The sequence below is a fragment of the Branchiostoma belcheri genome, unplaced genomic scaffold (genome assembly GCF_001625305.1).
Source record: "Branchiostoma belcheri isolate BF01 breed outbred unplaced genomic scaffold, Haploidv18h27 scaffold43, whole genome shotgun sequence".
NCBI classification, from domain to species: domain Eukaryota; kingdom Metazoa; phylum Chordata; class Leptocardii; order Amphioxiformes; family Branchiostomatidae; genus Branchiostoma; species Branchiostoma belcheri.
Genome location: NW_017804054.1, coordinates 2,204,042 through 2,345,243, shown reverse-complemented (window position 1 = coordinate 2,345,243; position 141,202 = coordinate 2,204,042). Strand labels below are relative to the sequence as shown.

Sequence of the window (141,202 nt, the reverse complement as noted above, 5' to 3'; positions counted from 1 at the left end):
AGTAGTAAACAGCGTCTCGTTCCCAGGACGGGGCCAGAGGGGGCGATGACACGACATGTCCGGAGAAGAACGATCTGCCTTTGGCCCGCCAGATGCTGCACGGGGACGGGTCGTACTCAAACACGGCCAACAGATGGTTCGACAAAACGATGCAGGTCAGGAAACCTGCCCAAAAGCGTGTGGGGGTAGAAAATATAGTAAAAATGTAAAACTTTATTCCAACATCAAGATCACACATAAATCAAATTTTTAACGCCCACTGTCGCCTTCATCAGAAAAATGAATGACCAATCACTTCAAAACGTAATCTCGCGATAGTTACGGTCACAGACACGTGACCTTATTCACACGAGACTTTACGGATACGTGACGTAAACAATTGTAAACAATAAAAAGTGCCAGGGAGTTTATATCGTCCACCGTCTCTAGCTCTGTTAGTGATGGCTGGAGTGCCCTGATATATGGTAGAGAATATGCCACATTCGGTTGCTAAAAGAATACAAGCGGGTGGTCACGTGCTGAAATATATTTTAGCAAAACAGAGTGGTGACACCAAGCGCTGACATCATATCAGAGTATTCTGTGCAGCGTTCTAGACAACATTTGAATTGAATTGTCTCATACTCAAATATATTTTTTGAGAATTTTTGCACATATTTTGACCCGTATTATTGTGTCATTGACACGCTATACTAACTTTCTCTTTACTGATACTCATATTTCCCTTATTGCTACGATTGTTTCTACATGTCTTTTCTACACGTTTTTTTTCTAGTTCATCGTTGCAGACGATGGAGCCTGTGGACTGGTGTACGAGCATTCGCCGTCTGAGGGCGTTGCCGTCGTGCAGCTTGTCGAACATCTTCTCAACTACATGTAAGTCCTCGATATTAAAATGACCCCTATACCAACATCTCCATTCTAACGAGGTATAGTATATCATGGAAAGCAGCATATCGCACTTCAGATTTGATACTAAGAAAATAGTACTGATAATTTTTAAAATGTCAGCTGTTTTCTGTTCGTTAAAGTACGAAAATATATTTATAAAACACAACCACTTGAAATGAACAACAAAATGCACAAGCTTGCTTCACTGCACTGCAGTAGACTGATCACTGTTCATGCACATTTACCCATATCGCATGTTGTAATATCTGCTGTTGTCAGTGAACGCTCTGTCGCCTTCTTCTCTTAAAGGCATACAATGCAATTTCAGGGTGGCAAAACTAAATATTGAAACATTTTTTATGCAATTCTAATGTAGTTGAATCAATCCTATCCCATAGCATACTGATACCAGTGAGTCGAAAATGCGATGTCACAGACAGGACACGGATGCTTGTTTTGCATCGTAGTCTGGTTCTGAATACTTATGGGTGGCACTCCAAAATAAAGGGATGCCTTACGTTTTTGGCCTATTCGAATTTTTTTATGTATTACATGCTGACGACATTTCCTCATCCATAGTATTTTTGGTTTTGCCACATTGAAATTGCATTGGATGCCTTTAAGCATATAGAGTACTCTGCATCCCCTACACCCTTTCTTGCACACTGGTGACCCCTTCATGCAATGCTGTATGTCGTCATCTTAATGCTCATTTACCTGTAGTAAACAACTCCCCTCCTCTATCTTGCTCCATTGCTGCTCTGTCAGACGTGTTAATCCTTGGAACGATGTGTGCCAGCGAGACAGCCCGGCTATCCCTCACGCTTGTCATTCGAGGTTAGAAGCCGTTACTAAAGCTTTTCATTTAGTGTCGGTTAGAACGTGCGCTTGCCATTCGAGGATTAGAACATTTATGTGTTCCTCACCCTTGCCATTTGACGCAATTTTACACTCTTCTTGCTTCCCACTTGAGGTAAGAGAATGCTCCTTGCGCTTGTCATTCGAAGCAGAAAGTTGAGAAACGTTGTGGGTATGGGGATATGGCCTCATATTCAAATTAGAAGAACTCGGTATATCGTATAAGGGGTAAATGTCTTCAAACTGTATTCTAAATTAAAGAAGGCAGTGGGTATAATGTGATTTCTGTGTTGTTTATATACACATCTCCACCTTCTACAATGCGATGTTCTATTGTTTTGCCTGTAGTCAGAAGTACGGGTCCAAGAAGATGCTGCGTGCTCAGTCTATCTGTGAGCTGCCGTACCCACGCCGTCTTAGGTGGAAGCTGTCACCAGAAGTGTTTGAGTATCTTAAAATGTCCAGAGAAAGTGTTGACAGGTAACTTTATACCATGCTTTTTACAATACTACGGAACTTGACATGTTCGTGAATAGTTTAATCAGGTTGATAGGTCACTGAGTAAAGAGACACATTTTACACAACCAAGTGGTTTATTCACAGCGCACATGGAGTTCAGCACCAAGGACAGTGACAGAGAAATCAGTTCAATAGGCGGTATCTCTAAGTATAAAGTAATTCTTCAAGTTGATGTAGAGTGATAGTTTCGTTCTTCATGGAGTGAGGAAATGTTTTAAAATTCCACAATCTTTTCACCTTTCATATATCCGTTTCGTTTTGTAGGTCCATCGCGAACATGGATCTTCACATCATGCGATACACAAGGTTCGGCAAGAGTTTCCCCAAGTCTCAGAACATGAGTCCTGACGGTTTCGTACAGTTGGCATTGCAACTCACGTACTTCAAGTAAGTTACATTTTCATTTATAGTGTGGCAATAAATGAAAACTGAAATATTTCAATCCTATATAGCGTTTTTAAAAGCACCCAGTGCAATATCAAGGCGACAAAACAGGAAATATTCTGAATAAAGCAATCCGTATGACATTGACACGTACTATTCCAAATTAGCACATTTCAATCAGTATTTCATCCTTTAGGCATTTAAAACTGCAGAAACAAGCCCCAAGATGAGTCCTTAATTTTGTTACCAATCCGGGTCCTTCCAGTAACCTTTTTTGTCAGAATTATGGGAATATTTGTTCCATGAATGTCGATCTAAATTGTATTGGTATCTGTATAGCCAGCATAACCGCCCTTCGGCGTAACACATTATATTTTGGAACAGTGTTGTTTTAACTTAGTATGTAGAAAACTGACTACAATATTGACTTTGAAAATTCTGGTGTCAAAAAAACTGCACTGCATGCCTTTAACAACCCCATTTCCTGCAGGCTGCATAGACGCCTGGTGTCCACCTATGAGAGCGCCTCTACCCGGAGGTTCCAGCTCGGGCGGGTAGACAACATCCGCGCCGCGTCCATAGAGGCTGATAACTGGGTGCGGGCCATGTGTTCCGACACTGTGGAGGTACGGACCTAACAAATGACATATTTAAGATTAGCCTGGTACCCAATCTATCGTGCTTGGGGCAGGCTGTCTTCGGGGCTCTAATAGTTTTCCCTCGCCCAGCTCAACAGACCGCCCGGTAGAATTGTTACGCCTGTGATAGAGTTTGGCACGCACGAAGTCCCAACACAATCAAACCCCATGAAAAACCTGCCGGGGAACCTAGCTGAGACGGGTGGGGAAGAGCTTCAGCAGCCCCGAAGAAAATTCACTCCAACCGGGATAGACTTGATACATGGCTAATTTGCTACTTGTATAATGGGTACGGTTCAACAGGATTAGTCTATAAAGCCCCTATCTATTGTCAATGGACGTTATTTCGTAGAGGATAATATCAATCTTTCAAGGCGTTTAAAAAATGATGATCCCTTCGTGTCCCTTTTATTATTCTAATTAGTGTACATTCTAGCTCGATGGTAAGATTTATATCTTTATATTTCAGGATTATGATAGAATGGAGCTGTTTAAAAAGGCGCTCAAGTCCCAGCGAAACTTCACCTTGCAGGTCAGTTTATCATAATATTCTTTTTGTCGGATTTTTCTTGTTATAAAAACCCAATAGGAATTTGAAAGACCACAAACAATGACTCCATTTTTCAGGAAGGTAATAATAAGTGTTAACTGTATGCTGATTTACAGGCGCTCAAAGGCCAGGGTATAGACTGCCACCTGCTGGGGTTGAAGGAAATGGCGGCCATGATGGACATGCCTATGCCAGACATCTTCACGGATGGGTCGTTTGATCTCACTAACAAGTTCGTGCTGTCCACAAGCCAGGTACTGAATCAACGACTTCGATTCTCCAAACAAAAATATCGGCAATCTTTAACGGCTGGTGGATGGGGGGGGGGGCTTTAGCCGAAGACTATTACGAAGTTCCAATGACTGCAAAATGTACTCTTACTATATTAGTATATTTCTCATTTTTTGTAGAGAGTCTTCACCACTGCTAAGGTAATGATACATGTGAATATTAAAATTTTCCGATAGTGTACCTGCTTTCCTTCTATTGGCCATGCGCATACAATTGGAATTCGAATATAGTTATCTGCATGTGGTTGTTTTTAACCTTTTTAGTTGCAAGGTACTTGTAAACATCTGTAAGTTTTGTATTGTTTGTTATTACACATAAAAACGCTCATATGAACAAGAAAATTATTCTTACACATAAAAAAATTAAGATTCTGTTCTATCATTTCACACAGGTTCCAACAACAATGGACGCCTTTATGTGCTACGGGCCTGTAGTGAACAATGGGTACGGCGCCTGCTACAACCCACATGACGACTACATTCTCTTCTGTTTGTCTTCATTTAAAGACTGTGTAGAATCCAACTCTGAGATGTTTACAGACGCCCTCCGTCAGGCCCTGGACGATATGCAGCATCTGTGTCTCAAGGTCAGTTTCCCTATTATTTATCTATTTATTTTCTTTTGTTTCTATTTATTCAAATATATTTATTGAGTATTCGACAAAAAGCACAGATTGCCTATGTGACGTCTTCTAATCACAAACATAAAATAATATTAAAATACAATGACTTAAGTACACATATAATTACAAAGTGGGTAAAAGAAAACTGAGTATAAACAAGACAATGTGGTTATCTATTAATTACAAGAATCTACCTGTACAGTAAATAAATGTTTGAACTACATCAAAGACGTCATAGCAGTTTTGTAAATATGAAAGTGATGTGGACCCTCGTAGCAGTACGAAACATAAAGATCTATAACTGTCATTGAGATGCTGTAGCTCTACTATGTCGGAAAAAGATGGTAATTCTTCACAAATGATCAAAACACACGTACGCATATGGGTATATCTGTCTTATTTTCTTGATTCTTGTGTCACCAAAACGTAGGTCAACCATCCTCCTTCCCCAGTCATGGACCTCAGAAAGGTCGACATCAACGGTGATTCCAAGATGGCGAACGGAATCGACGGTCATCAGTTGGGCCTTCCCATGTTCCCCTGCGCCATGGCTAGAGAAAACAATTCAATCAGGAAGCAGAAGAGCAGAGATGATGACGACACGACCAATGGGCCAATCACAGACGGGGCAATGGCGCAAACGTGATTGGGTAATCCTGAGTACACTACCGGGTTTGTGTGACTATGATTTTCAGCGTAATATTAACGGTGTAAACGTTTGCAACACTGTTAGATATATATACGTACTGTTTTCGACTCTTTGGCCATTAGAGCATAGTACATAGAATTGCTAAAGTTATAAAGAAAAACGTAATAACTTGAGGTCTTCTATCTTATTTTCAAATAAATTTGGCCAGGAGTTGTAGAAAGAAATGCAAGAAGCAAGCATAAGCGTGATTATTTTCAATGTTGTGTATCGTTTCTCTCAATGCCGTACAAGCGTCCTTTCCATGAGTCAAGCTACAATAACATGATGCAAAAAAAGGAATCAAAACCCCATACTTTATGACCCTGTTACAGTTTTTCTCAAGGAAAAGTAAAACTTTATGTATTTAGTTACTTTGTGTAGTCAGCTGTGGCCAAGAATAAGTGATTACGGGCAACATCTCTACGGTGCGTGTACTTGTATGTGTCATAAGATTTTAGATAAAAATCGTGAAAGTACAGCTCTAACGAGTTAGAAAGAAGAATATAGGTTCCATCATGATATCATGAATGGGACATAATGAATGTTTATATGTAAATCTATGCATATTTATTGTGTAATATGTATATTTAGCTGTCTACGCTATATAGATAGATGATATGAAAAAGGAAAGAACTTATGACGTATCTATAGAGGGAACTACAAACGAATCCACCATCTTGGTACAATTGCGAGTCATCCTAAAAAAGCCTTGTTTCTATAAGGAAAATGCATACGGGGCATTTTGAATAATAACAAATCATAAATGAATGCAATACATCAAGGTCGATTGGTTGTAGAATTTGTCAGCGAAATATCGTAGAGTTTTCATTTAAGTATCAAGCATTAAGCGAATGAGAAGTTTACGAGTATATACAATTAGGGGATAATAGTTTATGTATATCAGGTAAGGTATCCATAATGTTATTAGATAAAATATAGTAGATTGCAGAGAAATCACATTTTATGATACTCAGGCTCATTCGAAGACGTGTTTGAATTATGGCATCATCATTTGTTTAAGCTTAAACTGATATGAAAGATAGAGAAAAGCACATTTATTCGTGAATATGCAACTGTTTGTATATTACATTCGATATGCGCAAACGTGCATGTAATGAAACTTCTACTGCAAAGTCGGTACTAGAAACAGCCTATTGCATATCTATTGTTAGTATGGTATATACGACAGAAAAATGTGTCATGTTTTAATGTTGTGATTGTAAAAGAGTGAAAAAAATGCTGCATAAACATTACGTGTACAAGCTAGTTCTAATTGTAATTCTATATGGCGATATTGGAATATTCACTATGAACGTCTTTCAGTGTGTACAGAATTTAAAGACTGTGTCTCCTATGGTAGACCTAGCATTTAGTACTTAAACTCTTGCCGTCGTGTAGTTCCAATTCTTAGTGCGGGCCATATGCATTCCCCCTCTACTCCTGCATCAAGCAAAAAGCCATCAAACTAACACTTTATGAAATCAGAAAATAGAGGCGACTGGCGTTTGATTACATTACAACATGTTAAGAGGCCAAATGGGAAAATTGATAACAACAGTGTAAAGAAAGCCATTTGCAGTTTTTTCAATAAAGCTAGTACGTCTTATTTATTTCTTGAAAGAAAACGCGAAAGAGCTGTCGAAGGTATCTTTCTAATAAAAGCTGTAACAGTTACACTAACCTTCCTTCTTTTGGCTTAGGTGTGCACAGATATATTATATGCTGAGGAAAGACGATCCGGTATTACATAAGCTTTTAACAAGACTTAAACTTTTAAAGACCCTAGCTTTCGGGGAAAACGCCTGGTGCTAAAGTCGGAACAAAAAAGTAGCAGTTATGAATTAAATTTTGAAGCAACAAGCTTGAAAGCAGAACAACTACGTAAACTATGTATCTTAACTGCCTGAACCATCATGTTGGAAAGCTGAACATTTAAACGTTAGACAACGGGGCCAATACCAGCAAACGACGACGCTAACTATTTTGACACTTTGACGGGATGCCACCTAGCGACATTGTTATGCATAACTATCAAAACAAACACCATACCACTGCCCCTCCTCATTCATGGTATAAGAGATAGCGCTGTGAAATGTATATCTCCTGAGTGTTATCTTATTCTTATCTTGGATGTTTCTATGTAAATTGATGAATGTTGCTATTAAAATGTAGAAAAACAACATTGAACGTGTCTGACACTATTTCCTATGTGAACCATTTGTTAGTAACGTTAAGATAGTAGATCATTTCAAGTTCAACCAGGTACGAAGTTCCCTTCCAGTTGAGGCCGCTCGTTTCTTCACCGGATCATCATTTCCGGCCTATGGGGACAGTCCACGGCCGGGTAGTCATACATAACTGGGTGATTCTCCATGTGTTTATCCAGCCTATTTTTAAAAGAGTTCACAGTGGATGCCGACACCACTTCCTCTGGTAGACTATTCCACCAAGAAGTCATTCTGTTGGTCATTCTGGAAAGATTTTTCATTATCTTCAAGATCAGTGACCTCTTGTTCTCGACTCAGTTTTTGTTTGAATGGATTAGCTGTATCGTACAATCCATTCAGGTACTTAAATGTGTTGATCTGTAGACTGGTGTTGGAAACTTTAGAGACTTGAGTCTAGCTGTCCTCCTACAACAAGTTGCTAAGCCCAAGGACTCGTTTCGTTGCCCTTTTTTGGATTCGTTCAATCTCAGACACTTAGGTTTATTTGTTTGTACTGTAGGGGGAACAGGCATAAGCTCCATATTATAGATGTGGCCCAACCAAGGCTTTGCATTGAATAACAAGAAGGACACTTCTCGGTCAATGAACTGAAATGGTGGTCTAAAATGGGACATCCTGCTGCGACCCCTTAAGCGGACTCATTCTGTTGACCAATCAGAAACTGACTCGTTCTCCCCCAGTAATTAACCCTGACTCGCTCATTTTAATTGGTTTTGGCAATCTGGTAACATAATTGTCATAAGAACAAACATTAACATTCTATGTGTTGCTATATTTTTACCATACATTCTTAAAGATCTCAATTTGTGTTTCCTATGAACCATAGAGCCGTTAACACATTTTGAACCCTGATATACATTCAGAAAGGTAGACACGTATTAGTGCACCGTGTTGTCTGCGGAGGAATCCTTGCCACAGGGGGTCACACGTAGGGCGTGAAAACCCGCCAAACAGGTTATTGAAATCCTCCAGTCGGCCATTTTGAAATTGGTAACAATGGAAGACTCCATCTCTAATATTGTAGAAAGCATAAAACATAAAGTTAAATGAAGTACTTCGATTTTCCTTGACGTCAATCGTGTCTAAAAATTACGACGTGGACACTAAAGATTGAACCCAAAATTTGGCACTGAAAAAAGCGAAGCTTAAAGAAGTGCCACCTGCAACGTGCACCCCCTTGTGCAACTTTTGGTTTGTTCCACCTGGATTTGGAGGACATTGTTGCCCTGCAGTGTAATTATTCTGTAGAGCCGTTTCACAAGGAGAACTTCTCACACTTATTGTTCAACTTCTTTGTCAGAAGACGAAACGTGACAGCAGACCTCAGGTAAAATCTTTAGATATTTATTTTTTATAAAAATGACAACAGTTTCGATAAGACTTTGTTCAAGACAACAAGGCATATATAGAGGGTGTTTATCAATTAGTGCTAGTTGTAATGTGTATCATTGTCAGGTTTTAGAAGTCGAGTTTGAAGCAGGTTGTTTTTCTTTCATTATCATCGAAGTAATTCGTAACGTTATGCCTTGCTATTGCAAAAAGAATGAAACAACTTGTTTACAATGTGTGTTTAGGGAGGGGGTATGTATACTGTATCATATGCAGATTACTTAGGTGTTTAATTTCATACATGGGCTAGTGGGTTTCTTTTATGTCGTTCAGTATATACAGGTGATTCGTAACGTTATGCCATGCTATTCCAACAAGAATAAAATTACTTGTTTACAATGTGTGTTTGGGGAGGGCAGTACCATATGCAAATTATTAGGTGTTTAATTATATTAAGGGATAGTGTTTTTTTTTTGTTGTTCAGTAGTTTATTCTCATTTATTCAAACATGCCATACTGTACAAAAAGGGGCACTAAAACACATTTAGATGATGCTACCAATTATCAGACAACAAATGTACAGACAAATGTGGTACCTATAACATGGTTATTCACCCCCATGAAGTAGGAAGGTGTCTGTTTTTTATCTTGATGATGTATTGGTATATATATCTTATGAGATCCGTCGGACTGAATGCAATGATATTTGGCCAGTGGGTAGATGAGGTGAAGTGGATTATGTGGGTTGACTTTGATACTCCGGTGTTTGACCTTGGAACTGCAGTAGGATTTTTTTTCAATATCTTTGGCGCTGGACAGTCTGTTGACGTGATGTTAAGGTGGCATGTAGTTGTCCCAGGGGCCGAATTGTCCTGATACCGGCATACAATTATATAGATAATGGTTTAGTTGTGTAAATTTAAACCCCTAGCTGTTTGCTGGGGACCTGCAGGGTCGTTTGAATTTTGATTCTCTTTTCAGCTAATGATCTCAAGAACCGTTGAATGGATTTCAACTATTTTTGGTATGTGGGTAGTCGCTGTGTCTTTACGTTTAGCTTGCATTTGTTGTTGTAGATCTGCAGTGTTTTTTTTTCAACTTTTAAAAATTTACATCCCCTTTAAAATAGAGTGGTGTAATCTTACTTTTGCTTCGTAGGTCACTGACCTCAAATAATGGGTTCAGCTGAGTCTTTTTTGTTCAATGTGTGCCTGCAGGCAACATTCGTCCCTTTTATCAGGCATGGCACCCAGACAGACTCCCTTGTACTCAGCAAAAACTGTACTTGTACTGTGCCGCAAAAAAGTTATTTCCTTCGCAGGCTTACTTGTATTCTTAGATAATTAATCACATCATTTCTCTGGTTTTGCTTACAATGGTACATCTTTCCTATGTAACCTAGAATTATCATTACCATTTTCACTTAAAATCAGTGTTTTCAAAAGCAATATTTCTAATATTTCATGAGGGTATGAGATCTAAGAGCACTTATTTTGAATTGTAATTTTTTTAACGATGTTTTTTTTTTGTTCTTTCAGTTTGCATTGAACTGTTTGCGACTTCTCAACAAAAAGGGTCTCCTGCGTACTTGAAGGAAAAAGACCAAACGAACTAACATTTTTGAGAGCCAATTTGTTCTAAATCTGAGATGAGCATGGCCATCGCAGCATCTGCAAGCGCCATCCTGGGGATGATGGGGATCATCATGTTACTGATAATCATCATCATTGTCATCTGTCTTGTACGGTGTTATTGTGACCAATGGAGACAACCTGGCATGGAAGAAAAAGTCCCACCTCTCAGACATTCACACGTGGAGAAACATTCGCCCTGGAACGGAAAGGAAGAGAACTCGAAGGTACATCAATGGATCTCGAAATCACAGATATTTGGTCTGTCTTTAAAAGTTCCTCTCAACGCCGTGCAGAACTACATCGGTCGCAAGAACTCTTCCAAAGGAGTCGAGGAGACAACATATCACGTTCCCAGGGCATCCTCGCCCTTGCGGCAAAGCATGCTGGGAGAACGTTCGGACGATGATGACGTCATTGATCCAGATCCAGAAAAAAATGCCTCCAAATCCATCGTGCAAGAAGTTGCTGTACAGCCAAATGCCCGATTTCCAGTCGAAGCAGATCACGGCACACCGGTCGGCTTAACGCCAAGGATTTACAAGCACATCTCAGTCGAAAGGTTTTCAGACGATTATCCCAGAGCTATGGGTAAAGTTGGCTTCAGCCTTGAGTACAGCAGGCGAGAAGAAAGGCTGTATGTAACAGTCTTAGGAGCAAAGAACCTACCCCCCTCTAGGGGCGACGAGAAGGAAGCTGCTGGAACTTACGTCAGTGTAGTACGCCTTCATACAGATGGGCGGCGCTTTAGAACATCAGTGCAAAGAAACACGTTCAATCCTCAGTTCTCCGAGAAGACGTCATATCAGGTTCCCGTGAGCGAGTTGTGGGACGTGACGTTGAAACTGAACGTTGTCCGCATAGACGTCTATTCCAAGCCAACTGTGATTGGAGAAGTGACTTACCCATTTCGAGACCTATTCTTGGGGAAGATACCTTTTGGCGAGATATGGGAGGACCTACGCCCATGTGCGAAGGTAAGCAATATCTGATAGCATTTCAGCTGCATATTTTGTTGTGATCATTCGTAAAGATTTGTTAGTTTTTGCCGCCATGAAATTGCATTGGGTGCCTTTAATGTTGTTTCAAAAACCTCTATCTTTTTTATCGTTCAGCGTGCGTCTGAAGAAGAGAAGAGTGAATTGCTGGTTACTCTGAAGTACGACTCCACCAGACAGCTGCTGGACGTGGAGCTTGTCCAGGCACGGAACGCCAATCCTGCCCTGTTCCTGCACCTTCCACCGAGCTGCGGCGCCGTGACACAGAGAGACGGTACGTAAAACTTGCAAGATATATATTTTTTTCCAACAATTTATGGCAACACATGATGACGGCGCACACAGTTTTCTTCAACTTATTTTATGCCGCCACCAACGCACAGGACAAATACAGGTCAAACAATACTCATGTGCCAAAACCATATAAAACAAGGTAAAGTGTAGCATGTCATAATTAAATAAATCATAAACCACAATTGTGTATATATTGGCAACTCAAGGAGCGCCTAGAATTAAGTTTTTAGCACGAGTGTTTTTCTTTTAACACATGGAATGCGCTCCTAGATCCGCCCTAAAATTCTCTAACTGTTGCAACAATTCCCAATCACGGGTTCGCTATAATCATAGCTAGCAAGTCTTCTGCGTCATATTCCTAATGTTAATTCGTCAAAGAATAAGCTATAACCCACTGCTGTAAAGATTGGATCCCCTTATCATCTGTTATTTCTTCTTTTTATCTTTTAGTTCTTCTGAACTTACGTGTGTCTCTGGTGAGGGGGAACCAAATCCTGATGTCCCACCGGACCGCCGCCCAGCGGGGCAGCTTCGACCCTGTCTTCAGGGAGAACTTCACATTCGACGTGTCGCTCTGGGGAGTCAATCAGGTAAGTTTCTTGTGGGCACAGACAAATATTTTAAGCTCCAATTAAAATATATGGTAAGCATCTAAGAAATGAGCTGTCAAAAATCACCTACTCAACTGTTCAACTGTTGAAAATTCACATTATCAATTTGACAGGGTAGCTTTACCTCCAAATTCTTATTGTTGTATCGGCACAACCTCGTCGTAGGATGGCCAGAATGATCTCTGACATCCCTGAACACCACCAAACACAACAGCATCAGCAAGATATGCAAAGAAGGCTATTTACAGTTGTTTTGAAGCGCTCACAAATTACTCAAAATAGGCCAAGGCCTTCTGCGCCTGCGGGAAATGGTGACCTTTGCCCTTGTGGAACATTTCTGGACGTTGCCTTCCGGGCAGTTCATTATAGTTTTAGACTGCTAGAGGTCGCCACTGCCCATGTTAACAAACACAAAAACTTAAACTTTATTTTTTACTTTGACTTGTAATATTCACAATTCTTCAGAATAAAAAAAAAAAACTAAAATGAATTGTACAACAGTTTGACAGGGCATAAAACATGACAACCTTTTGGCGACAATTGTAAGAATTGGTCTTGGTAAATTGATTTGTCAACGAAAAGTACAAAGAACTGACAAATGACGTTTGTTTTGTTTTAGGTTGGTCTGATCATCTCTGTCTGCCAGCGGTTGGACCTGCACACTGAGATGCTAGGAAAGGTCACCCTGGGGTCACATGTCGGACGGAACTTGACGGAAATCCTAGAGAAGTCTTCTGGTGTTCCATTGTGGTACCCGCTGGACTAATCAGAATACAGAACTCTTCTGGTGTTTTACTGTCACACTGTGGTACCTGCTGGACTAATCAGAATACACGAACACACAGTACTGCAAACTAAAAGCAATGTCATTCTTATTCAAAGGAGGAATTAGGTGCAATTCTAATACATGTAATGCCTTCCCTAGAATTGAATGAAAAGCGATGCCATGCAGTAGATGTGTAATTATAAACCTGCCATTTTGAAGACAAGAAATCAAAAAAGCATTTTGAAATGCCGAGTTTGTTGCATCACCTAAACAACTAACTTAAAAGATAGACATACGGATTTAATAGTTAACTGTATGATGATATTCAGTTCTCTGTTTGATTTGAAAACCGATTGAAGAATGAGCCATAAAATTGCCTGGATTTGACCAATGGCCCAAACACAGGGTACAGGCTAAGAAACGTAAGTGTTAATATGTAAATACAACAAAATGTTGCAAAAATCTTGATTCAAATCATGTAAATAAATGTAGCTGAGATTACATCATAATGCAATAAAAAGGTGGTGACTTTGCAAATGTTGCTTGTTTATTTTCTGATTAGTTCACCAGGTTGGCTAGAAACCTGACCATGCAATTAAGGTCGAATTGAAAGAAAAATTGGAATCCAGATAAATTCAGTTTTAGTTTATTTATTTCACCAGCAGTAACACTCAGGTACATAACAACCTAGTTTTTCAAGCAATGCTGGGTTTACAAAGTACAATACATACGCACACAAAAAAGTTTACAATATTACGGTATCGCATATAATACAGAATGACATAACAGCAACAAAAAACTAACACAATTTCACCTCTCATTTCGATCATGACATCACAATTCCTCAACAAATTTTACGAGTCCCACGTTGTACGTTGCTTTGGTGACAGGTTGTTCTACAGTTTGGCGCCATAGAATAGTTTGGAAGGTCTGTTATTGCTCATATGATTAGCTGACGAAAAAATATTACTAATTTAAAGAAAAGACTATACTTAAAAGTTTTCAGATGTGAACATTGAAATTTCAAGGGATACCGCCATGCACACGACCACGTGAACACAAATTACTGTAATCCACCTTGTCTTCACTGTAGCGAAATTTCCCAGTCTAAGAGTTGGCCCTCCGGAGGTTGACCCTTAAGGCCCTCCTACCAAGGGACAGGAGGGCCAAAGGCAAATGATATCGATTTGATAACGATAATGTTAAAGTTACAGTACAAATGTGACCGTGAAAGCGGTAAACATAAAAGTGCTGTAAAAAAAATAAAGAATTACAGTATCACCCACCCTGCCTATTGACCCATAACAACAACCTGTTCAACCGCTCGTCTGAAACCGACCTCTGACCCAGTTAGACTGAGATTGTGCAGCACACACTCCAAAACAAAAGCCGACAGACAACATATGTGCAGCAAAGTTGCATTGTTACATTTCTCCTTGGGGAGGGGGAGGGGATGGGCTGCTGGGATGGGCATATAGCCATGCCCACTGTGTCGCCATCTTGGAAAAGTTTTTAGCTCCAGACTGAAGGTAGGTACAACTAATACTACTAATAGCTGCCACTTATTGGCAGGCACTAGAATTTAGCATTTGATACATAAAGGGAGTTTTAAACACTTAAAACAACCATCTTACTGACAGTTGGATCATAATAACTGCAGAAATTATATAGTTTTTCCTCTGGGGAACAGGCTAGTGTTGTTGAGTCCTAGATTTTGTATTAATAATTTCAACACCGTATATATTACAGTGAAGAATATGGTAACAGGGAAATGAGTGTCTATGGTTTGTATTTGAGTACATATTCGTTTAATCTTGCATTGCGTAGACAACATAACACAGAATTTAATTTTATTGAATGCTATACAGTCAGTTTTCCTGCTTAGCTCGTAAAGTACCATATTTTCAATCCTACACATAGTAGGTGACAATGGTATGATTGTGTGGGTACTTGTAACGAAGACCTAGCGAACCCCAGTCTCGTATGTGTATTAGTCTTCTTGCTACTTATCCGTTTTGCAGAGAGCTAATATGCAACAAATGATATATAGTAGCTACTTACTAAGAGGCTTAGCGTGGTCATTGCAATTTTATGTTTCTGTAATTTCATGTATATTGAATTTTAAACATAATCTACACCTTTTGTTGTAGATGCACCGGCTGTACAGGCTGTTTGTATTTTTGTTATGACGAAGCACAAAATCAATGATCCGAGGATTATCTTCAAACATACCAGATGTTTCACCTACATGATAAAAACGTAATTAATGCTGCAACATGTTGCTTTATTCTTCCTGTTTGTTATACAGGTGGCACATTGGAGCCAGTATCGCGATTCTATCACACCCGATTAACACTTCAGTTTGTATTCACGGTTGAACAGACCTTAAACTAAAATACCAGATTTTACTTCATCAAAGTAAGCGTTAATTTATTCTAATATTCCGAACAATTCTTAGTTAAATCACAAAGTGGACTTTTACTTTTACATGGAAAAAGTGGTTCGGAACTGAAAAGAGGATAGCGTCGCTAACAATGGTAAACAAAGGTGAAGCTTCATTTCGTGAAAACATAAACAACGTTTATGAAACAAATTATGAACTATCAACGAATTCAACTGCCGTGATACTCGGTAAGAAGGACAACAACACGGGAATCGATTGGCCGACAATAATAGTCGCTCTTATACTCCTGACACTCTTGGTGAACATTGTGGCAATCACGACTTACTACATCTTCAAGATGTGCAGAAGAAGGAAGGAAAAGAAACTTAGAGAGCAAATGGTGGTCCTGAACGGGTCCAGCCCAGACATTGAAGAGTACGACATACAACACGAAGCCCTGCTGGGAGGTGGCTACACCACGACTGACAACGAATCCACGACGACAAGCGATCCGAACTCAAGACGAAACCGCCCGAAAAGGACCAACTCAAGAAGCATGAGCGCACCATCGTTGTTCCGTAAAGTATCCCGACAGGCCAGTCTGGAAGCGAAGTACTTTGATCTAGGACAGCTCGCATTCACAGTGTTACACAGGGTGGAAGAGAAACAGTTAGAGGTCTACCTCATCAAAGCTGAACGGCTTACACCAAGAACAAGTAAAGAACTTCGAGATCCGTACGTCGTCGTCAAGCTCTTACCAGACATCCGGAGGAGGAAGCAATCAAAGATCATCTTAGATGACCTCCATCCGGATTTTGACGAACTCTTTACGTTTGACATTGACGGAGAAGATATCCGGATGTTGACGCTAAAGTTTCACGTCATGGACGCAGGAGGGAAGAGGAAGCGTAGACAGGAGATAGGGCACGTGACTTTTCCTCTAGAAGGGAACGACTGGACAGTTCAACAGGAGTTCTGGATGAACATAGTGAAGATGGATCCACGTATCAAGGTAGTGATGTTTATCTTGTTTTTTAATCATTTGAATAGTAAATATGCCTTTGTTATATCATCTAGCTTGCTATAGAATTGGTATCCATTCTGATGAATTATTGAACTAGATCGGACTTCCCCACACAGAAATAGCAAGGAAAGTGAACCTTTTCTATATCTATATTTAGCCTATATCAAGGAGTAGCAATTGTGGCGCCTTTCTATGCATATATAAAACATAACACCTACTTTTGCTGACTAGTTGCCAAAACGTATAATTATTGTGTCACTGGTGGTCTCTACCAAGAAATAGCTGTAAAACCTATGTGTATAGGGCTTGTTCCGACCAATGTATCGAGTCGGACATAAGTTACGACACTTTTTTCGAGGAAATAGAAAACCTCTAAGCCCGAGTTTTTCCACAGGTAAAAGCGCCTGAGGAGGACGTCTTACGGGCAGACCGGGGAGAGCTGCTGCTGAGCCTCACACACAGACCCAACTCCCGGCTACTGACCGTGGTGGTGGAGGAGGTCAACAATGTCGACCCGGAGAGAGACCTGTCTGACCCGGTCTTCATGCCGGGAAGGAAGAAGAAACACCAGAATTCTAGCAAAGGTGCAGTGTTCGAATGAAAAACTATTTTCAATCATGAGATACAAACGTGACTCAAATGCTGATTAAACAGCCTGTTATGTGCACACTCAAGTAAACCATCATTCTAGAAAACATACTAATGGCTTTGCATTTAATAACCTTTTAATAATTTCCAATGATTTCATAGCGATTCTGACTATTCGTCACTTATTTGTCCACCAGCCGCCCTTTTCGTGAAGGTCGGTATCACAGAAGATGGCAGGAAAGTAAAGTCTTTCAAGACTTCTCAGAAGGTGGGAACCACCAACCCCAAGTTCAACGAAACGTTCACGTTTGATGTCTCCAAGTACGATCTTACTGAGGTATGTAACCTGATCAAGACCTCTACACATCAGTATGAAACAAGTTTGAACTGTAATTAACACAACAAATTGGACTCACCCAAATTTTTGACTGTACAGCTCCAGTCTTTTTCAAGGAATGAGCAATCCACCTGCGCACATCACATTGAAGAAGCTACCTTTTAAACTGTTGTTGACATGACATTTTTACCTTGTTGTAGTAACTCAGCACGTTTTGCAATGTATTCATACATCCCTGTGATAAACTTTCCTGTTGTAGCTACATGTACAAATGTATCTTACTTATGTAGGAGTTATTGTGTTATGTTTGGAGACTGTTTTCTTTAATCTAATACCTGCACCCCACTCCAGGTCGGCCTCAAGTTCACCGTGAAGAAGAAGGAACTGTTTCTCCAGGACACTTTAGGCAGACTGGTGATAGGATATCCCTGTGGTGCACTGGAAGAACATCTGCATTCCCCTGAAAAACCCGAGCCTACATGGTATCGTCTGGAGTAGACAAGATAAAGGGCATAAAGTTTACCATTAGGCCATGTTGATTTGATTATGTGGATGACATCCACGCGCGCATGAATTTTCGACCGTTTCCAAAAAAATGACCATACAGTACATAAAATGAGTGAATATATGTCGTATATTGCAAAAGCATTGGAAAACGATACTAATGTCATCTAAATTCGAGAAAAAAAGAAAATGTAAAGAAATGAAAATGAAGAGTCTATCATTATTCACTATACCATACTCATGTGTGTTAAGTCATTTGTTCAACCCATATGACCACATAGATTTTATAATGGAGGGAACTTTTTTTATTCACACGCTTACATCAGTTTTGAGGTTCCCAGCGGATGTCATCCATATAATCAAATCGACATGGCCTTATGATATGGCCCATTGAATGCGGTGAGACGTGAGGTTACCGTGCAGGTATGGGTAGATCAATGGCAAATAAACAGCAGAGCTAAAATAGCACAAGTGTAGGTGGTGCCTTTGTAATGTCGTCGTGTTTAAGATTTTCAATTAAAATTGAAATTTAGCCTGAGCTACCCATAGTGCCCCTCGTACCCAGCATGCATTGTAATACGTAGGCAGGTCTTAAGTCTTTATTTATTTTTCTTTGTTTTCAATAAATCAGGCAAGACACATCCAGTTGGTATTGTGTTGTATTGGATTGGATATTCAACATTTAGCAAATGTGTAAGTTAAAAAGTAAGGTCTAGAATACCTTCTCATCATTAAATGTTTAGATGGACTGTTGGTGCACTGTTAATTTATTGGTAAGCTATAATTGTATGCTGAAAAGTATTGAGTTTCTGAGACAGAATGTATGCTGTTACAGTAGTAATTGAATGTGGTTAAGAGTATTAAAACCATTCTTCATTCGCAAATAAGAAAAAGACATTGAGCCCAGGTTACGTCGGCCATTACTGATCGAACATGCAGGGAAACATTAGACACATAACATTGCGATACAATTCACATCAAGACACGTAATAATATTGCGCAGTTTTCCTTACATATTACACAGTTTTCCTTAAATATTACACACTTTTCCTTAAATATTACACACTTTTCTCTAAAATTACAGTTTTTCTTAAAATCATCAGTTGTATTTGTTAAACTTTAACTTAATAGGTTCCACTTCTATTGACTGCAAGGTGACGTACACGTAACTCCATTCTTACAAGTTTGGTTTTAGAGAGTAGACCGGTTAGCCTGAGTACCATCCGGATATTCGCTCCGCAACGCTCGAAAAATGTGATTTTTTTAGCGTTGCGGAGCGAAAATCCGGATGGTACCGAGGCTATAGGCCGGTAAGTAGTTACAATAAGGTGTCAGAATCCCAAAAATTCTATATAGCATTCCATATAGCATAGGATGTTAATATGGCTGTGCGGCTAATGTCTCAAAAGTTTTGTCTTAACCACATTAAACAATGCCCTACGTCTGCGTTTATTGTCGGGTGTGGTATGTCCTGGGATCCGATTTCGAAGCAGGTAATTTTGATACATTTAGATTCTGCATAATTTACCCTTAGACAATCTGATGGTAATCAAGTTATCCATGGACAATTGTTTGGGTTTTAAGTATAATTTCAAATGGTTTGCTTCCCAATATCTACTTGAAAACACAACGCTGGTTAGTCTAATGCAAAAACGCACACAAACACACACACAAACTACACACAAACACGTGAAATATCTGTCAAAAGTCGTTATGATGATTAAATACTATCAACTCAAGATGTCTTCTCAAATAACATTAATTCCAATTTAAATGCTTGACAATTAGAGTTTTTCCGGATTTTCCACATTCCTGTGGAAATAGGCTAATTCTACACGGATTGAAGCACGAACAATAGCAGCTGGCTGTGCTGCATGCACGCTGTATGGAGGTAAGCTAATTTTGAAAGTTGGGAAAAGTTGTATGAAATTTTATAGCGGATTGTTTTATGTCAGTTGGTGTATCAGAATAACTGGGGTTTTCTTTGAGTAACTGAAGACTTGGTTCTCGGTACTACTTTTTATATAAGAATCACCGTAGGGATGAACGACATTTTGCATGCGCATCTGTTGCAAAATATTCTTCAAACGAACCTTTTATCGTTTTATAGATGTCTTTGACTTACCGCATCTTGTCAAATATGTAGTGTAGTTAAATGTACATACATGTATGAATGCACTACATGGGAAGAAAATAGGAGTATTGTGTATTGTATATTTGGGCCCAATGCACGGTTAATTTATGTACTGGTAATTAGGTTAGTACTGGGAAACAGACTTGGATTGACTTGTTTACGACCATGCGTATACTAGAGATAAATACAGCAATTACAAGTGGTTATTCCTTCAACAAGGGTCATTCCTTCACCAGAACCACTATAATATCAATAATGACCACTATAATGATACGGTAAATTTATTCTCTGTTATAATTATATGCACACTAGCCGAGCACAAATAGTGATCCCCGATGGGCGTGCCTTCGAAAGTTTTTTTTTTCTCCATCAGAGACTAAAAGTGAGTACAGATAGACAGCTCTAAAGACTACAAGAAAATACTAACATGTCACTAAGATGCGACATTTTCCGTACAAGTCATACATTAGAATTTCTAATAACACTACGTACTGGCTTGGAATAGGTACGTGGTAGGGGATGTTTCTAGGTGAGGGGAGGAGGGACTCTGCTGTATACATCTCGCAGAAGCACTAAAAGTATTGAGAAGTCACTTTAGAATTATTAGCTTTACACAATTTAAGGCCATATGTACGACAGAAATGACTCCTAACCCTTTCTGAAAGTTTTCCCGTCTTTTTATCATCGCCCTTCCCCATGTAATTATGCATATTTATCCCCACCGTACTCACTGTTGGTGAATACACACAGAAGCAGTCCAACAGGCTCTACAAGGCTGCGGGCCGGGTCACAAGGGTCGATAGGCGCCATTTTTATTATAATCACAGAACAGACGATAACATATGGCTAATATTTCACCCAAACTATGATGATACTAGCATAAATTATGTAGTTGTTCTACGTTTTTGCTGTTACTTGAAGGGAAGAATGGATACAATACGACTGTCAACGAGGTGAGATTCAGTCTTTCTACTTAGATAATCCTTGACCTAAAGGCGTGCCCAACTTAAGACAAGTACCGTCTTTTTTTACAGTAAACAAAATCAATGTAATGATAATGCTGATCCCCATGGATTGCATGGCATTATGATGTTAATCAATTTGAACTTATTTTTATCATACGCTTTCTTGGCAAGCTATTGAAGCAGTTGGATTTCCGAAGTCGCGGACTACAAATAATGTAAAACACTCTTAGCCATATTTTTCATTCTTTCTTTAAATAGATTAGGAGTATATGGAGTTGGAATAGACTTGGGGTAATGATGTAAATAGTGTCATGGACAGTGTAATGAGGCAGGCGTTCAGTTTGTGATTTTTTGGAAACAATTGTGTTCGGTATGCAGAAGTTTTAAGGTGTGTTAGGGTGTGTTAGGACCTTTCAGTGTGTGTCATGTGTGTGTGTGTGGGGGGGGTGTCGTTTGTTTGAATGCAGTACATTTTATGCGTAGAGTATACAGTATATTGTAGAATGTAATTCGTGTATGCAGTTTGTATACTTTACAGGCACATGTTATGCTAACCCACTTTGCTCTCTTAAGTAACCCTGACTACTTCCCAATATCAAACTACAAAATACCTCGTGTACAGACGGCTATTTCAAGATCAGAGTGTACCAATGGCATCCTGCACTGATATATCATTTTCACTAGGTATACATTGCATTCTGTGGAACTAAAATATACATATATTTACATTATGTGGGGAGGGGGGGGGATATGGTCAATTTTTTTGTCAGTTGTGTCATTGTTTAGTGATAATGTTTACTTTTTGTACCTCCTCATTTTAATTGGATAATGATAATTGACCAAAAATGAAGACAACTTCATAGGTTTGTCTTAGAAAGCGCAGATGCCGTTCGTTTGTTGGCGCATTGGCTTGTACGTTTTTGTGGACAGCAAACTCGAGATACTATAGGTGGATATTTTGGACATCTGGTATTAGTAGATTTTAATTACAACACTGATACCTTCCATCATAGGGCCAATATAGGTTGCCTATGGCACTGCAGCAGAATTTCAGATGGTTATAGTTTTTTTTTTTTTTTCTTGTTTCAGATTACATGGCTGGAGAATACTCCTTGAGTCGTCCTAGCCCTGCAGCCATGGACACCTACACGTGGATCATCCTGGCCGTGGTGCTCTGCGCCATCGTGGGACAGATCATCCTCGGCTTCTGTGTGTGGTTCTGTGTGCAACACTTCCGGCAGAAGAAGGCAGCCAGGTTCAAGGAGAAGCTGATAGACAACCGACAGGAGGACGAGGAAGCCAAGCAGTTTCAGGAGTACCACGAATGGGAGTCACAGAGTCCTCGGAAGGTTAGTAGTAGTTGAAGTAGTAGTAGTAGTGGTAGTAGTAGCGGTATTATTATTATTATTATTAGTGGTGGTAGTAGTAGTAGTAGTAACAGTAGTTGTAGCGGTAGTAGTAGTAGTAGTACTAGTAGTAGTAGTAGTTGGAGTGGTGGTGGTAGTAGTAGTAGTAGTAGTGGTGGTGGTGGTGGTAGTAGTAGTAGTAGAAGTAGTAGTAGTAGTAGTAGTAGTAGTAGTAGAAGTAGAAGAAGAAATGGATTTGTTTATTCATATATTTCACATTTAACGTTACATATATATGCTGAAAGTCTAGACTCTTGGCAGCCTTAGGGCTGAATTGTAGACTTCTTACAACTTTAAAACACTAAGATCCATGCCTCAGACAATCGACTTGAAAAATCATAATACGTAATATAGTCCATTAACGGTACAGTCAAATTGTGATCGTCTCGTATAAAATATGACATGTTAAGACTCAAGATCTGAATATTTATACGCTTTCAACAACTTGGTCATTAAATATATCGGACTCTTTGAAAATGTTGTAGTTCTAAGGTTTGATACTCTGGTTACTGGACTAGTGTAGCTAGGACCAGCTATAGAATGTACATTCAAGAAACTCATCTCAAGAAGGTACTGAGAATCCAGGTCGATTTTAGTTTTTACGTCTATTTTTTCAACATTCAGAATCACTTTTTCGAGACCAGTGCTTATCGGTATAGAGAAAACTGTGTCACGATTGGCGGGATGGGTGATTACTGGTGATTACCCACAATGCTTTTCGATGTTGACAGAGTATCAAAAATCTCCAAGCAGATCCCAGGGCGGCATAAGACAGTATCCAATTGACCAGGCAGTATTTGATACTGTCTTATGCCACCCTAGGATCTGCATGCACACTTTTTGATCCTCTGCCAACCTCGCTAAGCATTGTGGGTAATCGCCAATAATTGACCATCGCTCCAGTTTTCCCACGGGACCCAAATAATCAACAGGTGGAACAAATGCTGTGTGAAAGCTGAAAAATGTTACCATTATTTATACCCTTGCAAGAAATAGCGTCGCAAACCTGATTTAGGGTCTATACAGGATATGTATTTTTGTAGTTGTAGAAAGGTTGGGTTTTATGGGTTTTATTTGTGTTTTATGAGTTTCATGTGGGTGTCAGTGCATGACAAGCCCGCTGTTAGACAATATGCTTTAAGCCAGGTGCCCTGTGCGCATTCCAACACGACTTACAAAACCGGCTGTACGGGGTGTCTGTGTCCCACTTGTGTCCATTTTGGGATAGAAGAGGCCACAACTTTTCCACCTGTCGTACAATCTTCAAAATTTGGCGTTTCCAAAAAAAAACTGATCACCTCTTTCCTGATTTTTTTGGTGAACTGTAAGTAGAAAACTGTACTTCAGGGCCTTTGAGTGATTTCAATAAGCTTTAAGAAATTAAAATAGGGTTATGGGTTTGACACAACAAAACAGTTTGCATGTATACGGAGCCATTTTGAGACCAGAGAAAGTTATCCTTTTCTTTCCTGAACAATCTTTTTTTACAAATCATCATTCTTATTTTATTCGTCAAATGCATTTAAAACGCTTTTAATTCAAATTCTTGATTTAATTTCTATTGTTGGGTAAACACTTCGCCCGAAAATGTTTAAGATGACGCAATAACATATATGTGCGCCAATTCTTTCGCGAGTTACAAGGAACCATCATAATAATCCCAAGATATGACATTAATGCCACCTGTTCTTCTTGTCTTTGCAGCTTTCCTCAGTGTCCTTACAGAATCAGCCTCCACCACTGAAGCCAGCGATCGTTGTCTCGGAGCCTGAACAGGTCCAACCCCCGACGAAAAGCTACGCCAGCCCGCCTGCCCTCATCCCGACTAAACAAGGCCCTGTAGAGCTCGAGAAATACCTCCTCGGCATGGACGACTCAGGAAGCGAAGCTGGAGACGCCATCTCCGACACCACCACTCAAGACTCCACGGCCTTCTCAGGAAACCTGGGCTTCAAACTGGTGTACAGAAGGGCAAAGGAGGAACTCGTGGTGACCATTCAAAAAGCTACAGGCCTGCCGACAAAATGCAAGAACCCGTACGTATCAGTGGTTCTACTCCCCGACATGAAAACACGCTACCTCACCAAAGTGCAGAAGCTCACAGCCAACCCCGAGTTCAACGAAATCTTCATATTCCCCATCAAGGAGGCCGACCTCTCGTCTAGGACACTGCGGTTTGACATCATGAACATGGGAGGAAAGTTCTCGAAAAACAAATTGATGGGAACAGTCCTGTATCCTTTCGAAGGGCGGGATATCTCTTCCTTTGCCAAGGAAGATGACAACGAAGAGGGAGTATCAGAGGACCTGACGGCAAGACATCTTACACAGGTCAGTTGGTTTTTTCTACATATATTGTCTCCAACTTTTAAAAAATCTTATCTTACACTTAGACAAAATTAGAACTTGCATTAAGCCGGTAGTATGAGGATATTTCAAAAGTTGGAACATGAATACTTTATGTAGCTGTATGATTAGAAATGAAAGTTTTTAGACAACTTGTTATGAACTCCTTTATTAACGGCTCAGGCTCAGGTACAATTAACAGACAATTTGGGAATACATTTTGATGATTGATCTGCTAAGCTCGTTTTTGATTGGTGGCCTAAAGGGAGGGCGGTGATCAAATCTGTAGATTGGAAATACAAAATGTATATCTGATTAAAAGTCAGATTGAACACTTAGCCACGTATCAGCCAGTAAATAAAAGAATGCAGAAAATGTTGAAACCGAAGATTTGACCAGATTCAAAATTACGCATCAGCCCAGTCAGTATGGCACAAAATCTATTTGTACATTTGTATGTAGTACTATGTACAAAGAAAAAAAGAAAGAAAACAATCCTTTACATAGGTTCATGTTTATTTGCAGCCAAATCGTACAAAAGTATCAAGTTACATTGTATGTTCCTTGATCTAATTTGAAATGTAGACTTGCAGTATTTGAATATAATATGACATGACAATGGATTGTTTATTACAGACTGATTATGACGTCCTGGAGAACAAGGGTGACATTCAGCTGAGCTTCAGCTTCATGCCGAAGACTGACGTCCTGTCCGTCACTGTCCTGGAGGCAAAGAACGTCTCAGTTCCGGGAATAGACGCAATCCTATCCAGGAAGGACAGTAAGTTCTTGAAAAAAAATGTTTAACGAAGGAAAACATATTGTTTTTTGTTAAGTTTCTTCCTCTTCCTCTTCTATTCCAAACAAATAAGGTCAATGGCCAGGACCAGACGTCTTTCACCATGGTAACTGGTGTTGGGTCACATAATGTTGCAAGTACCATGCAGAACTGAGTTCAAGAGGGGCTGGATGGTAGTGCAACAGTGGTCGTTGAAAATTTGATCCCTGTGAAACCTTATGTTGGAATAAAGTTAAACTTTTTACTATGATTACTACCGACACAGATGAACTTTCATGAACATATTTTATTCTTTCTCTTAGTTCAACTGTATGTTCGAGTGGCGCTGTTCGTAGACAACCAAGTCATCAAGACCAAACGATCTGTGGTGAAGTCAGGGACAACCAGTCCGGTCTACAAGCAAATCTTCAACTTCGACGTCGCCAAGTATGGAGTAGATGCTGTAAGTACTCTAGCATTTTGGCGACGCCCCAGGCACGGAGCCATTGATGAAGTGCATTGATTGTTTAGATCGTTATCATGTCCCACATAACTGAGTTTTGGCTCTGTTACGATCGAGGGAAATAGAAAAAAAAAACTACAAGGTAGAAATGGCGCAAATTGGGTTTACTGAAAAAGTGGGGCAGTCCGACCAGGCCAGGCACCAGGCATACAGGTTAACCTCTTTCTTTACACCCATTATAATCATCTGCAGGAATAACGATGTTAACATATGGATCCCCATCAACTTAGTAACACATGTAGCATTTCAAAGCCCATAGCTCATCAGTTACATTTTTATTGATATGTACTTTTTTTATTATTTCCAGGTTGGTCTGAAGGTGTCTGTGTGTCAGCAGAAGACTGGAGAACGAGATACGCTGGGGAAGGTGTTCCTAGGCCCGGGCACACGCCACAGCCTGTCCGCCATGATCGGCACTGGTGACGCACGCTGGTACGCTCTGGTGTGAGCAACGTCTGCTTGGTCACCTGCTATCCCGCGCAAGGATGACACCTAGCAGGTTTAAGTAAAACTGCAGAAAGTTTAGCAAATGATTTGGCCACAGCAAGTAACATCTGCTTGGGGATGACAAAATTGTGCATACTTATGTCTATGGGGTAGTTCTAATCTTGGTGTTTATTTATGTTTGTAGAATTTAAGGCTGGAGCAAAATGTAGGAATACAAACTAGGGTGCTTGGTAATCTCAGTTATAAGATGGCATAGTTTTATGGAAAATTGAGACATGTATTCAGTTAAAGTTAGCCTCATATTTATTTAAGCAAAACAAACAAAAATAAAAAAAAAGATGGAACATAATTACTTTTAATGACTGTAAGACTAACGTGTATGTAACAAATTAGCACCTACATGGATGTTATCTCATAAATCACCATACTAACAAAATTATACAAATATTCAATACCTTTTAAATTATTGGCTGAATGCATTATGACTAATGAAAAGAATGACATGGGATACTAACTCAGTGTGTAGTTTTGCAGGGAATAACTGTAATAGGTGTAACTTCTGTATGCTAATCTGGTTTGATACTTCTAACTGAATTCAATGCTTACGTTCAATGCATAGTACATCTAAACAAGAAAGGACTAGATAATCCTATATTTGCAGTTACCAGTTTAAACCAGTCTTATAACACTGCTACAGGTATCTCATTTCAAACACATTGTCTATGATGGTGGAAATAAAAGAAATACTGATGTAAAAAAGCCCAAAGACTGAATGAGTTTTTAATGCCAACAACTGAGAACTCTTAGTACACATAATTCTCCAAACCTACAAAATACATGATTGTACAGTACTACACTTATACTAACATGATATGTTTACCCTCCTGTTAAAAGTGACAGCTCAAACCATTTCAGTTGTCACAGTGATAAGAGTTGAAGGTTCTGCAGAACTGCCATATTAAGAATAGCCTATCTAAAGCTTAGGAAAAAAATGTTGTGTTTCCTGTTTCCCAACTGACCCTAGAAAAAACTGGCAACCCTAGATTTCTTTGTGTGTGGAACCCTCCTAAATTTTGCAAGCTGATCGACCTTTTCTAGCTCCATGATCTGACACCTGAGTGATGAAATAATGTTGCACAATCGGTTTTCCAACATTGGCACTGACAACATAATCCTCATGCAAGTTTTAGTACTTTGTTAAACTGTATTGTACAGTAAGAAAAGACCTCCTTAGTAAAAATTGGATCACTAGACATCGCCAAAGTGTAAAAGAAAAAGATAATCCCTACCTGCCGACCCTAATTTTTTTCAGGACTGAAACAGGGAACACAACATTTGTCCCCAGGCCTAAGATATAATTAGCCTTTGCAAGCTTTAAAATTAAACAAAATACCATCTAAAACATTGGGAATGTAAAGACATAGGAAAAAGCTGCCAATGATAACAAGGTAACTTCTTCAACAACAAATGTATTTTTGAGTTAAAGAACAGTCAAAGTTTGAAACTGGGTTACTAGTAATAAATCAGGGCTGTGATTTCTGGGTTGAAACACCAGATGACTGGTGTGTTGCACGACAAGTCAGCTGACACAAAGGTTACATTGCCTGGGGCTAGCTTGTACAAACCCCCTGTTCTAGTTTTACAGTCTTCAAGGTCTCCGGGCTTTACTTTGCTTGGCAGTATTTTACACAAATCTTAATGTTTTGATCATATAAGACAACAAGAAAATATGTGAATGCTGTCTTTTTAAAACTGTACTTCTAGTAATGGAATTTCTAGCCCGGGCCCTAATTACCTACATGTAGTCTTTGTGTGTAGACAACTCTAATTATCAAATTGAATACTCTTCAGAAAAATGATCAGTAGTATTTGAAAAATGACCGATTTAAGAATTATGTACACACCACAATATAAATGAACTGTATAGGTTTGTACAAAATGTGTTTCCTTACTTCATACACTTGAGCACAGTGACTGTAGAAAAGTTCATTTTCCTAATGCAACTAGACAAACCTTTCATCAAACAAACCTTCCACCAAACAACATGAGCTTATCTAATGATATCTAGCTTTATATTGTATAAATCTGGTCATCATGTTTTCTTTTGACCTGTACTTAGCCCAAAAATGTGCAAAAGAAAGGTCGTCATTCATTCATTCATTAAAGAGGGTCCAGAAGGTCCCTGTAAAGTCAAAGGTCACCAGATGTTTTGCTGGTCTTAATTGGCTTTTCTAGCCAATCGTTGTCCTCGTCACATATGCAGGCCCTCTTCTGGGCGTCCTTGAAAGATTTGCAGCCCAGGCTTGTAGTGCCTGCATACATCAGCTGAGAAGTCATCTGGCACCCTACAAACAGGCACAAAAATAATTAGATACAGGAGCATCTATGCAATAAACTCTAAAACCATGTCATGGCAGATCACAGTCTTCACCCTCTGGGGATTCCTACGTATAGTTAAGCACCTCGAGGTGAGCTACACAAATAGGTTTGATAAGCAGGCTACAGTGGGGCATGTTAAAGATTCATACCCAGAATCATATCATATTTTCATACCAGCAAGCAATTCCTACGACACTAGGGAGCACCAACACAAATGGCAGATGCCATTTGTTTAAGTGAATGCCACAAGAAATTCTTGAGTGTGAAAGTAAACTTGGAACAAGCTACTATCAGAGACTGTGTAAATCAGTCGACCATCATCGGATTCAAGAACTTCATTGGCAAATACATATTAGGACCACGATGGACATAGGAGCTACAAAAGGCTACCCACCCACCTGCTCCTGATTGCTGAGAAGTGACAGTCTCTGCTATTCAGGAAAATTTAGATTTTTATAATTAAGTCAATCTAAGCACCATTAACTTAAAGCTTGTTTTTCAATACTCACCCTCATATTGATCTTTTGAGAGAGTTGTACTGAGGTTCTCGCACATTTTGTCCAGGCAGGACTTAAACTTGTCGTCACAGTCCTGACGGTTCTTCCCACAGGTGTCATAACAGATGTCATGTTTGTCACAGCAGCGTGTCATTGCAGGGAGACTGGTGGTGTCCATCTATTGTACAAAACAACAAACAAGTCAGGGTCTAGAATGGTATGGCCACGTTAAACATGCCAGTGGCTAGAGCTGTATCAACAACATCATTGGTCAATGATGTTGTTAATACATGAACTGCAGCTGCCTAGAAGCAGAGGTTGGGGAAGACCTAAAAAGACTTTGATGGAGTGTGTCAAGAAAGACCACTGGATAGGGCAGTCTGGAGGTGCAGTGTGAAGACCAGTACTACATGTACTAGCCGAGTGCTGCCGACCCTTGTGACAGGTGCCTTGAGTTCAACATACAGGGCTTGTATATTAAATTCCAACAATGAACTTTAACCTTTTCATGAACCAATGTATTGTTGGATGGATAAACTGTAACAACTAGGAAATATGAACATTTTAGAGTTGATTCAGCACCTGAATCCCTTTTTTTCCAAGTCAAAAAAAATGAACCAGGTGATTCCAAGAACCAACTAAATGTACATGTAATTTAATTCATGTGGCCTTGTGCACAAACGGTCAGGTCTGGTTTTTCTGGTACAGACTACTAAACAGCACTGTGTGGCAGTGAGTGCATGATAAGGCATTGTAACATGTAATGTATTAAGATTGCACAAAGACACTGGTTTATAAATTATCTTTGCATAACCTCTACCAGCTATTGTTGTACAATAAATTAATGTAGGAATGCGTGGGCTAGGGATAACTTGTCTATAGTATGATAAGGTGGGTTTACTAGTCATGTATTTTTCAAGACTCTTACCTGGAGTCCAAAGGAGCCACAACCATTAGACCGGGGCACATGTTGGGGATTTTTTCTGGGCTTCTTCCCTTTGGTATTAAGAAACATCAACATCATGTGTTATCATGTACATGCATGAAATTCATCGCAATTAAACCTACAACAATAACTTTATACAGTGTCCTTGCAATAACTCCTTATATAATTGTTACCTTTGACTCTCAAAATCTGAGAAACTAGATCTACAGTACAATAGGTAACTGCAGCAATAAAAGAGCATGTGGAGGATCTAATTATAACGTAGTTAGTTGGATTGGTTCAAGTATCTTAGAGTTGTTTTATGTACTAGTATACATTTATAATTTTTTAGTACCAAAAAGATACGAAGAGAGTTCAAAATATATTCATAAACAATTTTGAACCCCCTTAGTCTAGTGAAGGACCGAGTTACACTTCAAATCTACCTACCGTTTTTACAGACATAACCACATTCCAGATCGCCCGCTTCTTCCACCACTCCGAAAAGATTTTCTAGCGACTCGAGCCCCTGCATCAAGCCGTCAAGGCTGTCCCGTAAGCCCTTCACGTCTCCTAAGTCTGGGTGGCTTTTCTCTCCGCTTTCAGGCGTCTTCTTCTTCTTCTTACACCATATTTCGGGCACAGAAATCAACAAGACTAGAACCAGAAGCTTACGCATCTTTGTGGAGAGTTAAAAACGCCCTTGTCGTGCCAAATCTTACAGGAAAGACGATGTTTGTTGAGCTACGCTCCACTTCCTGGTTTGAGGATTTCAAGTTACCCGGAAAGATCTGACCTGGCTTGCGCTGATTGGTCAGAAGTTTGACCCTTGACCTGGCTTGCGCTGATTGGTCAGGAAATAACCTTTAGCCACCTGTTGACCCGTGCAAGGGCGACACCTGGCAGGTTTAAGATAAACTGCAGAAAGTGTAGCAAATTATTACTAGTAATCGAGCTTGTACTTGTAACAACTTGCAAGAGAGCTCAGAGAGTAATATAACTGTTCGGAGTTTTCATCTGGATTGTAGCACTGTGTAATGATGAACAAATCTACATGCATGTATAATAGGCTTTATTTGTGTTTTGCCATAAACAACTATAATATTGTACATTGTATAATTGCTTTGTGACAGTTGTTAGCAGTTGTTACACACAGTACAAAATTCACATTCTTGTATTGCTACGTTATTCAGTGTTTCCCTAACTGTAGCAGTACTCTGTACATGTATATGTGATTTCAGTACAACTTCCCTGGAAGTTGAAGGGAACACGGCCAAAGTTTTAAGTATGTTTTATGCCATACTACGATGTACATTTTTATTTGCCTAACATAAAATGGGAACAACAAGAAATTGACATTGATTCAAGTAACGAATACATATTATACTACAATGAGAATCATATGTATTTATTGTAATGTATGTACTAAAAACTTGAAAGTGTTATTTTTACTTCTAGTGATAGTTAACAGTTTTGGGTTACAAACTTTCCAATTTTTGGTTTGTTTTTCAGTCATTTCTTTCATACAGTTACACAATGATTCAATGACTAAAATCTTTGTTTTAGTTGTATATCTGAAAGGTTCAAGAAAAAAGCTAGAATCCTTCATGTGCATGGTCAATTGTTCTGTTTTTATGTTTACCACCAGACTATACAGTGCAGTTCACTCCTCCGTAAGATTGGTACATAAAAGAAATGTCCTCTTGTGTTAAACGAACACATTTTATTTTAAACTGTTCTTGTGTCACATCTAACTTTGCTTCACTGACTTTCCAAAGCACTTTTACATGAGTACATCTTTTTTGAGAGGAAAGATCACGTCATCAGGTCTTTTGTGGCGATTGTAGAAAGGAGGAAGAAAGGGAAAGAAAGAAGATGTATTTTAAAATGTCTGGAGTTTTTACAAGGTTTGATTCACGCCAAGAGAAGATTTGACCCTGTCTCTGTTTTGCCACACACACCAGAGTGCTGCCAGTCCAAACCCAACCCCTCCCCCTCTAGCCATGCCCTTCAGTCCAGCTGTGTGGAAAAAAAACAGAAAACATTAAGTTTAACACAGTTTCATTGCATATATATGCACACTGAGCACATCGGCAGAACATAATGCACTTGCGCGAAACCTGTAATGTATTGTACATAGCATTTTGGCAGAACTTCTCATATATGGTTGTATTCATGCATATAACTTATATCCCGTTAAAATCCCGTCTGAAGTTTCCAAATGTTGTGTTGGAAAAGATATCCTCTGCAATAGACAAAATTCTGATGCAATGTTGACCAGACATCCAACAAAAAATGTGAAAAATCAGGGTTTCAGGCACGTACAGTACGTTCTGCTGACATGCTTGTACACTGACTGTACTGTATTTTTTCGATCAATATTACAGACCCAAATAGAATACCTATACAACTATTATTCAGCATTTACTATCATGCACATACAGTCAATGCTCCATTGTTCATAATTACCTGAATATCAACCTGCATCCTGGTCAACTGGTACCCTTTCAAAGTGTAATGAGACCGTTCATGTAGTGCAAACTATCACTTTGCATCAGTACTAGTGAAGCTAACCCTACGGTAAGTTACTTCCTAGCCTTACCTGTGGATTTGAAGAGGAGTCCTGTAGATGTTCCTGCCAACAGTGTTGATCTCTCATCATCAACATCAAAGAACAAGGAAGATGAGTACAGCACACCAAATGCACTGTAGAATAGGGCTGGGGGAAAAAGAGAGAGAAAAATATGAACATCAGATTGTTTTCCTTTATCCTTACAGTAAGTTACAGCTAAAGAAATAGAGAATTAGTAGCAAAACTGGCACTTAAGTATGCTACATGTGAAGGAGAAACATTACAACATACCGATCACACCAAGTGTGTTTGCTGTTGCTGCACCTCTCTTCAATGTCAGGTTCAGCAGCCTAGAATGTAGGAAATTGTGGAAACATGTCATTAACTTCCTACAGTACTGTTAAAAGATAACCATGCCTCACTAAATGCCCACAAAAAGCAGCAAATACAAGGTACATCTATCATTATATCTTACTTTCAACAAAGATAAAACAGAAATGGGATGGAAAAATTACCAATCTAGTTTATTCACTTATAAATCTCAGGATAGTCCATTCAGTAAACAAAGTGCAGCAAGCTCTTTTAAACAGGCAGCAATCGAGGAAAAAAACTCAAACTAAAGATAGCATCAGGCCATATTAGTACTAGTGACTTACTGGACATATTTAGGTTTGCTCCATGCTAGCTCTGCTGTCTCGCTCAACCCTAGTCTTAGACCATTCACTCCTCCATAGATTGCTCCTGTGTGGGAATAGAAAAAAAGATGCTAGTAAGTGATATAAAAGGATATACAAATGTACATTGTATTTAAATATACTGTAGAGACATAAAATGTTTGTCAAAGAGAACTTAACATAGTAGAACTAACTTTGATTTGAGTTGAAAGTTGTACTTGAACTTGAAGGAAAATAAAAGAACAACAGAATTCCACACCTGCCGCCACAGAACTGCCAATCTGTGAGAAAGCCAGCTCAAATCTGCCCCGCGTTCTCTTCTCTGTCGGGAAAATGAATTCTGATCCTCCCTGTTAAGAGATAAAGGAAGGATCTGGTGTCAACTTGAATTCATTACTTTCTGAAAGTAATAAGTACAGAAAGAGTATTCTATATCTCAACTAGACTAATTTATGTTTATCCATATCAGTTAGTAAGTTACGGATGCCAATAAAACAACTTGCCAAATCTAACCTGATTCAAGTATGATGGGTCAATGTTGAGGTATGGTGAAAATGATGAACCTGAAGATGTCACTGCAAGAGACAGAAGACTGTCAGTAGAGCACTTTTTGTGATACACAACACCCCTCAACCATGTGATGCCGTCAAACATACTATGTGTAACACATAGTATGTATTATATTGTTGGAATGCAGGGCAGCCCGGATGGTCATGAATGACTACGCCCGCACCAGTAGTGTGACCGAAATGTTGCAAAAACTCCAATGGCCCACTCTTGCAAACAGAAGAAGAGAGGCACGTCTGACTACAATGTTCAAAATAACTCACGGTCACATGCACATACCCTCTGAACAATATCTTATTCCTGCACAGCGGCGCACCAGAGGTAGCCACGCCTTTAAATACAATATTATTCCTGCAACGAAAGACTGTTTCAAATTCTCATTTTTCCCACGCTCGATTCGAGAGTGGAACAGTTTACCTGCCCAGGCCGTACAGGCACAATCTGTGGAGGCCTTTCGGGCCTCTCTACTGTAAGGTCCACGCACCTCCCCCCCCCCCTCAGCGATACCCCTTACGGGGTTGTTAGAGGAAGAAGAAGAAGAAGAAGAAGGAATATTATTTTCAACAAAAAAGTCTGATGGCTTCTTCTTTTCCTCTGAGAACATTTACCAATTTTGTCGTATTTTGGTTTTCCTAAATTAGAAAACGAAGAAAGGCTTTAAAGTGATATGTTATTATGTAACTGTCATGTTCCCATGTGGTAATAACGCTACGAGCTGTTTACCACATGGGAACATGACGCAAAATCATTGTATGGCAGAGGGAGTGGGAGGGGGGCACGCAAGGAAAATATGACCTTTTGGGGGAAAACTATGCTCTAGGCCATGATCTGGTTTTCTACAGTCATCAGAAACAAAATCAAACCATTTTAAAGTTATACCACTTGCTTGTTGGGCTTAGATTGACTTATATCTAGAGAAAAAAACGGAAAACGTGCAAAAACCGAAACCGTCGATCCGGAGTCTCCATATGACGTAACACATGTGTCATTTTGAAGACAATCGAAGACTACAAAAACACACGAAATACTCACGTGGTACGTTCATGGACGGGTCCTGGGCGCCGTAGAAGTTGAAGGGTGACGAGGGAGGCGTTTGACTTCTGTCCATGGCGGAATTTAGCAGCAAAAACTACGAAAAAAGACGGCAAATCTACGACCTTTCACAAGCACGTCACACCGTGCTTAGCATTTAACGCCTCTCAGTGCGCAGGTCATTTTTGGGGTACAACCACTTATAAAAAAGGAGAAATTTTGAAATAATATTTGATGTTACATACAAAATATAAGCTAAAATGTAATCTATCAATGCTTAGACAAAATTTTACATTTGTTTAATGTTTTAAGTATGAATAGATTACTGTTAATCTATTTTTAAACTCGTAAATAAAAATTCTTGAAATTCAAATATACCCTATACTACATGGTATCGACCTTTCGACCTCTAACCTTTCTATCGGTGGGAAACACGAGGTGATTTGTGCAGTTTCCTCTCGAGGTTTGCTTGATTATGACTTTATACGTTTGTTTCCGGAGAATGTCAAAGTTTCTGTTAATATCATAGGTATAAAATTGATGCAAGGATTATGTTTCATTCGCTGTCCGAAATCAGAACATGATTATCTTTGCTGTTATGATCCCTGCCATATCCAGTGGCATGAACGCACATGTTTGCTTGCTGTTTACTCCTGCCTCCAAGCAGAGGTTGATGGGGGAAGATCGTTTGCTTTTTACTTCGGGGGTAGCGACAAAAAAAGGACCATATATAAAAAGCAAAAAATCTTCCCCCATCAACCTCTGCTAGGAGAGTAGTTAACTCATTGTTTTCCACGATCGTGAACTGTTTAGTAATTTTCTGAAGATGCTAGCATACAAAAATTTTGTAATTATGTGGCAAGGCAGCGTCTACAGAATCTACACCCATTTTCATTTTGTGCTGGAGTACAATGATGATCGCACATTAAACTCTGGTAACGTTAGCACTTTATGTTATTGCACTTAAAATCATAAACTTTTTCAGAGCCTTAAAAAATTTGAGTGAACTTCTTTTTTTTATTTTTTCAGATCCCCCTTGGAGCTAGAACTGTGGTACATATGGGATGAAATGAATTGAGAGTACTATCTTATAGTACATATGAACTTGGAAGTTGGAGTTGAAGAAATCAGTAAACTCAGAATGTCAGAATACGACGAAAATACCAGAAACAGAGACTCGTCAGAACAGGAATGTCCAAAGAGTACAGACAAAGACTCTGTTTCTCTTGACACAGATGAAACTGTCCAAGAAAGTAACATTTCTTCTTCCCCAGGTGACACCAGAAGCCAGGAAGTCAGCAAGTGCCAATCAACTTTTGTTGATAAAGATATCGCCATGGAAACAGAGGAAAGAGAAATAGTCCCTCCCCATCCAGACATAGAGGGAGCTACTGATGTAGAAAGAAAAGATGTTCACAGCGTGGCAAGTCAACCATCGGTTACCACAGAGTGGGAACATCCAAATGATGTAGAAGAAACAGATCACACAACTGTCACCAAAGAAATGACAGAGACAAAAACAGATTTGAGTTTAGAAACAAGAAGTAAAACACAGCCAGACTTATCCACAGATACTATGGAGATTGACAATATGGAAACAAACAATGTGGATGTTGTTCAAGCTCATCCTGTAACAAGGCAAGATGTTATAGATACAAAAGAAGCTGTAGAATTGCAGCAAGAGGAACCCTACAAAGAAGAAACTCCTGGAGGTGAAGAAAATGTTCAGGAATCATCAGAAAGTGAGAGCACTTCATCTGAAGAAAGGTCAGATTATACAACCAGTTTTTGCATTTAGGTCATACTCACTTGATTTTACGGATGACGTCCTCTGAAGACCCCCAAACTAGAGTGGGCATGCGAATAAAAGAAAAATAAGGCCAGAAAAAAATGCTTCTAAACAACAGGAATACTAGTGCAATGCTGGTATTGTGAATTTGCAGTTGTACCTAGTCACTTTTATGATAAGCCGGCACATGCTGGCCTTTTGCAGCATTTATGAGTCAGCACTGTACTGAGTTCTTGAGTACTCTGTGCCATCCTCCATAGTTTCCACCGGCTCCCTTTTGTCACTAGTTAATACCACGGACTTTGGAGGATTACTAGCACTTGGGCCAGAGGCTGGGAGAAGGTGAAAATCAATGCGCGCAGATGTCATCCATAAACTTAAATCAGTGTGGCATGTACATGTATATATATAGTGCTACAAGGCTAGAGATTATTATTTTTACTTTTTTTATATATGGTTTTAAAAAAATTTAACACATCTCTCTGTTTACTTTGTTTCAGTGAATCATCGTCAGACAGCAGTGATTCAGAAGATGAAGAGGAGGAGGAGGTGAAAAATGACAAAGTCAAACAGGACCAGCCCTCACAGGCCAAGGAGGAAGTCGTAACTCAGGTTTGTTTTGGTGACTTTTGGAAGTATTTAGAAAATGCATTAGATTTAGGGAAAAAATGTGCTTCATCTTCCTGTGTCTTACCTGACCAACCCTAGAAAAAACTGCTGATAGCCTTTTGTTGGGTGAATCCCAGCAAGGGAGATATTTTTTTTGTGCTGATCAACCTTTTTTTCTAGCTCTATGATCTGACACCTGAGTGATGAAACATTGTACAATCGGTTTTCCAACATTGACGTTGAAAATGAATGTGCCCTAATGCAAGTTTTGCTTTTGTAACATGAAAGTTGGACTACTTAGTCACCAAAGTCTAAAAAAAAAGAATCCCTACCTACCGACCCTAATTTTTTTTTTTTTAACAGGAAACACATTTTCTTTCCAAGTCCTAATACAAGCTTGACTATTCTGACAGGTGACACCGGATGTTCCTATTGAGGAGTTCCCAGATATCATCCTCCCAGAAGATGTACAGGTGAAGGCCATCGGGAAGATAAGCAGCATCATTGGACAGCTGGGTACGTAAATAATTTTACATACCATACTTGGAGTTTTTCTATGAAAAGTTAGGAAGAGGCCTAGGGAAAAAATGTTGTTTCCTGTTTCCCAACCGACCCAAGAAAAAACTACCAACCCTTTCCCCTTACCCATAGCTAAGTAATTAATAAGAAGGTCTATAGCACAGTTGCATTGCAATATTGATGGCTCAATGCGTTTTAAGCATTACACTGTGAGTTTCACCTGTTTTATCATACCACTGAGTGCTCTCCATCTGTACAGTTGTGGTGCAGGCCTATCCCAACACACCGGCACTGGATGCAGAGACACTGCTATTTAACACAGACAGGCAGTCCATTGGGGTGGTGAGTTCTTCAAACCTTTATTTACTGTACAGGTAGATTCTTGTAATTGATAGATCTCCAACTTGTCTTGTTCACGCTCATTTTTCTTTTACCCACTTTGTAATTATACTAGTATATGTATTTTGTCTTTGTGTTTTGCTCTCGTGTTATTTTTTTGAGTAGAAGGTGTCATATAAGCAACTGTGCTTCTTGCCTTATACTCTATAAATATATATATATCATTATGGATAAATAAAAATTAACTGAATAAATAACTTTGAGCATATTTTTCTTCTACAGGTGAATGACACGTTTGGGCCTGTTATCCAGCCATGCTACTCCATACAGTTCAGCTCTGCAAAGAAGATAGAGGCAGTAGGGTTAAACCTACAACATGAAATATTCTTTGCTCCAGAGGTGCAAGACTTCACAGTGTATGTCTTCACACAGAATCTCATCAAGTAAGTCTTGCTTTATCCTTTTTTTGCTTTATGTATTACCTTCAAAGGTTTCTTGTTAATAAAAATTATGCCTGAAAACAAATTTGGTATATTGAAGACATACTTAGTATATTGTAAGGCCTAGGAAAAATTGTTGTGTTTCCTGTTTCAATTCTTCAATCAAAAAATTAGGGTCAGTAGGTAAGGATTATCTTTTTTCTTTCTTTCTTTTTTTAGAATTTGGGGATCTCTAGTGACCCACCTTATACAAGAGAGTTTAACAATATAAAACTTGCATGAGGACACTTCATTTTTCATCTAGCCCTAACATTTTGGTGTAGGATGCCAGTAAATAGTAAAAATTGGCTTGTAATACATTTTTCTTTTTCTTAGGCAGAAAGGATCAGATGCTTCTTGGAAGAATGACCAGGAACCACCACCTGAGGTTGGGCATAACATTAGCTTTATCTATTGTACTTTAGACCAAATTTGCTTAGTATAATATAATATTTTGACCACCCACCAATATTTTGCATTAATCACAAATGCAGTGAACTAATGTATCACTTTTGTTTTCAAAGTACATGGGTAGCACGGGCAAAAGAAGACCTTCTAATTTGTTTGATTACTGTTATTTAAAGATTTCTTCAGCCATGTTAGCTACTGTATAGAACTATGGTTGTGCAGTGCCAGGGTATGTCATTAGGTGGCTCTTTTATCATGTCTACCATGTAAACTATTTGTTTGTACACAATTATGGTAAGAATTCTCCTAAGTTGATATAGAAACTGTCCAGTCTTACACTACAATATACCTTCACAGTATATTAATTTTCTGGAATACTAGTATTCCATTAAATATTCCGTGAAATATGTGTTGTCTTAAACATTTAACTTTTTTCTTCCTGTTTTTACCAAGTTTTTGGACTACAGTGATGATGAACAAGAAAAAATGGCCAAGAAAAGCCTGAAGGAGGCCAAGGGAAAGAAACCCAAACCAAGAAAGGCATTTAAAAGGTAAGACTGTCAGAGAAGTGTGTTCAAATTCAAACACAAGTAAGTACAAATGGCACATTTAAATTGAATGACAGTTCACATTGTATATAAGGAGATGACCATGTACATAGTAAATAAACTGCTGTACATCCGCTAAAATTGTGTTGCACCCTTTAAAATCCTTGTTTCAAGGTGACATTGCAACATAGTCCATAGCATGCACTCAGCACTGTTATACTTAACATGATTGAATCCCTCTGCGCACAGCCCAAAAAATTCTGTACTGAATTCAGCACTTCAAAGCCCTTAATGAGAGTGTACATTAGTCCCAAGGCACTTAAGAGGGTCCAGGCCTTTATAAGTGGTATGAAGTATGATGTTTGTGTGGATGGTGTTTGGTACCAGGGGCAGATGGTTTGTCTGTGTGTGTGAAGGGATTTATTTGACCACCAAGGAGTGAGTGTGTGTTTGTGTGGATGGTGTTCAGCACCAAGGACAGGTCATGTTTGTGTGGATGGTGTTCAGCATTAAGGACAGGTCAGGTTCGTATGGATGGTGTTCAGCACCAAGGACAGGTCACGCTTCAGTTTCAGTTTATTTTTTTATGTTTGTGTGGATTGTCTTCAGCACTAAGGACAAGTCATGGTTGTGTGAATGGTGTTCAGCACCAAGGACAGGTCCTGTTTGGGTTGATGGTGTTCAGCACCAAGGACAGGTCATGTTTGTGTGGATGGTATTCAGCACCAAGGACAGGTCATGTTTGGGTGGATGATGTTCAGCACCGAGGACAGGTCATGTTTGGGTGGATGGTGTTCAGCACCAAGGACAGGTCATGTTTGTGTGGATGGTGTTCAGCACCAACGACAGGTCATGTTTGTGTGAATGGTGTTCAGCACTAAGGACAGGTCATGTTTGTGTGGATTGTGTTCAGCACTAAGGACAGGTCATGTTTGTGTGGATGGTGTTCAGCACCAAGGACAGGTCATGTTTGTGTGGATGGTGTTCAGCACCAAGGACAGGTCATGTTTGTGTGAATGGTGTTCAGCACCAAGGACAGGTCTTGTCTGTGTGAATTTACATGACATTCTACTAATTCTGAAAGTCACATTGCCACTAAACAGAATACATGCAGACAAGATTGCTTCAGGTTTGCTTTAGACAAATTGCTATTATAAAGAATGGCTGTACAGAACGCAAATGATGTATCTTATATCGCTGTTCCATTGTGATAGGTTTCAGAGAAACCATTTAGCAAATGCATGTCACACTCGCTCCCTGTAATAAGAGACAATCAGGACAAATTGCACCTGTTATAGATGCTAAATGAGACATGGCCTTTGTGTAAATGGTAATCGTGCCAGACATGCGTGTGCCTTATCACCTAAACTACACCTGTGTCAGGGTAAAAAGTAACAGTAATGTCTGTCCTTTTATATCGGTTGGTAAAACACATGATGTTGTACATACCACATAGTCTACCCAGATGATTTCAGGTTGACCAGATTATATGAATTATAAAGGTGTGATCTGAATTATTGGTTGCTGGTTGCTTGTTATGTATCTCTGCAAGGCAGAATGTTCAGTAAGGCCATGTTGATTTGATTGAATTGATGACATCCTCTGGGAACCCCAAAACTGATGCGAGCATGCAAATAACAAAAAAGGTTGGCAAAAGAAAATTGCATTTATTATGAAATCTAGGTGGTTTATTATGAAATTAACATGGCCTAATGTTGCCTTGTGCATGCTATGTAGGTATATTTGGAATGTTATCTGGACCTGACATTGTATAGGTATACCTGTATGCAAATTGTATAACTTTGTTTTCTTTTGTTAATTATTTCAATATATATGTGTTTGGTATGAGAACATGAAATTTTGAAATGCACACAGTTCCATGTATCTTTATGATTGATCAAAATGTTTGTCAAAACCTCTTACTGTGTCCACAGAGATCCAGAGTTTCCCAGAACTGACAGTGGTTATCCCCCAAGTCAACATTATCAAGGTATTTTTTTTTATAACCAAGGTATCTGCATGACAGTTTCCAGAATGCTAAAGAACTCTAATCTCCAAGCAGATCCTAAGATGGCAAAAAGACAGTATCAAATTGGCCAGGCAGTATCCATTATATATTATATATATATATATAGCCAGTGTTCAATTCTGCCTGGAGAGTAAAGGAACTGGCTATATATGTCTCAGAATACACCTACATTAATATTTTTATAGTTGGTAACAAAGTACTGTATAGCAAGTGTCCTTTGTTAAGTGTCCTAGCCTATTAGTGTTGTATGTGAAATGAAGGAGTCTTGGACCATTTGGCTTTTCCTAAGGCCTCATGGAGTTAGTAAAGGTCAATCAGCTCAAAAAAAATGTCCCTTGCAGGGGTCCACCCAAAAAAGGCTAGGGTCGACAGTTTTTTTCTAGGGTTGGGAAACAGGAAAGACAATTAGGCCTAATTGAAATTCTGAGGTTTAAGTTCACCATAAGTTCAACATACTGTTACAAAACAACGACATCAAATATCTCCTACACTCGGCTTGAACTATTTCCTGCCACCCAGAATGTAGTAATGGTGCCCTTCGCAGCGTAAAATATCATTTAATCAGAACGGCTGCATTTTTTACTGACTCTGTCCTGTCTTTAGTGTCACCTTCAAATGTCCTCAGTCCACTATCTCATGCATTTCCCGCCGATAACATCTGTGGAGTCTGACATCAAAGTCCATGGTGCTGCCTTATCTTTCTGCTGCAGATAAATCCAATTTTCATCTAGTACTGCTGCCCATTTTTATCCATTGAAAGTTTAGTTGCACTGTGGTTGCTTGTAAAAGATAGAATTTTTCAATGTATAAAAAAGCTTTAGTCAAGTATATGTAATATTCACATTATTTATTGCTTTTTAAAATATTTTTTTTCTTTGGTACTAACATTCTCTTGTATTTCCTTGGCCCTGATTGGCCATTCTGAAGCATTACTAATGTTACTAATTTGCTATCCCCAGCCCTTTGTTTTGGACATTGTCAGACCTTTCCTTGGTGCTGATTGGCCATTCCCAGACCTTTCCTTGGTGCTGAATGGCCATTCTCAAACCTTCCTTGGTGCTGATTGGCCATACTAAGGCCTTTTCTTAGTGCTGATTGGCCATTCTCAGACCTTTCCTTGGTGCTGATTGGCCATTCCCAGACCTTTCCTTGGTGCTAAATGGCCATTCTCAAACCTTCCCTTGGTGCTGATTGGCCATACTAAGGCCTTTTCTTAGTGCTGATTCGCCATTCTCAGACCTTTCCTTGGTGCTGATTGGCCATTCTCAGACCTATCCTTGGTGCTGATTGGCCATTCCCAGACCTTTTCTTGGTGCTGAATGGCTATTTTGAGCTCTTTTTAGTGTTGATTGACAGTCTACAGCTCGTTTATTGGTACCGATTGCCCACTATTAGCAACTTTTGTTAAATCTAATCTACATCTAAATACATCTACACTGGAATGATAACTTACAACAAACTAATTTTACAGAATGTTTATCATCCACCTAAGACTCATTTAATTTTTGGGGGCCAGTCAAATGTGATAAAATGCTTTCAAATATCTTGGATAGAATCTTGCATATGTCTTTTGTAATCATACATACTAGTAAAATTAAAATAGGCATATACCAATTTAGTCAAATGTCACATATTGTATAACACATATTACGTATCTCACATTTATATTCAATCTGTTATTACGATGTCCAACCCTCATAACCTTTCATAAAGTACATAAATATGCTTCCATGCTAAAATATATGATTGATAGAGAAACATAATTAGAATCCCTCCATAAATGTAGATTCTAATTTTACAGACAAAATTTATGACAAAAACTAATTTAGCTGCAACATCTGTAGGTTTACCATAGCCATATTACTTGCAGAAGCTTGTGGAATTTATTTTGAATTTCAAGGTTACATATAAAAGTAAAGATATAGATGTATGACTGCACTGTTATCTTGAGTCTTCCTTTTTATACAGGGCCTGAAATTCATTATTTTTAAAAATAGCTACACTTAAAGTGCAAAAAATTCTGAGCACAAAAATTTTTTTTGATGCACCATATAGAATAAGATTGTTAGAATGTTTGCAAAATTTCTTTATAATGTTTCATTTCTAAAGAAATACTACAAGAAAGATTTTAGAATTTATTGGCATTTAGATGCTAAGAACATGCTGTATATTACTACAGTCTATGAAAATATTTGGGTGCACTGGTGCACCCATATGAAAAACTTGGGTGCACGGCTCCAATTTTGACTGCACTAAGGTACACATGCACCCAGTATTTCGAGTGCTGTTATATACGAGGGAACATAACCATTGAGCAATATCATTCAAAACTGCCCCCTGAAAATGATCAATTTATCATATAGAAACACAATTTCTTTTGAGATTGTCCCTGTTCTTACCCACAGCTTCACGTTCTAATACTGTTATCTTCTGGCAAAGGCCACAAAGAGGATTTCTGCACCATTTTTCAAGCGTCAATTTAGCTGGAAGATAAGGAATGCAATGTCTACTGGTGAAATACTGTAAATCTGAAAACATTTGCAGTCGTTTTGAATGTATGGTTTTTGTGGTAACCTCTACACCATGACATTTGATTGTACAGCAAGAAACTGAGATTTTCCAGAACAATACACTCTCTGTGCCCCCTGCAAACTTTAAACACTGAAAACCTCCATTTTCTGTAGAACACAAAATACAAGTCTCAGCAAACTTCATAGGATTAACAGTATTAAGCTTGCCAGTATGCTTTTAATAACGCTGCTGTCACATAAATAAATTCAACAATACCCGGTGTCTAATTTCATTGACAAGATGACGGGCTTAGAGAAGAGATGAATGTTAAACTTAGAATAGTCAGATTTTCTGCATTTTAGGACTGAAGGCTCTGCAAAAAATATGTTATTTGGCAAACATGCACTTTTTGTTTTCATTAATCTTTTTTGTAATGTTGCAATTCAGGAATGGTTCAAACATATATTTTTGATGTTCTAATCATATGTGATACAACATCAGATTCAAGTTAACTAGAATTAATGCACCATTATACAAGGTGCATTAAACAGGGCATATATTTTATAACCTTGACTTGAGCACATGCACCAAAGTAGCCATTTGGCTAATAGTATTGATTATCTATTGGCCACGAGTTAGCCAGATGCGAGAAGGTTAAACATGTATCGTACATGTAGTCTAATATGCATGTCTATATATTCTTTCTGGAGATAAATTTATGTACTCTATGTCCTTGTAGATTTTCTTAAAGTCTTTTGGGAGTGGTTTGGGTTAGTGCTGTGTACTGGTTTGCTGGAACAAGTTCCAGACTTGTAAACATGTTTAGGTTCAAGTCAAAAAAAAATATGAATGTCTGGAACTAGTTCTGGATTGACAAAAAAAATCATGTCACATTCTACTTTTTGTTAAATAATCTTAGACAGTCAAAATTTTGCACTGCAAAATGAAGAAAACATTGCCGTTGGGTAAAGTCAAGTGTCGGCCTCTGTAAATTATGTGGCCACAGTTTTGCCCAGACGTGCCCAACAAACAACATATCTTGCTTCTAAATCCTGTTAGTGCAGTGCTCGCTACAAAATCTTTCGGTAGGTACCCCATTTTCCATTGGGAAATGTTCACTGAGAAGTCCCTTCTGTATTTTGCATATGTCATTAACCTAAACCTCTGGACTTGAACGTTGGTTTAGGTACACAGCACTAGGGGGGGTTAACAAATTGTGATTGACCATTGATAACACATTTCTCATTTCATTTATTCCCAAACTTGCAAACCTTTCAGTGCTACATTTCCAATATCTGGGCTCAAATGTCACCATTATTGTGATGTAGTGCCAGACATTTTGCCTCAAAATGATGTGCACTTATGGAGAGTAGTCTGCCTAGCTTGGAATGTTGTACACAGTAATATTTATAGAATCACTCAACTGCAGTGCAGGACCTTTAATGTGTTCAATTTGGACACAGTGTAGTCCACACATACAATGCCAAGGCATCAGCTACCATGCAATCTGAATACAATCTTAATTGCATTTGTGGAGTCCATCATACGACTCCTAAGACTAATGCACCCTACGGAGCTAGACAGAGCCTTTAATGTACAAGTTCTGTGTGTCCTTCAAGGGTCATTTTTTTCTGTGCATATTTTAAAGGTAAACAGGTACTGGGCAATAGAGGACAAGCGTGTACCAAGGACATTACATAGGCTATATAATGTCTATATAATGTCCTTGCATATACACAGCCAACCATAGAATTTTTAATGTACGTGTTGAACATTTTTAACTATGCCCTTTAACTATCCTTCTAGAACATTGCAGTGAAAATTATCCTGATGCATAATATGACATGTACAGTTAGGAGTTTTAGATGTTGTGATAATGTTTTATTAACACTGTTCCATAATGATATCAGAAAACAATTATTTACCACCATGTCCAAAATGCACCCTTACTTTTCCACTATCTCCCACCAAGAGAAAACAATCTTACTACTAAAATCAAAGAACCCCCATATCATTATGATGAAGTGGGTAAATTCATCTCCCACTGCCTCAAAACAAGAAGTCAAATTGGAGTACCAGGTAAAAGTAGTACCAGGTATGTTGTAGAATGTAGTATTGATAATAACTTTGTACATAGTCTCTCATATTATTGTATCTTCTTTTTCATACATGTTGTTACTCCGTGAAGGAGGTCAGGACCTCCGGACGGAGTGTTGTAATCGGCTGATTTTTCATGTTCGCAGTCAAAACACTGGGTTCTCTTTGTGTAATCGGCACGCAATTTTATACGCCGTCTGCGGGCATGCCCGTGTTGATGCACGAATGTGTATTTTTGCCGTTGCTGCTTTCGCGGTCAATGTAATATCGCAGACGCACCCCTACAATTACGAGGCGAATTGGAATGGTCCAGAAAAACGCGTTGTTTGGAATAGCAGTGGGGTTCAAAAAAGTTCATGCAGATACGGGGTGGTTTTTATAAGTGGTTCCAGATGTTTTTGCCCATGGTTAAGAGATGCCAAGTTTTTTGGAAGATGTTCGCAGCCAAAACGCATTCTTCCGTACGTCGCATTTCTGTGTAATTTCGCATGTGGTGTTGCATTATGTCCGGGATGATGCACGTCTTTTTATTTTTACCGTAGCTGTTTTGATATTGGAGTAAATGCTTATTTTCGTAAACATCCCCATTCTTTGTAAATGGTTTCGTCCGTTTATGCAACTGTTACTGCGCTAATGACGACCAGTCGCGCTGTCCTGATACACCGCGAATGTGCGAGTGTTCCCTGTAGACAGTCCCGGGAGTCATTTTTTTCGCACATTCCAGGAGCCAAACCAAAATACGTTCATGAACCGAGTCCAAAAAACCGAAACGTGAAAATCGGATGATCGGACCTGATGTACATTTCTCTTTCTATAGATTGTACACACAATACACACATCTTTAGATAATCTGGCCATGGCAGGTTAAAAAAAAAGTAACCCTGAATCATACTAGATTAGCGTAAATGCATGTTAATGCGTTCAAAACAAGAAAAAAATTGTTTCCGGGTATTAATCTCTTGAATCACGGCGCTGAATATTGACGCAAAAATATTTCGGGCATCGCGCGCCCTTCCCGCGTCACGTGTAGGCATCTCGCATCTCTGATTGGTTGTTGCGTCTTAAGATGACTGAGCCGACGCGCGTTTAAACAATTTTTCTTTGTTCGATTTATCACACTTCACAGAGAATTGTCGCCAATGGCTACTTCTTTTTGTTGCAATATATAATACTTCACGGAGAATTGTCGCCTATGGCTTCTTGTTTGTATTTGAAATTAGCTCTCGGGCCTTGATTTGCAATAAACTTATGATAACAATCATTTGAATTTCTGTTTTGCTACAGGCCCAGGACCAAGTGGTTGGAGGGGCGGGTGGCACGGTTCCCATAGCAGTCAGGAACAGTGGTCCCGACGGCCCCAGCATGACTACAATGTCCCACAGTACCCCCCACCCTTTGATCCACCCCAATTCCCAGGCCCACCTCCAGGCCCCCCTCCCCCATTTCTTCCTCCAACTTTTGGTTGGAATCAGCAGCCCCATGCTATGAATGTGAGGCCTCTGAATTACGGACCTCCTCCTCCCGCACACCATGTGAATCCTCCGCCTCCGAACATGAGGCTACCTTTCCCCCCACCACCACCTCCACCACCACCACACATGAGGGATGGACAGGGGGGAGGGGGGCGACCTTCATTTCACCCTCACCACTACTCAGGTCCCCCACCCCAAGAGATGTTCCCGCCAATGCAGTTTCCTTTCCCACCCCCTCCACCACCTCCTCCTCCTCCTCCTTCAAATTAATAACAGCCAAAGCAACCTAATTTGTTATCTCACAAGAAAAATTAATTAGGTTCTAAAGAGTATATTTTTTCTGACAGCTACATCCAGTGTCAAGATGCCCAACACACTGGGTATATTTGATTTCCAGGGTGATTGGTAATAATTTCATCTAATCATTTAATTTAGAAGAAAATGCCCCCCACCCCTTACCAACACCATTTCTTAGTTTCATTAATCAACCTCAGCCAGTGTCAGCATTCTTACATTTTGAGTACAGAAACTATGATGGTTGAAAATATTTTTGGGGCAGTTTACTTCATGTATAAATGCTTTGATGCAGGAGGTGTCAATGTTCATAAGATAGAAAGAAATGACTTTGCATGGATCATAATTACATGCATCTACAAGTAGACCTTTTCGCCTAATATAAATCCCACCTATACCAATTTTGCAGGCATGGCGGCAGCTGCTAATATATTAAGGCTTAACAATCTGATGATGATTCATCAGGCACTAACTGTGCATGCACAAATGACATTTTATTTTCATTTTATTTTGTTTTGTTTGTAACAAGGGAACACATGGTAGCCTAGGCAACATTGCTGACATTTTTGAGCAACATACATTGTACATCTTGCCTTGCTCACCATATTCTGTTCAGTAGTTTATATGTGAAAGAACCTTGCCCTTCTTGAGGTGTATATGGTGTATGACTTTGCTTTAAATGTCAGTTTCACAGGCACCTGCTGCACCATGAATCTACATTAGGCCACAGCAAGAAATTTTTATGGATGACAACAGCACGAAATGAAAACAAGAAATTCTGTTGCCCTCTGACAGTGGTCAAAGATGTCTGTTGCTGTGCCGGATGGCATATAAATATGAAGAAAGGAAACAAGACAAGGCTCTGATCTATTGTTTTGTCTTTTACTTTGATGCAGTGAAATGTTTAATTCCTTTTATGTGATGGTGGCTGTGTATATGTGATGTTCCCACTGAATCAAAACCATTTGTACATTGATTTAAAACTTGTCTTTCTAAGTTTTTTAAGTGAGAAATGGATGTTAAATTATTTGGCAGTAAACTTAGGTATGATTCCTCGTTTGACAAGGTTTATGATGTGAAAATTTGAAAATGTAGGAATCTTGTTTTGTTTTTTTAGCCTGCCCTCTTTTGCCCTATTGCATTACATTTTGAGTCTGCGGAGGATGTCATACATAATATTTCCTTGCTGTGGCCTTACCACAGTGGCAGCTCTTGCCAGCATGCATTAGTGTGTACGTGGACTGATGACACATGCTCCACTGCTCATGCTGAAAGGTCATCTTCTTGGTAATGGCTTTGATGTCTGGGTAATGAGACTAATTAAGATGCAATTTGCAAGCTGTCTCACTTCGAGTGGCCTTTACACTCCAAACAAGCTGCCATTTCATGTAGAATCAATTTTCAGAGAGTATGTCGAAAACATATGATGTGTATAATGTTATATGATGCAGATATGTCTTCTATATTTTTTTCTATATTTGAAGAATAACATTAACAGGTTTGGAACAGTTGAGACATACATGTAGTTTGTATGACTGGTTAAAAATTAGTTATGATATGGTTAATAATTTGCATAATACAATTTTGTAGTCTTAAACTTTCTGTTACCATAAATGACTACAATTCAAAGAAAAGGTATGATTTTCTTAACATCATCTCAAAGATTCTTTGATAAGTGTCATACTGTTTTGGGAAGATAGTGTATTTTTACCAGTTAACAAGACAACCATAGAACAGTGTTTCAACTTAGTGAATCAAACACGCCCAAAGCTTTTGAACTGTCACTGCAAGCAAAATGTGATCTCCATGCATATATTTTGTTACAGTATTGCTACGATGCATAATGGAATTATCTCAACATTTAAAGCACATCAGCGTGGATTCTTGTGTTCGTGTTTCACAGATGCAAGTCGAAAACCGAAGTTAAACTATACACTATTCTAAACACAATTGTTTGTTTATAAACGTTGAAAACATAATTCCCCAAAGTCACTTGACTAATACGAGATAAATTTGTCAAGAACGCGGATAGAGCAAAATGTGTCACATAGCATTTGCTTCTTTCTACTTGCAAGCCTCTTTAGACTTACACAAGTCTAGAAGAACGATTCCCACATTTGATAAGCCTACTTGGAAAAAGAATCCCCTTTAATGTAAGCGAAGATACGCAGCTGCATTTACTTTCCAAATCCCGTGGCTTTTGGGGAGTCTGGCGGTGCTATTAGTTCACAAAGCTTTAACTATGATTGCCGCCAGTCTTTGGCGTACACGTCGCCCACGCAGTACGCCCACACACAGGCAGTCGTGTCAGGTAAACATGCGGTTTTCAGGAGATGGCGGTAAGTATGATGAGTAGAGGAGCTACACTTATAAAGGACGGTCTGCGTCTGAGAAAAGCTAGCGACGAGGCAGTCGTGAGTGGAATATAAGATGCCCTGGGCGAGTTGCAGCAAATGGCAGAATGTGTAGAAGGTGATGCACATTTTGTTTTAGAATGTACATTTTCTTATAGAATGCCCAATATACACAAACATACGCAAATTTTCCATTAGTTCCTTGCAATTAGAACAGAAATATCGCACTTACCGAAAAGAGAATTGTTCAAATATAGTGTATGGCATCCAGGAACCACGACGTTAATGAAAAACTAAATTTGCCCATGTTTGTTTCAAAAAGAGAAATCTTGCATATAGATAGCGACGTAGCAAATTGATGTAGCACTCCTACCCCTGTACCTTAGTCATCTAACGTAGTGCATTTGTCCCATATATATAGGGTATGGATACGCAATAAAGTTTATTGTTATTATATATGTTTAGTTCACAGATAACATTACTGTATGGAATATTATGCCTGCCAAAAATCATTCGTTAACCAAAGAAAATCAACTTGTATCAGTGAATGCTCGTCAAATTACATTAAGCTTTTAAATCAGATTTTACAGATAACTAAAACAACCATGACCGCAACCTTAAAGTTTACATGAATTCTTTAATATTATCTTAAAAATATGTGATCCTCAAAGCTAGGGGTAGTTAAGTAGCAGGCAGAAAGAGTGGCATAACGTGGTGTATAACTGCACTGTATTCGTACTTATGTAGCTAGGCTGATGTAAAAGGAAGGATCTATGTCGTACCAAATATACTGTATTTGTGCCGTAGAAATATATCCACATGAAACTTTTCTCGTAACAAAGGTCATCGTGCGTACAACAGGGACATAGCTAAAGGCCAGGAAACTTTTCGAGGCTCGTTATATCTGTACTCCACCTTGAGACAAGATAAATGGCCCGACCTTCAAGCAGAGATGCCCTCTGAGACTTTGTCATTTCAAGCTTGATAGGCCTCCACGCGGCTATCTCTAAAAGCAGTCGCACAACTACCCAATTTGTTTTCTCTAATGCGTTTCTGTGGGCGGGCGTATGCACGGGTTTACAGCCGGCTGTACGGGCTTTTTGTGTTATCTACAGTCCCGCTGGAAATGTAGCATACTAGCGTGTGCTGATGTGATTAATGAAATACCACGACAAAGAAACATGTTTACCGTCTTTACAAGCGGCGATAAGAAAGAGAAGGAGTTTAATTTTGTATCACCGATCAAACCGTATTTTTGACACTAACGTTAGGGAAGAATGCAACTAATAATTTCAAGAGTACCTACCTTTATTTGCTGATTAATTTAGCGAGATCGAGAGTTGTAGATAGTATGATAAATAGTAATAGAGCACTTTAACCCCCACTAACCGTGAAAAACAGCTTTCTGGTCGACCAGAAACATCTATTACACCCTTTCACCCTGATTGAACCCGCAGAACATAGTGCCTTCCTTTCCTCTTGATGGATTTGGGTAATCCTCCACCCCAAAGGGTATTCCACAAATCACGTTAACGTATTTCCTGGATAATGTGCGCTGGGAGGACGCTTATGACGAACTGAACGTTCTCCTAGATTCGTCACTGCTAAACGTTTCATTGCGTTAAATATTTCACCATTCCACCAGACAAATTAAAGCGTTATATCAATGATAATTTTGACATACTACGCCGATATAACAAACATGTTATATTATCAAGAAAGCCGTAACTAGTAAGTAAATAAACAATAGACGCCATCCCACCTAGGGTGTGTTGTAATGAGACTATCGGTGAACCGCCTGCTCGAGAAGTAATAATAAAAGCGAGTAGAAACTAGAAAACGTAACATTTGCAAAGCAAATGCATATTTTTTGCCTTTGCATATGGCCTGCCCTGTTAATTCTTACACATATTCAAATTCATACATATGGGAACAGGAGTCTAAATCCCTCCTGCTTTAAAATTGCAACACGATGTAACTCAATACTAGTTACCATGGTGGCAGACGTCTGCTTCAGGTCATTGACCTTATTTTTTTGGAGGAGAATAAGAAGAAACAGAGTAAAAACCATATGTTTTTCTTCTGTGAAGGTAAACATAATCACTGTACAGAGCCAAACTACGGAAATGATAACCATTTCATCACAACATCAATGCTAACGGTACCTCAACTCGGCAAGACCTCATTTCTTCCTACTTTTAACAGTAAATCGAACCTGTTTCAATTTGGTAAGAACGTGTCTCCTCGGTAATATCATACCACTGAGCTTTCAGAATGTTTCTTATCCATAGTCGGTTGCCCCAAACATAGGTGATGATTTCTGGTCACGCAGTTCATAACTTTGTGTTTCGCTTGGGAAATGTTCCCGTCTGGTACGTTGCCTCAAAGGGTACGGTGAAGAGAATTCCATCTGATGTTTTCTAGTCCAATGGCTCCTCAACGCGATATTACACGCTCTTTACAGCAATGGTTTATAACCCTGACAGTGCTAACAATACGTTAATATAAGCTCAAGGTAGACATTTAATTACAATATTACATGATACAAAATAGTCAAGCAACTATAGATAAATTCTCAAAAGATTTAGACGTTTCGGATTGCATTCACTCGTGATGTTTTATCAGTAACTGATAGTGCTATCTGAAATAATTAGCTCTTTAGGGAATTCATACGGTTGCTTTATTTTTTCGTATTACGTAATGCTAACAATGGTTGATTCTTGCTGCAAATAACGAATTGTCTAGGTATCTCTTACATTATGCGTCTGTAGTGAAACTATTGAGAACTCCAAGGTTATTAATTCTAAAAAATAGGGCTTGATTATCGTTTTATCTCGAACTGTTGCACACATTCAAGTCAATGGTACCAGTGATGCAATCCACAACATTTTATCTGCTGTATCTGCCACATCTACAGTCATGGAGTTTCTGTGATAATATGATAGCCAAGCTGAAGAAAATCTTTGATGATTAATGCGTTACATGCACCTTTTCCCTATCTGCTCTTAGACATGTTCCCTGCGTTCGTTCAACCTACTACATTGCACGTAACGTCCTTCTGGAGGTGAACTGAGTTAGTGTAAGGTCAGTGATTGCGTCACAGGGGGAATCTCTCCCTAATCCGTCTACGCCACATCCATGCGGACGTCATTACAGGATAATACCAGGGAGAGAACATCCACATGGCCCCTGACGCAAGAGGCGTAATCGGCCACCTATTCAAAAGTTTATAGACCACAGGCACAGGTGGTCAATATGCTCGGACATATCCTCAGAATGCCACAAGACACACCTGCACAAAAAGCCCTGGAATTCTCATTCATAGGCTCCAGAAGATACAAGGCACGTAAAGGAAGGCACTGCATTAATCTGCTCAGCATGCTGAAGAGAGACATAAAGCGCAGAGGGCTAGGCCCTCCCACAGCAGAAAAAAAACAGAAGACACAGTGGAAGGAAAAAGACTGAATGCAGCTGCAGGACGTCTTCCCACGACTGCAGATGCAGAATACAGTGGATGATAACAGTGTATCAAAGCATGTCAAAGGGGAATATTCCTTTGTTATCCATAGATTTAAAGATCCAGTGAACAATTGCAAAAACATATGTGTTGATTAAGGTTAGACATCCAGGTAAACAGTACTCATGGGAAATTCAAACTCTACTGGATAAATTACGGAGATAATTTCCGAACGTTTCGAGTGACACCCACCACTCTTCTTCAGCGTCACTACCGAACTAACCAAACTCGCAAACACACATACATGAGTAACTCTGACAGAAAAAAAAGGTTGAATATGACAAAGACTTATATATTCATTGATATTTAAAGAATAATCATGAATATGTAAATAATAATAAAATTGTTTTATAACGAGACTCGTTTTAAAAGTTTTTAATAGCTTCTGACAGTGTGCTCAGAGTGATGAGAGCTAGATAGTTTTTTGTTCTTCCACTTAGTAATAGGCAGGCGAGAATTCGCTCAATACACACGTGGCAGGATCTAGTGACATCTCTGTATCGACAGATGTCACAGAAGAGCTTTTCTCTTACTAACCTAAAGGTTCTTTTGTGTCTAAAATCAATACGGTCTGCAATTCAAAAAGTACATCTGTGGCCACACATGGGTCATTAATTCGGTATGTCTGCGCAGTCGATGAACACTGGACAAAAGAATCTACGATGTTAACACATTGTTTAGGTAAAATTGCTCTTGGGTGAAGATTAGAGAAATCAACAAAGTTCCAAAAAGCCAATAGGTCTAACGTTATGAGTACTTTATATATCCAATGCAGTGATTATTAGTAAACTGGCATGGTATTGATTTGGTCATGACAGTAGTGAGTATTTATAAAAGTGCATACAAACCATGTATTCCCTTTTTTTTAATTCAGGATATTTGATTGCATAATTACCCTTGAAGTTCCTGTCAAATTTGCAATTAGTACTATCTCATGTATGATGTTATATTCGACGTACGTCCTTCTGGGGTCATATAGCTATATACCTCCGAGGAAATCACGATCGACTGCCATTACAGTAAGAGAATGCTTTTAGAGTATAACCTTTATTGGTTACGACAACAGAAAAATCCTTTAAAACGACTGCATACATCCCGGGAAAGCGGATTGTGCGTTAAAAAGCGTACGTACTGTCATACACTGACGTACGTATAATAGCATTATCTTGTCCCACACGTTGGTAGTGACGCACACGTTCACCTGCAAACAGTCAGATACGGCGATGTGTCTGATTCTATACAAAGTTGGAGCTTGTTCATGTGTCAAGTTCGGATGACTGCCGTTAGCTACATGGAAGCGTAAGAGCAACTTTGACGTCAGAGAATCGTAAATGCAGTTGATGTTTTTACACAACATGTGGATTCGGCTTCGGTTGTAGTTCTGTTTTGCTTGGACTGCACCGTATCTTTCCATCACATGAGAAACTTACAGTGGGTGTCACTGGAAGACAAGCGAAAAATGTCCATACTATGCATAATGTACACTGGTGGACGTACCAACTACTAAGTACCTAATACCACTACTACGGCTCAGGAAAGAGCAAGAAATAGACATGCCTTCAAGTATCAGAGTTATCAACCAAGGATTCTTTCCTAGAATCATCGCAAAGTGAAACTCGCTGTAACGAAGTACAGTAGGGTCATTATCATTAGATAGCTTTAAAATGTTTTAAGTTAGATGTTCGAGGATTAGGTGTAACACGTCGTTCGGTGTAGTGTAGCCAGCTGCCGCTGCGCCGCGTGCCTGTTAAGCTGTTGTGTTACGCCGAAGGGTGGTTACACCGGCTATACAAAGGAGTAAACTGCATACCCTACGTACTTTGAAATTCAAATGTGAAAAATGTATATTTCAGAGTATAGAAACGACATGTACTTTCGTAAGGTATCCTTTATTCTACTACTCAAAGTTGTCTATATAAGGCCCTGCAGCGAGATGTATTCCTTTCAGTTGGATCAACTGATTGTAAATAACTCAAACTGGTGTCTAAAACCTTGTACATAATGGATGTAGAAAATGAATAGATGCGCATGGTGCTTTATATATCAAAACTCGGAGATAACAGAATATCCAGCTCCTGAACATGATAGACTTATCATTTTATGGTTTGGAAGCTTTTAGCTTCTTGAAGTACAACCTAGACCATTCATTTAGGAAATGTATTTTCCAGGAATTTGCTGCATTGCCATTGAGTTTGCTTTCATCCCTACACGCACCGACCCGTATGGTGTTTGGATGTCAATTAGCCCCGAGCTAGGTGTCAGAATCGATCTAAAAGGCACATTCGCCTGGGTGCTCGTGTACGTGAAGAGACTATATATTCCAGCTGATTGCTCCATTGGTCGTTCTCTGGTCGAGACTTAATGCATTTAACGTTTGCACAGCTCAGTTTCAACACTACAGAGAGCTGACAAGCTTTGGGAAGATTTGTAAAATGGTTCAGAGAGTGTATAAAATATACATCTGCTTGAGAAGGTACGACCACTGCTTCTGGCTACCTTTCTGTAAGCAGCATTATTTTATCATGTATTAAGAGTACGAGTCAAAAGACTAGCTGTATGACAATACAAATTCATTAGAATTGCTGAGGTCGTGTGGCGTAACGACAGAGCGTTCGGCTCGGAACCAAGAGGTCCCGGGTTCGAACCCAGCCATGTCACCGATCTTGTGCCCTTGGGAAAGGCACTTTACACGACTTTCCTGGGTGTTGGCCTAGCGAAGCCCATCTAATATTTTGGAAACAAAAAGGCAACAGAATCTTCAACTAGTTGCCTCAAAATGAAAGAAGAATGAAAAAAACGCCGCCAGTTTAATAACGTCTCCCTATTAGCAGAGAAGTAAAACTTTTGAGCGCTGTGATCACGTCTTGCTGAAAAAAGTCTGCCTTCACTATAAACAAAAAAAAAATCTTCGGTAATGTAAACTTTTTATTTTCAATTTTGTTGGCTTTTAGTTTACAGGCTACAAGCTCAGCTAACAGTCCGGTAAAATGTACCGCTGGAAACTTCAGTCGTTAGTGTTCTTTTATAAACTTAATGAATCTACTGCAGTGGGAATTTATGATGCCACAGCCGTTTTATTTCCTCCAGTTCCTTTAGTGAGTAATTTTAGCGCCAGACAGGGATTAGAGGCCTCTTTGGCGCACAATTTAGAGTACTATGTGTCAGGAAATATATATTCCCGGAACACCCGGAAGAAGACATTAAGATTGCCGGGTGATTTGTTTTACTGTGTTAATTTGTAATTCACGACATTGAAGCAAAAGAGTTGCACATAAAGTACCTGTAAAACAGTGATTGTGTGACTCTCAGTTTTACCACGTGAACCTTGTTGCAGATCATTAAGAGACATAAAGAATCTAGACGAACATATTTCCTTTTACTGTCAGGGCACAAGAAATAATACTGCGATGTAGTATAAGTAGCGAGACAGTAATACACACTCCTGTACACCACAAATAAATGTTATTGTCTTATTCCAAGTTATACCTGATCCATAAATGATTTCATAGTCTTCTTTATGGAATACATGTACATCGCACAAACATAAAGTTATTCTTTTGTAGCTACAGTATTGATTTGTAATTCAGAAGGCCGTGGGCTGAAGAGTCAGGCGCCATGTTATCGCTCCAGTTTTATTAATTGTCTGGAAGCTATATTCGATTTCCCTGAAGGTTAGGACGGATATCATGAACAAAGTTTTGTGAAGCTGGTCATCTAAGATTTGTTTCTATCTTTATTCCCTGTTCAGATTTTACATTTCTGCTGATTTGCTTTTTTTTTACAGATATATCCTTATTCCTATAATGTAAATGTTATACATGTATAGCATACGAAAAAAAACAGTTACTCAAGCAACTGGATATGATTTTTGAAACGGTCAGACGTTTCAGACAGCATCCCCTGCTTTCAATTTTTAAGAAGTTCCAAAAACTTTTCTTATGATGTATGATGTATTTATGATGTATTTTCCACTTATTTGCATATCAATCAATATAGTTCGTGCTTGTAAACTTGCTGACAAGTCTCCAGTGTCACTGACGAAAGGTAGTGGATGCTACATGAAACGTCTGACGGTTGTTAGAAATGATATCCATTTGCTTGAGTAACTGTTTTTTGTCGTATCTTATTGCAAGGATGTCCAATGCACCAATGTAGAGCACAAAACATTACTTAGTATGAAGCAACATCCAACCAAGACAACCATCTATGGAAGTCTCCCTAAAGTGTCTCATAGGCTGCCGGTTCCCTTGTTATCAGGCAAGTGAAGAGGTTATTTCTTCTCTCATTCTCTGGAAACCCAGAGGAAAAATCTTCTCCAGAAAACTCAAGTATCAAGGAGCCCTCTCTAGCGACACAGCGTTTGACATAGAAGACATCAAAGCAGTCATGGCAGATAGGACAGTGAGTTTTACCGAGTGGTTCAGAGACGTACCCCGTGCCTCTGGGTCGACAGATGATGTTGATAAAAAAGCGGTAAAAGTAATGTGATCTCCCCGAGACACAGTGCTTCTAGGGGCCCCCGAAGATCTTTTCTCTTCTTAGCTATCTTATCCGGAATAATGATCTACTTTATACGTTGGTCCAACAGAGGAATACTGGAAGAGCAACTTTGTCAGCCTAGTTAACTGCTAAAATGTACCAAAGCTTCATCATCCATACAGTGCAGCATTAACGTAATGTTTCCCTGGGACCAAGCTTGAGATATGGCGAGATACCAGAGAAGTTAATAACTCTTGGATTAACAGTCTTGTCCCTGGGAAATTTCAATTTAACGCTAAGTAATGCCTTCAGGCGCCATTTCATGACTCCGCTGAAATATTGTATGGCTTTTGGAAAATCATAAAATGGGAAGAAATGGCCGCTTGACATTTGCATCGTCGGCCATGAATCCGATATTTCCATTTCGTCTCGGCAAAGCACATTTGGCGATAACCCTAAAAGCCCTGGAAAAATGAGATAGCTAATGGAAAAGCCGGATGATGTCAGATAGACTTTTGCAGTGAAATTCATCCCGAAGTTTCAGGATCATTCTTCTTACTAGAATAACATTTCTGAAATTGATATCAGAGTAACAATTACCATTTCATGATGGAAGCGGGATATCTACATTTTTACGGTCACGGTTGGATGATGATATGAAGGACTAACTGCCCTGTGCGGTGATTTGACTATGTGGTAAATGAAAAGGATTTAAGTCGTACAGCGGCGCAATATCTATTAGTCATACCTGCCTAACGCCCTTTAAAATGTGCATAATGTGGCTAGAACTAAATTATAAATTATTTGGCAGGATGCAAACGGTATTCGAACCGTACATATTGTGTAAAACGTATATTCTGTATAAGAACCATCAGCCTTTCGCCTAAGGAAAAGGGATTATGTTATGTTACATATGTATGATTATCTGTATTTCTTTTATATTGGATTTGTTTTTGTTAATTCATCCTTTCATTATATGTAAGCGGTAGCGTTAAGATAAGTCTTAGCTAGTGGGTGCGCTACCACTTCGTGTTGTACCGTTTTATTTAGTGAACAATCTGAACAATAAAAAAGAAAAGGACTTCTTTAACCGAGTCTCCTGGCAGCTTTGTCCAAACTGCAGCTTCCTCTAAATTTGGAGATGGAAAACATGTGCATTCTTCCCAGGGCAGTATGCGCCATTCGTGTGGAATGTGCCCTCCAACTGCCAGGTCTCAATGATTTATCCGTCCAGAAATAAACCCACATGAAACAATTTCACGGTTGCGATGTCCTTTGATGGCATTTGCACTGTGTATAGGTCAACCCGCAAACGTGTTTTCAATTATATGGTTGTTAGGACTCATTTGCGGCGCAAATGAAGGCCAAAAGAGCGGAACATCGGCATACCCTCTGCTCTGATTCAAAAAATAAATCAACCTACAAAACGCAAGTCAAGCATAATTTGCCCAACAGAGAAACACGTTTATTTTTTCAATTGAATTCTAGTCGACGCTGCTTAGATATGTAATAAACTACTGCAACGTCGAGGTCGTGTTTTATGGCATCTTATCAATATGCACCAGGTGGTCTGTTCTCTCCATGCTCGGGCGATTTGAGCTTCGCTATATAAGATATAGTGCTTATAGACTCAGCCATGACTTAGGAAGCTCAGCAAAATAAATTGCACGTGACTAAGCTGACTACATTTTTACTTCGCCCATGATTGGTGCCCACCCGTGTTACCGGCATTGACAACACTCCTAATTATGCATTCGCGGTACAGACAGCTCGGTCGGCGTAAACACTACGCCGTCAGACGTCGCCGCCGCAGCTAGCTACTCTGTCAGATGTGACGGCGCCGAGCAAAAATACACTGTGTGTGTTTGAGGGATGTTAGACACACATGCATGCGGTCAGGCATGGTGACCACGAAGCTTCAGGACTTGTTTTCAGTCGGATGCGTTTCATGCTAGAGCTTTGTACATGAGGAAACGCACAAATACAGACAGAAGGGAAAACGTGTTACAGTATACGGGATATCACCTATAAAGCCAAGCTGGCGGTTCGGCAGTTTAGCGTGTAGCTAAGGACGTGTCCAGGGTGCGACTAGCTCAACAACAGCGGGTTAAGCTCCATATGACGCCGGCAGACCAGTTTCAAACAACCCGGCAAAGGCACAGCATACTTACAACGGTAAGATCCATCTCATATGCATGTGTTATACAATGTAATGGCTACCGACTGTAAATTGGTCAAAACATTTACTCGGTGAAATGTAACAATATTGTAATGTAGAAATACTGCCTGGATGAAATATTGTATGGGTGTATGGTTCATATTTTTGATACGTCGAGAAGCAGGGATACATATGGGCCTTCAGTTCTGGCAATTTATGATTATGGTAACATGATATGAACATGGGTGGCGGTATGGTAAGTTGAACATATAATATATATCTTCTTTATTTCTATTCAATACACACGCTTTAAGAGACGACAGAATATTTTATCACGTATAGCGACTCGGGTGTATTTTGAAAAAAAAACAACTCCCCCACACCTTGTTTCAGTACATGCATTTTAATTTGCTGCTATATAACATGTTATCTCTTCTGCATCATTGAGTCTTATCTATATTTTCCCATACGACAGCTGTCAGGCCATATTACTTAGACGGCGATATCACGTAATGTATACCGTGCAGCTATCTGTATGGGTCAATGCACTATATGGACCTATCTATCTAATCGCACATAGCTATGTGTACCTTCAACTCCTGAAATATGTGAGATTAGAGTGTAATAAATTGCTTCTGTGTCAGACAAAAGTTGCCTTTATCTAGGATGACCTAATTACATACAAATCATACCAAAATGCATTCCATGGCTGCCTCACTGAAAAGCTATCTATTCCAGCCTAAAGCGACAAGGTTGTCTTGATAAATGAAAGTCTAACAAATCCAGGAAAGATGCCAAGGGAGTGTAGTGCATAATGAATAAATATAAGACCTTTTTTTGTATGTTTATGCTCTTACAAGCGAAGTACGGGTCAGAAATAAACAGGAAAAAGAATACAGCAAAAGCACTTAAACTATACATACTGTGATATACTATTTACAACTTCGTCTCGCCTCTTGAGGCAGTTGTAGATTTACGAACATATGAAGCTAATGATACTGTCAAGTTTAATAAAGAATACGAATTTTTTATGTTTTGTCTACAGCTGGGTTATTTATCTATTATATAAGTAAATAGAGGTAACCCCTCTCATTATTGAACTTTGACTCGTGTGGACTTATTGATACAGTGGCTAAACACACATGACAAGGCGCCGTGTTGGAATATACCACCGTATCGATTGCTTGTCCCTTGTGTCTAGCTAACACATTTACTCAGATTATCACCCACTCGATTACGTAGGTAATAAATACTGTTTGCGTGTGGAACAGTTGACAGTGTATCGTATTTGACGAGAAGATATATTTAAGTCTTCCGTGTTCGGTTACCGGTTTTAGGCCACAGTCCATATGGCCAGGTACAAAAATGTAGAACGACTCCACGAAGAAACAAAGCTGACATGTAGTCTGTTGTCCCTTATCATTAAATATGCAATAGCCCATTCTCTTTTTATAGGCTAGGGTAGTGTCCTTGTTTTCTCCGTCACTATGGCACCATTGGCAACCATCCGACCCTTTATTGTTGGGGTTTACGACCGGAAAAATTAAAAGCAATTACTGCAATTCGTAGCCTTGTGTATTCTGATGTAATGGTAAGGTTTTCACGGATAATGCCACATACAAATAATGTTATAGTATTTTGCTATTAATAAAAAAACCAACAGTGCTGCAATTCGTCTACTTGTGTATTTTGATGAATGTGTAAGGTTTTCACCGAGGGCGTCGGATACAAATAGTGTTCTATTTTGCCATTAATCATAAAAACGAGAGTACTTTTCAAGATTCAGATCATGCACACAACCTGTGGTAATAGGGCATGCTAAAACCATGTGGGGATTTGAATGTGAACTGTGGTATTTTGATCAAAAGGTACTTGCGGAGAGTCTTGCTTAACCAAAGGGCGAAAGTGATTGTGTACATAAATATCACTTTTGTTGGCCAACATTTTTAAGGTTTTGAAATTTTATGTTACGGAAATATTACCGAAATCTTCTTCCCTGATAAACCTTTGAACATTGCATTTGCTATGATTTCTGTGAAACAGTTTGTCTCAAGATACATGTACATCAGGAATATGTTACATAAGAGACCTAAAAGGATTGTGTATCTATATTACATTTCATGCGTTTTATCTCTGCCATATTTCACGGTTGCACCCACGCGTTGCGTGCTTTACACCTCTCAACTAGACATCTGATATATAGGTCTTACTCACGTAACTTTTAAATCCTCCTATGCTAATTGCCTACCTAATCCACTGTAGATATGAAATGACTTGGAGCATTTGTTATTTTCATGCATGTACGGGGCATATGAATAAGACCCAACTAGATATCATTCATCTTGTGCTTAGGAGGCTGAGAATATTTTTCAAAATGAATATAAATAAATTCCGTGAGGAGCCTGCCTCAAAAGGTGAATTTTGAACCTCTGTCAGAATGTATTATTACAGTAGTGGCTTTGAAAAGAATGCTTAAAACTATTGCCTTTGACAACGTATTGCCAGCGTTTTCCCAGTTAAGAAGCTTCAGGAATATCTTGTCATATGCAAAAAATGATTATTGATACTGCCCGCAGTTGAAATTAAAATTAAACATGTTTTCTCTCAGTGAGTTACCACAGGAAATGACGGAAAACATAGCGATAAAACAGGATTTATGTTACAATTATTCAGTTGATTTTTTGTCAAATGATTTTTTGTCAGAAATAAAATCAAAACTTCCTACGGAGTTTTGACACAACCAAATACAATCATTTACTAATTCAATCACTTATTTTAATATCATGCTTGGCCTCCTTTATTAGATTTTTAATTTCCAGACAAATGAGGTATTGTGGCTTCTGTGACATGATTAATCTGTTCTATGGAATTATTAATTTGTGATGCCCCAAAGATTTGTCGCTGACGTCAGGTTGTGTCACAGACGGCGCAGCTCATTTTGTTTTTCCTGAGAACATACGCCATTGCTTGAAGCTGAATCTTGTTGTAACCTTGGCCACACCGATTTAATTTTATGGATGACATCCCCGCGCGCGTATTGATTTTCGACTGCTCTGAAAAAAATCACCCCCGAGGAAGCTCTGGTCTGGGTGCCAAACCATGTAGATAATGTCTACTGTTCATTCACACAGTCAACTATATCAACAGTGTAACAAAACTCGAACAAAGGAAGCCTAATAATCATAATGATACATAGTCTTTCTTTATTTTAGGCATAACTCGCCCATATACAACATACATATAAAATACACACATAATTACATCAGTAAAAGAATAATATGACTATATATACAGACGGGCCCAGTTATTGCGAAAGAATCTGCTGCGGAATATCACTTCAGATTTAAGAACAGATTGGATAATGTTGTTTGAGGACTTGTATAGACGGGATATGAATGAGTAACATTGTTTACGCCATGTAGCATCAAATGTGTCAATCCTATTGTAGACAAACATTTCACTTGCACTATAGTGTAAATAAATTACAATAAGTTACAATCTGGTTCTTTATAGCATAGAAAATCTACTAAAAGCATCAATGTACAAAATAAATGTTGTGTCAAGAGGCAACAGAATAAGGTTATAGAGTTTACAAGATTGACCACATATATAGAAATAGAATTATTCATGAGACTTTTGCGGCATATATCACATAAATATCAAAACAAATTGGTCTGCTTGACGCCCAATGATTTCCAATGAGACTATAACTCACCCTAATAGAATTATATCTCTTTGCAGTGCGGTCTCTTGGAACCTAAATAATGTAATGCTGCCACAGTGAATACATGACCTATTCCTTTGGAATGAGTTGGAATTTTATTTACCTTATGTATCATTACTAGTGTATGGCTGCCATGCTTCTATTGTACTAGGTTTGGTACATTTACAGTAACCTTTGTTTATATATTGAACATATCACATTATTGTGCTTTGATTTGAATCACATGGTACCCACATGTTCAGCAAACTTGATCGAAATGAGAGTTATGTTTCGTGGATGAAAACGTCAAACAAAACAATGTTTCTAAGATTATTTAACAACAACGCTATTTACGCAAGCAAGGCAATGTTTTAATAGACAAGTATTCACATCAATAACATGACAAAGTTAACAACAAGAGTTCCACGATTTCATGCTTAACCCAAAGTGATGTTGACCTTTCCGACTGACGAAATTATACTTTTTATATTTTTCTCATTAATGAAAAGAAGATCCTCATTTAATTTCCATCATGGATTATTTTAGTTAATCGCATTTTCCACCTTATCTTACAAAAAGGCTATTCTAGCACTTCCTAAAATATGCAAATGAGGTAATGATTTGAATAAATTATGTTTATTTAAGTTCATCTTCCCTTAACTTTCAAATTCGGCAAGTATGGAAGCCACGGGGGGGGGGGTCATATGTAGGTCTAATCAAGACCGGTACCTACCCACCTACCAAGTGTCATAACGATACATATAAAGCTTCTTGAGTTATACTGTTCACAAACAGCCTGACAGACAAACAAACGAACAAACACTACTGAAAACATAGCCTTCTTGGTGAAGGTAATGAATTTTTCTATACAGAATTAGAAGATTTCAAACCAGCTACGTAGACACACCTTACTCTCTGATGTGTGCAAGCGATAACACACTTCTTAGCTAAGGTGATCGAGTACAGGCTTAGCCGTGCTAAGCTCTTCCCAGCGTCGTGGTTTGTTGTAATTGAACCCCTATCTAAAGACTCACGGTAACGGTCCTCGGGATAGAACCTGTCCGACGATTGTCAATTTTCCATCTCTCTTAGGGAGTGCGCATTTACATGGCGGTACATTCTAATGGCAGCTTTATCTACTTTGCAAACAGGAGTGAAATAGCGTGGGTGGGGTATGGCGATGGGCAAGGCATACAAACATGTAAAAAGGACATTGTATTAAACATATGGCCACAGCAAGTAATTTTTATGGATGACATTAGCGCGCGCATTATCTTTCGCCTGATTTTGAAAAAAAATCGTTGCCCTCTGACAGTGCTAGTGGCCAACATGCCGAAAATGGGCAAAGATGCCTGTTACCATGCTGGAACGTGGATTGCAGATAAATATGAAAAGAGGAGACAAGACAAGGCTCTGATTTAATGTTTTGTCTTTTACTTTGATGCAGTGACGTATTTCATTCCTTTTATATGCGATGGTGGCTGTGTATAAGTGATGTTTCCATTGAATCAAAACCATTTGTCCAATGAAAACTTTTATTTCTCAAAGTTTTTTTCGGTGACAAATGGATGTTGTAATAGTTGGCAGTAAACTTAGTGCAATATAGGTATCATTGTTTTACAAGGTTTATGATGTGTCAAATTTTGAAAATGAAGGGATCTTGTTTTGGTCCGCCTTTTTTCGCCCTATCGCATTAGATTTGGAGTCTGTGGAGGATGTCATCCATAAAATTTACTTGCTGCGGCCTATTCAAGCGAAGCTCAGTGGTATCCTTTATTACTACCCGGAATCGGGCCAGTGAAATGTGTGCCGACTCTCTGTAAATGGCGTATACCAAAACCAAGACTTGACTTTTGACGGAGTTACAATATGTTCAATTATTTTCAAAACAATCTTTGCACATTATATTTCTAAGGCTGTTATTCTTTGTGGTACAGTACTAGTCTCCTATGTGTAGTAGTCTTCTGTATGGCTGGTGCTAACAATCTTGTGAACTTCAATCGAAGTAGCGAACCATTCATGCCCTTGAACGCACAAGATTGACCTTTCAAAAATACCCTTTGTACAATTTGATCTTGACCGTAACCTACCCGTGATTTCGTTATCTTAATGCATTTGCTTTTGTTTCATCTGATATTTGTTACAATGATTTAACATTACCCAGTTACAGAACGGTTGCATTTTGCAGCAAATTAGGTCAGAACCGTATAATACTCAATGTTACCTCAATGTTACATGTGAGATGAGAATTTCCATTGCAAGCGAAGTCAGATAGCGTTGACACAGCTCAAGCACCGTGACCGATTACTTATTGACATTTTGTATCTACATTGTCAGCCTACGTTTCTTCACATTCCGTTTCTTCTACAGAACACTGCGTTCTCATTTCCGCATTCTCCTGTTTAACTTAGCTAGGGTCACAACCCGCCTTACGTGTTTTTGTCCATACGTTATTTTTGAAGGCCACGTCTGCTACGTTTTTCTGAAAACGTGAGGAAGGACTGACATTAGCGGTACATCAACGCGCGTCACTCACTCGGTTACACAAGGTGTATGTGAGCGGTTGCGTGCATCGTTCGTTGCGTAAATGGTGAGTTGTACGTGTTTACAACGTACGATCTCTGGGCGATTGCCACTTGACCGTATGCAGGTCGCACTTACACGTGCTGCTTACGTACGGTAGTACCGGTACGTACAGGGCACGTGCGTCGCCCGTACTGGCTCGTACGCAGCCTGAACGCAGATAAAGTTCTGCATGGACGTAAAGTGCTACGGCGTGTATGCGTGCTCCCAAATCCGTTGGATCCCGCAGGATTCCGTACGGAGGCGGTATTCACCACTTACGTATCCCAAAATTTTCCCACGTTTTTGCACGTAGGCGACACGCAGTTGCACGTACGGTGGGTTGTGACCCTCGCTTTAAGTAGCACTCAGTTCGATCTTGTTGACTTTAATGGAAAACAACAGCGCGGCTATTTCACTCTGTAACTTTGACCCTGCCCCCAAAGGAGGAGAGTAAAAAATGGACTTCAAATTGGTCAACCATAAAATAGAATTTGCCTGTTCTTCTTGTTTTTTGTCTCACTTTTGTCAAATATAGCGATTTTTGATAGTGTGTCAGTTGCTAGCAAATCGTTATAGATTATTATTGAATTATATATTTCTTTAGTTAGTTTGCTCTGTTGAATCCTTGTTTTCATTTTAGACATTAAAAACACATCTGACAGCTCTTCTTTATACAGATTCAATCTTATCCTCTAATGCATTGTACCTGAATAAAAATACACATAGAAGCTAAGCGATAGAACATTGTGGGAAATTATAGGGACGCACTAATGCAAAATCCCCTTGACTGATAGGAAAACCACGCAGCTTACCACAATTCTTAACACCCTGTGTGCAGGCATGACTTGAATCACATGAATTTTGTCTAATGGTATGTAACGTGGGGTCGTGTGGCGTAGCGGTAGCGTGTTCAGCCTTGAACCAAAAGGTTCTGGGTCTGGGTTCGAATCTTGAAACGGCTTTTCTCACTTCACTCAGGTACCTAGCTTTGGTTCAGAACGTCCCTCGGATAGGACGTTAAATGGAGGTCCCATGTTTAGGGAGAACCACACACAACGCACGTTAAAGAACCCACCATACCTTTCGAAAAAGATAGGTTTGGTAACCAGGCTAGCAAACGTTAGCCAAACAATTCTCCTTGGACGATCTGTTATGATGAACTTGCTTGAAAACTCGTTCTCATATTATTACAGTGTTATAGTTGTATCAATGTAAATGCCTCATATTTCTGTAGAAATCTCATTATATTGCATTTTGCCAAGAGGCGGTCTTTTCACTGAATGGTCACATTCAAGTGGCCTATGACTTTTGAAATAGAATACGCCACTTGATGTAGAAGTCAAGTAAATTTTATCAAATTCATCAATGAAATTCTATTGAGTTCAATATAATATTCACTCAATGCTCGCCGCGTCTGTGAAAGGAGGTCAAGGTAGCTGAAAAATATCGATGAAACATTTAGTTTGGGGGCATGATTCCCAGAGGTGGGTGGAAAAAATCGTTAAACATGCATCCTGTGATTGAAACACATGGTCCGTGATCAGGCTTTCTATGATCGAATCTCAGGGGGGTTTTGAACAAAGACATGAGGCCACAACAAGTAAATTTTATGGATGACATCCTCTACAGACCCGGCATGTTGACCACTGTCAGAGGGCAGCAATTGTGTTTCAAAATCAAGAGAAGATTAAAGCGCGCTCATGTAATCCACAAAATTGCTTGCTGTGGCCTAACATATAGATCAGAGTCCAGAAATCACAGAAGACTCTGCATCTGTATCTAGAGGAACTGGAATGTATTGGTGACCTTTGCAATATTTCTCGAAAATTTCATTCTAAGATACAGAAATTTGTCACTGTGTGTATAGAGCTTTGCTCGAATCAAAAATACTTTCGATACTTCAAATTCCATGGCTGATAATAGCAGCTATATGTGTATGGATACAATTCACAAACAGTCTCATACATGCCTATAGCCATAAAGTTTTTTTAACTCTAGACGTAAGATTAATTTGTTTCCAATTCTAAAAGGTCACACAGATTCAACAGTTAGATAATCCGTCTCCGACCGCGAAAAATATGCTGAGTAAATTAGATTACATTTCATTCGATCAGATTCCCAGAGGTACTATTTGGCAGTGTCCTACAGCCGTTGTTGATGTCAATCTATATTGACCCCGTGTGTCCATATAAAAGTACATCTATTTTCTACCGGCCAATGCTTTATCAAGGACATCAAAGGTTACTTGACCCGAATGCGTCAGGAACTATAAATTCAAATTGCCAAGCTGAAACATATGTGGGGCTATGTGTCACAGTCACCTTGTATACACCAGACACATGAATTTTGTGCATCTCTACGAGACCATTTATGCTTAGGTCACATTTCCAGACCGGGGCCTGGCGGGGCTATTTGTATAAAAGAAAAATTAACAATTCATACCAAGATTATACAGATATAGTGCCCACTTTTCTGTGTTTTCTTTTCTTTTATATAATATTTTTCGTTACCAAAAGCTGCCCTGCCGGGCCCCTCGTAAAAATTGTGACCTCAGCATTACTGATACTGGTATTTACTGTGCAGCTTTGCTATATTAATTTCACTTACTAACTTATCTATTCAATTGCCATGCATTTGTAGAAAAGAATATGTTAGTCAGCAACGTCCTTACATTTATTTTATTTTATTTAGGAAGGATAGCCAACTGATGAGAGACACGTCTGAAAATTGACAAAGCATGGAATCTCCACCCATTCGCCTCCCAGATACGACGCAAATTTCTATGCCAAAAGGAAGATTCGACCACTGGGTGGATGTTCATTCTACATGGGTGACACCAGCTGCATCAAGCGCGGAGAGCACTTTATCTCGGCCGGGAACCAGAACAATCACTCGGGCCAACTCTGACTGGATGATAACACTCTTCAAAACATCCCCACAGAGCCAGCCTGTATTTACAGACTGTTCCAGCCAAGTCAACGTCATCTCTCGCTTCAACAGTGACGGGAACTTCTTGAATCTTGATAGAAATATTTCCTACATAGACCTGTTGTCGAGTGCTATGAAGAATCCCGATGTCAAAGTAGCCGCGGTGAATGTGACGAAGATGAAAAATAACTCTCCGAGCAAAGAAAATGACAAGTCCTCTCTCAGCACAGATACAACAGAGGGCAGAAGGACACGACACATGATAGAAAAAGCTGTTGAGTGTAACATGGATGATTTCATGCAGCCACTGGCGAAAAATGAAAAGGCGACCAGTACCGGCAGCCTTCACAAATTCGGGAATATGTCACCTTTAGTTACGCGACCAAAGGCTTGTGCTTGCCAACCATCTTTGAAAGAAGATGGCGTAAAACGCGAAGCAGCTATACCTAATCAGGAACCCACTGTCACAAATGCATCGGTTGGCATTTCAAACATTAATACCAGGCATGACAAAGCGGTTGGAATGGATTCTGAGAGCGTTAACGAGTTTCCATCAAGTAGCGAAGAGAAAGACCCGCATGATCATAGAAAAGATGAAGAATTGCCATCGCGAGAAGTGATGAAGGAATTCCGAAGCAAGCGTCAGACAAGTGACGTTTCTGAGTATGATAAAGCTTACGAGTCTTTGTTGGGAGGGCAAACCTCTCAAACTAAGGAAAGGCGCATCTCACACGGTCAGCAGACCGAACCTGAAGCTGATAGACTAGACAGGGGACCATCGAGAGGATCCATGCGCTCTTTTCGAACTAGACTGTCAACTGATACGTCATTGGACTTGGAGGACCCTTTCGATGTGTCAAACGCACATTCTCCTACGATGAAAGAAATTCGTGAAGATACGGACAGAAAGTTTGAACGCTGGATGAAGAAGTCCTCCAAACGGGATAGTGGCAAAAGCGGAAGGTCATCATCACGAAACACGTCCACGAGTAGTGGCAAATCCTCACGACATGCTTCTGCATCTAGTGCCATCGGAACCTTGCCAGACGAACGTTGTGAAAGAGTGAAGGACAATCTTGTTAAAACAATTTCAGAGGGGGTCCATCACCTTAAAAGTGGTGGAGATAAGTTGCTTACAGCAGAACGTAATGAAAAAGTTCACGACCTAATAGAGAAGGCAATGTCCTCATCATCATCAACGAAGGTCAAGGACAAGTCAAAAGTATCCCCAGTAAACAAATCACCAGTTGGTGACAAGACGGAGAGCACTGAAAGCAAGATTTCTCATTTGTTTCCCAAAGTTGTTGTCGGACAAAACCTGGAAGTGCCAAATGAATCTCAAGATCTCAGAAGAAAATCTATCGTGGAAGATGTTGTATTCGATGAGACAGGAATGACGTGGGGAATCTACGGGGCTGAACTCGACGCCGAAACGCTTGGAGACGCGATACAGAAGCACCTGGAGCTACGAATCAAACAGCTGCAGAACCAATCAAAGGAACGGGCGATGTCAATAGATATGGAGAGAAAGCAGTCTCGTTCAGAGAAGCCTCCGCGCTGGCTCTGCCCACTTTGCCGATTCCTTTGCCTCAAAAGCAAAGAAACGTAGATAGCATAGTAAAATGTTGAACTTTATTCCAACACAAGGTTACACAGAGATGAAATTTTCAACAACTGTCACCTTCATCATGATAATGAATGACCAATCACTTCAAAACGTAATCTCGCGAGAAACACGGTTACAGACACGTGACCTTATTCACGAGATACTTTACGGATACGTGACGTAAGCGGTTGAAAATTTGATATCTGTGTAACCTTGTGTTAGAATAAAGTTCAACAATTTACTCTGACTACTACCAACAGATGAAATGTCATTATAAACGTTTATAAAGCGTTAGTAATAAGGATTTTCCATATTCCGTTTTGTGATACAGAATTATGTGTAAAGACAAACAGTCTTTAAGATTCTTTTGAACCTCTAGGTTACGTAGATTGTTATTTTATCAATTGCCATTGTTGACAAATAAAGCTGAATAAAGGGATATGTTTGAAATTCGGCCTGAAGGTACAAAATATTTACCCATGGGAGGAATTTTTTTCATCTTTAAAATTTTAATAGAAAATCGTGTGTCTTGTATTCTTGACAAAATCGCCACAACCTGATTGTACTTGTTAAGTAAAAAATGTTGTGAATTTATGACAGTCTGCAATGTACCTTTATAAGACATGTTTATGTAGAGTGGCCTTGTCCTTGTTAATAAAACAAACATATGAATATCACACAAGAAGAGAAAACTAGAAACGAATCCAGAAGACTCCTATGCTCGATTTGCAATGTTATGGTACGTATACCTATTCCAATATTAGATCATATTATATATCTAATGTTTCTTTAGTGTCATATATAAGATACACACAAAGGTACGGTATGTTAAGAGCTGGCAACGTCTATTTCGTTATTGTTTGCCAGGTAAAAAAATTGAATAGTTGTAGTACTTCTCTGCACTCTTATATCTTTATTCTTGTTTCTATATCTTGAGCTCTTTGCACTTATGTAAAGTAGTCGACGTAGTCTTGAAATAGTGAAATCTTGTATCAGTACGACTTGATGCATATCTTTGTATGGTATAGTTTCTTAAGGTTTCCAAACGACATTGAAAGTATTAATATTGAGCTGCCGATCATGAATTAATCATAATTGGTCAGTCCATATCTTGAACTAGCCAAAACACTTCTATCCATCATCAATCTTTAATTTCAACTTTAGAACTGCTGAATACCTACAGTTATAGTTTTGTTTGTTAGAAGTTGTTGCACATCGTTACATCATAGGGATACATGCATTTACAGATCAGCCACCAGAAATAAAGCATGGCAACAGTTTAAGTCAGCCAGCTTTGATGTTGGTCCGCTGCATGCAAGGAATAGGTAATAATTGATTTTGTACACCAGTCTGGCCACGTTATAGTTTGCAGTGCATGTTATTTCTCATGTGGTGTATGTATTTGTTATTCAGTAAAAGTGCACTTGATGTTCAGTAAGGTCGAACATATGAAGGTGTGTTGGTCTACCAAGTATTACTTACAGGAGGAAAAGTATATGTTTTTGTACCGTAATATGATCTGTTGCAGTAAATGTATACGTACCAAACGTCACTGGAATAAACATATCTACTGAAAAAGTCATGCTCCAATTGTGCTAGAAATGATTGAATTAGTAACACTGATCCTGCTCCGTCACTTTTCGATGGGCGTAATATTAGGCAAAATATATGATATTAAGCAAGTGATATTTCTAAGATATGACATCAAAAACAGTATTGCCGAAGTCTAAAGCTTTTATTGCGTATTGTAAAAATTAAATGTGCCATGTATGTCAAGAACCATCCAATTACACTTTTTTCCTAGTAAGCAATCTATAATGATCACACCATATAATTTCCTACTATGATGAAATAGTAAAGAGTTAAGAGTTAACTGAATTTAACTAACTTAAACTATTGCAGCTCTAGTTTGATCTACATTGCAAAAATATCGCTGAAAAGATATTACTTTCCATATTATACTTGTAGAGAAATGCAATATTACTAGTATATCAGAAGCACAATAGCTCATATTTATTTACTGTAGTAAACCTGGACATATCTAAAATTCAACCAGTCTGCATTAAAAGCTATTTGTCTACAGCAACAATTTCAAACCATATAATAGAAGAAATATTTATGTTTATAGGAATATACTTTTATTGTAAATAATGCATAATTCTAAGACCGGTTCTTTTCACCACAATATAGTTCCTATGATTGTAAACTGATCCAATTACTTAAAACCTCCCGTTTAGTAACAAAAGGTCAATATCTAAACTCAGTAAATTGATTTTCTATTTACCGACCAATCTTTGCAAAAGAACGTAACAGCAATTTTCAACTTCTCAGCGCCACCTCTTCGTTATGTTTTTATCTAAATTCGACTGCTTTGCTCATGCTCGTAGTAGGTTCCGTCATACACAGGGTGACTGATGTTGGTGTTGTTCATATCCGGCTGCTTGGAGAAGACCTACAGGAGACATATACATGCCAATGTAATTAGTTTTCATCAGATCAAAAATGATAGCGCAAATGAAACAGAAATGTTGTTTAACTTGCCAAATTATGAATACTTTACTAGTATGTAGTCTACCCACCGTGGTAGAGACAACCTCTCCGTCGGAGGCTCCGGTAGTGTAACCGGTAGAGGTCCCTCGGGGGTCGCGGGTAAAGAGCGTGGTGTGTACCGGCTCATCTTCAGTGGAGCGCTGCTGATCCTGGATGGAAAACGTCAAAGGCCATGAGATGGGATGTACAAATAGATACCCCACTGTAAGATGTGGTATCAAGATAACAAGCTTAAGGCGGCTTTAAAGACGGGCATCTTTTTTGAAGATGAAAGAACATCACACGAGCTAGTGAACCTTAATCAAATCACTTATCAGAAACACGTACTACGTGATGCATTGATGTAATCTATTGATGTAATGCATTGAGGTTGATGTTTCGTTTTTTGACAGGTTTTCTGTGTAATTGAAAGAAGCTTTGAGTAACGTTATGAGGTGTAAGATCCTGTTCAGTGGATGAGCAAGCTGGCGCCGTATAGTCTTTTTTGGCATATCCCAAGGACTGGTACATAATATAAAGAAAATGAATGCAACTGATTCGGTAAAGGTTAGACAGCCAGGTAATAAGATACGCCAAAAACAGTTACTGAAGCAACTGGATATGATTTTGAAAACGGTAAGACGTTTCAGGTAGCATCCACTACCTTTCGTCAGTGACGCCTAAGACTCTCCTAAAATTCTCCCGTAGTCTCTTAGTGTCTGTCTGTGACGAAAGGTAGTGGATGCTACATGAAACGTCTGACCGTTTCCAAAATCATATCCAGTTGCTTCAGTAACTGTTTTGGTGAATGCAAAATGATAGTTTACCTCCATTGTGAAGGCAGGGTTATGGTGGCCTACTTCTTGAGGCGGAATACGTGTACTGATGTACTCATGGTAGCCGATAGCTTGTTGTGTTTTCGTGGTGGACGCGAAGGTTACTCCATGGGCGTTGAGGTCATCGCTGAGGACTTTGGGGACATCGTGCCCAAAGTCCATAATAGCAAGCTGCGTTTCTAGTTCTCTGAAAATATACCGTTTCTATAAATCAGTATATGACAGTGCTAGAGATATTTTAAAGAACGAGCAGACAACAAATTAAATGATCTTGTATCATTATGACAATGTGTGGAATTATTTTAGATTTTTAAACCGGTGAAAACTATTGGTATAGATAAATTCTACGAATAAATGAAAAGAATCATGTCAATACTCACTGCTTTTCTGTGAAGACTGGATTGAAGTTGTCTTCTCTATAAAGAAAATGAAAGAGAAAGGAGACGAGAGAATTGTACAAGGTATGAATTGAAGAAAGCAACCTATAGATGCAGATCTACATGTGAGATACTGAAAAGCTGTAGGTCGATATAATTATTTGACATACGTGATACTTTATATCTGGATGTTTTAGAAATGAAATTAAAAAAAAAGGTTACCATATTGCAATTTTTTTCACACTTACGGTGCGGGCTCTGGTACTGGTTCCACTAACAATTTACCTGTAATGCAAGTTAATCATTTTTTATTATTAGATTTTCTAGGATAATCTATGATATTCTGTAATGGTGATATTAATTTCTTTCTGTTCATTTGTTTCAAGCTGAAAACTCCTATCAGATTATCTACGAACTTAAACATAAGAAAGAATTCCGTCAAAGTTTCCAAGCAGATGCAAATTGGTACTCACTTTGCATCTTCTTCTTGTACCTAAGAAAGGAAAAGACATATTATCAAAATACGACCTCAACAATGCTACAGACATCCATAAATGACAAAAAGTGGAAGCAACGGTATGTTTTGTCCAAAATGGAGATGGGAACATAACGACACCCATGCCAGATGACTAACCAGTGTCTGCAGTAGCAGAGGAGGCACAGCAGAAGAAGGAGGGCCAAGAGTAGTAGGGCTGCCAGGGCGATCATGAAGGCCTCCCAATTACTGAACCCCTCATACGCACTGCCAGTTTGGGCACTCTGAATATAATAAAATCAACATACATAATAAAAGAGGAGATTCAAATAATATAATATAATTATGTGTAATATAATATTTTGATGAAGGCTACACATCCAAGTAACCTATAGATAGACTATTTGAGCTTTCCTACCGCATAAAATACAGTGATCACTACCTGACATTTATTTCCTCACTTCAGAACTTACTAGAGTGAACTAACAGAACAAATCAACAATTTTGTAAAGTAACTGGAAAAATACGGTTATACATGACAAAATCACTGAATTTAAATCACAGTTACTACAGATACACTCACGCGTGTTCCAGCCGGTACTGGGCATTCTGGTCGAAGCGTGTTCCAGTCCACTCCATCAACGATTCTTAAAGGAAAAAAATACACATTTTTACATTCATATTTTGTTTGCTTTAGGTCTGTCTCTCAAATTATTCACTTGCAAACCTCCCTCTGTAAGGTTTTAAGATGTCAGTATACATTACTACAATTGGTCATATATTTTATAGTGCCACCTACTTTTTCCCCTCTGAGGCAGTCAGTACCATGTTTGTGTCCTCATCAATAAGGTAGTAACGCGCTTGAGACCTGCAAAATTTAAAGGTTAAGAGTCAATTGTTGGATTTGGCAGTAAACGTTGCATTTAACATTTTTACGGCATAACTTGTTACACAAGGCATATCTAAATCAACACTGTGGCGTCGTGTGGCGTAACGGTAGAGTGCTCGAATCGGAACCAAGAGGTCTTGGGTTCGAATCCTGACATGCCACCGATCTTGTGCCCTTCATTGGGAAAGGCACTTTACACGACGTTCCTTACTTCACTCAGGTGAAAATGGGTATTGGTTTGCCTCGTGTTGTTGGTGGCGGAATTAATATAAGTTACAAAAAACTTGAGTGTGCCGTTACCACATGTTGGAATATATATCTAAAAAATCAACACTTGAAACGTTTGAACGTACTGTTGTTTGTTGACGTTCCCCTGGCTGGTTGTGCCATACTGCAGCCCCTGATATATCACCTTCCGTCCCGTTTGCTCCTCGAGGCGCCTGGAATCGGAACAACAGCCATCATTTTGCAAAATAACAGTTATTCACAGTGCATTGATATATAACATAATGATTGCTTCTTTCGCACTATCAGTTCATCATCGGTTCAAGATTTTCATGATTTAGAAACATTTTGGAAGAAAGATTTATAGTTTTCCTACCTAAGACATTCGTGTATCCTCGGTGGCTTCAGTGTATCCGGACTAGCATCAAAGACTGTACTCAGTCCGTGCTGTGTAGGCAATGTGTATGCCTGTTGTGGGGAATCAAGAAATCAAGAACTACACACATGCATGGAAACACGGAGACAGCCATGGGTACAAACTCACTTACAAAATCACAAAAGTCATTTAGAATAAAAAAGAGACCGAATATAATAATCACGAAGCTTACCCTGACTTCCGTATCGTCAGTTCTGCCAGCGCCGTCCCTAGCTCGAACATTCGCTGTGAAGTAACCATTCTGATAGTCAGTGAAGAGCTGGTTGGTTCGAAGTTGCCCCGTTTTGGAATCCACCAGAAATGCGTTAGGAACCTGTAGAAAGAAATAAAAAGAAAATCATTACCAAACACATGGTTCTCACATGCACAGAATGTCTTTTTTCCTGGACATAAATATCTTTTCATAACTCCAGCCCTTCATATACATGTACAAAGCTTATAACGATCATTGTGCATGCTAGAATTATATCAATAATTTTGATATGTCATAGTTTAAAACTAAAATATAATGAGAGATCACGGTTATATTTTATCAAAGTATATGATGAAGATTCTACGTTTGTAATTGTCATCTATTTAAACTCACTGGTCTACTCTGTTCACCCGTTATGTCATTCCTGTTGGCAATAAACTCAGCTGACGTAATGCTGTACGAGACGTCACTGTTAACTCCTGCATCGGCGTCGAAGGCCTGTAAAAAGAGGAATTTGTATATTTGCATTATAATAATAATAATAATAATAATTGTTTATTGATTGATCGAAGATAGAAAAGTACAATCGCTAGCATGTTGCAGCGCAACTAATAAGTAGTGCTGAATTATATGCTAGTTTAAAAACAGAGATACAAATATTGCACAGTTAACAAATACAAAACTTATCTATAATATTACGATACATTACAAAAGACATTGGCACAAATATGTAAAATAAGTATGGAGAAGAAGCTTATTGCGGAATGGCTTGAAAAATAAACCACACATAATCTTTCCTTAATCAATTGAATTGCTGTTGAAATTAGAGTAATCTAAGCACAGAGCTGCTACCTTAGACTTGGTCATAGAAAATGAACACAAATTCCTACCTGGACCTGAGTTATAGGTCTGTCGAACGTCGCGTCAGCTGGTATTCCTAACAAATAAATAATTCAGTTGTCATATATAAGTGATAATGATATGAATATACAAACAAACATTTACATGTATAGGAAGGCAGTTGTATAATTGCCTACTGTACGCTTTGCGACTATGCTGTTTTTAAATTAAATGATATATCATATATTATCATATTACCTGCGTAGTAAACCTTTGTCGGAAATGTTGGGTTGTTGTCGTTCATGTCATTGATAGTGATGAGAGCATTACTCAGGGTAGCATCACTAGTGTCGAATGCAATCGGTCCCGACGGACAACTCGAACCCTGAAAGTACTCAGTAATCATTATCATGTTATGGTTTGTCTTGTTCTTATGTTAGTATGATCGTTCTTATCAAAGTTTGACATTGTCTTGCAGATATCGATCATGTTTATGTTTACCTTCACAGAAGGAAAACATATTGTTTTTGCTCTGTTTCATCTAACTCTTCTTCTTCTTCATCTTCTTCTCTAAACAAATAATGTCAATGACCTGAACCAGACGTCTGTCACCAAAGTAACTGGTGTTGGGCTACATCATGTTGCAGTTTTATAGCAGGAGGGATTTAGACTCCTGTCACCATATATAAATATATTTAAGTAAGAATTTATGCGTTATGCGTTTGCTTTCTAAATGTTACATTTCTAGTTGTTGATAAATTGAGTACATAAAAGTGCGTTACCGTTGGTACTTTCTTGATGACAATCTCGTATAGTGCCTTTATCTCCCTATCTGGCTGACCCACCACTGTCACCAAACCAGTGGACTTGTCCACGGCAAACGTGTTGTTTGTGTTGCCACCTGGGTTGACAAGATGTACAAAAAAGGTACGTATTAATGTACAGTATGGTCTTAGGGAGGCATTAGTACAATGCATAGTTGATAAAATGGTTGTAACACACCTATGGGGAAAGTACAAAATCAACAGTTAGTAGAAACTCATCAATCAGTGACATGTTTTGAAAAGCAGAAAACATGTACCCCCAAATTTTCGATGTTTACTGTTCATCTTGATTACGAGAACACGAGGCTAGGTCGAGACATGAGTAGATCTTCTGGCCTCCCCCGCCTCCTTGCGGAGTAGGGGTAGACAGGACTCGGGCAGCTCACAACCTTAGTATGGGATCTTCGTATGCAGAATTTCTGTACATGTCTCGACCTAGTATCGTGTTCTCGCGAGCCTATGTCGAGATCAAGGTGTAAAATAGGCAGCGAAACATTTGGAAGTACGTGTTTCTCCCTTTGAAAACAAGTCACTGATTGATGAATTTCTAGTTACTTTTAGTCTTACGTGACTTATGAACATAGTAAAATTAGTTGTAACATACCTACAATACAGTAGTCTACACCTGTTTCACCGTCCCTTCTGACTGTCCCAACATTGGTGCCAGGAGAGGAGTTCTCAGTCACATCCAGGTTAAAGACTCGGTTGTTACTCTCCTAAGAAGAAATAAGCAACACATATGCAACACAGTGTTATACAAAACAATCCCTTCTTATCGTTGACGGCCATTGAAGAGAGAAACAATAATTATGGGACTATGATAATTGTTACTACTAACTGTTACGATTTGCATACCAGTAAACAGCAATAAGTAAACAAAAACAATAAAGAAACAAAAATAACTCTACAGATGAGGAGACTGATATTTACTAACGTACTTGAGCGTCTTTAATGTTGATAACGACAGGTACAGACGTCTGTTGAGGGGTTCCACCATCAGGTAGAAACTCAGTCGCCTGAACCTAATAAAAAGAATGTAAATAAATGTTAGCAATCGACACTATGGTACATTAAACTAGTTGCAATATTGGTTGATATATCGATATTAAAAGACAGGTTCATAAAGATATATGTATAGATACAGTCAGATAAATACACATACATTTCTGTGGATAGATACCCCAATATAGATTAAAGGTAAAGTAGGTATTTGGATAGGTTGATACATGTTTAGATATATAGCAACAGAAACATTAGAAGTTAAGGTGTTATGATAGATGTATATGTAGATAAATAGTGAAAGGATCATACTCTAACTGCAATTTGATGATTCGGCGTTGTCTCAAAATCCAACTTGGATGGATCGTTGACTAGCAGGTTGACGATGGCCTGTCCTCTAAGTACAACTTTGGGTTCGATGTCGAAGACATTGTTTGGATCATTGATGACACTCAGGTTAAACAAGTTGTTGGGCAGCTGTTCAAAACGGAAGGCTAATGGTCATAAACCAACAATACTCATATATCACAAACAATTAATGAATGAATCTTCATTGCATCCTGTCCAGATAGACTATAATGCACATGTGGCCATATGTTGCAATTGTCTAGGGCATGTAAGACATGTAGTACAGAACACTAACAATACTACATTCTAACCCTAAATACTAAAATTCTTAAAATTCCATTAAGATAACAATGCATTATTGTTCATCTACTAATAACCGTTGTTTCTTCTCTCTTTTTGAAACTCATAGAAAAATACCTAGAAAGCAAAGGCAATAATTTGTCTCATCTAGATAGTCATTGAGGGAAATTTATGGGACTTACTGAGTCCTTGTCAGATACTGTCATTCTTAAACGGGGAAGTGGTGTGTCCACGGCAGGGTTCTCGGTGATTTCCACATTGTAACCTGCTTGGTTGAACTCGGGAAGGTTGTCGTTGGCGTCCGTAACACGGACAACGACGACGACTTCACTGGATTGCTCCGGGCTCGAAACCGTTCCATCTGGTTTGTACTCAGTTCCCTGTATAATAATTACCGTGTCAATGATTGTCACATGTGCACGACGTTGGAATGACAATGGCTCAACCATCTTCACTTCCTAATTCTACGACAACAAAAGGTCACACGCAGTACCAAATGTGGTACTAGATGGTACAAGCTTAGTCTTTACCAGGCTCCTTTGCATTTGCAGGCTGAATAAATAGTAGATTAAAATAACATAGCTGACCAGGGGAGTTGGAAGGCAAACTGGACCCTCTATGGCCCGCCAACTCCCATGACCAGCTACACTTTAGGCCGATTTCTCAGACTTTATAGGAGTTTTGGAGAAGACTAGCACAAGCATACACCTTACAATACCAAGCGTGGGGAGCAGCTGTACGTACCTTTATTCGCAGAAGGAAGACTCCAGGTGTGGTGATGGAGAATATGCCAGGAGCCTCCCTGTCCAGGTCTTGGTTCAGCGTCAGCCTTCCGTTGGTGCTACCGATGTTGAAATAGTTTGAGGGATCTGCAAAAACGTTTGATAAATTGATTGATTGATTGATTGATTGATTGAACATTGCAACAGTACAATACACGTGGGGCACAGACAGCTGCTGCTGAAGCAAATACAGGACAGACAATACTCATTTTCACTTGAGTTAAATGAGGAAAGTCATGTTCAGTGCCTTTCCCAAGGGCACAAGATCGATGGCATGTCAGGACTCTAGCACTCTGCCGTTGCGCCACACGACCCCACGACCCCATGTTGAATGATGTTTTGAGCTTTACAGATGTAGCAATGCATCAATATAGATTGTTATATTAAGTTGAGTTAGTTTAAGAATTGTCCCGTATCTTGTAAACTGTGTGACATACCTCCTCCAACAAGCTCGTACCGGACGGTATTTGTTTGTGATCTGTCGCCATCTCTACCCTGAAGAGTAAGAACGGTCGCGCCCTGATGGAGAAATGTTAAAACGAAATTAATTAGTCATCCTAAGATCCTACCCGAAAGATCGGTGGTTGAAACCTTGTGAGAGACCTTCAAGTCTTATGAATAACTTACAAATAATCGATTTCAAGCATTAGCAATACCGACATTTCAGTGTGTAACATGTAGCATGATAATGAAAAAATAGTGACATAGGATAAGGTCTTTTGTCAAACATAAGAGAATGGGTTGTCTGCTTCACCTCATGTCTACCAGTAATGACAACACATTGGAAAAACTGTTGAATTCATCTCCAGTTGCTTAAAAAAGGAGGAAAAATATTTACGACCTTCATTAGATAGAATATATTCTCTAGTATAGTCCCTAAGACCTTTACGTTATTCTTTTCTCCTTCTGTCCCAAGTATTATGGTACTTAGTATGTATAGTACTTATACATGTAACATCATACTCCAATGCATGCATCTAGCACCATGGGCACGGACATGCAAATATAGATTCATATATTCTATTGACTCCAGGGAATGGCTGACTAACCGCTCGACTGTTCTGATCTCCTTCCTTGATGGACACGTCATAAGGCTCCCCAAGCCAGATAGGAGGTCTGTTCTGTACATCATCAACTGCCACAAACACGTCCACTGATGTGGACAGGGATGGTGTTCCGCCGTCCTGGAAGCAACGGAAACCTTTACATTTTCTTTGTGATCTTTTGCTTATTCATTCATTCACTTACTAACGCACTCCGTCATTACGTATTATCCAATTATTAATCACTCATTATTACATTAATTATTATTATATTTTTATTGTTTTATCATAATCATCAATGTCATTATTGAATTGTATTATCATTATTGAATTATACATTATATCATAATTATTATATATCATTTATCATTCCATTAATTATAATAACATTACGCATCATCAAATATAGCTTGTTACAGAAAATAACGTGTATTATTTTCACAAGTGTTGCTTTGCATTTGTATATATATTGAACAAAGAAAATGTGACAAAAGTGATGATTGAATGTTTTTTCTTACAGTTGCTTGCACAGTGACAGCATACGCTGTTTCAGTCTCCGATTCAATGTCCGTCTTGTCCTTCAGTGTAATCCATCCACTCACCGAATCGATATCAAAGGAATTCATGTTCTAAGGGAAGATGTGGGTATATATTTTCGTACACTTATCAACTGACCTTCGATTGAAGGCATCAGATAATTCAATGGGATGCTTTTAATATCTGAGATAAATGCACGGATATCTTTAATATATCTATTTAAATGTTGAGACAAGATAATAACATTTTCTGACAGCCAGACTTTTTTGAGTCCTCAGCGTCAGACAGGCGTGGTGGCCAGAAAACTTTAGAGATCAAATGCTGATTGGTGCATCTCAAGGTATTGTCAATACATCTTAGTTATACGTGATTAGTTTATATCTACAACAAATTGGTACATTAAAAGATCGGCCTGGTAAGTTGATTAAACTTATCATCATCGTCCAAGTCATCACTTCACGTTCAACAACTATTATAGGAAGGACAAGAATAAAACTAACCGAAGTTAGATGGAAGTTGATGGCACCATTGGCTCCACTGTCCACGTCAGTTGCCGAAACTTGAAATATGGATGTCCCAATTTCTGCACTCTGTGATGATATGAGAAAGAAATGCAATTTATATGGCAGATGTTTGGCTTTAACTATTGCAAGGGGCCGCTACAGTAGCTATTGACTGATACCAAGTAGCCTGAATTCCGTAACTGTGTGATGGTTCATATAGTGGGAAAAGGAACAAGAAATTTGACAAGTACACTTGGTCTAGTAAATCAGCTGCAGGTAAATTAAATGAAATATGACAGGAACTCACCTCACTGACACTGGTCTCATACGGCGTGTTTTGGAACTGTGGTGAGTTGTCGTTGTAATCAACGATGTTGACGTGAATGTCGTTGTAGGTGATCTTCAATTTAAAACAGAAAAATTCAAGTATATAAAAATGTAACTTAAACCCTGCTTCTTCAGGGAACAAGGTTAGTTTTTTTATGCAGGTCTTCGGGCGGTTGGGAGTTTTGGTATTGTGTTTTGTAGAATTTCTAACGCGTTCTTTTGCCGACCATCCCACAATCAGCCACCCAGAGTTTGTTCTCTTCAACAGGATGTAGATTTTACGTTGTTATTGTAACAAACAATTACCAATATGTATTCAATACAATGAAACATTAGAAAATGAACATAGTCATCCTTATTGACATTTTTGTCTGGCCAAAAATTAAAGTTTTCTTTACCCAGAATCTTCTAAGATATCCAAAATGCATTTTATGGATAGTGAATATACACCAAACATACCTCATGTCCTCCAATGCCGTCACGTATTGTCAGTGAAAACGTGACAATAGGGTTCGTCTGAAAGATAGATATAAGTATACATATGTAGTAAAGACCATGTATACATGTGTATAGACAGCATACACATGTAAAGATCACAAAGACCACTAAGTTTGTGCATAGTTACATATGTAAATCATGAAACATGACTAGAACAAAACATATACAAAGCGGATGTTTCGCTGCAGTACGATACACTACATTTATTGTACTTATTTTTAACACCTACCATCAAACAAGTACATCTACCCACAAACACCCCACAAACAACATTAAAACATGATCTTCTTGGCAAAGATTATAACTATTGCTAACCTCACGATCCAAAATTTTGAGCACCCTGATGTCTCCGAGACTTTCCTGCCTGGAATTTACTCCTGCATCAGTAATGCTGAAGGTGTCGCCGCTGATGAAAAAATTCAAAGCATTTCCGTCTGGATCGCTAGCGCGGACTTGGAAAATGGATGTACCTGAAACATGATTCAAATTGCAAAATGAAGGGGATTGAAAATAACGGTGTTAAATAATTTATGTGGATGTAATCTTTTTATCTTATGGCTGATCTAGAGCTGGCTGGAAGTACCTGACGGAGGGGAGCAAGGGGCCAGTACCTGGCCTGTTCACATAGGCAGGTAGGCAGGCAGATCTAATATGTCATAATTAAAGTAACTTGTACACATTGATAATCGATCAAACTTGATTTTAACACCATTTTAGCTAAAATAGACTTGTGGTTCTACGTATGTCTTCGAATTTAATTGAGATTCTTTCAGAACATTTTTAATTACGAATGGTCGCAAGGTCAGGCTCTGAATATAATTTGTGTAAAATAATTTATCCAATTTACTTCAAGAAATAAACTTGAGTTTATAAATACTAATACGGTTGCCGCCTATGTTAATGATATTGTTAACAAGATATATAAATGCAACACAGATAGAAACGAACATCTTACCAACTGGAGTATTTTCTGAGATCTGTTTGCCGTTCAGTTCTGTTTCAACGTTTAGGAACTCAGGAGGCTGGACACTCACTGCAAAATAATGAAGAGTTCCATGCATCATTGTCTACAGTGAACATTTTTATTAATGATGATTAAAATTGTGGTGTAATTTCATAACATCATAACATAAAATATGAATTCCGTAGTTCAAAGTCCATATTTCATTTTACGTATTTTGTTTCTTATCTTAGAGCTACTCACGCACAGAAAGTATTATTAATGCATTGAATACATTTCAAATATTGATAAGAACTCACCTGTTACACCTATGCATGTGAACAGCACAACAAACCAACGCCCGGCCAACATAACTGCATCTACATGTCGGAATTAAAGTTGTCTGTGAGTTTTATGAATGCTTACTAGGTGTTCAAATGTCCATAGATATACTTTATGTATGTATAAAAACTAGCCATTTCAATTTGAAACTTTGTAGCTCAGTATTGATGTCACCAATGTACAAATAAGTTTTAGTACCAGAGCCTTCCACGTAATGTCTGAAATCGTACCGATAAACTCGCTCTGTATAACCTTCAACTACTTTAGCAAATTTATAGGCTACGATTTTTAATTGAATGAGCTCTATATAACATTGCAAAATAATCATACCGCATTAATGTGTTTTACATCTAATGTTACATGTCACAGAGTTAACATTCTAAGATCTTTAAAATATACTGTTTGCCCCATGAGAAGACCTATTATCTGAAGTAATCACCCGAAAAACCACACAGTATACTGTAAAGTGACGTTTTGTTTACAACAAAAATGTCCATGTACAAACAAAAGTGTAATTTAATTTCTTTATCATTTAGCACCTTATAACGTAAATTAACATTACACGGTATTACTTCTTTATTTTTTGACAACTATTCTTTAATTTTTGCCATAACGTGACTCAGAGCGTTTTTACAGTAACAGTCAGTGCACAAGAATCCGGCACGCCCAAGGCCATGCCGGGCACAAAAACAAGTATTAGCTGAATATTGCAGCGGAAAGGTAAATAGGGGTCACAAAACCCGGGCTTTTCCACTGTGACGTCTGTCACGTCTGTGGTAAGCACCCCATTCCACTTAGACGGCGCTCTCACCGCGCGCTCTCTGCGACCTGAAATTGGCCGGAGCGCGGTGAGAGCCCATAGAGATCGCCAAGGTCGCAATGAGAGCGCGATGAGAGCATCATGAGCGCCGTCACCTTGGCGACTGTTTTAAACCGACAAATGACAACAACGAGCGCCGTGAGAGTGCACAACGGTCTAAACAGCATTTTAATGCAAATATGGCGACCTTGGAGACCTCTCGGCGCTCTCTCGGCGCTCTCTCCGCGCTCTGGCCAAATTTCAGGTCAAAGAGAGAGCGCCGTCAAGAGCGCTGTCAAGTGGAATGGGGGTGTAACGTATTGTCCGACTCTGTGCGATGCTCTTGTACGACGCACTATCTGTAGAAAATGTGCTGGATGACACGAATTGAAAATATTCAAACATTGTCACCACTTGTCTGATTGCAAGAATGAAATTCAGTCAAGCATGCACGATATTTTAGCATTTGTGTGAATGAGCTATTGCTTAACTGCTTTTAAAATGTAGTACTACGCTAGCATAAAGCGGTTCTTTTTGGACCATGTCAGAAGACAATGTTTCCGATACACAATGCAAAGTGTTGCCTTGACACTAAGGTGCGCCTGTAACAATGCCTGAAACCACATGTATACTAGCAACCATAATATGAAAGAGGGTATTATTTCCACTTGAGGAAACATTTAAAAGATCTCATGTATATGTAGTTGCCGCCCAAAATGCTTGTCGCTTATTTTTGCAGCCGATCTTTCAACTGCAGTCTTATATCTAACCCCTTATCGCAATGCAGCAATTAGACACAATTTTGATATGTTATACGCCAGTTATATGTTCTTTTCTAGGAGGTTAAATGTCTATCACAAATGCACGGAAATATATCCCCGGGCAAATTACCTGACAAGGTCTATTAAACTGTGTACAATGGCAAGGTACCCAAGGACATGCCCCCCTCCCACCCTGTCCATTTCTATCGTACACAAGTAACATATCAGCAAGGACAAAGTAAGCCTTTACGTATCGAGCTACATATACACCTTATTATTTCAAGTGTTTTCTTTCTAATAGATTAGCATGTAATGAACAGGTGCCGTTCAAATACCTATTTTTCACCTGCCAAAGTCCTAACCATAGGAAGTGCTCTAGAAATGTACGTATTTGACAAAAACACTGTACATTCTTCAAATTTGGTACGTGGTTATTGATAATACACATATCTAGTTCTGATATCACGGAGGCAACGTGCAAAACAATTAGGTGAAAAGATCCCTCAGGCCAAACAAAAACAACAAAAAACTGTCGTTTGATTCCCACGGTCTTACTCCCTTAGTATACGGATACAAACTTTGGTGTCAAAACACATATCATTTGTAGTTATGCTTCTCATTTGAAAAGTAAAAGAATCTTAGTAAATTCTTACCTCTTCGAAGGAATACAGCGAAAAATACACTTCGTCATCCTCACTGGACGTTGTACAAAATGGCACTAATACTTGTTTCACCACACCCAAATTACGTCCCTCAACAGAGACACCGTAATTTCGGTAATGATGCAACTTTAAAACATCTCATTGAGAACCCTAAGGCCTGTTAGCACCCACGATGCACAACATGCTTTAAAAACCAGTTACTTAAGCTGTAAAACGTCTTGTTTTTACATTTCTGTTTATGTTGGTTAAAACACAGGATTGATTCCCTTATTCAAAGTAAGATAGATATACGGTAGGTTTTGTCTGGTCAAAAAACCGGTCGGACGGTTGATACAAAACGACTCAAATTTACAGGCAGATGTTTGACACAATAGGAGGGCTCTATCTGTCTGTGGGAACATGAACACCTGGCATTTAACCTTTCATCGCCTAAGATAGCGGCATTTACCGGTTGTTTTCTTTGTAGCCACGCCAGTAAAAACTACGAGTTTGTTATTCTACTTCTAGGGCGTTGTACCGATTTCCTTTGTGACTTGGTGGTAGACTTTATGAATGGAATACTTGGGTGTGCCTTTTTAAACCTCTTTACTACATATAGGTTACACCCTTCTTTTACGGCATATCTTAGGCAAGTTTTGCCCGTTCATTATTTTGTTGTATTCAAAACATACCACGAATTTTAGGAATGTATACTAGCATCATAGGGTCGAAAATGAGGTAGCTTAAACGGACTAAAGTATGAAAAAGGGACGCGATGACTTAATAAAACCTCGGAGGCGGCTGGAAGAATAGAAATTGGCCAAATAGAGATATAACATGCCCGGGGAATTGGCCCGCTAGAGAGTCAATTTTGCCGCACCCAAAATGTACTCTCTAGCAAACTGCGGCAAAATATACTCTAGCGGACCATCTCCCCTGGCATGTCATCTGTTTGGCCAATTTCTACTCTTCCAGCTGCCTCCCAAAGCCTGGTAGAGATAAAACCTACAAGAGAGCAGTATCATCTACCTGCAATAGGCTAGGGCTAGGTGGTACTTTTATAGATACAATTCAATATTATCACATAGATAGGTTTTAGGTGAAATAGTAACATAAATGTATTCGCAAACCTTAGACTGAGTGACTGTGTAGTTAGTTTATGAAATTTCTATCTAGCATCTTGTGCGTGCGGACAAAAAATATGCAGAATCTTCTTTAATGTGTTTTACCATAATTTATTATGATCATGTGTCATGCATATTGAAAAAAAAAACATACTGCATCAAAAAGGAAAGAAACGTGCATGGATATCAGCAGCGAGAGATCTTCTTATAATTCATCGTTTGTCAGTTGTAATAAAGGGAAAACAATGTCAACGTTTCATATCTAACATACCGTTTTAAATCACCCGTTATATATTCTAATATATACTACATGTATAAGCAAATAAGGAGTTACTTTGTAATATATAATCTGTATCAGTATTGCTAAAGCTATCAATTAATCATTGTCAAACTATACATGTTTTCTAACTTATAAGTCATAAATTTAAGTAGCAGAAAAAAGGGATATCTCTCTCAGTACTAGTGTATATTTTGCTGGTAGCCTAATTAACAATCGACGTTTTCTTTGGCCAACGTTGACTGAATTTGTTCGTACATCATCTCGATTTGTACTTACTAGTATTTACATTTTGAGTTCAAAATACAAAACAATTTACAAACGTTTACAAATTCATATTCACCATGCTAACTATATTTTTTCATGCATTATTTTGTTAAGATGTTTTTTTAAAAACATCTGAAATGAAATATTTACTAGTATTCAAAGCTTGTTCGAGTTGTCATGAAAATAGTCACCGTCTTCTAAATAGTCTAGTGCTAGAGAGATGCTGAGTTGTGAAGAATGGGTGGCGTTCCAAGATGGCGTTCTCTGTCGGTATATTCGTGTCTCCCTTTGATTCAGAGCCTGCTGTTCCCCTGGTCCTCGTGTTCGTAGTAGGTCCTGTCGTACACAGGCGGGACCAGACGGTGGTCGTCAGGGTCAGGCTGGCTGGTGAATACCTGAGGAATCAGAGACATTCGCATTGGAACTGAAGCTCGAGGGGAGGGGGGTGATTTATGTTCTACCTTTAGCTTATACCTCCATTCTACTTAGACGGCAACATGAGAGCGCGCGATGGCCCCAGCATCAATTTAGATACAAAACAAGGCGACCACAGTGTAACAACCTACAAGTCATCTTTATTCGTCATGAAAACAGCAATAAATCAGTGGAACAGCAGTTGTCCTCCTGCCCTGTTTCTTTCCTTTCATTATATATTCAAATCTTGAAATTTGCGGCACTGTCGTGACTCTTAAGTCACAGTTACAGGAAGCGGAATTACTTGTTTTTTTTCTGGGAAACAGGCTAAAATCAATGCGCGCGTGGACGTTATCCATACATATTACTTGGTGCGACCAGTCATGATAGAAACCGCACGTACCGTGGTGGACACCACCTCTCCATCATCGGCGCCCGTGGTGTACCCGGACGTCCCGCGGGCATCGCTGGTGAACACGGTGGTGTGAGAGGGTTCCTCCGGGGACGGAGCGCGCTTGGTCTGGCTCTGTACACAAAGCATGTACAAGAAATACATTATATGCACTCAGGCACTGTAGAAAAGTTCATATTCCTAACGCAACTAGACAATCCATCTATAAAACATATCTGTTTTTGTTTTATTTCTACAATAGCTAAAAAGCGAGAAGTTGAATTTCTATTTGTATCTGTTCATTTTGTTTTGTTGTCATTGTCATTGTCATTGATATTGTCATTGTTGTGACCTGTACTTAGCCAAGTGTGGCAAAAAAGTGCAATAAAGGTCATCATTCATTTATTAAATATTTTAAAAACTAAGTTTGATTCAGGGGTAGATTAGAAGTAGTTGTAATGAAATCTTTCCACTTAACCTCTCCTTGGAAAATATGATATTCACAGTTTGTGATTTAGCCGTCTAAGGACACCTTGCGGATTTGTTAACTTTATGTGTATTGTGTTCATCTCACCTCAGTAGTAGTGAAAGCAGGGTTGAAGTAACCGTCATCCCGACGTGTCTCCTGTGTGGTGACGTATTCACCATAGTTCATGGCCGGTAGGGGGCGCTTTATCGGGATGGGGGCGACTACCGGCTCGTAGGCGTTAGGTCTCGCCTTGTAGTCGCTGCCGAAGTCCATGATGGCGAGCTGTGTCTCCTCTTCCCTACAAAACAAGATTTAGAAAGGCCACATTTGTTAAAAATAATGGTGGGTGTGGGAGGGGGGTTAAGACAACATGTCAATGTAGTACAAGTTGTGACAGGTTGCATCAGATGCAATTGTTGAGCATTGCAAATTTTATGAATTCTTTAGAATATTTCTCCTATACACGACAAGACGGATATCTAGTACTATACTCACTTGTCAGTGAAGACTGGATTCATGTTGATCTCTCTGAGTATGAAAAGAAATAAATATCTTCAACATCGTATTGGTATTTTATAGAATCATTCACGCCAAGAAAAGCTAAAATTGCACTTCTAGTCTTTAACACGTAAATCACTTACGGTGCAGGCTCTGGGATTGGTTCTACCAGTAGTTTGCCTGAAACACAATACAGCGTGTAATGTATCGTCAACCGAATGCACATTACCTAATAGATTTGCACTAAGCATCAGAGCAATTTAATTCTAAATCAAAATGTTAAATTTTTACTCACTTTGCATCTTCTTCTTGTACCTGCAAAATATTAAAAGAATCACAAAAGCAGAATATTAGACATAAAAACAGCGTGCCCCTCACACATGATCGATCAAAACCATCAATAAAGAATTACTGCTAATAGTTCTTCTCCATTACAGAAAAACAACGTTTTAACGGTTCATCTTTTTAAAATTACACTACAACCTGCTCATTAGCAGATGAAAACGTAAATAAGCGTATCCAAAACGACATTAAAAGCGTAGCCTTTCTGTACCAGTATCGGCAGTAACACAGCAGACAGAGCAGCAGTAGTAGCCCCAGCAGCAGCAGCGCGGCCAGGGCGATCAGGAACGCCTCCCAGTTACTGAACCCGGCGTAGTCACTCTTCACTTGGGCAGACTGCACAAACAGAAGAACGTGTGGAAATTATGACTTTAAAAAATCAAATTCAAGTCAATACTTGATTTTTGACAGGAACAATGCTTACAAACTGCAACCTATTCTTGGCAGGGAAAGCCACCTGTCACCAAAAAAATCAGGACCATAGTATATATATATATTTAGGACCAAAGATACAAAAACCAAAAGCTCTGCTGCAGTATCAAGGTCAGCCACCATGAGGCCCATATTAAATTATTACTGCCATAATATCATAATCACACCTATGTAGCAGTTATCACAATTTTATGCTTTTATAATTATGATTGTTATAAGCATACGTATTTCACGATATATGAAAAAACTCACCCTTGCACCGACAATTTGGCAGTCAGCCAGCAGGCGATCTCGATCCACACCTTCAATAACTCTACAACAGATTAACACATTGCATTGATACGTGCTCCTTTCATCCACAAGCTGATTTGCCTTTGTGGATCATGGCACAAGAAGATTCAACAATATACCAAAAATGATAAAGTTCTTAATATCAATGTGTAAGTGTTCTTTAACAATAATATTTCCAATTGAATCAAAAAAGCTTATTCTGCTTAATATACACGTACCTTAGTCCTTCAGTGTCGGTGAGAACCAAATCTGTAGTCTTGTCGATGAGATAGTAGAGTACTTGAGACCTGTTGGACATTTAGCTGTTAGCTTTCTAGTATATACTCATTTGCACCTGTCAGTAAGTAAAGTGAGAAGTGCCTTTCCCAAGGGCACGAGATCGGTGGCATGGCAGGAATCGAACTCGGGACCTCTTGGTTCTGTTGTTACGCCACTCGACCCCACGGTCATTTGGCTTAACGAACAATAAGCCGTGCCCTTTCAAGGTCTGTAAAATATTCATAAAATATGCATGTATAAAAAAATACTCACTGTTGCCTGTTTATGTTTCCCTGGCTGTCTGTGTTATACTGCAGGCCCTCGTAGATAACCCTGTAACCGGTTTGGTCTTCCAGGCGTCTGAAACAATAAAGCGAATTCACAAAACAACATCCCTGTTCTGTTGCATAGTTATACATCATTGAATAACCATGGTTGACTTGCATATCTACTACATATAGTAGTATATATTTGATCAGTCATAAATAATCAGACAATTTCTCTGTTAATGCCGTTGGTTGCAGCAAAATGAACAATACAATGTAAATTTTTAAAGAAAGGGTGATTGTTGTAAACTTACTGTAAACATTCTTCTATGTTCGGTCTTACGCTTTCCGGAGGTGCATCCAGCACAGTACTAAGTCCGAAGCGTTGAGGTATGGTGTGTATCTATGAAAAAGGGAAGGGCAAAATGATATGTCATACAATAGTACTCAACAAAGATTAGATACGTACAACGTACGTGATCAAAGTATACTTTGAATTCAAAAAGGGAGAAAATCCATGAATGGAAAGTTTCTGTAGGGAATATTTACCCTGACTTCAGTGTCGTCAAACCTGCCTCCGCCGTCCTCCGCCCTGACGTTCACAGTGAAGTACCCGTTCTGGTAGTCGTCATAGAGTCTGTTGGTCAGGATCTGTCCCGTCTGGGAGTCTACTTGGAACGCGTCATCTACCTAACGTGTTAGAAAAAAAGCAAATAACATATGACATGTGAATTGGGTATTAAAGCGAATCAAGAACGAGTTCTAAATGCTCGTGCACATACAATCTTTTGACCCGGGCCCTTCACAATGTAGCGATTCGGTTGAATAGATGTACACTGTGTTACCTGTGAACTGGGCGAACCAGTTATGTCGTCCCTATTGGCGGTGAAGAGTACAGAAGTGATACTGTAGGTGATGTCACTGTTGGTTCCAGCATCTTGATCTGTGGCCTAGAATGTTAATAAAGAGGGAGTTTTTCATCATCACCATCATCTTCGTAGAAATTTCAAAGAAAGAAAACATATTTATAAAATGATGAGCAATTGATTTACAGATTACATTTGTACTATATCTGTGAAACCAATCTACCAATTAAATTGCGTACCTGAACGCGTGCCACAGGTGTGTTAAAGTTGGCGGACGCTGGTACACCTAGAAGTAACAACAGAACGTATTTTAGATACAACATGTATAGCAGAACGTATTTGAGAGGCAACAACAGAACGTACTTTATAATCGTACACACATGAAACCAAAAAGCCGAAAATTTATGCTAAACATGAAAAAATGGTTTTCTTTGAAGTTGTCTCACCTGCGTAATATACTTTGGTCGAAAACCTGGGAGCGTTGTCATTCTGGTCATTTATGGTGATGAGTGCCTTACTCAGGGTGTTGTCATTCGGGTCGTACGCTGTAGGTCCAGTGGGACAAGCCGTGTTCTGGAAAATAGATTATGTAAATATTATGTCTAGACAAAATGTCACAAGTGAAAATGATTTCTATCTTTCGCTGATCATGTACGAACGAATGATAAGAACGCCTACATACCGATGATAACTTCTGGATGACCAGGTCATACACGGCCTGTAGCTCCCGATCCAGTGGCAGCCGGTTGACAGTCACAACGCCGGTGGTTTTGTCTACGGCAAAGGTTCCGTTGGTATTGCCTCCTAAACAACAAAAAGGGAGAAATATCTTGATGTTTACCATTTAGACTTAAAGCAAAAACCTTGATGCTCTAATCTCACATTTGACACACAAGTATAGTTTCAAGATATAGGGTCTTTATTGTACACAACCAAAACTTTCTCACCTTTCGTTACGTTTTGGTGTCTATCAGACACGTTCCTCAGAGCTTCTGACTGGTGTTCTGCTTCTCGCCGCTATATGTAGCCGTAAGCAAGGTGATAGAGCTGGAGGTTTTGGATGTGTGTAAGAAAACCCATGTATGCTTTACTCTAGCAACCTGATGGAAATATTTTTGGAAGTATAGCTACAGTATACATACCCACAAGGCAGTAGAAGATTCCACTTTCACTGGGTCTCTTGGCTGTTCCTACGTTCGTCCCAACCGGTGCGTTTTCTGTCACATCTAGGTTGAACACACGACCTTCGGTTTCCTGAAAAATGAGTACATATAGGTCGTGCACATCACTACAAACCATAACAAGATGTGAAGTCTATGTTTAAAGTTAAAACTTTAGATCCAACACAAAGAAGCTCTCTCACCTACAGCTTTCGACCAGTCACTAGTGTAGTCTTCCTCAGTAGACTGACCCAGTGAAGCTTATCACATGGCTTCTTTGAAGTGTGACGTCAACACTGGGTCAAAGCTGTGAGAACTACTTCTGTTGGATCTAAAGTTTTAACTCAAAACATGTAACTACCAACACAGATGAGCTTTAATCCTTTTCAATTAAGCTACCTCTGATCCTTTTGTACGGCTAACAATAATATAATGATAATGCTTGAACAAGTGTTACCGGAGCGTCCTTAATGTTGACCCTGACTGTTACAGCGGACCGCCTTGGAGATCCTCCGTCGGCAAGATGCTCCGTTGCTTGAACCTGCCAAGAAAAATTTACAAAAATCATTGGTCTTAAATGAATATTTGTATCTCTATATCTCAGTCATCTTTAAGGATTTGATATAAAGCTTTATGTAGTAAATTTTTGTGGAAAATTTGTTGTTTTTTGTTGTTATCATATTCTTAAAAATACAATCTAAACAAAACAAATCTTACCCTAATGGGAATTTGATGACTTGGGGCGGTTGTTTCGAAGTCTACCCCGGACGGGTCCATGACCAGAATGTTGACAATAGCCTGTCCTCCGACAACGTTCTTCGGCTCGATGTCGAATATTGAATTTGGATCATCCAGGAGCGTCAGGTTGAAAAGGTTGTTGGGTGTCTGTAAACAAAGTAAAGATATGGTCTATGATACTAAAATCATAAGAAAATTAGTCCTTTAAATTACAACGACAATGTAGGAATAATTTGCTTCAAGTGCACTGAATAAAATAGAAGTGTAATTTCTTAATTTTTTTTCAACATTTCATAGAAAACATTATATTAAAAAGTAATTTATGCATTAACTGACAACAGACATACTCATTTTCACGTAAGTAAAGTGAGAAAATTCGTGCAAAGTGCACGTGCCTTTCCCAAGAGCACAAAATCGGTGGCATGACAGGATTCAACTCGGGACCTATAGCTATTGGTTCCGAGTTGAATGCTCTGTCGCTGCGCCACCCGACTCCACTATAAGAGTGTATTAATTTTAAATAGGAGTGGTCCTAACGTACCGCGTCCCTATCAGACACCGTGAGCCTCAGACGTGGCAGCGGCGTGTAGACTTCAGGGTGTTCGGTGATCTCCACTGTTCTCTCGGTAACCTCGTTGTCGTAGGTTTGATCGTAGAACCTCGGCAGGTTGTCGTTGGCGTCGATGACGAGGACGGCGACGTTCACCTCGGAGAATTGCAGCGGGTTGGTGTCCGTACGGTCAGTCCTCACCTCGATGGCCTAGATTTTTTAGTAACCAATGACAAAATGATTAGTTAATAGCGTTCTTACGTCTCGAAAATATTATTTTATCAGATACAACCAAAAAAATTTTAAATGGCCTTTGCATTAAACGTCTCTTCTCTTGACAATACGGATACAATTCGTGATGTTATTGTTAATGTTAGAGAATAATTGCCATTGTAACATTATCATATCTAGTATGGTAAAATAGCATCTGGACAGTTTGGCAAACATAGTAGTAAGTTATATAATTGTAATAGTATATGTCATTAAATATACGATGCAGGCTAGGCAGGCAGGGTCTGTATATGAACACAATCACTTATCCTTACCCGGATTCTTAGAAGGAATAACCCTGGAGATTCAACTCGGAAGATGTTCTCTGCTTCCCTGTCAAGGTTCTTCCTAAGCGTTATCCTCCCTGTGTCTGACTGGATGTCGAAGTAGTCGAAAGGATCTGGCAAGTAAAAACACAATCAGTATAGGCTATACATTTTCTGAACCCTGTCAGTACTCCTGGAAAATGCAAGCTAAAAATGTTTAGGTTTATAGGGAAGTTTTTCATCTATTTAATCTAAAGTAACCCCTAACGGAAATGTTTTTAAGTACTAGAGTGCAATGTATGTATTCAGTACGACACAGCGACATACCTCCATTCACAAGCTCATAACGAATCCCGTTTTGCCTTGATCGGTCTCCATCCATGGCTTCAACAGTGAAAATAGTTGCACCCTGGGGAAAAATAAGTTTGAAGTATCAGCACAAAATTTAAGTTCCAACATTGCAATTATTGCATATTGCAGTTGTGACATAATACTTGAAATGTTGTTTATAATTTGTTTAGAAGGTACTTGCCTGTAGGCTTCCTGGCGTGCCTTCTGTGATGGACACCTCGTACGGTTCATTGACCCACACAGGACTCTTGTTCTGCTCATCTATGATTTGCACAAACACGTCCACAGATGTTGCCAGGGGTTGGCTGCCACCATCCTAAAAATAGCATCCATAGTTTTTAAAACCGATTTGGGGGTATTTCTCCTGCAACGCATCACACCACAGCAAAATGCAACGAATGCACCGAAGGGCAAAAAAGGTCAAGGGTTAGGACATCAAATTATTGGAAAATGTTGTGTAAAAAATGCCATTAGGACTTGACTTGACAAGAGTTAAATCATCAATATTTTCACTGTGATTAAAAAAATAGTATATCTACCTTTTATTCATATGGCTTACTTTAAAAGGTTAGGAAAAAAACAGGTTTCAAACTTACCACTGCCTGGACGGTGACTGCATACGCGGTCTGTGTTTCAGATTCGATTGCTGTTCTGTCTCTAAGACTCAGTATACCATCCACCTGGCCGATCTCAAATGTGTCGGTGTGCTAAAAATTAAAGGGGCGATAAAACAAAACTTAAAGGCAAGAATATTTGTGTCAATCAGAAGAAATAAAGTGCAGAAATTCATACATAGAAAATAATCGAATTCATTTTTGGAACATGGCAACATTCCTGTGTGTAAATTTTCCATAGTGTAAATTTTCAAAGAATGGCATCACATACCGAAGTCAGTTGGTAGTTAACAGCGCCGTTCTGCCCACTGTCTATGTCGGTTGCTCTCACAGTAATGATGGAGGTACCAATTGCCGCTGACTGTAGATAAAAACATTTAATAATATCCATATTAACCCAAATAGCTATAGTTATTTTCATCTATAAATTGTTGTAAGGTAAAAAAAAAAAAACACTGTGGTATGATTTGTTTTACGGACCAAAAAAAAAAAAACAGACAAAATATCTTACCTCACTCAATGTAGCTTCATATGGCGTCCCTTGGAATTGCGGCGAGTTGTCATTGTAGTCAATGACATTGATGAGAATATCAGAGTGCGTGATCTGGAAGTAGAAAAAAATCATAAATGTAAAAGATGTATATATATATCTTACATGTAATGAGACGTCACTGCTATTCATTATAACACAAACCTTACGTGTATATTTGCAAAGTTGCTATCAATATTAAAGACAGAAACTGGAAAATTACCCACCGTGTGTCCCCCGAGACCGTCCGTTATAGACACGTCAAACCTGACGACTGGATTCGTCTGGAGAAAGAAGATAATATAACATTAATACGAAGCATCGTCGTGCACGAGTCCACTCAACGTAAAAAAAAACTGTCGCCTTGGTACAAGATGAACAACTAGTGCAACGTTTAAGTAGATGGGAGAAGCCAAAACTTACACAATACTAGACGTAATAAAAATGTAACTGTAGTGTTCATTTGAACTGTGGTTTTACGATAGCGTCGATCCGTACCTGACCTCACTTTGAAGCTGTTGTAATTAGACCTTAGCTAGACTTCAATAAAATACGAAAGGTTACATTTTATCCGTCGTTAGTTGTACACATAGATATAATAAAAATGCGTCATATTTGTTAATTATTTGAAGACCAACGGCTAATTATTGAAGCGATAGCCCGACCTCGCGGTCCAGTATCTTGGCTACTTCCAGGTCCCCCAGTGTCTCTCCCCGTGCGTTGACTCCTGCAGGGACGATTCTGAAGGCGTCACCGCTGATGGAGAAGTCCAGGGCGTTGCCGTCAGTATCCAACGCACGGATCTGGAAAATGGACGCACCTACGGCAAACAAACAAACAAGATCGAAAGGTGTACAAGGAATACATAAATACAAAAGAAATATATTTTATACCAGAAAACTTTATGTACTATTAACACCATAAATATGATCACAATTTTTACAATTTATAGACATAAATCATAATTGTTCAACACAAATATGCATGTATTAAAAACTTGTTATATTAAACATGACTCATGCATATATTTGACCCAGCACCATAGGGTCCGACTAAACATTAATATAAAATACCAAACAGTCATTTATTCTATTTTAAACACAATACATATATGACAAGTTTACTACATCTGTTTAAGTAAGTTATCTACAAAAATTGCACATGTGAATGTCAAGATTGTTATAAGATACGTATTTCCTTACCAACAGGGGTGTTCTCGGAAACTAGCATGTTGTTCAGGTCTGCTATGTTGATAAAATCAGGTGCATTAACAGCCACTGGAAAAAATTAGATATGTCAAAATATTTTGGTAAATGCACTTTTGCAATGCATGTAGTAAAGCAGGTAAGCAAAAGACGAAGAAACATATTTAACTACTGTCTCAAGTTTTAATGTTATGAATAAAAGACCTTTATTGTACATTCATGCTTTTAGAAGCTTCAAGTACAGGTCATAAATAAACAGGAATAAAGAGCACAGCAATAACTTACTTAAACCATACATACTAATGTGATGAACTATTTACAGGTTTAACACCTTCTAGCTTCTTAAGGCAATTGTAGATGTACAAATATATGGAGCTTCTGATACATGGTTTGTCATGTTTCATAAGGAATACAATTTTACATATAGATACTTACTTGTGACGCCTATGCCAGCCAGTAGGAGAAAAATACATTTCTCTCCCGTCATGACCGCAGCTATGAGCTATAACCTGTTGATAGAATTTTTCGGTAAGTTGTGACATATTTTTCCATAATATTTTCATACACGTTGATATGATAGCTAAGCTATTATAACAGCAGAAGAGCCGCGATATTTCGTATATGAATATTGTGTCATATATATCGGTATACATATAGCAATACTAACCATTAACGATATGATTTTCGCTGTACCCGAGGTGCCAGGAAAGACATTAAAGGGCACTGGGCGTGGTTTGATACTCACTTATCTTAACATAGTCTTCCTCCTAATAAATAATAAACTTGAGATCCACCCTCAAGCTAAAAACATGGAATATATTTTTTCTCTGTTGCGACTATATTGCCTTTTCTTGTACCTGATAATTTATTAATGGGTGGTGACAAATTGGAGCGAAACAACCAACAGTATTGCTTCTATACTCTCACGCAAGTGTAGGTACATGGACAGGCATTCGACACGTGACCTAATGTTGTGGAATGTACAGATGTTTCAACTTAAACCCTGATATCATGACGCATTGAATACAGAAGTATAGCAAAACCGATTTAAATTGAATAGTACAAATTATATTTATGTATAGTTATCATGACCACTATCTTCAGATTTTAGTGTTTGTGTACATATGATATTATTTCTGTTTAAAAAAACAATACCTTCCAGTTTTAGTCTTTGTCTACATATTATTTCTGTCTAAAGGAAACGATAGATTGGATAAATACTAGTAAATCCTTTGAAATTTTAAAAACCATATTTTCAAACAAAGGCAAACCACGATTTTAGAGCATTAAAAACTCCTTCACGCCCCAAAGAAGACCGTGTATAATTCCATTCTATTCAGACCCTTGTCAATGTCCTGTCGGTATGGCTTGATTTACACGTCCTGCACAGTGGGGATTTAATTTACTCTCTTTTGTCATCATCGCTTTGAAAGAAAAACTCGGCCTGTGCGAACCCGTAGGAAAGCCTGAAACGCCTTTGTTGCTACGTGGTGGCATCACACCATGACCTACTCAAACAATATGGTACCATTTCTAAGATATCCGTTACATTTACAAAACTGGCGACTGCTAAAAAGTCCCCCCCCTACTCTGTTAGAAAACAGTTAAGAGACGTGACAAGACTGAGTGTTACACTTTGCGTCTTCACATTTTCTCGCGCTCGGGTGAAAGTGCCATCGTGTTTTCTCAAGTCGGCCTCTTTGCCTTTCGACACGCGGACGAAAACAGTTTTTGTTAGGAGTGTCAAAGACTTAGGCTTAGCTTACGTAGCTTAGATTTAGAGACTGAGGCTTAAGAGGTTCTCAAAATGGTGTGTTTCAAAACCGTTAGCTGATAGCTAGGTTAACACAAGACATAATCTCTCACTATTCAAAGGCTAACACCAATCGCAATTGCAAGCGATTTTTCACCTTTCAAGAGATATATTGTCGAACAATATATTGAAATATCATGTCTATAATATTACGTGGACCCTGAATGTTTACTGTTTGAATCGTTCAATGCCCAATTTCTATTGCTGACATTAGTCGAAAACATGTATGAAATATAACACATTTTTAACCAAAGGATGATACAATATCACCACTGCGAAACGTAAAAGCAACAGTGATATATAAATTTGAAGCTGTACATAATGTCATAATTTGGTGCAGTTTGGGAAGTTGAAAGAGGAATACCGTTACATGGTTGTAAACAATCAGATGTAATATCTGTCAACTTCAACATCTGACACGCAGACCCAGTCCAGGAAACAGGCAAAACGTAAAAAAAACGTGTACCATCAAGAACAGATACAACTGTGAAGTATTCGTGATGTTTGAAGACGCAAATACTGTGTACACAGTGACTAAAAGAGCCTATTTCCATAGTGCATATGTATCACTGACTGTGTAGCATTCTCACGACCCCACCACTAACCCATTAGGCCCAAAAAGTACATAATGATGATCTGCCCTCTTGTCAAAGCAAAGGGCTTCGCACAAACATAGAAATACTTGAGTAAACCTACCTGTGATGTGAAGTTAAGAAGGAGGTAACGCTTCAGCCGACCTCTACAAAGCTTGGTGGGATGGCACAGTGGTTTTTCACCACACCCTTAAGGCGGCCTCCAAACGACCAACCGTAATTTTCATAATATATGCCTCGTTTGAAAATCAAATTTGAAACTTTTCACAGCACGTGTATTTTTTTCCTTTCCAGCGTTTGAGCTAATAAAATACTCACACATCGATCTTGTTTTAAAACAATTTACAGAGCGGTCCTGTGTAAATAGTGAGCTTTTTTGGAGTTCAAAAACAAAGTAGGTATACAGTACGTTGGAGGACAAAGAACTCGGCCCGAGCCTTTAGATAGAAGCGTCTATTATATCCAAATAATACCCGCCCAACAGTTGGCACAATGGGGTACTTTAGGAGACTGGGGGAAATGAATAGGGTGGGTGAGAGTGCGTATTAAATATTCATGCCAACGCAGAGTCATACGTTTGGAATTTCGTGTCCATTTCCTTGTGTATATTACAGAAAATATATAGAATAATGCTTCCTTTAAATGTGTCGATGCTTGCAGTGGTAAATGTTACATTTTTTTCATTTTATATTTCTGTATCCTGGCATTGTAAGTATAAAGGCGAAAAAAAGGATTTTTTTCATTTCAGATTCTGAAAATATTATGTGTACATTTGTCAGCATTTTTTCCGTGAAATTCGTATGATGATGTACATAATATGTTGATGCAACCGACTATATGACCCTCTGAATAATTTAAAAGTGGCATTTAGTCTAGTGTTGCGTGTTAAGCCAAACCTTTGGAAGGGCTGGCTATTGGATTCAATGTTATCACGAATGTAGCATATTAAGTACTACTACTGGGCCCTATTATTTAAAAGCTTGGACCTAAACTGTGCCGTCTTGTTATAGGAATAAAGCAGGTATACATGGCCTTGTATGTTAAAAACAATGCGAATGTTCAGTTCTGTATTCTTTCAATTTTCACAGTGATTGATATTTTTATCAAGATTCCTACATTCATAATTTTTCTGATAAATTTTAGAAATAGATCTGAACGCAAGTACCATTAGTTTCATGTTAAACTTCAACATTAAAATTCCACTCCTTAGTTTGTCAATAAAATTGTTTTGACGCCTGCTATCTATCAAATGATGACACCTACAGGTGTGGCAAATATCTTTTGTTAGGCGCGTGTATATTGGTTCTCATTACAACATGGTAAAATGGTTATCATTGTTGTCTCTTTCAACTCATGAGTGTCCCTATTTTTCATGTAAAACCAACTGTATTCATAGCACCTATGTATTGGGCATGGTCAATTGACTGTCTTCTTTCCTTCGGGAAACGCATATTTGAGCAACAAATAGTAAAGATGTATAGATGAGTATTTCAACTTAATGGTACCATGGGGAATACTTTCACGCCAACACCTGTCTACGGGCAATTCCTACTCAAGTTGCTAGGTAGTATTTCTATACTTTCATATACAAACAATGGCATATACAAATCAATGCCCTCGAAACAACCGTTATGTTTTGGTAAACCAGTTAGAGGCGCATTTTTCTTGCTAAGCTTATAAGGCTGTAGTCTCGAATAAATTCAAACACAAACGACGGTCAAATAGCAACATTTTTAATTCTTGGGTTACTGGTGTCTAGCACATCGGTATCACGCACCACAGCAGTGTCAATATATAATTCCACCATAATTTTGATCTACATTGTAGGGATACATGTGAAAATACATATCAATCTTTATTTATAGTTTTGATATAAACTAAACATATTTTGTATGTACATTTCGGTGCAACATTTCTGGAAATAAAGCTTTAACAATTTGGTATAACGGAAATTATCTTCTCTGCCAAAGTTAAAGGCTAAAATCTAATTTAAAAATAGCTCATTGTCGACCTGTATGTTTGGTTGTCATCGGACACAGATTTTGGCAGATTCTAGCATTTAGACTCTGGCATGTTGTTGAGTATGTCCACGTATTTGTCGACTGTGGCCGATACTTTGATTTGTTCCAGTAGCCTGGCGAGATGTTTAAAGCTGGGGCGTCTGTTCGGGTCCTTGCTCCAACAGGACAGCATGGTCTTGTAGCTGCAAATTGAGACTTATGTCAAAATCAAAAGTGATTACTTACAATTTTCTGAGATTGAGCTACTCTAAAAGAGACTATTTAGAATGGGATGATTATACGTAGGACGCCGGCAGAACGTACTGCACCTGCGCGCGAAACCAGTAATGTATTGTACGGAGCACTTCGGCAGAATGTCTCATATAAGGTCGTATTCAAGCATATAAATTAACATTCCGTCTGTAGTTGTTATGTCAGAAAAAAAATGTCGTCTGCAACAGGCAGAATTCAGATGAAACGTTGACCAAAAATCCAACGAAAACCGTAAAATAAATGGGGATTTCGCGCAGGCGCAGTATGTTCTGCCAACGTGCTATATTATACATTAAGTTAAATGAGACAATTTTATATGGTGGGATAAAATTATGGTATATAAGACGACATTAAAAATTATTACGTATATCATAAAGTATAGTTTGATATTAATAAAAAAACGCAGCCTACACTCGCGTGGGACACTCCTCCGGTTTGCGCAGGCGCCGATCACTCAGGAGGTAGTCCGCCATGTCATAGATGTCTACATCCGGGTACGGAGGGACTCCGCGCGTCATCAGTTCCCATAGCAACACGCCAAACGACCACTGGGTAACAGGAAAGACAAAAAAAAAATATTAAACCTTATCCTGCTAGCATTTTTTACACAATATGTTTAAATAATCTTATGTCTTAATCAGGTCCTTGCTTTTTTTGCCCTGCAGTGGCATAGTTACTCCCGCATCCGTTGCGTTTCACTGCGGTGTGATGTGTTGCACGAGAAATACCGCTAAATCGTACACATACAGGGTGCTATATGGGCGGTACTGTATGTTCAACCCACATATATATGTGCTCCGCAGGAGAATTAATACAAAATGCCATTTTTTAAAGAAAGTAATAACCTAGACAAGTAAATGTTTGTAAACTTTCAGTTACTGTAAAGAAATGGTGAGAGAGAAAGAGAGGGAGAGAAAGAGAGAGAGTGAGTGAGTGAGAGAGTGAGAGCGAGAGAAAGAGGGAAACATACCACGTCCGTTTTGGTATTAAAGACATTGTGAGTGAGGCTCTCTATTGCCATCCACTTGACGGGCAGTGCCGGCCCGCCCTCACGGCTGGTGTAGTAGTCATGCTCGTAGATATCCCTGGATAAGCCGAAGTCACCGATTTTCACAATCCTGTACTCATCAATCCTAGTTTGTTGTTGAAAGTTTAAAGAAGAAGAACTTTATTGCATGACAATTGCACATGGACCAATGTATGGCAACAACTGTTGAACAAGTACAAAGTATAAGATAAAACCTAATATACAATAAAACCTGCCTGCCTGCCTGTCTATATGCATAGGCTAGGTAAAAAATATAACCTAAAAATAAAACCTAATGAATCCTAATTACTCAAACAACAAGAGCTAGCACAAGTCTGTCATTTATATAGTGTTACAATCTTGTGTGGCTAATCACGAGTTTCTGTATTTTTTTCTAATAAATAGCAGTCTTTATAAATGTAATATTATGGTATGTATAGCTGAGAGCAAATAATTTACTTGTGTGCCGCATTGTTTCAGGTTATAATAGATTGTAGGACTCATATATCATAATGAATTGGCATTTAGCATGGGAAACTTGTACATAATGACACAGACATGTAATGCAGAATATTTGGAAAATATGATGATGAAAACTCACATGCAGTTTCTGGCCGCCAGATCCCGATGCACATACTTCATGCCACCAAGGTACGACATGCCTTCGGCTATCTGCTGTCCAAAGTCTATCAGATCCTTTGTCGTAATGTCCTAAAGATCAAGGTTGAGTGGAGTAAGAAACACAACATCGTGTGAATATGTCAAACATCCTAATAGCTTGACTAGAATTAATATATTACTAAAATAGAATAGCAGTTACAATGTTCTGATACTTTACCAACCTGATAAAACCCCTGTATATTTTCGGAATATATAATATTATACAACGTACCTTTCCTGAATCCCTTATGAAGTTTAGAAGATCTCCGTTTTTCATGTAGGGAATGATGATCATTGGTGGCTCTCCCGGGTGTAGACAGATGCCCACTAGTCCCAGCACGTTTCTGTGGTTAAACTGTCTCATCATGATCCCTTCCCTCAAAAACGTGTTCAGGTTCTGTCTGCTACCTGTGATAGTGTCAATAGACAGACAATCTGAAGCAACCTTTCTAAACTAATTAAGGGTTAATGGCTTCTTTTCCCCTCGGTGTTTATTATGGCATAACGCCTGGTCAGTGACCCATTATCACCGAATTAAGCATGGGTATTATAGTCAATTCAAAAATTCAAAACATAATCAGTAATTTACTTACCTTGCAATGTCTTCACTGCCACTTCAACTTGTGTTTTCAGTGTTCCTTTCAACACTTGACCGAAATTCCCTATTAGGCAAATACCTATTTGTTAAATTATATCGTGTGTCCCAAAATTTGAATAACATAATTGACAAAGTATGCTGCTGCAGAATGCGATATTTAATGGGTCTAAGATACTGGGAACGAGAGACCTGTAGTGAGCTGTACGAGATCGACTTTCCTACGGGCAACACCAAGATGGCGGCCTACTGGAGAAAACTATTTACCTTTTGCGAAGACCTGCCCCAGTTTCAGCCATTTCCGTTCAATGAGTACATCGTTGACAGAACAGGCGATGTCCTCGTCAACGCCTGAGAACAGAGGCTCCTCGTACTGCTCTTCTTTTGATAGGACTTTGAACTCCAATGGTCCTCCACCGTTTTCTGACTCTGAAAAAACGAATTCAATAATAAATGCTTGATACAGTATTACCGAACTATTTCATGAAGGCGGTGGAACGGATAATTGAAATACGAATTATGTATTTCAGTCGGGTATTACAATGCTTCCTGAATTCCACCAAACACTGGCCACATATCCCGGTCCGTTCCTCCTATCCTGTGTTACCTTCACGTGTGGGTTCCCTATCAATCAACTGTCAAGATCACCTCCCACCCACCATCCTACCGAATCAAATAGGCCAAATAGAGACACAGAATTCATCTACCCAAAACACCACTTCTTCCGAAACTGGAGTAGTAAATAGTGTACATACCTGGATAAAAGATTTTCGGCCTATTCTTGCCACGTCTACATCGGGACCCTATAAATTAGCTGTCAAAATCCACGACCATCCACTCAAAGTACTACTTCTGTCCCGAGAGTAGTAAATACTGTACATACCTGGAGGAAAGATCCTAGGTCTGTTCTTGCCACGTCTACTTCGAGACCCCCATGTCCTTCTGATTGTTGATCCCCGGATCTCTACGCTCCTCAGCCGCTCGGCAGTCGGGATGTTTCTCGGTGCCGCCGCTAGAGAAGATGTGCGGTAACGTTTGGGTGGATTTTTTCTGTACCTACAGCACACGATGATGAGTGACGTGAAGGTAGCAGTAAACAGCACAGCTCCAACCATGGATATGATCAAGATGGGCAGGCCAACGGCGAGGTCGGTCCAGGAGGTGGATTCTTGAGATGTCTAGTAGTAACAAAATACAGAAAATGGCAATATCAGAAAGGGATAAGGTTATTAACATGGCAACCGCAGTACTGTTTTGACTAAGGTGGACCTTTAGCATGATTCTCCATTGTTTCACTCCTGTTGATAACCGCTATTCCTCCTCCTATTCGCATGTACATACAATCTCTGTAACTCAACTTCAGTGTAAGTTTTCGTTCTACTGCCCTATTATAACATGCATATGCTGAATGAGGTATTAATATTACTGGCAAAATGGTTTAGTGATATATAAAAACGTTTAGTCCAATTTTCGTAAATAGCTTATATTCATTACCTTTACAACTGCTAGATCACTGCATCCTGACTGTAACTGAGTGCTGTTAACAAGGCTGAAAAACATAATGAGATTGATTAAAGCAATTATTACATATCGTGAGACCATTGACAAGTTAGACGTCCATCAGATATTATAGTATATATCTCGTACCATGCGATGTTTAGAGATCTACAGCAACAAAAGTTGCACAAGTTATTATATGACAAATGTTAACAGTTGTTAACATTTGTTAATTAAAATGTTTGTATTTTACAATATATGTAAGAGGACTCTAGGAAGAGTAGTGGTTGTATTGTGACTAATTGTGGGTTCCTAAAATAAACAAATATACAAACAAACAAACAAACGAACAGATTTACACTTACCTGTGTGCACATTGAGAATTGCAGATGATGTTTTCGTCAGTTTTCACCACGTAAGCATCAATCTTCACCCTGTCTATGGAGTCCGGTCTCATACCGACGACATGTATCATTGCATTTGATGCATTGAAAACATCTCTATTGGGATAAAAGAACAAAAAACATTAACCATTAATTATAAAGATGAGCGGATACATCTGCTTTTTAAGGTTTTGCATTGTTAGCAATGTTGAATCAGCATTGTACGAGTAATGTTTTTTTTCTTCTTAAAATGCACATAATTCATTGTATAATCTAAATAAGATACAACCATCAAGTTAGGGTGATGCAAAAGTTTCTGGTAAACTCTTACCTCACACATGATGGCACGTACGGTTGGTGGCTTGACGATACCTTAAGGGTTACGGATTGATCTCTTTTGACGACGTAAATCTGAAAGGAAAACAGCGTTTTTCCAAATTAACATGTAGCATCCAAATGTAAAAATGGTTTGCAATGCACACACATTCACTAATAGAATTGTAATCATGTCAAATGTAACAAGAAGCCATAGGTGACAATTCTCCGTGAAGTATTATATATTGCAACAAAAAGAAGTAGCCATTGGCGACAATTCTCTGTGAAGTGTGATAAATCGAACAAAGAAAAATTGTTTAAACGCGCGTCGGCTCAGTCATCTTAAGACGCAACAACCAATCAGAGATGCGAAATGCCGACACGTGACGCGGGATTTGCATACAGTCTAAACAACGGGGAAGGGCGCGCGATGCCCGAAATATTTTTGCGTCAATATTCAGCGCCGTGTTTCAAGAGATTAATACCGGGAAACAAATTCTTTTTCTTGTTTTGAACGCATAAACATGCATTTACGCTAATCTAGTATGATTCAGGGTTACTTTTTTTTTACCTGCCATGGCCAGATTATCTAAAGATGTGTGTATTGTGTGTACAATCTACAGAAAGAGAAATGTACATCAGGTCCGATCATCCGATTTTCACGTTTCGGTTTTTTGGACTCGGTTCATGAACGTATTTCGGTTTGGCTCCTGGAATGTGCGAAAAAAATGACTCCCGGGACTGTCTACAGGGAACACTCGCACATTCGCGGTGTATCAGGACAGCGCGACTGGTCGGCATTAGCGCAGTCCCTGTAATTAGTAACAGTTGCACATCAATCCGGCCGAAAGCATGATTGTGTAACACAGGCTACTTCTTCATATACCGGCTCATACTACACGACGCCTTTACAACTAGCAAATCATAAAATTACCCGATCTACTAGTACTGTATGTGCGGTTTACCAGCCCCAGACCACATCCGACCACGAGGCAGAACACATTGATGGGTTGCTCAAAAATATTGTCCATGTTTACAAAGAGCTGCTCCACTAACACTATGGAGCGGCCCAACCCAAAAATATTGGCCATGTGTCGTTGCTAGGACGACCGGCCAGTTGCTACGTGACTAAATACACGCCGCCACTAGGTCGCCACACCCGACCAGTTTGAAATCGATAGGATTACGTCATCGGTATTAACATTTCCTAATGTTGACCTCTGACCACCCCACATGCATTTCCGTCCCCATCAGGCCCGCCGCGACTTACTACCGGTGACATAAACGGACGACAACATTTCAACGACATGGGGATGTTTCGAATATAAGCATTTACTCCAATATCAAAACAGCTACGGTAAAAATAAAAAGACGTGCATCATCCCGGACATAATGCCACACCACATGCGAAATTACACAAAAATGCGACGTACGGAAGAATGCGTTTTGGCTGCGAACATCTTCCAAAAAACTTGGCATCTCTTAACCATGGGCAAAAACATCTGGAACCACTTATCAAAACCACCCCGTATCTGCATGAAGTTCCACCCCCCCCCCACTGCTATTCCAAACAACGCGTTTTTCTGGACCATTCCAATTCGCCTCGTAATTGTAGGGGTGCGTCTGCGATATTACATTGACCGCGAAAGCTGCAACGGCAAAAATACACATTCGTGCATCAACACGGGCATGCCCGCAGACGGCGTATAAAATTGCGTGCCGATTACACAAAGAGAGCCCAGTGTTTTGACTGCGAACACGAAAAATCAGCCGATCACAACACTCCGTCCGGAGGTCCTGACCTCCTTCACGGAGTAACAAAAGTGACTATGAAATGATGTAAGATCTTTCATTCACTCACGTTGATCTGTATTGTGTCAAACAGTCCTCCGCCGTCCCTAGCTCGCACCACAACTTCAAAATGGCCGTCCAGATAACTTGCAAACATTGTTGCTGTGGTAACAGCGCCATCTATCGAGCCGACGAGAAATGCACCTGTAACGAACATGTTTGCTACTGGTCGGTCGTTGTCCGACCTCCGACGAAACAAGATGCTGTCTATGCTATACTGGACAACCCCGTTCGCTTCGCCATCAGCATCCGATGCCTGTAACGATTTTTCTTGGTTAGTGAATACTACAGACATTTGTTTTACAGATCACATTGCATCGTATTTACTTAGGCAAACAAAACTATGCGGTGCATGCATGCTACATGCGGTCTATGCTCTCATAGAAATGTTTCTTTTTGTGTCCAGAGATACCCAGACTTCACCGCATTTTCCAGCATCTGTTAGGGTACATAGAAAGCACAATATAAATACAAAGTATAATCATCATAACGTCATGGTACAAGACTTATTTTCATGTGCAATATATAACTTTTATCTTACCTTTAATTTTGTAATTGTTGTCTGGTAAGGAGAATCTTCTTCAACGACTGTATACAGAAAAATGAAAAGGGAGTTTCAATACTGTTATTTACTTTCGTTGGAGAAACAAAATGGGAGAATTTTCGACATATTAAACTTCACACAAAAGCACATAGTTCAAAGTTGAGGTAATGTCTTCCAAGGAATGTCTCTTAGAATTCAAGAAAGTATAACATTGGGCAGTATAAGATTGCCCACGTACCCAGATACTTGGCGGTATCGACAAAATGCGGAGTATTATCGTTGATGTCTTCAACTTCGACTACAACCTTTAACAGGCTTTCGTCGTCTTCGTTGAAGGGAATGTTGACATTTGTGACCGCGTAATCCGCACTCCGGGTTCTCTTCACGACCAGAGTGTAGGAGTCTCTCTGTTCCCTGTCCAGTGGATTGACGACGCTAATCTCACCCGTACGTTTATCCAGACGAAATGCGTTGTCATTATTGCCTCCTGCGAAGAAATAAATAACGCAAACCGTAAGCTGACACAGGGAAGAGTATGACATATACATTCTCTATACAAAACTGCAACAAGATACTACAGGCTGAAACCTACACTCTTCGATTCCGACGTCAACAGTAAGAGGTAATACAACTAGCTAATGCACCTTCACATGTTCTGCTCTGCTCTTATTGTAACTTAAACACATTCCTAGATGGTGAGCAGCCCATCAAACTCTGCGCTGCTACCTAGTGTAAACCAACACCACAGAGTGTCTGATGCAGCACCCCAGTTACCATGGTGAGAGACGTCCAGGTCATTGACATTTATTCAGAGAACAAGAAGAAGAGAAAGAAACTGAAGAACTGAAACTTCTACATGTACGAAGGTAAACATTAAAATAAAAGCCAAACAGCATAAATTAAATTTACCCGACGTTGTAAATGTTATGTGCAGCTATTATTACATTTACAATTTAACAACATTTTGTACATGTACAACTCACCAACGATATAAAAGAAGACATAGTTGTCTCCGGGTCGTCTGATAGTTCCAATCACAGCTGCTATCCTGGCATTTTCTAGGACCTTTATTACAAACGTGGCGTCTTCCTATACATACAAAAATAAACAGGAATTTCAACCATACGTCTTGGAAATGCAAGTAAGAAAGGAAATGAGCAAGTAACATTAGCAAGAAAATGTGTAATTTGATTAACATACAGGCACGTCTTGTACGTGGACGGTTACTTCGGTCACTGCCGTGAAAGCCTCGGTTGTTCTTGACTCTGTTGCCTGGACCTAATGGGAAATAAGATTAAGGTTTACAGATGGTATTGTGGCAAGACTCAATATGCTGCACAGTATTGGAACCCCCCATACTTGAGCAATGTATTACAGTTACTATTTCTGATACATAGTAATCAGTAAATGTCAATATACATTTGCTGTATCTTACAGTGATTTTGGCTGTAATACACATTACTTTATCAAACAAAACTAATATTATTACGTACAGAAAGTAATAGCTTGATGTTACAATCATGATCACTGACCAGAAAACGGAGGATCTTTTCGGGTTTCTCCAGAGTTTCGTAGTCCAGTGCAGGCGGGTCCACGACAAAGATGGTGACAGTTGCCGCTCCTCCCAACACTGACTTGGGCTCCACGTCAAACACTGAGTCGTCATCTCCCAACAGTCTCAGTCTGAACTCACTGTTCGTACCCTAGGCATACATTAACAAGATACATCGATTGTGTATGTATAACAGTTGCACACTTTGTCTACATGTATATGTATGTCTACCCCAGATGTCTATATTCATGCAATCCCATAGCTAAGGTCCAGATAGTAGGTATTGTTATACATATGAAGCAGGGATAACAACTGTCTATTTACAGTTTTGATAACAACATAATTTCCATTCGTCATTGCATTTGAAAGGTATTAACATCTTTATATAGGTTCAACCAAGATGGCGGCAGCCGACAGCGAATACGCTGGGTATAATCTGTTGCCGCTATTTTGATGACGTAGGTTTTACCTGGTCTGCATCCGAAACCTCCATCTGTAGTCCCGTCACAGGCGTGTGTATGACTGCGTGTTCGGAGATACTGCCGCTGTAGGACTGTCTGTTAAACGTCGGTCGGTTGTCATTAACGTCGAGGACCGTGATCTGAACAGTTGTTTCCGCAAAAGCACCCGAACTGCCGTTCATCATGATGTCTTCTGCCTGTTTGATAGAGAGCAAAACTACATACTGTCAAAAAAGAATTTATAATAGATTGTTTTAAGGTGTGAAATAAAAACGTATATCTTTATGAGCTTATAACATGGATGGAGTTTATGAAATTGACTTTCTTACCTGAATGGTAAGATTTAAAACCCTGGGTGCTGATTTGTCGATCAGGCCAGCCTCTCTGTCTATTACAGATGATGTTGTTATCACACCAGTTGTCTCATTTATCGTAAAGAAAGTCTGTTGATCTGTATTAACACATATAACAAAAAATACATTTTTACATTGTACATATTGATCAGTAACCGTACACACATAAATAAATTACTTTAAATTTGTGTTCGAATTTCTTTTCGTTGAAGATGGTCTTACTTTCGGGTACGATAGAGTAGTGAATTCTGCTGGAAGCACTATGGAGACCGCCTGAAGCTGTAATCTGTAGCACTGCAGTACCCTGTATATTGAGAAAAAAGGTATTAATCAAGGTTAAGTGTTACAAATTCCATCAAAGACTGTAAATATGTAAGCACACACACACACAAACACACACACAAACACACACACACACACACACACACACACACACACACACACACAAAGACAGACACGCGCACACACACACAAACACACGCGCGCACACAAAATACTAGAACTTACCACAACAGCGTTCTCGATAACAACTCCAAAATAGGGCTCATTCAAAAACACGGGTCTGGTTTGGACGGTGGGTAGCATTGGAATCGTCGTGTACTGGCTTCGGAAAGTCCCAGATGTTGATGACGATAGAGATTCTACTATACAAAGAAATGTCCAAAACAATTTAAACAGTACGTCGGTGAACGTTAGACATCCAGGCAATAAGATATACCAAAACACAGTTACTCAAGTAACTGGATATGGTTTCGCATAATTTAAGCAGTAATGGTGAATATAATAGTGCAAAAGACTATGATAAACATTACTAATTCAAGGTTGTTAAGCACCTAAGCCATTCAATGTGACAATGTTATTACTCATAACAAAATATTAGGATCACAATGCGTAAAAGTATACCTGAGAATCAAGGGTATAGCTTATGGTTACGTACCTGTATACGCTCCCATGAAGACGATAATAGTTGCCAAAGATTCCGCCCCTCCCATTTTCGTTTTAAATGCAAGTCACGTTGTAGGTGAAGTTAAACTCCGACCAGGTGTTCAAAATGGTGACACATCTGAGAAGAACAGATGTGAATATAGGGTAGAAATGCAATCAACCTTGTTCGGAAAATACAGATAACTAAGTAAGCAACCTATTAACCAACCACAATCTGTAAGACGAGTCCTACATACCCTCTAGAAGAAAAAGAGAGTAAGACTACAAGGTATAAATCTACCATGAGATAAGCTTTTCCTCTTCTGAGTATCTTTGTTCCACTGAAAACATCATACAGACCACTTTCGTGAATACTAGTAGTTTCATCAGGTTGGTAAGCCACTTAGTAAAGAGACTCTTTTTAGGTACAGTTCCCTGTAACCACTCATATGTGTAGATATGTAAATACTGTACGTTTGGGAATGCATCTACAGCAGCGACACCTGTGCTGCAGTGCAAAGTGAACCAGTCAGAATTGCCCCGAGGAAGGTGACAGGCGGTCACCGAAACGTCGGCTGAATAAAAGACTTGGTTGAATGTGTAAAAAGAGTCTCTTTACTCATCATACAGACCCGTTTGTACATATGCACCTCTGCCCTGTATAGTTACTGAACAAACCCCAGTTATACGCCCTACTGTTGGCATCATGGGAGGGTCAAGCAAATCCTACACAATGAGGGTCTGAATTATTAACGCTACTTTAACAAAAGCGCTATTCACTCGATCTATCTCACCGTGCAGTCAGAGCTGTGATTCATATCACTGCCTAACTAAAGAGCTTATCGATAGCGACTTGTACATGATCTATTTGTTGTTATTTACTCCATACGTTCAAATAACTGCCCTGAAAAGGCCTTGTATTTGTGTGAAAACAACTTAGACACAAAGGGATTTGACCTTCATTTTTCGGGTCAACGACTTGAGTTCTAAACACAACTTAAACGTGATATATTGTATAGGAATGTTACATGGGACATGACATATGTATTAACGATGCGAAAGCATGTCATAAAAAGCAAAATGAATACGCAAACAAATAGGCCTATAGTATCATATAAGAAAATCTTAATTATAGCTTAGTCTATCCGCCATTGTTGCTTTGAAAATGTGCAGAACGTGTAACGACAAAATCAATGATTGTGCAAAAATTGTGAAGTGTTGATAGAGTGAACCATACCTTTTCTTGGGTGTTCAAATCTTCTTCACACTTCAGATCATACCGTGAGAAAAAAAATCCGAGATAAAACCCCTGGATGCCTTCCGTCACGGGGCCATAGTTACTAATTAGACACAAATAGACCTTCAATTGTGACACATCATCGCCAGAATGTCACCTTTGACCTTTGAGATGTTGTCCGACGACTCGAGACGTTGAACCTTCCGCAGGGCACCGAGTAGCACCGAGTAGCTACGAAAACTACCGAATGCCGAACGCCTACGAAAGTTGCCGAACAATGATCACTGCATCAGGTGAACGTTCCGCAGGGCACCGAGTTATACCGAGTATCTACGAAAACTACCGAATGCCGAACACCTACGAAAGTTGCCGAACAATGATCACTGCATCAAACTGAACCTTCCACACGGCACCGAGTCATACCGAGTATCTACGAAAACTACCGAATGCCGAACATCTACGAAAGTTGCCGAACGATAATCATTGCATCTAGTATCAGATATCAAGGTGTTCCCGGCATACTAACGTGAAATTGCGCCAGCAATATGACAGATGTTACAGGGCCCATTACCTCAGTCCTGACATTACCTTCCACGTCCGTTTTATTCAAACATTGCTGTAATATTGCATGGTTGTATCACTTATTTCTCAAAACCCGCCATACAACATGAAGAACCCGGCATACAACATGAAACAACATTAAACAACCAAGCAGACAGGACGATAAATGCTTCACAAGCAGATCTTTATTTCTAGTTGAAGTTATAATAATATGTTTGCGTATATAGTTATTACGTTTGCGTATATACATGTAGTTATTACGTAACACAATGCTCATTCAGTGTGCAGCCGTTCATTCCACGCGAATGCCATTTAAAAGATTGACATAGTAATAGAACGCCACATTCGGATATGCCTTATAGACGTCATAGCTTCACGCCGCTACGTGGTATGTAAAAGATACGTTAAAATACAATTTACAAAATGCAGAAATAGTGCCCATATCTTCAATGTAGACTTGTCCAAACTATGCCCATATTACTGATTGTATTTCAACGGCCTTCGCTCCAACTGACCTTCATTTATTCCTGTTTTCAAAAATGGAAAAAGCCATTTCGGACGCGCAACACTCCGGCCATTAACTAGACTGTATTTTAACAAAAATAATGCTTTTCACTAGTGGTGCTAATGGCAATTGCTAAACTAAGTAATGGGAAAGGTCACTTTGATTTGAGTGGCATGAAAAAAAAGGAACAGCATTTAATGCATTTGAGTTTGAGGACAGGCAAAATCAAATTCATCACAAAATAATCAAACATATTTCCTTGACTCTAGGTACATTCACACAGGATTCTACTTTCATTCAAGTAAAAATTCGAATTTGCCATACGTTAGATATATTCTATAGCGAATGTATATTTTTTTAGCTTTGTTTGGTGCGCTTCGTTAACGTTAAGTTAAAAAAACGATAAAACTAACATCTAAAAATAGAAAATCATTACACGTTGATGTGATTTGGTCAATTTCATTGAGTTTGCCCGAAGGTATAAAAGGTCGAGTTACCGCCGTGATCTTCCGCCCAACGCCGTAGTTCGGAGAAGGATCCTACAGGTGCTACAGGAATTCACCGTGCATGTGTGCATAGTGGAGGCCGGGGGCCAGGGGAGAAGGTTGACGGCTTGCGTCTGTGTGAGTACCGCCTTTATGCTTCTGCTTTTTTACATAGTGAAATTCAAATGGCCAATTTTTATTATTCAAAGCAAAAAAGCACTGCCACTTAAAAAGACGTGAATACATGTGTCATACGTTAAGTATTGTATTCGTGACATGTAATAGGATTTTTGCGAGCATGTACGCTCGTATCAGTTAGCTTGAAGTTAGAAACGCGCACAGCAAGAAATGTCTTACGACGGTCTGAGAACGAAATACACTACTACCTGCTAGAAGAACACTTGATCATTGTAGCCGAATCTACGATGGTTCCTTTTTGTCCCATTGACCCTAGCATTACGTATCCTGTCCATCCTTGTCACATATCAACTGTTACTCGTACCATTCATATTCCTTGACAGGCTCTCATAGACAGATTTGACTACCCCTTTCCTAAGCAACATAGTAATTGTTCTTTATAGATTGGAGCAATTGTGGTTATTCTTTTATTTGGTCTCTATCTAGGGACTTTAACCTTCTATATAACTAGCCTATCCGGGGACTTCTTTCTTTCTTCCACTTCCTCATGTGTATGGAAAGAGCGCTAACTGGCAATTTAGGGCTCTCTTGTGGCTGTATTCTATACCTATGGGGCGCTGGTACTGTGGCAACTGCCATCTCTATCTTTGTTGTTACACCCAAAGCCTGGTATCTGGCTTGGGCATTCCCCATGATAGCCAATTTGCAAAGAACTACTAACTAGCAAGCACTGAGTTGTTGTTTGGAATAATAAGAATCCAGGCCTTTATACGACATGCTTATACAATGACTATCGATGTCAAAATTAAGGAGAGCTTCCTTGGCAAACCATGATATCGTTGTGCCGTTCATTTGAACGTCAATTATTTCTATATATGTCTTGTTTATTACAACAAGATTTTATGTATTTAATCGAAATTATGCCAAACATATGTGATGTTGTTTTCTTCCCAACTTGTTGTCAACTGTATTGTCAAGTATGTTATTGTCAGGGCCTCAAGCATTCATAATTACAAGCGACAATGGTTGCCTAATGCGTTACATGTATATGTACTCAATTCGACGTAAGTATACTGAATATGCACAAGTTCTTTTCGCGATACAATAGCACCGAAGAGCAAAGGAAATCTGGAAACCTGCCAACATTTTTCTCAGTACCTGTCACAAGAAGTGTTTTGCAAATGTAATTTCATTAAATATATACATATATACCACACTTTGATTTTTCATAAACGGCCCTCTGAAAACAATAAATTATTATTAAGAGATATACAAAACAGCTGGAAACTTCAGTAAACTCCCGGTTGTCCTGCAAATTTATGTTGTAATGCTTGACCTTGATTGAAATGTTGTAGTTAATTCAGCAAGGATCAATTAAAAGTCAAGTAGCCATATATACATACATCTACATGTAAATGTTCAGCTTGACTCAAGTCAAATCAGGTAAGATCCCTAGGCCTCCGGTGCCGCGTTGTTGGTCCGGTTCCACACTTAGGACCATCTGTCTTAATACCGTGGTGAAATTAACGTGAAGCCGCCACGTAAAGTGATCCATTACATGGTCATTAGGTGAAGTGGGGATGGCAGAGGACAGGCAAGGCGCGCGTAAAAGGGTTGAAATGTATCGGCACATTTGCAAACCTGTGGCTTTGGACTCGGAGATAGCCTTTGGAGACTTTCATTAGCAGCAATTTAACCCCGGGTTTCATTTAAAACCGTCACAAGTCTTACGGTTGTATTTGCATTAGAAAACCATTTGCTTTGATTGATTCTTGTAATCAATGCTTGGTTCTCAAAGGACTAAAACTTCATCATTCCAAATAATGATAGATAATGGTTTATTTTGTTCATACACACATACATGTACATAAACTAACATGTCAAACACATCTCGCATCCCATAGGCTGAATTGGGGTGTTGACATTTACAAAACGAGGCTCAGGTTTTAAAAAACTAGAATATCGGAATTTAAGACATAAAGGTAACAAGTCGTCATATCATATATTTAAACAGAACTTAGAAATAAATCTCACATATTAAAACAACTCTCAATACAAATGTAAAATGAAGGTAACTATAAAGAACATGTAAACTCTAGCAAAAACGGTAAAATAACAATAATGGAGTGAGGAAGGCATCGTCAGTCATGTCAATGTACAATTAGTTGTTAATCAAGCGCGTCATGTACGGGACAGCGCTGTTTCTGTATCTTTCAGTTCTACATCGCTGGAGTTCTAGGTTGTTAGAATAGCGAGTTTGACGGCTGGTGATAGTCTGTCTGGAAGGTGGTAGAAGGTGACGGTGATGGCCGGATGTTACCAGGGATTTGGAAAACAATTCCTCACGCCGCACGTGGAGAGATGATAGGCCGAGTTGTGAGCAGGCATCAGCGTAGTTGGAGTAGTTGGGACCCAGGATTATCCGCATTATTAAATGATATATGTATTTAGCACCTCGTTGCTTTCAGAAATTCGCTATGAATAATATGATGGCTATATATTAACCGGAAATTCGCTGTGAGTAAGATGATGCTATAAATTAGCCGGAAATTCCCTCCTAAACCAAAAGGACATCTGGCGTTGATGCTAATTACACCCATTGTCGCTGGTCACTCTCATTAATTGGATGTATTTCATTTATCCTACAAATGTTTTAAATTGGACCTAATTGCCAACAATCAACGATGTTGTTGTTTGTTACATCTCGACAACACAACGCCAAGCACGTCGACAGAACGTACTGCACCTGCTTCCGTAATGTACTGCGATCGGCAAAACTTTTATATATGAGGTCGTATTCGCGTATAAGGATAACATCCCGTCTGTAGTTTCCAAATGTTATGTCGGAAAAGATGTCGTCTGCAACAGGCAAAATTCGGATCGATGCAACGTTGAACAAACATTTAACAAGAACCACGAAAAAATCTGGGTTTTCCTCATCCAGAATATTTTTGTTTTGTCACCCTGAAACTACATTAGATGCCTTCAAAGTCGCGAGTCACGTACATGTATGCATGGTTGTGAAACTCGAAAACGTAAAAAAAAGTTGTACACGTGTCACTTTGTTAGGTCATAACCCATACAGAAGCCTTTTACTCGATGTGAAAGCAGATTTGAGAGGAAAGCGCTAACAGCGCTATTTGCAGCTTGTTGAAGAGAAATTGATCAAGGCTCTTTTACATAAGCACCACTTTAGCAAATGGAAGACAGACTAATTGAAGTGATAGCGCGGTGAAATGGGTGAAAAAGCCTCCCTCGTGCAAAGAGGATCACTTACAGAAAAAAATGATAAGTTTTCAGTGTGAACGTGAATACGGGAATTGGGTGAAAGACCTGCGTGCTGCGAAAGCACTGAGTACATTTATAACTGTTTAACTGTTGTCAAGTAAGAAAAGACAAAGACAGTCGAATTTCTTTTTTTGGAAAGTACGTTTATAATTACGATGCTTCATTTACCTCGAAAACTTCAAGTACTTTTGGACGCTTATACGCTTATGGTCGAATTCGAACGCGTATAAGTGTGGTTAATTGACAAGAATTAAAATCGACTATTATGGCTAAAATTGAAAAGCTTTAATCATGGGTGGTAATGGTGTAAAGTATGTTAGTAACTGTCAGCAAAACAAAGGACAGGTTCCATTCTGCATCCCCTGGATATTTTCTACGGTACTGCAGGTAGATTTCTGATTGTCATATCTAATGTTTTGAATAAGCAATATAATCATGGTTAATAAGTACTAGTGCTACATAATGCTACATAGTGTAAACAATAATTATCATGACAATTGTTTTGGTCGCCTTGCAATTTTCCTTGGTACTGAATGCGTTTTTTTAAACAGCCACAGGAGAGGAAGCGAAAAGTTGGATTATTTTTTTTTACTCCTTGTTTCTTTGATAGTGAAGTCTTTCATGCAATTCAAATAACCTGAAGTAAAAAGTTCAGTTTCTTATGCCTTCGTGTTTTTCTCTAGCAACTTGAAGGCAAACTATTTGGAGAGCCTTTCAAGATTCAGTTCCTGGAATCAAGTGCTTGTTCTAATCTCTTCATATTACTCCAATCTCACGTCCATCATCCATTGGAGTGGTTTTTGACGCATTTAGCCGTGCAGGACATTCTGCGCAGGGACTCCTGAGTACTCCCATCAGTGATTTGAATTACCCGTTAAGTGAAAGAGTGGATCTCACCATGCAGTGCACTAATAAGGCTTTTTTGGGACATTGGCAAAGGCCTGCTCAATTTCACTATCCAGGTAACACGTCTAAAAACACGTATCAGTTCCAAATCGTAATGGGTCCGATGGAGCTGTGTTGTAGATGTGGTTTGTGGAAAAATCGCAATGTTATTCATTACCTTTTCTAATGGGAGAAACGTACAAAGCGAGCTTACTGTAAGCAAACCATTAGGATATTGTTGCTGGAGCTCACCATAGGTGAACACGGATGTAGTTGGCTCTTGAATATATGGTTAATGACAAAAACAGGGAATCCGTTTGTGTATACATCTATACAGAATAAATCTACAATCAAAGAACATACACGATAAAAACAGGGTTATAACTATTAGCTTGAAATAATGATATGTGATTTAGGCCATGTAATAAAGCGGACCTTATGAGAAATTTCCTTAGATTAACTTGAACAAGCCGTTACACTATTGTATTGCTAGTGTCTCATTAATGGTAGATTTCCTACAAATTTTGCTCTAAAATTTCAATACAACGAGAAAGACAAGTTAATGAAAAGAATGACAAAGTTTACCATTAGGCTGCTCCTTTTTTCAAATATGATGTACATCATAGCATTCTGAACTTGCTTGGTTTTACTATAATTTTTGAAGAAGTAGAAGACGGAAGGATCCGTGATGGACCATTGAATTTGCCGTCGTTTTTTATTCACCTCATCAGGAACTATTGTAAAAGCGGTGTTTTGTTCATACCTGATAAACAATGTGTTCATGATTGAAGAGAATTTACATTAATTTAATGAGAGGTCCAACTGATTACAGGCTAGATGCAAGGAAGATGGCTGAGCTCCCGTCGTTTCAACCTCCAGTCAATGCTACTCAAGTAGATGAGGAGAATGATGCTGTCTTCCCAACAGCGTTGACAGAATGGTTTTCGGAGGTAAGACAATGGTCACAATCGTCGAACAATCGTCATTGCTGTTATCACAATGGATAACGATGTATACTCTTGAGGCCAATTTATTTTCTTTTTCAAATACTCAATTGTTAGGCTGGCCTACTGGCCGCAGGCTATTTATTAATAGTAACAGGGGCACATCATTGAGTGTAGAGTGACATTTTTGAGTTGCAAAAGACAATTTGTCACGAATCTGAAACATAAAACAGTAATAGAATATTGCATCATCAAATTCGCACAAAACTATGTTGTAGGATTTACTAAGTAGAAAGTATATAGGTCTACATAATTAATGATATTCTTATAAAAACATTTCTTTGATATTCCTAGGTAGGCAATCAAGTTGGGGAAGTGGCCCTTAAACTCCTGTCAGGAGAGGGGGACGGTATGGAGGTAACGCCTACGCCGGGATGTACCGGGAACGGTACCGTCTGTAACGGGACTGACTCCGGCGGCGTGGTGTGGGACATCCCGCCGCTAGCTCACTACATGGTGGGCACGGCCGTGTTCTGTATCGGGTGTTGCGGCATGTTCGGCAACGCTGTCGTGGTATACTCCTTCATCAAGTAGGTGAACACATTGTTTTTTGTTATGTTTACCGAATAAAAACATATTGCTTTTGCTCTGTTTCCTCCTATCCTCTTCTCCAAACCAATAAGGTCAATGGCCTGAACCAGACGTCTGTCACCATGAGACCATGTCACCATGGTGTTGGGTTACATCATGCTGCAATTTTGTAGCAGGAGGGCTTTAGCTATAGACTCCTGTCACCATATATATGAATGTGTTTGAGTAACAATTGACAGAGACCATAAGCGAACATTATGCATCTGATTTACAAATGTTTCCTTTCTAATTTTTCTTTTCCTTCATATCACGATTTCCTGCCTATACATTCTATAATATATGGTTTCTGTTATGTACACTTCTTCAAAATACACAGTTTTATTGATACGCATTGCATCTACTAAATAGTGAAACAGAGAAACCGAAAGGTGTCATTAATAGAAGAATGGTACATATTAGATACAAGTCAAACAGTTGTGACAAAATGCTACCTCGTACCACAGACAAGCCTGCAAATATACTTCTAATCTGCATGAATGTGTATCTGTGCTAATTTCAGTGATGTGTCTTGTGCTAACCTCCAGATATGTATTTTGTTCCAGGCAAAGGCAGTTGAGGACCATATCAAATTACTTTATTATAAATCTGGCAATCAGTGACTTTTGCATGAATATGTTTGAAATGCCCATATTTGCCGTAAACTCCATGGCTAATAAGTGGTTGCTGTCGGATACAGGTAGGTCTGCTGTATTTCCCGTTGCGAATTTCCGTCTTATAAGCGGTCGTCGCCATATTGATGAACGCTAGCTTTAACTGTATCGGCACGGTCCATCCGTACTGTGATGTTTTGTGGGGTACAGGGTTATTAGGGTATAGGTTAGGGTTTTCAGAGCTGCGCTTTTTTGAAATGAGTTCCATGCTTTGCTTGTGATTTTTCTTATTTTTACTAATACCATTTTCATGCTCCTCCCTTACATTTGTAATTCGAATGTTCTTTGTGTAGTATACATTACGCTTTATACGTTTATACGTTTTGGGACCTCAAAAAAGTTAGGATACGCTCGGAAATGGCATCGATCAGTGAGCGTTATGGCACCAAAAGGCGACGACCGTTTACGGGACGGAAATTTGCATTGCCGTCATCTTCTGTCGCTTTGCTTCGTCTCTTCTTGACTCGCTACATTTCTCTTTTCTCCACCGTCCATTCTCGCTGTCAGATCTAAAGGCTTACGGACTCCTGCTAACTTCTTCATCATCAACCTTGCTCTCAGCGACTTTCTCATGAACCTCACCAACATGCCTATCTTTGCTGTTAACTCGGCTTTTCAACGCTGGCTTCTCAGTGACTTTGGTGGGTTCTGCTTAAAGCCGCGGTGTTTTTAAACCATGATATCTGCGTTAAGCTCTGTCAATGTGAACATCAGTCAACATGTAGTTCATCAATTTCTTCAGTGTTCTGTGACGAAATGTCACTGTACTGTCTGCAAACTACACAGGCACACGTTTAGAATTAAGATTTTTGATCCAATACAACGTTCTCTCACCTAGAGAGTACGACCAGTCACTCTGGTCTTCCTCAGTAGTCTGACCAAGTGAGGCTTGTTACGTTAACAGAGATATCTGATATACGTTGTCAGAGGTATCTGGTAGACGATGTCGGCCCCCGTAGAACATCTTTGTGTTGGATCAAAAGTCTTAACTACCAAACATGTAAACATGTAACTACCAACACAGATGGACTTTTATGATGGTACACAGGAATGTATTTTCTCTAATCTTTGACATATCACCTTCTAGTTTGCTTATTGTTTAATATATCAATACATGTGCCGATTGTCTTCCTGCTGTCATTAGAATACAATGTCCCTTATATCACCATATAGGATAGCGATATAAAACAGAAACACGTTTACCCAATACGGCTTAAGCTCTAATTATAGGAGTTTTATTACGTCTAGCTCCTGTCTTTTAAAACAAGAGTACACCGGTATCTTCTTTCCACCATCAGGACTTCTACATGTAGCTATAACCTTGCAGTTGCTGTAAATCAATGATTAGCCAAAAGTGTTATATTATTTTGTAATGTTACACCCCAGGCTATTGTTTACAATAGCACATTATATACAAAAAAGCTTTCCAAAACTCATACTTGTTTTTTATCTGCCTACCTTTGCGATTGAAGCTTGTGAGTTGTACGGTTTTGCTGGAGGATTGTTTGGATGTCTGTCCATCAATACGCTGATGGCCATCTCCATGGATCGGTATCTCGTCATCACCAAGCCTTTCCTGGTCATGCGGATTGTTACCAAGCAACGGGTTAGTTGATAGGCATAATGTTAACACGTTATCTTAAACGATAATTTGAATATCGAACTGGTTGTACTTGAAATTGATTTTCAAACCTATCATAATATTTTTTCTAACGATTTTTAAAAAGTATTCGCTCACATTCAGCCAATGGTTAATTAACTTCGTATATGCCATATTTGCATGAATCTACTGTTTTACTAGATTCCTGTAACAAGATAAAAACATATGCAGAAGCAATGTCTTCTAAAATGAAACGAACGTAAGGGTAATTATTAAAGGGTGATGCCCCGAGGCCCAGAGGTATAATGGTACGGTCCAAAAAGTGTTGATGTTACGGCCTGATAACCGATGGGAAATGAGGCCTTTTAATTGGTCAATGTTTTCTGGCTATATGATATTTTAATGGCTGCACCTCTCTTTTGCCACTTCAAAGGTGATGTTTGCCATCCTCCTGCTGTGGATCTGGTCTCTTGTATGGTCTCTTCCTCCCCTGTTTGGATGGAGCGCCTACGTGTCAGAGGGATTCGGTAGGTGATGGTTATCTATATAGTCGATAAACACTTTGAATGTACATGTCTGAATTGCCTATATGCCTCACACTCCACTTCCCCTTGTCGACAATACACACCACATATGAGGACTTTGGTGCTCAGTTTTGACCGAGTCGTGCGAGCAAAATTTGTGTTAACTACAAGGCCATTGGGATCGCCATGGATTAAAAGTCAAAATTATTATAGGTTCTATAAATCGACGACTGGCCCTAACCAGTATATTACATTCATGTTACAGGAACGAGCTGCACTTTCGACTACATGACGCCGAAGCTGAGCTACCACATCTTCACTTACATCATCTTCTTCACCATGTACTTCATCCCCATGGGTGTCATCATCTACTGCTACTACAACATCTTCGCCACCGTCAAGTCAGGAGACAAACAGTTCGGCAAGGCCGTCAAGGAGATGGCTCATGAGGATGTGAAGAATAAGGTATACGCTGTTTTTTATTTGCTGTCCTGTCACTTGTTGCTGTTTTGATATTATTATTTAGAATCAAGGTAACTGATGATGTATATACGTAGATGATGATGAGAACTTCCAAGACAGGTATAAGGGGGAGAAATGGGAAATAATTAACATTCAAGCAGATATATAATTATGAGTATACTGCACTTCATTTCTGTGGTGAGATAATAAAGATTGGAAATGCTTAAAGATCCTTCTTATTTCATGATCCTACGTGATGATATTACGTGCTCGGCATTGTATATAATTTATATTGGGATCAATTCTGAATAATATCACACATGTTGTTCTTTATCGAAAGGCTCAACAAGAGCGACAGCGGAAGAATGAGATCAAGACCGCCAAGATCGCCTTTATCGTCATCACCCTGTTCATGTCGGCCTGGACTCCGTACGCCGTGGTCTCCGCGCTAGGGACGCTGGGATATCAGGATCTGGTGACGCCATACTTGCAGTCCATTCCCGCCATGTTTGCCAAGTCGTCTGCCGTGTACAATCCTATTGGTAAGCTTTTGATTTCGAGGTAGTTGATATTATAGAAGAAGAACTTTATTGTACGACAATTGTACATGGTACAATGTATGACAAAGTATATAAAAAAGTACTGAATAAGACCTAATAAATCCAAATTACTCAAACAACAAAGGCCATCACAGCTCTTTGATACAGTGTTATAATTGAGTGGGGCTAATCAAAATAAACTCCACCTTGCGAATTTTTGTTACTGAAAAGGGTCTATAGAGATTTTTCAAGAGTTGTCAATGTATCCATCGCCATCGCTATAGAGCTGGAAGAAAAAGCGAGGCCTTTTAACACAATGTAGTGTTGGGACCATAGTATCTATTTGACTGTTAAAGACAGTCAAGCAGAGCTAGAAGCGCTTGGTGTCTCCAATGTAAATTTGAGTGAGTTGATTTATTTTTAAGTTTGTGCATTTTTTCGTGCAGTGTACGCCATCACTCACCCGAAGTTCCGCGCGGCTGTGAAGAAGCACATCCCCTGCCTGTCAGGCTGTCTGCCGGCGGATGAGGAGGAGACCAAGACAAAGACCCGAGGAACCTCCGCTACTGCCTCCATGAGCATGACCCAAACCACTGCTCCAACTGTAAGAATATTATGTTTACCGTTTGATTTTGTTAATTCGTTAATTTTTGCGAGGATATGCCTATACTGTTTTTAATGTATATCACAATTTATCAGCATGACCCCCAGGCAAGCGTGCACTCCGCATCTAGTGTGTCGGTGGACGAAGGCAGCGGCGTATCCCGCCAGGACACCATGATGGTTAAGGTACTTGTTTTATCAGCCTTATCACAGTTCTGAGTACAATCGTGATGCATCATGGCTTAGCTATGGGACAAATTTAACACAAATTCAAGGTGTGACATTTGTGGTTCTATGTTTGGCTACAAGTTTAGATGTAAATTTTTTAAATTACTAATCATGTTTCTGAAACGATTTTATTTGTAATACTAATCATAAAAGTTCATCTGTGTTGGTAGTTACATGTTTAATCTTTTTTGCACAAAAAAGTTCTTTCAACTAGAACTTTCGACCAGTCACTCAGGTCTTCCTCAGTAGACTGACCCAGTGAGGCTTGTCACGTGGCGTCACGTGTGACGTCAACACTTGGTTTAAATGTATCTGGTAGACGATGTCGGCCCCCGTCGCAGATGAATGAAGAGTGATGGGCCCTGATGTTAATAGATTAATTTCTGTACAACATTTCTTTTTTTTTTTCTTTTTTTTTTAAAGATGGAAGTGGATAAGAGGATGGAAAAGGCCGAGGGAGGTGCAACGGAGTCCGCCCCGCAGGAGGGAGCCAGTGTACCGACTGTTTCTGCTCAGATCGAAGTGCGGCCCTCTGGGAACGTGACTACCAAGGCGGAGGTGATTCCGTCACCACAGACTTCTCATGGTTCATCGGCAAGCCCTGTTCCAAAGGTTCTCTCTCTTTCTCTCGACGACGTATCAAATTGCCGATAACAAAAAGAAACAATGAGAAATACCTGCGAACATGTTAAACCAATTGACCACAATACTCCTGCAGGAGGTAAACCTTCTTCACGGAGTAATAAATCTATTAAATCTAAGTAAGCATTCTATATATCTTTATCTTTATTCATAGAACGCTCTATAAGTGTGCATGTAAATGATGTAATTATCTAATATCTAATAAAGATAAGTGAAAGACAGGTATTTTAACGACTGCTTTCTTATAATTTCCATTTATTATATCCAGGTAGCTGAACTGAGCTCGTCTGCCACCCTGGAGAGCGCCGCTATTCCCGGGAAGATCCCCACCCCCCTCCCCAGCCAGCCGATAGCAGCTCCGATCGAGCGTCACATGGCCGCCCTGGCTGATGAGCCGCCCCCGAAGCCGAGAGGAGTGGCCACTACCGTGAACGTGAGGCGGACAGAGAGTGGGTATGATCGCAGTCAGGACAGCCAGCAGAAAAAGGTGATACCTAACGCTACATAATATTGGTCTATGCTATTAGCATACGAGATCTAATGATTTTTAGCCCCTGTACACTGTGCGTGAAGTATTTCTTGTAGTCTGCCGTTCCTTTATGAGTTATCCGGAACCAAAGTCTAGGGTTTTTATACAGTGATTTCCTAAATATGCCAAATGATATGCATTCATTCTACCACATTCCGCACTGTTTAACATTATGACAATGGTTGTCCGAAAATGTGACGGGCTAAATGACACCTTTGTACACAGTCACAACCATTTGGTGATATGAATACAGTTTCCTACTATGTTTTCAGCATGGCTTGTTCGAATGTGAAACAAATTCCGTCCTTCTAAAGGTGGTTGGAGACACGCATCGCAGTCGATCTTTCAACACGACAAAGGACCACTTCGACGCCGAGCGACCGGCAACACTGAAGCAGCCCGAAGAGATCCACAGCGGCGACACGACAAAGAAGACAACCCGGCAGTCTTCCGACACACAAGAGTACGACAACCCCGCTTTTGACGCAGGTATCACTGAGGTTGACACAGACTCAGAGAACGAGACTGAGGGGTCGTATGACATGCTCTCTGTGCGCTTCCAGGCAATGGCAGAAGAGCCCCCTGTGGAAACATACAGGAAAGCCAGCGACTTGGCGATCAATCTTGGCAAAGCCTCGCTGATGCTTGCCGAGGCCCATGATGAAACGGTTTTGTGATTTTGCTGGCTAAATAGGCTGCAAAATTTCAAAACAAAATTCAAAGAAAAACAGAATAATGATTGGCGGCATTGATGGTAAGCTCCTTGACATTGCAAGGATAATAAGCTTACACATTCTGTGTAACTTTGAAGGGCGATTGTACCGGATGCACAGATAAAGATTATTTCACATTCTTTCACACTGTTGACAAAATACTCCTCGTCCAGTAACGTTTTAGAAGGTCCTAAGTATGGACATGCTCTGTAAATGACACCAAACTGTAGGTGAAACGTTCCATGCAGATGTACAATAATAACAAAAGCATCTCACAGAAGAGTGTTAAAACTGCGTATACGCAGCGTGCTGCATTGTGGGTAATTTGTGAAATGAATGTTAATCGTGGGACGAGTAGGGTGGGGAGTTCTCTTTACCTACATTAAGATCATAGTTCATATGTCGGCAAGTGAGTTTTACTATCAGCTGAGATGTATTAATAGAACATCCATACTAATTCAAACGAATGATGAATATGGCTATAAAAATTGGTCTTGTGTTAATGGTAATGCTGATTACAATTTGCGTTAACAATACCTCTAGTTAAATAAGTCTAGTGTCTTTTAACCTTTCTTTGACTCTGTAATTGTATTAATTACCTTGTGTATATCTATTCAAGATCAGCAAATAGTATATTTTAAAGAACGTTTTAGCTAAATGATAAAATATTAAGTAAAATACTGAGCCACTTAAACAAATGTTTGTCTACATACACTAAATGTGAGCGTAGTAAGTTACTCTTATTAAGAATGTCACCTAGAAAACAGGTAAGAGTTATCGAGCAAATTGTTTATTGATGGGAACACTTTTGGAAAGCACGAAAAGCAAACACAAAAATGTTCTTGGTCGTTAAGATATGAAGGCATTGAGGATTGAAAAAAAAGTTTTGTTGTGCAATAAAGTAAAGATCAAATGTTATGAGTATGTATTAAAACTATGTTATGGTATGTAATGAAAACAAACGTAACTGCTGTGGATTTGTAAAAAACATCGATGGCTATGTTGTCTTATTTATACTTGTAACATATCAGAAAGTCAATGATGTGAACCTAGCTCAAATGCTAGTTAATTAGAAAAACATAGCGATATTCAAACGTAGTTGGGGCAATAGTAAGCAAAGAAGAGCAAACTTGCCACGAAGAAAACCCCAGCAACGTGTGCTTAGTTCTATTGCGTGTTGTGCATATATTAGTCGATGTTGTCGATAGCATACAGCATCAGAATATTGTTGCATTGATCTATTTTAGAATTATTGGTATTGATTGATTGACTAAATTGATTGATTGATTGGTTGATAAATGGCGACAAATGCTCTTAACGTTATCAATTTGATTTCAAATTTAAAATCCATTGTTGTCCTTATTATTTGTGACACAGGATTTGCCTGCACACCATTCGTTGTATATAAGCTTTATGTATTCACATTTTGGCAACTTAAGCAGATTATGGTGATTCTTTAAGCGGCAAGAAAATAAATTTGCTAGATTGTGATTAACTTTGGTTGAATATGCCATTTCTTTGTCACGTAAGATACTGAATATCATTAAAATTAAAACTTACTATAGTTGATATGTGTACAATTAAAGATTTAGTTGTTATGTCTTATGGTGAAGTACATGCATAAAGAGAGTGTGTCTTAAAATGTAGGGTTTCCTCACGTATTGTATCTAGACAGATGCATATATGTGGTTATTATGTTATGGGTAAAGCAGACTAGCCTGGGTACCATCCTACTTGTATGCCGGGGCTCCCACACTCGCTTCCCTAAGAAGTAGCGAGTGTGGAGCCCCGGTATACAAGTAGGATGGTACCCAGGCTAAAAGCAGACTTTTTGTTAGTAGATTTACCATTTGACAACATATGCCATACTGTCATGTTGATTAGATCCTTCATGGATCTAATATATATGTCACGTGTAAAACGCAATAAATTTTGCTGAGTTAAAATGTGATATGCAGCCTCTTGTGGTTTAAACTCTTTAATCCCTTAGCGGCTCGCGTTTTAACGTATTTGTTGTTTTTGGCAAAGTTGACAGTTGCAGAACCAGTATTGTCACTAGATGGCGCAGTTGACACGGTAGTTTAATTATATGACATTTAGTTCTTTTTTTCTTCATTTTTCTTGCTCTCACCTTAACGTTTAAGTTTGATTTTAATGGATATTTCATAAATTATCAAATCGAATCAATATTATCTATTAATTTAGAACCTTACAGGAAAAAACCACAGGTAAAATGATTAATTCCTCAACACGAATGTATTAGATTGGAGCTAAAAATATTAGTATATGCACAGTTAAAAACGCAAACCAGCTAATTGAACCAGCACAGATCATAGAGAACATTTTATTCTAATACGTCACGAATCGCCAATAGCCGATAATTTATAAAGCCAGTTTTTTTGTCCCTAACCATCCATTTTCTTCCTAACATTCGTAACTGCAGCAAATAGCATTTGCAATATTTACGTCTAGGTAGGGGCAATGAACTTGTTGAAACGTTATGTTTCCTCGGGATATGTTCTTTCCAATAATTTTATGCAAGAAAAAGAAATAAATTTACAAATAGACAAAAAAAGTAAATGGAAAACAATAAGCTACACAGCTTACACTATAAAACCACGGCACGTTTAGTCTTGATAAAGAAAAAATATAACGTCTTTCCTACAGAACCAAGAATATCCTCGAGATATTTTAACACTTTCCTGACAGTCTTCAGAGGATATACATCGAGACTCTCTAACTTTAATATCAAGGACGCGAAGATGATCGCTGAATGCGACGCACGGCTGAGCATGTCAATTGAGTGGCATGTAAGGGCTGCGTGTTCTTATTGTGTGTGACGGTGGCCTCTGTGTCAGCAACAAATCATGTCTGTAATGGGCACACGACGATACGATTTAAAGCACGTAATCCTGACCTCGCATTACAGCCTCTTGATGAATAGTGTTGCAGTTAGAGTCCACATCAATTTAGCAAAATAAATATACATAAACTAGAAAGGTAACATTTGCAAAGCAAATGAATAAAGTTTACCTTCACATAATGATCTTCTCTGTTAATTCTTACTAAAAATTCGTATGTATATGGTGACAGGAGTCTACCCCCCCTGCTTTAAAATTGGAACATGATGTAACCCAACACTAGTTACCATGGTGACAGACGCCTGGCTTAGGTCATTGACCGTATTGGCTTGGAGATTAAGAGGAAACAGAGCAAAAACAATATGTTTCCTTCGATAAACATAATTATCAGCCATCGTTAACGTTGACAAACAAGACAATCTTGCACTTTTAACCGGTAGATTTGTAGATATTACAATGGAACATTAACGATTAAGTTTTGGATGCGATATGTATATATATATGTATGTATGTAATAAAAATATTTTTTTTACAAAGTTCATCAAGTTCAAACAAATCATCTGGTATATTTGGTATATTTATAATTGATATCTGATATTGTTATAAATGACTAGCACGGCCTTGGTTTTTGTTAGGTATATGTTACACGCCACCATCTATAATAAGTCTAATTTTTGTCCCTGCTAATTCACGCTGCGCCCCATCTCCATTCATTATGTCTACTGCGCTACACAACGCTGTTTGACAACCATGACATTGCGGTAAGCCATGATAACACGTTTTACATATTGTACCTGGCAGCCGTAAATGGAGAAAGAATTGCAGAGGCAGCAACAATTCCTTAATCTACGGGGAAGAGGAAATAAGTGGCTTCTCGTTAAATTGGCCTCATTACAAGCAGAGCTTGTATAACGTTCTTTTTGGATTTTATTTTTCATTTAAGACGTTAATAAATCATCAACTTTCGAACATTTAAAACGAACGTAAAATACCTGCAATTTGCTGATTTTACTGCATGATGCATTGATGGCAGCTTGTATTGTGAAGAATATTTCAAGTACTTACGTATACGATCTTCATAAAGAAACATTAAACATGCACGCATTTTGCTAACAGAAAATGTTTCAATCTAGGCCACATATGATAAATTATTGGTCTCAATGCGTCTGCCGGATAACACTGGCGACGAAGGACGATTTACGGTATCTTTATCATTTGTCATTAAATGTCTGCAATAATTGTGTGAAATCCTTGCGGTTATGACATAAACCCGACGGAATTCGGGACGGAATTCGGGACATGGTCGTAAAATGCTGACGTTTTGCCATTAGTACGATTGAATCTTACAATTTTATGACCAAATATTATAGTTATATATGGACGGTTATAACTTTCTAATCTAAGTTTTCTATAACAAGTATACTAGTGTACTAGTATTGGTTTCTCACGTTGAATTTTTTGCATCACCCTTAGCGCTCTTTAATCATTATTTCGTAACTTCTGAAATTACCTTGTAGTCCATGTTCAGATACCCTAGAAAAATATAGCAGTATTTTTTTTTCTGCATTTTTCCGATATACTGCGACATTTACTTACTGTCGGATGCCTACGACAAGCACCAACAAACGTGTCTCTCCCTGTCTCTGTTCAGTGTAGGTCTGTGAGCCCCAATGTAGAGAACCTCCTTCACTCTTGCAAAGGAGTCCGATTCAGAATCGAGGATTTCAACCACTTCTAACTTGATACTTTTAAGTGTCCAGGAGATTTGATATGAATGTTTCAAGATGAGCTTTCAAACTGTTTTGAGTCGTTTTTACTCTAGGAGGAAGTTATCACATCTTGTACCATAAATCGTGGAGTGACCGACTAAAGTATGATGGCTCAATAAATAATGGTCTCCTTCCAACGGACCGGTTGTAGGAAGCTTTCCAAGAAGTGGCCTTTGAAGCAAATACCTTTAGTTCGAAGTACTTTATGATTAATTTCCTTTGCATTCACTTTTAAACTACCTACGCACATGTACTTCAGCTTAGATGAATTACAATTGCAATCGAAGAGGCTAAAATAACAATCAATTTTGCACTTGAACTTCTAAAATGGTTTTTAGATTGATATCCAGTAAGTCGAAACGCCTAAATCTAGCAATTAAAGTTTGCAATTAAACTCCAAGTATCCATCAAGGACTGTGTAGGGATTTACCACAAAGATGACTAGTCTATCCTTTTTGGTATCTTTGTCCTTGTTATATATTGGTATCATAAATGCACAAGGCATGATTAATCGGTTTAACGTAGCCAGCTATATCTTCAAACCGCCAGTAAATATGTTTTCTAGTTTTGTATTGGTCGTATAAAATACATATATGGAGCATCGTTCCCGGGCGTAGTATATATCCTAAGGCCCAAACGCAATCACCCTCAATCATGTCGGTTATCGTAATAACTGCTTCATGTCTAGATAGCCCCGAGGGGAAACATGAAGGAGAGTTTCATAGATAACAAAACGGAGATGTCCTATGTCCGGCAATATGTTACAAATGTTCATAGGGAGTCTCGATATCAGTTGCTTATGTACAATTTAAGGCTCCACATTCCAAAGGGTAATGTAGAGTGCTGTTAAGTTTCTTTGAAATAGGACACATCGAATATGATAATCCAAATGGGATCCCTGTACTCAAAGTCGCTTAGAAAGTAATTTAAGTATGAAGATCCGTGCTATTTGTCATGCAGTATTTTGAAGTGAAATATCTCAAGAAAGTGGGAATACGTACATATATTAATTTCTGCTTTTAGAGTCTATTTTTCCAAATAAGAAATGTGGTATTGGTATATAACAAGAGCTAAAGTATAAAAAATGTAAAATGTTTCCTTCCTAGAACACCATGGTATAGAGTTCCAAAGTAATATATATAATATAGTAATAATACATAATCCGAAATCAATGAACCGTTGAAAAATGACTCTCATCATTCGATAAAAACAATTCATAACTCAGACCCTTCTGGCAAAGGATTCTAAAGCCTATAATTTTGTCATCAGGGTAATCCCTGAGAAAGGGTCACCGTACATTTCTCACATAAATGTCGCCATAAAGTAATCCCCTGGTGGGAAAATGTGATTCACGTAATTCTGTGCTACATAAGTTCAGGAATATTTCCAAACATTAGGTAAGGCCACAGCAAGTACATTTTATGGATGACATCCTCTGCAGACTCCAAATCTGATGTAATAGGGCGAAAAATATTTTCAATTTTGACATCATAAGTTTTGTTAAACAGGAAATGATATATTGTGCTAAGTATTACAACATTCATTTCTCACTGAAAAAAACATGGAAAAATAAAATTTTTCAATCACAGTACAAATGGATTTGATTTAATGGGAACGTTACATATGCACAGCCACCATCATATATAAAAGGAATGAAAGACATTGCTATGTTGGACACTGCATCGAAGTAAGAGACAAAATGTTATTATGTTTTCATATTAGAATCAGCTTTGAAAATTATTCTGTATCTTTCTGGTTTATTCAAAGTAATAAGTTTCAATATTTTACTATCACACTACCTATTCCATCCTACAACACGAAATGTCAGTTGTCCTCAAGCTGTATTCTTGTCACACGGCAGGCAGCCAGCCGGAAGAAGCCAGATGGCAAGATCGTATATAAAACGAGGAATCAGTACCTTGCTATATTGAAAGTAATTACGCAGCCTTCGAAATGCTACCGGCATTACTTGTTCATAACGAAAGCCTGCGAAAGAATTTTACTATGCTATACATTAAAAAAGGTAACAACCCGACCGTAGGGTGATTGGAACTGGTATAGTATAAATAAAATGACTTTGCACTCTTTCTTTGTTTAAACGATGGTAATAGTTACTACAGCAGTAAGCTTTAAACTAACTTAAATGGAGTTTTCTTTGTTTTTGCCCAGCTTTGAATCAAATGCTTTAAATAAATCAAGAAAAAATACGATGTTTGTAATGATAAGGCTCTCGAAAAGTGATCTTTGAGAGAACTAGTTTTACTGCCACACTAAACCCTCATTAACTCCTCCGCCATGTAATCAGGCCGGATACAAATTAAGGCCAGTAGGCGATAAGGCGATGTCCCTTACACCATATTGGTTATCCGTCTTAAGATTGTCACTGTACAAAAATTAAGGGCGCAATGCGATGCATATCTAGAGCAAACACATGACTCCTATAAACCTATCCGTCTCTCTAGGATCTTCTTTGCCTGTTTTGTATTAGCCTCTGTGAGAAAACGCTAACGTACGTCAGGGTGGCCCCTTAATGATAGGGATATCTCTACCAGCCTTAATTCATAAAAGAAGAGAAGGGAAGCAGCAGAATCCAATTATTCCAAACAAACCATCCGTGATTGTCTTTCATTGATTTTAGTGTCAAACCGCCGTCCTAGGATTCCACATTTAATGCCGCATTTATCTTTAAATCTCATTTCATGATGCTAGTATACCGAGTTACGAATGGATCAGAGCCGAGGCTAAATCATTTACCGATTCCCGTCCTTAGAATCTGTACATTATAAGGCAAACGCGTAAATTCATTTCTCCTTCAAACGAAGGTCAAACTTTAAAACAATCTTACAATCTAATGATTCTATCCTAATGATAGAAGAAACTCCTCCAGCATCAGCTTCTATAGAAGCTCTAATGAGAATAATTTGATTTACGTTTCTTAACTTTGTTTGTATGTGATTGGTTGACGGGCCTCAGACATATACAACTTGGAGAAATCGATTGGTTAAGCTTGGGTGCGTTCAATGTTTCGATTTTATGGACTCGCCCCCTCTGTTAAATTGCGAACAAATGAATACCAGTAATTGTCAGCCTTGCTGATGCATGTAAATCACAGCTCACATTACGCTACTGGTTTCAAATTACGCGGTTTGCCAAGAAAAGTCATCAATCGTTAAAAATAAATCAATTGTTTCAAAGTATCCAAGACTGGAAGCAGCTTAAACAGAAGAAAAAAGAGAAAATTTGTTGAAAAAAAAATGTTGTAAAAATTAAATATCATTGCTGATGGCAGTAAGACTATATCATTACTAGTAGAATTATTTCTTTTAGGGAATGTAAGAAGTCTTTATATTATTGCATAACGCCTTTTGTTGACATTGCTTTCTTTCTTTTAAAGCGTATAGCAATATATCATGTTTAGTGTATCAAAAGCTATCGTAAAATGCTGTGGTCTCCCCTTATTCCCATGTGACGACCTACCTCATTATTGTCAAACTGGCCCTTGCAGGTAATTGGAATTAAAACGTGATGTCTAGTGCTGTCCTGTTCCCCACAGCTAATGAGTATTGCAGGCACCTTTGCCTTCCCCCTGTATTTATCATAGAGCAGTGACCAGGGATATCGCAGACCCATCTCTCCTTACTGCTGCTCAGAGTCTACTCCAGAAGTGCTCTGATAAGGCGGTGCTGTTTGTCTAATGTACAGCCATTCTTTAAAAGCACCCAGTGCAGTTTTTAGGGCTTAGAAATCAGATTTTTCAAAGTAAATGTTCTAGCTTCTTACGTACATACTATGTTGAAACAACACTGTCCGAATGTATTTCATGACATTCATGGAGCAAAAATGCCCAAAATTCTTACGAAAAACGGTTACTGGAAGGACCTCGATTGATATTTTGGGTACCACCCAGGAAATAAAGAAATCTTGGGGCTTATTTCTGCAGTTTTAAATGCCTAAAGTATGAAATAAACGTTTCGCTATATTCTTGTAGAAACTGTAATGCCTTCGAAGTAGTTCAAACCTTTATTTACTGTACAGGTAGATTCTCATAATTAATAGATCTTCAATTTGTCTTGTTTATACCCATTTCTTCTTTTACCCATTTTGTAATATTTTGTGTGTTTTACTCTCTTGATAGATGTATGTGAAAAGATTTAAAAAACTGACTGTTATATCGAACAGCACCAGAAAAACTTCCCAAGTCTTCCGTGACGTCACGTTCCTTTATTGATGTGTTCCAGCTCTCTAGGCTATCATTACAGCCGGGATCGATTTAGCATAAAGATGAGTCCTGGAACGACCCAAGCGTCTGGAACGTTTTCCTTCCTGACAACTTTCGTTACAGCGTGACAAGGATCTGTGAAGCGATCACGTCATGCCAACGAATAAAATCACTGCCTACATATAAAACTCCCCTGGACAGGGACACCCGTATTAAAGTCGTTTAAAAACTACGGAAGCGAGGGAAATCGTAGGATTGTCCCTCATCCGCAATGCACAATCGAATCATTTGGATATTCATTGCATTAACCGAGCAACGCCGCATGCGCCGACCGGGGAAATGACGAGATCCTTCAGATCGGAAAGCCACGCGCCGAAGTGTGTTTCACGAGCTCCCAAGACGGACCAAAATGTCCGCGAACTGACTTTGAGTGATGCCGTTCTCTGACTTAGGCTGACAGCACCATTTTACCTCCACCATCAGCAGTTGGCAACTGATCTGGTTCAGGTGATTTTGGTTTCCCCAAGGGGACTTCAGCGGACCGGTGAGAGAGACTGTTAAGAGGAACATTCTACATACGTTGCCGTTACTGCAATTTGAAAGCTCGCGCGTTACTGTACTATAGCGTTGAAGCTAGAAGGAAACTGCCGAGAACCAAGATATTGATGTCAAAGTCAGCGAAGGAAAGTTGACATCGAAGAGCCTGCATTCTGCATTACATGTATGTGTGAAAAGGTACGCATTGAGTCATCAATTCCAGGAGAATCCCGTTCTCCTTCGCCACTTAAATCCTCACGCCTTGAGAATTAGACATTATCAGTCATAATTAGCAGCAGTGAAGCATCTTGAATGTGACGAAGTGGGGATCCCACCTGCCGGGGGAAGCGCGACAGTTCCTACTGTAATTTCGAACACTGAAGATATGGGTATGTCTTCTCAGCAGCGACAGACGGCTCCTTGAAAGCTGCAGACATGGCGGTATCAAGATCCCTGCCTCTGAAACGATAGCCTCTATACGTCTGACGGATGGAATTTGCGGGGACCCGCCGGTCTAGAAAGAATTGTTAACTCCAGTGCATCGAGACGCACCAGGCAGCAATGATGAAGACCCACGGGCTGGCGGCAACCCTGTTTGTCTTAGCCTTTCCAGGCATACTACTGCAAGCCACACATGGATACCCGGACAAAGTAACGATAGGTGAGCACAACGACCTTTACTCGGTTACGGTTCATTGAATTAAGCATTACATGGCATATATTGAACAGAGTTTTTGGATGCGCAAGAAAGATGTTAGCCAATACGGGACCTGTAGACATGAAAAATCGACAAGAGTTCGCTCCAGGGCAGCCAGAAAGGCACTGCAACATGACCAAACGCGGCCCTTTCCTTATGATTAGAGTTGATACCGCGGCTGCCTACGTGAAATGTCACAAGGTAAAGAGAGTGACACATTACCTCCAGGCAATTTTTTGTATTACATTTTCGTCAGAGCCATAGTCGTGATCTTTGCTTTGACATCCATGGCGTTTCATCTTAGACCACCTACGGCCTTTGCCTCTTTACCAGTATTCTATTGACCTTTGAGGATCTGGGTGTTTTTCCCCAGTAAACATTAGGTATCTAGGGGTACAAGCAAAGGCATTATATCAACGATATGTACGGACAGCATCGAAACAGCAACAAAAGATCAATACTATAATTTCAATTATATCTGTTGACTGTAAGAGGACATTTGACACCAAATGGCTGTCTATGCTTTTTTCCAAGTTTGTGCGTGAGACAAAATTGTAAAGCTCAGAAGTTAGAAAAAATCCATCTGTATTTGATAGATTTTATATATTTATTTATCCATTTATGTCTCACAACAAAGACCTTTCGAGCGGTGATACGCATCGGAATGCTGACGGGTAAAAACGCTACAATGTCGGACTCGGGAGGCTATTAACATGCCGTCGGTTTGTCTTGCTTGACAGTCTTTCTGTGCTCGTATAAAAAGGAATGTGCCCACGGGCGCTGAAATGATTTATAGCAGCCCGTACTGTCCTAATCTCTCACGTAAATTATCTCAGGTTCCTCTATTCCTTAGAGATGCACGTAACGACAGACGCGGTGGGAGCCGTTGTTTAATATTGCCAGGTGCTGATCAACTGACAATATAGAACAACTTCAATTGTAGCTATTCTAGGACTCCTAACATTTAAGGAAAATGTAAAGAAAACCACTTACGTAAATTATATCAGGTTCCTTGGAGATGCATGTAAAAGGCAAACGCGGTGGGTGCTGTTGTTTTAAATTTACAATATTGCCAGATACTGCTGACTATACACAGAACAACTTTCAGAATGTCGCTATATATTAGTAGACGTGTTATTTGAAAGAATTTAGAAGAAAACCACTGAGGTTTCGTGGTTTTCAAACCTTAGGTAAACAAGTATTATCCATAATAACCATATATATATATATATATATATATATATATATATATATATATATATATATATATATATATGTAGTAGTAGTAG

The 141,202-nt window shown here is 39.1% G+C and overlaps 12 protein-coding genes and 2 long non-coding RNA genes across 18 annotated transcripts in view; 7 read left to right on the top strand and 7 right to left on the bottom strand.

The window, feature by feature from the left end:
- Positions 1–7,616, top strand: part of LOC109478329 (choline O-acetyltransferase-like) — an 18,723-nt gene extending 11,107 nt beyond the window's left edge. Inside the window, 11 exon segments of the mRNA XM_019779828.1 lie at positions 1–25; positions 27–155; positions 776–876; positions 1,660–1,728; positions 2,098–2,229; positions 2,533–2,655; positions 3,143–3,278; positions 3,760–3,822; positions 3,957–4,094; positions 4,523–4,717; positions 5,184–7,616. The exon segment at positions 1–25 is cut by the window's left edge and continues 98 nt beyond it. Of these exon segments, the coding sequence (XP_019635387.1) occupies positions 1–25; positions 27–155; positions 776–876; positions 1,660–1,728; positions 2,098–2,229; positions 2,533–2,655; positions 3,143–3,278; positions 3,760–3,822; positions 3,957–4,094; positions 4,523–4,717; positions 5,184–5,399 (1,327 nt within the window). The 3' untranslated portion in view covers positions 5,400–7,616.
- A 1,254-nt stretch (positions 7,617–8,870) lies between these two features.
- Positions 8,871–19,040, top strand: LOC109478232. Its single transcript, XM_019779690.1, has 9 exons — positions 8,871–8,996; positions 10,537–11,606; positions 11,745–11,901; positions 12,372–12,511; positions 13,152–13,295; positions 15,764–16,693; positions 17,100–17,289; positions 17,491–17,630; positions 17,982–19,040. Exons 2-9 carry the CDS (start codon positions 10,647–10,649, stop codon positions 18,126–18,128), a joined length of 2,808 nt encoding a protein of 935 aa, XP_019635249.1. The 5' UTR covers positions 8,871–8,996; positions 10,537–10,646; the 3' UTR covers positions 18,129–19,040.
- Positions 19,041–19,947: 907 nt separating this feature from the next.
- LOC109478346 (synaptotagmin-9-like) lies at positions 19,948–27,492 on the top strand. Of its 5 annotated transcripts, none has more exons than XM_019779869.1 (6): positions 19,948–20,025; positions 22,323–22,582; positions 24,344–24,970; positions 25,622–25,766; positions 26,087–26,226; positions 26,594–27,492. In XM_019779869.1, the coding sequence occupies exons 2-6, from the start codon at positions 22,328–22,330 to the stop codon at positions 26,732–26,734; spliced, it is 1,308 nt and encodes a 435-aa protein (XP_019635428.1). In that variant the 5' UTR covers positions 19,948–20,025; positions 22,323–22,327; the 3' UTR covers positions 26,735–27,492. The 5 variants fall into 5 exon arrangements, with proteins under 5 accessions (XP_019635428.1, XP_019635429.1, XP_019635430.1 ...); XM_019779870.1 differs by lacking the exon at positions 19,948–20,025 and adding an exon at positions 21,046–21,221; XM_019779871.1 differs by lacking the exon at positions 19,948–20,025 and adding an exon at positions 21,352–21,448.
- Positions 27,493–28,068: 576 nt separating this feature from the next.
- Positions 28,069–31,365, bottom strand: LOC109478353 (group XIIA secretory phospholipase A2-like). Its single transcript, XM_019779881.1, has 4 exons — positions 30,985–31,365; positions 30,538–30,605; positions 29,622–29,787; positions 28,069–29,078 (listed from the first exon to the last, which is right to left on the bottom strand). Exons 1-4 carry the CDS (start codon positions 31,211–31,213, stop codon positions 28,924–28,926), a joined length of 618 nt encoding a protein of 205 aa, XP_019635440.1. The 5' UTR covers positions 31,214–31,365; the 3' UTR covers positions 28,069–28,923.
- A 983-nt stretch (positions 31,366–32,348) lies between these two features.
- Positions 32,349–35,552, bottom strand: LOC109478365 (mitochondrial import inner membrane translocase subunit Tim23-like). Its single transcript, XM_019779893.1, has 7 exons — positions 35,380–35,552; positions 34,294–34,355; positions 34,040–34,130; positions 33,763–33,847; positions 33,398–33,456; positions 33,137–33,253; positions 32,349–32,553 (listed from the first exon to the last, which is right to left on the bottom strand). Exons 1-7 carry the CDS (start codon positions 35,453–35,455, stop codon positions 32,435–32,437), a joined length of 609 nt encoding a protein of 202 aa, XP_019635452.1. The 5' UTR covers positions 35,456–35,552; the 3' UTR covers positions 32,349–32,434.
- An 860-nt stretch (positions 35,553–36,412) lies between these two features.
- On the top strand, positions 36,413–48,723 carry LOC109478242 (H/ACA ribonucleoprotein complex non-core subunit NAF1-like). The gene is made up of 9 exons (XM_019779700.1): positions 36,413–37,146; positions 37,669–37,780; positions 38,191–38,293; positions 38,556–38,638; positions 38,918–39,078; positions 39,451–39,502; positions 39,976–40,073; positions 42,005–42,060; positions 47,992–48,723. Exons 1-9 carry the CDS (start codon positions 36,479–36,481, stop codon positions 48,447–48,449), a joined length of 1,791 nt encoding a protein of 596 aa, XP_019635259.1. The 5' UTR covers positions 36,413–36,478; the 3' UTR covers positions 48,450–48,723.
- An 11,962-nt stretch (positions 48,724–60,685) lies between these two features.
- Positions 60,686–71,786, top strand: LOC109478246. Its single transcript, XM_019779703.1, has 2 exons — positions 60,686–60,998; positions 69,941–71,786. The coding sequence occupies exon 2, from the start codon at positions 69,987–69,989 to the stop codon at positions 71,784–71,786; it is 1,800 nt and encodes a 599-aa protein (XP_019635262.1). The 5' UTR covers positions 60,686–60,998; positions 69,941–69,986.
- Positions 71,787–73,941: 2,155 nt separating this feature from the next.
- LOC109478352 (cadherin-23-like) lies at positions 73,942–102,412 on the bottom strand. The gene is made up of 53 exons (XM_019779880.1): positions 102,315–102,412; positions 100,241–100,314; positions 99,803–99,877; positions 99,266–99,420; positions 98,828–98,884; positions 98,583–98,675; positions 98,343–98,432; positions 98,054–98,164; positions 96,562–96,780; positions 96,000–96,167; positions 95,740–95,823; positions 95,265–95,376; positions 94,805–94,926; positions 94,569–94,695; positions 94,362–94,408; positions 94,102–94,206; positions 93,806–93,946; positions 93,571–93,659; positions 93,264–93,350; positions 92,951–93,019; positions 92,694–92,754; positions 92,197–92,345; positions 91,439–91,457; positions 86,005–86,071; positions 85,700–85,777; positions 85,060–85,214; positions 84,706–84,762; positions 84,227–84,319; positions 83,917–84,006; positions 83,398–83,508; positions 82,886–83,020; positions 82,274–82,355; positions 81,799–81,923; positions 81,237–81,434; positions 80,719–80,883; positions 80,346–80,429; positions 80,012–80,123; positions 79,366–79,484; positions 78,842–78,968; positions 78,634–78,680; positions 78,137–78,241; positions 77,723–77,863; positions 77,491–77,582; positions 77,243–77,329; positions 76,800–76,868; positions 76,584–76,647; positions 76,160–76,284; positions 75,999–76,018; positions 75,774–75,810; positions 75,529–75,564; positions 75,140–75,335; positions 74,363–74,482; positions 73,942–74,235 (listed from the first exon to the last, which is right to left on the bottom strand). Exons 2-53 carry the CDS (start codon positions 100,290–100,292, stop codon positions 74,140–74,142), a joined length of 5,265 nt encoding a protein of 1,754 aa, XP_019635439.1. The 5' UTR covers positions 100,293–100,314; positions 102,315–102,412; the 3' UTR covers positions 73,942–74,139.
- Positions 102,413–104,111: 1,699 nt separating this feature from the next.
- Positions 104,112–111,045, bottom strand: LOC109478231 (hepatocyte growth factor receptor-like). The gene is made up of 12 exons (XM_019779689.1): positions 110,823–111,045; positions 108,978–109,057; positions 108,629–108,763; positions 108,261–108,315; positions 107,650–107,944; positions 107,034–107,195; positions 106,765–106,833; positions 106,404–106,579; positions 106,113–106,222; positions 105,455–105,617; positions 104,896–105,032; positions 104,112–104,414 (listed from the first exon to the last, which is right to left on the bottom strand). Exons 1-12 carry the CDS (start codon positions 110,967–110,969, stop codon positions 104,264–104,266), a joined length of 1,680 nt encoding a protein of 559 aa, XP_019635248.1. The 5' UTR covers positions 110,970–111,045; the 3' UTR covers positions 104,112–104,263.
- A 582-nt stretch (positions 111,046–111,627) lies between these two features.
- Positions 111,628–112,627, bottom strand: LOC109478253. Its single transcript, XR_002140719.1, has 3 exons — positions 112,557–112,627; positions 112,340–112,445; positions 111,628–111,843 (listed from the first exon to the last, which is right to left on the bottom strand). It is a non-coding gene; the product is annotated as an uncharacterized LOC109478253 (long non-coding RNA).
- Positions 112,628–112,736: 109 nt separating this feature from the next.
- LOC109478230 (cadherin-87A-like) lies at positions 112,737–113,559 on the bottom strand. The gene is made up of 3 exons (XM_019779687.1): positions 113,378–113,559; positions 112,889–113,059; positions 112,737–112,742 (listed from the first exon to the last, which is right to left on the bottom strand). Exons 1-3 carry the CDS (start codon positions 113,552–113,554, stop codon positions 112,737–112,739), a joined length of 354 nt encoding a protein of 117 aa, XP_019635246.1. The 5' UTR covers positions 113,555–113,559.
- A 681-nt stretch (positions 113,560–114,240) lies between these two features.
- LOC109478254 lies at positions 114,241–115,921 on the bottom strand. Its single transcript, XR_002140720.1, has 3 exons — positions 115,884–115,921; positions 114,660–114,785; positions 114,241–114,366 (listed from the first exon to the last, which is right to left on the bottom strand). It is a non-coding gene; the product is annotated as an uncharacterized LOC109478254 (long non-coding RNA).
- A 6,557-nt stretch (positions 115,922–122,478) lies between these two features.
- LOC109478243 (melanopsin) lies at positions 122,479–130,510 on the top strand. Its single transcript, XM_019779701.1, has 12 exons — positions 122,479–122,695; positions 123,044–123,279; positions 124,498–124,631; positions 125,463–125,596; positions 126,024–126,117; positions 126,380–126,579; positions 126,917–127,118; positions 127,562–127,719; positions 127,815–127,904; positions 128,370–128,558; positions 128,857–129,075; positions 129,432–130,510. Exons 1-12 carry the CDS (start codon positions 122,555–122,557, stop codon positions 129,792–129,794), a joined length of 2,160 nt encoding a protein of 719 aa, XP_019635260.1. The 5' UTR covers positions 122,479–122,554; the 3' UTR covers positions 129,795–130,510.
- An 8,915-nt stretch (positions 130,511–139,425) lies between these two features.
- Positions 139,426–141,202, top strand: part of LOC109478229 (glutamate receptor ionotropic, delta-1-like) — a 28,552-nt gene continuing 26,775 nt past the window's right edge. Inside the window, exon 1 of the mRNA XM_019779686.1 lies at positions 139,426–139,877. Within this exon, the coding sequence (XP_019635245.1) occupies positions 139,778–139,877 (100 nt within the window). The 5' untranslated portion in view covers positions 139,426–139,777. The remainder of the gene's footprint in view (positions 139,878–141,202) is intronic.

Bases quoted from the DNA above. Each gene is read 5' to 3' on its own strand.
- LOC109478232 (XM_019779690.1), top strand. From the start codon at position 10,647: ATGAGCATGGCCATCGCAGCATCTGCAAGCGCCATCCTGGGGATGATG. The intron at 13,296-15,763 runs TAATCAGAATAC...CTTAGTTAAATC, and splicing joins CATTGTGGTACCCGCTGGAC to ACAAAGTGGACTTTTACTTT. The intron at 17,290-17,490 runs GTGCAGTGTTCG...TTTGTCCACCAG, and splicing joins ACACCAGAATTCTAGCAAAG to CCGCCCTTTTCGTGAAGGTC.
- LOC109478346 (XM_019779869.1), top strand. From the start codon at position 22,328: ATGGCTGGAGAATACTCCTTGAGTCGTCCTAGCCCTGCAGCCATGGAC. The intron at 22,583-24,343 runs GTTAGTAGTAGT...TTGTCTTTGCAG, and splicing joins AGTCACAGAGTCCTCGGAAG to CTTTCCTCAGTGTCCTTACA. The intron at 26,227-26,593 runs GTAAGTACTCTA...TATTATTTCCAG, and splicing joins CCAAGTATGGAGTAGATGCT to GTTGGTCTGAAGGTGTCTGT.
- LOC109478353 (XM_019779881.1), bottom strand. From the start codon at position 31,213: ATGCGTAAGCTTCTGGTTCTAGTCTTGTTGATTTCTGTGCCCGAAATA. The intron at 30,606-30,984 runs GTAGGTAGATTT...TTAATACCAAAG, and splicing joins TGGTTATGTCTGTAAAAACG to GGAAGAAGCCCAGAAAAAAT. The intron at 29,079-29,621 runs GTGAGTATTGAA...GCCTGTTTGTAG, and splicing joins CTCAAAAGATCAATATGAGG to GGTGCCAGATGACTTCTCAG.
- LOC109478365 (XM_019779893.1), bottom strand. From the start codon at position 35,455: ATGGACAGAAGTCAAACGCCTCCCTCGTCACCCTTCAACTTCTACGGC. The intron at 33,457-33,762 runs GTAAGTCACTAG...CCTACATTCTAG, and splicing joins AGCAAACCTAAATATGTCCA to GCTGCTGAACCTGACATTGA. The intron at 33,254-33,397 runs GTATGTTGTAAT...TTTTTCCCCCAG, and splicing joins AAACACACTTGGTGTGATCG to CCCTATTCTACAGTGCATTT.
- LOC109478242 (XM_019779700.1), top strand. From the start codon at position 36,479: ATGAACTTGGAAGTTGGAGTTGAAGAAATCAGTAAACTCAGAATGTCA. The intron at 37,147-37,668 runs GTCAGATTATAC...ACTTTGTTTCAG, and splicing joins AGCACTTCATCTGAAGAAAG to TGAATCATCGTCAGACAGCA. The intron at 38,294-38,555 runs GTACGTAAATAA...CCATCTGTACAG, and splicing joins CAGCATCATTGGACAGCTGG to TTGTGGTGCAGGCCTATCCC.
- LOC109478246 (XM_019779703.1), top strand. From the start codon at position 69,987: ATGGAATCTCCACCCATTCGCCTCCCAGATACGACGCAAATTTCTATG.
- LOC109478352 (XM_019779880.1), bottom strand. From the start codon at position 100,292: ATGACGGGAGAGAAATGTATTTTTCTCCTACTGGCTGGCATAGGCGTC. The intron at 98,165-98,342 runs GTATGTGATGCC...TTTAATTTTTAG, and splicing joins TTAACTACCAACTGACTTCG to CACACCGACACATTTGAGAT. The intron at 96,168-96,561 runs GTACGTTAGGAC...CTTTGTTTACAG, and splicing joins CGGTGTCTGATAGGGACGCG to ACACCCAACAACCTTTTCAA.
- LOC109478231 (XM_019779689.1), bottom strand. From the start codon at position 110,969: ATGTTCGTTACAGGTGCATTTCTCGTCGGCTCGATAGATGGCGCTGTT. The intron at 106,834-107,033 runs GTAAATAGTTTT...TTTGCCTAATAG, and splicing joins GGGGCAGGTCTTCGCAAAAG to GGAATTTCGGTCAAGTGTTG. The intron at 106,580-106,764 runs GTAAGTAAATTA...ACACTATCACAG, and splicing joins GGCAGTGAAGACATTGCAAG to GTAGCAGACAGAACCTGAAC.
- LOC109478230 (XM_019779687.1), bottom strand. From the start codon at position 113,554: ATGATGAACGGCAGTTCGGGTGCTTTTGCGGAAACAACTGTTCAGATC. The intron at 113,060-113,377 runs GTAAAACCTACG...ATGTATGCCTAG, and splicing joins AGGTTTCGGATGCAGACCAG to GGTACGAACAGTGAGTTCAG.
- LOC109478243 (XM_019779701.1), top strand. From the start codon at position 122,555: ATGAGAGGTCCAACTGATTACAGGCTAGATGCAAGGAAGATGGCTGAG. The intron at 125,597-126,023 runs GTTAGTTGATAG...GCCACTTCAAAG, and splicing joins GGATTGTTACCAAGCAACGG to GTGATGTTTGCCATCCTCCT. The intron at 126,118-126,379 runs GTAGGTGATGGT...TTCATGTTACAG, and splicing joins CTACGTGTCAGAGGGATTCG to GAACGAGCTGCACTTTCGAC.